We start from the raw sequence: 142,296 nt of genomic DNA on the forward strand, positions 1-142,296 counted from the left end.
CCGCCCCGCCTTATGCCCGCCAAAAAATGAGCGGGGCGGGCATGCCCGCCAAATAAAATGGACATAAAAGTCATGCCCGCCCCGCCAAGATGGCGGGTTGGCGGACGGCGGGCTTACCCGCCTATTTTTATTTATATTTTTTTAATAGATTAATAGGCTTTTTTTACCTTTTAATTAAACTTTTCACTTATTTTTTAAAGCAATCATTTATAAAAGCAACTTTTAAACAAATTTACTTAAAAAAATATTACATATATTTATAAATAAATGTATAAAATAAACCATCAATAATTGCAATTACTATAATTAATTAAAAAAAGAGTGAATTTTGGAGGAGGAGCGGGCTTTGGCGGGCGGCGGACTTTGGCGGGGCGGGTATGGCGGGCGGCGGGTTTTGGCGGGGCGGGCTTTAGCGAGCGGCGGGCCTAAAATCTCAACCCAACCCGCCATTTTCTGGCAGGTGCGCGGGCCAGCCCAACGGGCCACGGCCCGTTTTGCCACCCCTAGTCAAATGTCAATGTTTAAGGAAGAAAAAATCAAATCCAGACCAACAACAAGCAAACAGCAGCACTACAAAAGAAACAAGTCAAGTTGAATGTGTGACACGTGTTCAAATTGTTTGACATAAATAACGTGGCGATAAAATATTCAAAACATTGATCATTTCGGTAATATAATTGAAGAAACAAATTCACACAAGCTTCAACATAATAAGGATACCAAGATTGCCACACACGACACTTTAAAGAACATACATGTCTCTTTGAACTTGCTACAATGGTGGCACCAAAACAATTCATTATTGTAGCGGGTAAGGAATATGCTCGAATAAGTGAAAATAATAAGATGGATGAACAACACATATTGAAATTCAGAAGAATAATAGAAAAAAACAATGAGATAACCTATTTTTCTTTTTTAAATTTACAATTCTTAAATGACACGGGTTTTCATGTCCAATAAAAATCCAGAGAATTGGCTGAGACGAAAAGAAAAGTGACAGGGAGAGTGCTCGCAAACAAAAGGAAAATGAGACTATGGAAAACGATATGGATTTTATTAGTTCATCCAGAGAAGCGAAGTAGTGGGTTGTTTTGTTAAATACAAACACAAATTATTCTAGATGAATGGTTTTATCTAGAATTATAAAGGAGCAAGTGGTAATTTTCATTCTCTTATGTGATTTTATTACATATGTATCAATCTTTTTTTAGTGCTTTACTTGAACATATAGTTAGTTGTATTATTGTTAATAATTCTATTAACAAAACGTGTTTTGGATCGGTCATATCTTTCTCTTGGACCGACCACCTTGAGATAGGTCGTTTAGGCTAAAATTTATCAACCGAATACATTGTCATGTTTCTAGAATATTTTCCTTGTCATATGACTATCATGTACTTCGCTGTAGGAAATTTACGCCTCAGGCATATATAATGGTCCTCCGCATTCCATGCCAGAAAGTAAGGGTGGAAAAATGGGCTTCCCCCGCGGGGAAAGCCCGTTTTGCCCGCACTTTTTCGCGGGTCGGAGCAACGTTTTAGGCCCACTAACTTTAATGTGCCCGCCGCGCCCTGTTTTTTTTTTGCGGGCATGAGCTTTATCATACAATTTTAAGGTCTAAAAGGTCCGATGCCCATGGGCTTTACCCGCCCCGCCCTCACTTTTTGCGGGGCGGGGCAAGGTTTTAGACCCGCGCTCTCAAATATGCCCGCCCCGCTCTGTTTTTTCGCGGGCTTTTGCGGGACGGGCCTAAACGGGGCGGGCATGCACGTTTGCCACCCCTACCAAAAAGATAGCGACGTCGTTATTCCCCTCCCATATATATAAGGAATTGCATCATTTTAGGTGAAAATTTTCAAACACAATTTGAATACTCTCTACTGAATTGAGCATCAAAGTGTTAACGTTGCAAGTACCCCCTAACTTCGCCGCATCAGAAGCTCTACTTCACCGCGGCTTTTACAACTTTCTCTATTTTTGGTTCTAGAAAGGAATAATGGAGTCGTCTGCGGGAAATGAATTTTGATTCTTTTACAACTCTATACCTGTGCATTAAGTTTTCAAATGTGGAGTTTTCTTCAACAACTAAATGGAAATCCAAAAAATCAAGCAGAAACTCAATTATGTTCAATTAATTCGAACTATACTCCAATTGTAGTTTATCGATTCTCCAAATCTTCGGTTCTCCATATCTCTGACCTCTTCGATTTGTGGAAGTCTCTGGATCTAGAGCTACTCGTTCGACCATTTTGTACGATGTCGGTCTAGCTGTTGTCATCGTAGCACCAACAACTATCAATCAACTAAACATTGCTCATTCTCATCCTGGCGAAATGATTTTCAGCATTGACATCCCTCCACAACCAGATATAATCCTTCATCCTCCAAGAACAAGGGTTGTGCAAGCTACACCGCGTTGAGTTCGAACTCCTCTTCATGTTAAGCAACCTGAGATATCGCACGATTTTGGCATCCTCGCAGCAAACCTAGGAGCTCAAGGCGCAAAGAAGTTCCTCAAAACTATATACAACATCGTTTAACATCAGAACTACAAGGCGATTGAGGAAAAGTTTCTTCGCTTAGAAGAAATCCTCCACTACACTCAACCTCAGGCATACTAAGTTTAGGAGGTCGTGTCTAGGAAAGACCGTTCTATTTGGTCGAAGATGTCTGTAGTAACGGGAAGCAAAGTTCAAAATTCAAAAGACCATTCGAAAGGCAGAAAATGCAGTTCTCCTCCATGGAGCCAGGGTAGAGACAAGGGAGTCACACTTCGTCCCTGGATCGCGATGAATACTAATCGACCAGGGTGCACCCTAAGCATTGCTTATGTTCCTAGATCTTAGAAATCAAGATCCTCAAGTCAATGTAAAAACTTCTAGATTGGGAGAGTACAATGGAAAAGGGGACCCCCAATGAGCACATCCAACTCGTCAATGACTGGCTTGACTACTATAGTGTTGGAGATGCTTCCAAGTGTAAGCTATGAATGTTAGCCAATGATTTTCGACACTGCATTAAAACCCACTAGACCTAATTTCAAAGAATATTAGGAACAGATCCACAAGATTAAGATTGTTTTCTCTTCAAAACATGTCCAGAATCTCGAAAAGATTTGCAGTAGATTAGTATTTTGAAATGAAAGTATGGTACAAAAGTGGTGAGTTCGCATCGCCTATCAGGTTTTAGAACTTAGTATATTCTAGAGTCCAAAGATGAGGTGATATAAATACATTTCGACACTACACTGCAAGATTCGACATAAAAGCTCTTCGACAGAGGTAGTTAGAGGTTGTAAAGATGGTTTAAATTGTAAACAACTGCTTAAAGGCAGTTCCAAGACCAAAGACACGTGAAAATGCATCAGAAGACAGAAGCCCGCAAATAGGATACGTGTGAAGTTTTGGGGTGGTAATCGTTATCGACGGTTGTTAATGTATTTAGTATATAAGTTGATTTCATTTATGTAATAAAAGTTCCCAAATTTTATCATTATTCCATATATAACTTGAGTATCCAAGTTACAAAGAGAAAAAAGTTTGTGAGGAAACATGTATGAATCTGCGTCCCTTTTACAATTCTTTGATCAAAGCATTTTATTTTACTTTTATTGTGTTCTTTGTTTTTTTTAAACAATTCTAAATTGCTCTTGTTGGGATTTCTATCCAATTTCTCCACATTTAAATATCAAATACCCAAGCACAGACACATATTTTCTCAAACTTTCTGCACAAATTGTTCATAGGATTTTTTCAAGTTTAATCCCTTAAGTGAACTAAAACTTATGATTTGATTTACTAAAAACACCAGTAAAATTATCTATGAATACGGATTGGTCCAGATGGTCACAATGATGTTGAACTATATCATTCAAAAGAATATGGAGAATTAAAAATTTAGAAATATTTTTCAATTGGTTAATAGCGCCTTGCAAATCAAAGAATTGAATCTTGACGAAAAAGACTTAAAAAGAAAGAGCGAAACTCTTGAAATAAATTGGTCATTACATATCATTAGTTGATCAAGTAGAGATATAAGATAAAGATTTAAGTTGAATAAAATATGCGAGTATAAACATGATTGAATTAAAATCTGTTAGAAAACAAGTAATACATGTATGTAATAACTGATTAGCTAATGCCTAGAGTTTCAAGACTGACACATGGCAGCTTGAGTGTAACAAATGAGCCTGCTACAGTAGGTAGCAGGTCAAACTGGTTTGCAAGTATATAAGCAAAACAATTACATGTTTGTTACTAACTAACAAATCATAATTCAAAATTTAGTTAGCTATTCAATCATGAAAATATCATATCTACTTATTGATTATAACATTGTATTAGAGCCCATTGATTTAGGCCACCCACCATTTATATGCTCACCAAACCCATTAGTGTTGAGCGCAAGGGGTGTATTTGAAAAATCAAGTCCCACAAATCGATAATTCGAGCCAGCCACCGTTTATATTAACGCACCAAGCCCAATAACGTTGGGCGTTAAAAGGTGTATCCGAAAAAACCCAAGTCCACATTGATTAAAGATAGAGCCCACCAAAGTTTTATATATAGTGTCACACCCCCTTGAAGCTCGTTGGGTAGTTCTTAAGAGAATCTTGAGATATTAGCTCGGCTCGTTGAACATGTCTGTTTTGCCTGCACTTTGGTGTGAGGCAGGCCAAGGGTTTAGGTCTGCACCCTCTAATGTGACTGCCTTGTCCCGCCCCATTTTTTATGGGTTTTAACAGGCATAAGTATTTACATGAATTTTTGTATTTTTATACTAAAAAGTTACAGTGCTCGCGGGCCCGCTTCGCCTCGCCCTCACTTTTAGTATGGGACATACCAAGATTTTGACCCGCACCCTACAGTATTCCCACGCCGCCCACCCTGTTTTTTTATGGGACAGTCCTAAACAGAGCGAACATGCGCGTTTTCCACCTCTAAGCGTGCTTCTTTCTCCTTTACCTACTAGATCTTCTCTCTTTTTTCAAGTTTTTTTGTGATGCAGATTGAGCTTCTAATCCTAATGACCGAAGAAATACTTCTAGTGCAGCTATTTTCTTTGGCCCTAATCTCTTCTCTTGGTTGTTTAAAAAGCAATAAGTTATTGCTAGATTAAGTACTGAGGCTGAATATAGAAGTCTGGCTCAGTTCACTGCAGACCTCTTATGGCTTTAAACTCTCCTTAAAGAGTTAAACATCTTCACAAGAATTCCCACCATCTACTGTGATAATCAATATGCATTCTTTCCGGCTCATAATCCCATCATGCATTCAAGGATAAATCATATGAAAATAAATATTTTCTTTTTTAGGGAGAAGGTCATAGGCAACAGGTTCAGAATCTTCATATTCCAAGCACTGATCAATATGCATATTCCTTAATTAAGTCTTTATCCTCAAATAGATATCTTGCTCTCAAGAACAAACTCAGAGTTATTCCACCACATGAGTTGGAGGTATTAGAGAACAAGTAACACAATTATGTAACAATTGATTAACTAATGCTTAGAGTCTCAAGACTGACACATGTTAGCTTAAGTGTAACAAATGAACCTACTATAGAAGGTGAAGTCTGATTGGTTCACAAGTATGTAAGCAAAACAATTACGTATTTGTAACTTATGTTGTTAATCTTGAAAAGCAGCGCGGCGCGGTCAACCCCAAAATGGGAGTGACGCGGGCTCTATTTGACTATTATATATTTTTTATTTTTTAATTAATATATTTTTTATATATAATAAAAAATTAAAAAAAAAATAAAAGATTCAAATAATAGTGACGGGTGGTGTTTAGAAAATGAAACAACAACTTTTGAATTTATGGCCCAAAAACCATAACAAAAAGAGCAAAAAAAATATTGGGGCCCGTCATTATTAGCCAATTCATATGTTATAAGCATGAGAGAGAAGCGTGGAGTGGCAAAAGCGCCGCCTGTCCAACATTCATTGCAATTTTCAAATAAAGAAAAAACATGTTTTCTATCCCCTTGCTATAACTATTATACTCTCTATCTCACAGTTTGTCGGAAAGCTTTCTTAATCACAAGATTAAAATCACAAGATCTTTCTTCTATCTTATCTCTCGCGAACTGTTTCACTTGTGCGAAAATGGAAAAGCGATTGCTTCATCCGCACCCAACCCGCTCGACGACAACCGCTTCATCATATTGCGCCAAACCAATACAATCGGAAGTGGCCTGGCGATTTTTTCTGCATCGCGCCACTATATCAGTTGTTTCAGCCGCCATTCACAACATAGTTTGTAACTAACTAACAAGTCATAATTCAAAAATTCGTTAGAGATTCAATCATAAAAATCTCAAATCTCCTTACTAATTCTAACAAAATCATACCTACCTTGAAAATGGCCAAAAGATTTACTCTAAAAAGAAAATTTAAGAGAAGAAATATTATAAAATACGCAACACATTTCGCCAATGGTGATGACAATTTAACCCATCCCTAATAGGCATCCACAAAAATATCCACAACAGGTAAGGTAAAAACCCACAAAAATAGATGCGTACATAAATTCGAGTAATTACCGATTAAAATAAACAGGTATAAAATATGAGTACCATAGTATCCACCCACCTCATACCAGCGCAGTGTATATATTTATATATTTTAATTTATATTAGTATTATATAAAAATATATGTCAATCAATTTTAGAAAATAAATTAATGTTAAATCATTACGCATTTAATATATGCATTTGTTTATTTCATAATTAAAAAAAAAAACATTTTAAAAAACTTTTAATGATCTATTTATTTTTAATAGAAATACGAGTAACGGATACGGATATGGGTACTTACATATCTTCAGGACCATGATTATGAGTGCTAAAATTGATGCCCAAGTGGGTATGAACTTGTATACAGAATTTTTTTTCCATTTATCCTACCCATTGTCATCCCTATCACTAATACTCGTGTTCATTTCAAGGTTATCATTCAGAAAGCTATCAAAGAGTGTCATCTAGTTCTGGAAAAAAAACTTAAACCCTCTATTAAGGTGAACGAAGACCCATTCTAAGCAGTGTTTTAAAAACCGGACCGGTCATCGAACCGGTGAGGGTATTGGGTCACTGGTTTATCGGTCGAACCACTGGGTCACTGGTCGAACCGCACGACCAAACCGGATTAAACCGGATAACTCGGTTGAATAGACCTGTCATTATATAGGTATAAACCGGTCGAACCGGATGATTCAGTTTCTAAAACATTATAACTAGCTTTTAAATTTTTTAAAAATATCATATCATAAATTCACAATTTCATAACTTAAATTCAAATTTTAAACAAAGGTATCACACATAACAAAATAGTAAAAAATTACAAAGTCTAATTGCAAACAAAGTCTAATTACAACATAATCTAAACATAGTCTAATTACAACATAATCTAATTGAATAGTTTATAACAAAATAACTTCAATATGCACCAAATTTAATTCAAAATAGGATCCTCCTAAAAAGAAAATCAAATAAAATTCAATATGTTTATGCTATTTAAGAAAATTTATTAGCAAAGATATAAAATAGACAATAAAGTTTTTAATTTGTCACTAACGAAAAAAACTATGTGAGAATGCTATTTAAGTAATACACTACTAAATATATTAAAAAAAAAAGTTTAAAAAAAAATTAAAAAAAAAGTTTAAAAAAAAAGTTTAAAAAAAAAATAAAAAAAAAAGCAATTAAACCGCCGGTTTTCCCGTTTTCCCAGTTTTCACCGGTTCCCACCGGTTTGATGGCATACCCGATCTGACTATTGAACCAGACCGGTTGCCTGACCGGTTCCCGGTTCGACCGGTCCGACTCCGGTTTTTAAAACACTGCTTCTAAGTAATTAAAATCAAATGGAGTAGAGCTGAATGAAGTGGTCTTTATTTCATTTCACTCTACTTACCAGGCGGAATGAAAAATTTGTTTTGTTCCATGATAAAATATTCAAAAAGAAAGATGTCTCGAGTCATAAAGGAAATACTATTGGAGATGAAATGGGAATTAAATACCAAGCATATTTCCATCAAACATTTATACTCCAAAAAAATTTACGAAAGAAATTAATTCCATATAGCTATGCTAACATCAAAATGATTATACTTCTGCGATCAATGTGAATAAATGGCACCTATGCTTGCCAAAGGCCTATGATTGGAATAGTAGCAGAAATGACAACTCCCAAGATCAATTGATTTTCCACTAAGCATTAGCTAAACAAGTAGCAAAGTTAAAACTGTGAAAAACCTTTTCCCTTCCAAATTCTCCTTTGCCCTAAATGATTATCATGATAAAATGAATCATTTTCTACCATCAGAAGTTGATCTCGGTTCACATTGTTAGATCCCCATATGAGAGTATTTTCTTTACATTGGCTTACATATTTGCAATGGTTTCCTTGTAACACACTACACAGGCATTCGTTTACCTCTATTCCGGTCAAATAACTGCAAGTAGACAGAAAATTTGCTAGCTCAGTTTAAGAATTTCAGGTTATATGCAGATGAATGTGACAGGCTTCAACTCTTAGAAATTGTGGTACAACTTTCCTAAGAATTTCTTCATAACTTCCATGAGCATTGATTATTGATATGGTAGTTTCATAAAAGTAAATGTTTGAGATGCTTCTGTGAAGACTAAGATGGAAGGAAAAAACATTTTGATTTATCGGAAATACATACCGATCGGATGAATGGCAGTCGAACCAACCAACCAAGAACAGGAACCTTCTGTATAAAAACAGACAGCGTAGGCCAGAAACCACTGCACAATAATATCATTCAGCATTCCTTAAAGCATACTTACTTAAATAAGACATTAGAGTTTCTTTAAAATTCCACTATACCTGAATAGAACGATGAACCCATAAGCCTCAATAATCATGCCCAAAATAGGCCATCCAAACATGAGAATCAAGAACCCAATACCAAATGAGATTGTTCCCTTGAAAAAAAGTAAAACGTAAGTGGGACTATATACCAAGAAGAAAGCACGAGACAGGAAGAGAGAGAGTAAATTGATAACAAAATTACCTTAAAATTACTTCGTTTCATGAAGAATTGCATAGTGGACTTCAGCCCAATGGTTAAGGACACTCCAGAAACAAACAAGATCTAATTTGAGCAATGAGAAGATACCACGGCATTAAAATAGGTGTTAGTAAATATTAAGCAAAATAAAATTTGAAGCATCTACTTAAGGAAGAAACTTCTCATTGAAAGAAATTATGAAACTTACATTTCCCATGGCTAGCAGTCCCTTGTCGAAGAAGAAGATAACCCCAAGGAAAGAGAAAAATATACCAAAGCCGGTTAATCCTAATCCAATCTCTGTATTGCATGCCAATCACAGATATTAAAAATAAAAAGATTAAACAAATCTAAGTAAATGTTGATAAAATAGAGTGGTAGTAGATGCCAAATATATAATGTACAAAAATAACTTGATACACTATTCATTAAAAACAATGCTTCTGCCAAGAGACCATAACATAATGGAACTAAAATATGTTTTGAAAACGGTATCATGTTGTTTGTAATCAGGATAATATAATAAAGTATACTCCAAGAACCTAAACATAATCAACATGATGATGGGTTGTGTAAGATTGAGAACAATGCAATAAGCAATTAGATTATTGGTAGATTTCTATTAGTTTCATTAGGTAATGGCATTAATTTTAAATCAACAACAATAACTAAAAGCCTCAATAAGCGTGGTCGGTTACAAGAACCAGATGATGTTCTAATATGCCTTTAGTCTAGCTTCTTGTTATAAAACTTTGGCTAGAAATTATGCTCTTAACGCCTCTATTTCCTAATACTTCTATTTGAACTGAGACAGAAAATGCCCTTATGCCTTGGCACTATGAAGCACAGACACTACACGAGTATCGGATTCGAATACGTATCCAATACGGTGATACGTAATTCATTAAAAAATTTATGTTATGGTACGTTTAAGATACGTGTATATATTGTAATTTAAAAAAAAAAAACTAAAAAAAGAACACACCACTTAAACATTAGTAGTAAATATAAACAATAAAATGCAAATAAGTGTCAACCAATTTTGAAAAAGGAGTAGACAAAACAGGTAGGTGTAGTGGTTAAATATTAACAGATGGGCGCATAAGAGTCATGAAAATTGCAATTGGTTAACATAAAATTGTATGGGCAATTGGTAACGGAATCTGGGAAAAAAACAATCTTGAAAACTGACAATTGGTAACTGAAATTGAATGGATGAGAGAGGAGCAATTAAGGAGGGAGAAAGCTTGATTCATGTACTTGAAAACTGAATAGCCATGAAATGAACTGGCTGGCATGTGAGGTGTGTCGGTGGTATATGAGAATTTTAATTTTAAAAAAATGATGAATACTCCTTCGATACATATCGATGGTGTATCATAGCATATGGACGCATCATTTCATATAGGATACGATTTGGAAGCCATTTTGGCGATTCAGTGTTAGACCCCTGCAACAATGTTTGGAGTAGACACCATATGACCCTGAGGTAACAAGTTTATGCTGTGGAATCAGCCTTTGGCAAATACAAGCCAAGGCTGTGTCTATAATAGATTACGCAGTGAGTCCAATCTTTCCCGTCCTATCCTTTTTTTTTCACATGTCCCCTAAATTTTTTGCCAACACACTCAAGGCACACAAGGCTGCATAATGAAGGACCAATTTAAATAACTAAGGCTAATAGAAAATGGTGTCAAAAGTCACTACAAAATATAAACATTCTCCAAAATGAAGCACCAGTTTCTATGAATAATGAGAGCATTTATACAAAAAAGACCCTACATATGTCTTCCATAAACTTTATATTTTAAGCTCCTATTTGACCAGTAAGAAATCTCAAGTACCCAAGGTAGGGAGAAGGGAAAAGACAAACTTTTTCTATTTAAAGCATAGCCTAAATAAATCAAAACAGCGTTCCTCTTCCACCAAATAGCGCTGACAAATGAATAAGAGAACTAATTTATAGAACTACTATAGCTAACTCAGCAATAATTCATTTTTATACAGTTATTACACATAAGCAATAAAGAAAGTAGAAAATACATGCAATACCATTGTTTCAAATACAAGAACAAATATATCTTCCACTTACTTTTTCGATCATTCATCTCAAAGGAAAGCATTTTGCCAACAATTTAAATTCCAAGCACCTTGGCTTCGCTGTAATACACAACAACCAAACTCAGTTAATACATGAATGAGAATCATCATCTCTATGGAAAACTTAATTCAAATATCATACTGCAACATCACCACATAATGATAAAATCCATGAAACAAATATCCAAGGAGAACCAAATGTTAAGGGATTGGTACGAAAAAATATATTCACCTCCTACTGTGGTAAGAAAATGAAATCTAAACTCTAAGAATTTGGATTGGGCCTAACTCAACCTTACAAAACTGGCTTGTAAGGTGAAGGTTGTCCAAGCTTTATAAACACTATGGGCCATAAATCTAAGCAATGAGGGACAAAATCCACCCCTTTACATCCAACACAGTGAAGTTATTGGAGGCTGCAATGTAGGCAACCCAAATGCCGCAATTAGGCTGGGCAGTATGCAATAAGGAAGAATTTCCGGCATACAAACTTCAATTTATCAACCCATAAAATACCAGATAAAATGCTTGCTTGCATAGAAAGTGGAGGCAACAATACAAGTTACAAAAGTTACAAGAATAGCTAAGAAACCCAATAAAATAACGATCCAGGTGTACCTATAAAATAGAAGAACAATTACAATGATCCATGAAGTAGAAACCATACATACAAATTATAATCTCTTTCCTAAGACCTAACCAAAAACTTCAATGGGTGGAAACAATTAGCCCACATTAGTAAGCCAACCTGAATAAATCAACCATTATGTTCTTCTCTAGAAATTACAATCAACGAACTCTCTAAGAGTACTTCTAAACTTTTCCATATTTTGGAGACCCGTTTAGTATTAACTATTAAAAAAGTGATAAGTTACAACCAGTATTTTCTGTTGAAAAATTGCATCAGTAGGCACCAATTTAACCCTGAAGACCAAATACAAACATGAAGTAAAATTTCTGCATACATATTAAGTATAACAATCTCCAAAATCCAGAGGACCAGGCCAATGGCATATGTTGGTTGGAACATCGAAGGAGTATTGCACTTGCTAAAAAATACAAAGATAGACAACCCCTAGTCGCGCAGGGTTACGTAAGATTTAGGGTTTGTGATGCGTTGAGAGCTCGCCCGAGTAAGAGTTGTGAAGAGCTCCTATGTGTGTATTTTTTAGGGAAATTTCGTCATCTCTTCCCCCTTCAGTAAACGGGGTATATACAGAAAACCCCTTGGGCCTGGATCCGAGGCCAAGAGGGCCGGTCTCCCCTTATTTCGGGCAACGGTGCAGGAGTGGTTAGATTGGATTCTGAAGCAGTTATTCCTCATCCCTTAACTGATTCTGCGCGCGCCACATACCACACCAGTTGAATTTGTAGGAAACGTGGTTTGGTTAGGGCGGCTAAACCCAGGCCCAATAGGGTGACTTCTCATGTCTTCTAGGCGACCAATGGCCCAACAAAGGGCGCTCGCCCAATATTGGTGCAACTGCCTCAGCTTGTATACTTTTGAGTTATTTCTTCCAGGGCCCAGTTAAATTAGCCCGATACAAGTATTATTTAGAAAATCCATAGCTAACTATCTTAAGGATAGCATTCCTAAGATATAACAGCTAATTATCCACCAACAATGAACTAGTTCAAGTGGTGAAGAATTCGGGACCCCATAGGCAAGTGCTTTCGATCTCGATCTCTATCTCTCGCATTCGGAGAAAATTTAGTAGAAACGAAAGAGCACATCTTGTGTGTCCAGCAGTTTCTCTAACGGAGATCAGTAGTCATTAAAAGATGGTGGAAATTTCTATAACACCGTAACCTATGAAGCACATACACTGAAAACATGATACCGACACTCATAGGTCGATACCGGTAATAATTTGAAAAAATAAATAAATTAAACCTAATCACAAGTGTCAGTCTCAGCTTCGAACACATACTCCAATAAAAATCCAAACCCTAAAAACCAGAAATGATATTTCAACAATAAACCACAAAGCATAGATCTAATCTAACAAACTAATTCAATTAACAGTATCGCATAAGCAATATTCGCTTCAGAGAAAGAGGAAGTTCGGAATTGGTTATAATAATCAGTGAAGATGATTGAAGCAGTGAGATCTTACAACAATAAAAATCGATCCGAAAGCTGAAAGATAGAAAATAATATATAAGTTTAAGATTTAGAGTTACCGGTGTTAGGAGCGTGGTGTCGCCGGGATTCGGCGGAAACGGTGATCGGAAGTGGGAGTAGTGGTGGTAAACGACGAGATGGAGGCTAGTATTTTGATTTTTTTTTTTTAAATACAAAATTAAAATGTGGATTTAACTTTCACACTTCAGTTTCACTCAAGTTGTTCACTTTTAGACGTGTTGTGGTATAAAATGCTGAAATTACATAATAAATAATCTCGACATATTAATAAGTTTTTTTTTTTTTTTTAAATTGTTATATCTTTTATTATCACTAAAGATCAACATGTAAAAATGGTAAGAGTTTCTTCTAACTTATTTATAACTTATTCAATTGAGTCATAGATACACTAATTAAATCTTTTAAGGAAGAGTTTTGTTGTTTATTGTTATCATCTTTGATTCGATTTAATCTTAAGGAAGAGTTTTGTTGTTTATTGTTATCACGAAATGAACATAAAGGAATGAATGGGACACGATCGTTTTCATTTTTCTCTCTCCATTTTTTCCATTATTATAGGTTTTGTACATAAATAACACGTATTTTTATTACATGTGACATTTATTTCACATTTATTTAATTTTATATACTCAAAACTATAGTAATGGAGTCTTCCATTTCTTTTAAGAAATGGAGAGGATCTCTACCCGGATGAAGTGGGATTGAGCGGAATGTTAGAACAAGATTTGTTCTGATCAATATTCTTAGTTTTGATGATAACAAGGATATGAATTTTGTGTGAGATAATGTGGTACTCTAATACATTGCAATTTCCCTTTCAGGAAATATATAAAGAGTATGCACAAATCAGCGCTCAGAAGCTTTGTCTCAGAAGGTTCAGCATGCAACATCAGAACATGGTCTGGCAAGACATCAGAAGATGGTCAAGGCAGAATCAGAACATGGGTCTATGGAAGCATCAGAAGAACTTGAGATCAGAAGCAGAAGCACTGAAGTTCTCATGGTATCACGCTCAGAAGCACTTCAAGGTCAGAAGACAAGAAGATGCTATGCACCAAGATGTTTGACTCTGATGATATTCAAATGCTGTATACACAAACATCAGATCAGAAGAAAGTACAGGTGGTAGGCTACGCTGACTGACAAAAGGAACGTTGGAAGCTATTAAAGGCAACGTCAGTAGACACAGCGTGAACAAGGCTCGAGGTAGTTGACAAAAGCGTGAAACATTAAATGCAATGCTGTACGGAATACGCAAAGCATTAAATGCTCCCAACGGTCATCTTCTCAAGTGCCTATAAATATGAAGTTCTGATGAGAAGCAAGGTTGACGATTCGCTAACAATAAACTTGCTGAAACGCTGTTCAAACTCAAAGCTCAGAAACTTCATCTTCATCAAAGCTCACTACATTGCTGTTGTAATATATTAGTGAGATTAAGCTTAAACGTTAAGAGAAATATCACTGTTGTGATTATAGCTTTTCAGAAGCATTGTAAAACTCTTATTTGATTACATTAATTTGTAAGTAACTAGAGTGATCAAGTGTTGATCAGGATACTCTAGGAAGTCTTAGCTTGTGTCTAAGCAGTTGTAATTAGAGTGATCACGTGGTGGTCAGGATACTCTAAGAAAGTCTTAGCTTATGTCTAAGCATTTGTTCCTGGAGTGATCAGGTTGTGATCAGGATACTCTAGAAGACTTAGTCGCGGACTAAGTGGAAAACCATTGTAATCTGTTGCGATTAGTGGATTAAATCCTCAGGTGAGGTAAATCACTCCGTGGGGGTGGACTGGAGTAGTTTAGTTAACAACGAACCAGGATAAAAATAACTGTGCAAATTGTTTTTATCGTTCAAGTTTTTAGACTACACTTATTCAAACCCCCCCTTTCTAAGTGTTTTTCTATCCTTCACGGAATGGAACGGAGCGGAATAAAGATATCATTCTATTGTTTGGAAAACTTAGGACGGAATAAGACAAATTGTTCATTCCACCCAAATCGGATCGAAAGGAATATGGTGGTAACTTAAGTGATGGAATGGAATGAAATCCATATCACTCTTTTCCGTTCCGCTCCATCCGTTTTTAAATTATCCAAACAATGGAATATCATTTTATTCCACTCCATTCCGCTCTGCTCAATCTGATTCAATCAATCCAAACAAAGCTTAAGTATTGAAGACCAAATTTATAATAAATAAAAAATTAAGGATGTTTGTAGCACAGTTTGGATCAGTTTTGAGGTGAAAGTTCATCTGATTCAAAGATGATTTTACTCAAGGTTTGGATCGATTTTACATGATTGATTAAAAAAATTTATCCAATCCAATTTCACGCAATTTAATTTAAATCTATTTTTGAATATGTAAATTGCAAATTATATTTTATAGGGTTAATGAACTTTTTCGTCCCTTTAAATATTTCAAATTTTGTTTTTAGTCCCTCCAAAATTTTCTTTCAAGAAATTGTCCCTTCAAAATTTTTCTTTCGAACTATTGGTCCCTAACGTCAAATTTCGTAGCTAATTAGTGGCTAAAGTCGTAGCTAATCTCTAGCAAATTTGACGTTAGGGACCAATAGTTTAGACAAAAAATTTTGAAGGGACGATTTCTTAAAGGAAAATTTTGGAGGAACTAAAAACGAAATCTACAATATTTAGAGGGACCAAAAAGTTCATTAACCCTATTTTATATTAAGACTATAAAAATTATAATAAAAAATAGATTTGATAGAATATATTAAAAGTTAATATTACAAAATAAAAATGATCGATTATGATTGAAACAAATGAAATAATACAAATAAATAAATTAACCTAAACTAATAAATAGTATAAAAAATAAGTATCGTCGAATAATAAATTAATACATCATATATATATATATATATATATATATATATATATATATATATATATATATATATATATATATATATATGTGTGTGTGTGTGTGTGTGTGATTCGATTGGATTTGGATCGGTTTTGAAAAACCAATCCGAAATCCGATCTGCAGTTTTTGAAAAATAACATCCAACCACATCCATTAATATTTGATTTTTTGTAGTTTTAATTTTTTTAGATCGATTTGTGATTTTTATTTGGATTAATTTTGATTTGAACATAAAAAAAAATTATAAAATTATTAGAATAACTTTTACTCGAGTTTACTTGTACGGAGGTAATTTATTATAAACTTCAACCATACGATAATATATATATATATATATATATATATATATATATATATATATATATATATATATATATATATATATATATATATATATATATATATAGATTTTTTTTACTTTGAGAGAGGAGTATAAACTAATTTTAGTTACATATCACAATAGTATAATTAAGGGACGCAAAATGGGTCCGTCAAGTCGAAAATGTTTGTTTTGTCTGTATTTTTTTAAAGATAGATCAAGATTTTAGGTCTGCACTCTTTAATGTGGCTGCATTGTCCTGCTCTATTTTTTATGGGTTTTTGCAGACGCGGACTTTAATATACAATTTTGTAAACTTTAGGTTTAAAAGGTGCTATGTATGTGGGTCCGCTCCGTTCCACTCTAATTTTTTGCGGGACAGGCCAAGGTTTTAGGTCGACACCCTCAAATTACTTGTCTCGCCCATCTCATTTTTTAAGGACTTCTGCGGGTCGGGTCTAAACGAGACAAGCATGTCTGTTTGCCACCCCTAAATATAGATCTAGTTGGCAATATACAAACTAAGTAAGATGTCTTAAGTATGTGATTTATTTACATAATGGTCAACTTAACCATTTCGATATTTTGCTTGTATATTTGCAAAGGATGTGCGAGAGGTGGTGCAAGAATCACTAAAAGTGGGCGAATAATACTCGTCGCTCAAAGCGGAGTCATTATTCGCCCGCCTATTGTTGTAAACCTATTTATCATAATGTGTGCCCATTTCCTAGTTATATCACCCATTACCTATAATAGTCTCAATCTATGAGGACATGGGAATGACGTGCCTCTAAACAATAATGGCACCTGAGGAGGAAATAACGACTCAATATTATAAGGGAAATAACTACTCATTTCTCACGCTCCCGAAGGAGGAAAAAGGCAATTACTACTTTCTTGGATTCTAAGAATCAACCTCAAAAAGTTACTAGAAATACCTTAATCCAAAGGTGGAGAGGCACATTCAATTCTCTCTACAACAGCCATAAAAACCTTTGTCAAACTTTAACTAGAAGGGGTTGTCATATATTATACTTTTAGCAAGTACAATTGACGCCCACTATGGAGCACGTTAAAATTGATTTAGGCCACACTCATCATCATTCAACACTTGTTTTCTCCATTTTCTCCCAGAGGATGGCAAAACAGGGTTCTAAGATTATTTTCAACGCCATTGCCAGAGGTTTCTCTAGGGGGGTGGTCCATATCTTCACGCAAGAAATATGTCAAACAAGTTTTAACGACTAGTGTCATACATGCCTACTCTAAAACATGGAGAAATGAGACAAAATCCAAGATCACCTTGTTTAACAAAGACGCCATCTCGTAGTACACGTATTATCGCCATACAACACCATCCTTGAGCGGTTATGTCCACCCTCTATTTGAGCATAAAGTATTTGTTATATGGCGAAAGAATGGGAGTAGTTCAGGGGGATCATGAGGTCGCCCATGAATGTTTCCAAAATAACCTAGAAATGAGGAGGGAGCTGGTCGTCGGACGTCTCCCCTTATCTAGATAGTGCAAGATGGGATCCTTGATTGCGTTAGATAACAAAAGGCTCACTTCTGCATTGGACGTAAAAGAAGTCTGGATTGGGCCATTAGACCATCAAGTAATCAAACTAGGTATATCCCTATCTCATTTTGAGGATGAGGAGTTGGTTGCCCTATTGGGGAGGAACATAGACTTCTTCCCCTAGGCACCCTCTAATATGCCAATAATACACATAAGAGTGGTAAGTCATCGCCTCACCTTTGATTTTTCGATGAAACTCGTGTCGTAGAGGAATCACAAGGTAGGCGAGGATAAAAAGGTTGCCATTAATGGAGATGTTCAGAAGCTGAGAAGCTTCGAATTTATGACTGAGGTTAAGTACTTGTCTTGGCTATCTAACATCTTTTGGGTACATCAGTCCTCAAACAAATGGCACGAATGTGCTAACTTTGGTGACCTTAATGTTGCATGCTCTAAATGCCCATATCCTCCACCCAACATATATCGCATGATTGATGGGTCCTCTCGCTAAGAACGGTGATTTTTATAGATGTTGATTCTGGCTATAATATGGTCGAGATAGATCTTGTAGATGCGCCCATGACAATGTTCATGTTCAATCATGGTAACTAATATTACAATGGCGCCCTTGGGACTTAAAAACATAGGTGCCATATATAAAAAAGGCTCATGGATGCAGTAACCTCGAAACAAATAGGGCACAATCCGGAGGTCTACATTATTCATATGACCGTTAAGACACCATAAGGGAAAAATCATGTGGTGGATCTACAGGATATCATATAATCAACAAGAAGGTACAACGCACGCCTATATCCCGCCAAGTGCTCCGTTGCATACATGTTGATAATTTTTTGAGTTTTATACTAACCAAGAGAGTGATAGAGGTGAACTCATACAAGTGCCAAGTCATCAATAACATGAAGAAGTTCGTCTAATGTTAAAAAGGTTCAACAACCAACAAGGTGCCTAATCGCCATAACTCATTATCTTTCTTGTGCAGGTGACAAGGATTTCCATTTCATTACCAAAAAGGAGAAGTCCAAGTGGACAAGCGAGGGAGAGGAAATGTTATCCAACTTACAAGGTTTCCTGGCGTCGCTACCCATTTTAACATGCCCTATAGTTGGCTTACCCCTCTACTTGTATCTGTTTGTGACTAATCAAGCGATGATTTTAGTGCTCGTACAAGAGACATACAAAGTTGAGTGACCTTGTTTATTTCGTTAGTAAAGTGTTTAAAGGTGTTGTGGCTAAATAGAAGTTTATTGGATATAATTAGGAAGAGGCATTGAAAAATATGGGTTTGTTGTTCTTAAAAGACTAAGTGTCTAAGCTACTGATAATGAGTTTTATTTCTTGGGTAGAGTGTCCTCTAGATGTAGTTGTGGTTTCAGCAAACTAGATTATCCATTTGTGTGTTAAACTTGATTTAACTTGTTAGACCACTTGTTCCAACATCGTGTTCGACATTTGTCCCCTTAAAAATAAAATTTCATATACTTCCAGATTAATCCGAAAGTATATTTCCCTATTCCATCAATCCTTTCACATGTCCCTGTCAAAGAATATACTCCTTCACCAACACTAATCCATCTCTAATTGTCACATTCATGAGACTCCATGTTCATTCCCTATCTCGAGCATGAAAATATTAACTTATTTTCCAATGGAGAAGTTCCCTTTTTCAATTTCATTTTCATTTTTAATTCCAACTTTTCTCCACCCTATCTTCTCTTTCTCGTACACACCAATTGCTTTAATCTCTTTTTAGTAGGGGTGGCAAACGAACATGCCCGTCTCATTTAGGCCCGCCCCGCAAAACCCCGCAAAAAACATGACGGAGTGGGGCGGGCATATTTGCGAGTGCGAGTCTAAAACCTTGTCTCGCCCCGTAAAAAAGTGAAGGCAGGACGGAGAAAACCCGCGGACATTAAACCTTTAGGTCTAAAAATAGTAAAATTGTATAAAGTGCAGGCAAAATAGACTTTCCCCGCGGACCGGACCCGTTTTGTCATCCTTACTTTTTAGTACTACACACTTATCAACCAACATATCTCACTTTTCTTCATCCTACCCTCTCTACTTCCTCTTTTTAGTAGTACACACTTATCTACCAACATATCTCACAAAAACAATGTGCCGCACCGGGTGTGAATTGCTACAATTAGCCATTCAGTGAGGTTCATTCTATGTACTTCTAATAATTTTGTTAAAAGAAGTAATAATAGCATAAAGTAGAAACTGAAAAAATGGAAGAACTAGAGAAATACAAAAGTATACTTCCTAATTAATTCAAAAGAATATTTTCGATATTTTTTTTGACAAAAATGAAGATGTGGCTCAATTACGAATGAATGTGATGTATATGAGGTGCGTCCCGAAATACATTTCTAAATTTAAAGGGCATTTTTTAATTTCTAGAGGGGCTCTCCACCACTTAGAGTAGAAGGAGCAATTCCATAGATATTTTCTCAACACAATATTCACGGGCAAAAAAAACACTCAACATTAGATTCATTTCCATACAGATTGGCATCACTGGCAATAGCATACAAAGAATTTACCAAAACATTACTAACATTTCCTCATTGAAGTTGTTTTGTTCAACAACAAAATTATCCCATCTATTTATAAACATAACATCTAATTACACCACAAACTCCACCTCCTCCCCCTAAAAAAACCAACAAAAAAAACTTGTGACCAAAAGAAAATCTTCTCATTTCAATTCCAACAACCTTAAACTACCAAAAGAAAGGAAAATAAATTTAATAGGAACAAAGAGAATGAAGCAGTGTATTGAGACCACAAAAGGATAAGGATACTGATATATGCAATGAGTCAAAGGATATACAAAATTCTTCACCATGGATTATTATGAACTTGTTATTTGGCCAGTCAACTCCATGATGGTGATGTTGGTTTGTAGACCATGTCTTGGGAAGTTGTAGAACCATAGTTTAAGTCAAGGTTGTGAAGCTGTTCCATCAACTGTGATCGCCTTTCCTTGAAAAAATCGAGACGGGTTGTTAACTCTACTAATGTTGAAGATGCTACAGATGGATGTCTTCCGTATTCTGTAACCTGAAACCAATGATTGCCACTATGTTAGTTCATACTAGTTACCGATGATAACATATAAGAAACTCGGTTATGACAGTTCAACTTTTGTTGCGCATGATAATATTGAAGATACTCGGTTATGACCGTTCAACTTCTGTTGCTCATGATAACATAGAAGAAACTCGGTTATGACCGTTCAACTTCGGTTGCTCATGATAACATAGAAGAAACTCGGTTATGACCGTTCAACTTCGGTTGCTCATGATAACATAGAAGAAACTCGGTTATGACCGTTCAACTTCGGTTGCGCTATAGCCACTATTTGATAACACTGGTTACAACAAAAAGATGGTAATAGATTTTAAGGTGTAATGCTTGAACTTAATTCTTACCTCTGCTGCTCTTGAGGTGGAAGGCACTGAGCCGGAATCAACAACACCGAGTTCATCTACGGACATACTTGTTGATGCCTCGGTGCTTTTCGAATCACTAGGACTCGAATCTATAAACGGCTTCCGAGATGACTGCCTAGTACCATTACCAGAAGCCAATACTTGTCCTTTGATATTTCTCCAATCATTTCCCAATACACTCTCCTGTTGAAATATAAAGCCAAATTTTGCCTGTGTTAATGAACCAAGAATTCTCAAAACCGTAACGAATATATCATCCACGGAAAATCGACTAATTTCATCACATTCTGAAATACTTTAATTTTTGTTTTGAGAAACAAACTATAAGGCGTACCTCGGTTCTTTGTTTCCTTTCATGATTACAATAAGCAAGCGTTGAATCAAAATCTTGCTGAAGAAATCTCCTGCATAAGACATAACCTTACATTAGTTCATAAGGTTTTCAAATAAGCACTTTTTTCCAGTAAGTGCTTAAAGATCGCATATCTCTGCATACTCACGGTTGAGGAAGATTTTGGGCGTGCTGGTATCGGTCACCACCTACGTCAGTAAGTGAACCGTAGTGATGCTGTCTTTGCTGATTAAGTTGATGGTGAAGTTCCGCAACCTTTTGTTTCAACCTAGCCACATCAGCTTCAGCAAGTGCAATTTCCTCTAGCTCAGCCTTCGTCTATTACATAAGTAGATTTCGTAAGATTGTGCATATTAACAAAAGCAATCAAAAAAAGGGGAAAAAACACGAGAATAAGAAACCTTGGAATCCATTCCACGCGAATTGGAAATTTGTCCCGAAGACATGCTCAAACCAACTTCCAAAGCAGCTCTAAGATCCCTCTCGGCTTGCAACTGTTCTTGCAACCTTGAAACCTATAGTGAAGAAAAGAGTGTCAGATACAAATAAGAGTCGCAATAAATGTCGGGGAATAAGTAGAAAAAGTACATCTTGCTCAAGTGCCAAGCGCCGCTCGTGCAAAGCTTGTTTCCTTCTCTCTAAGCTTGCTTGTAAAATTGCATTGCCTCTAGCCTAAAACGAAAACAAAAACAACTTCATTAAAAGACGAAACATCAACATTATGTGATATACGGTGTAAAATGAGCTAGTAAATATAATTACCTCCTTTGCAATTCTATGTTGCAAATCATTTTTCGCAATCTCTAGTCTTTGAATAGCAAGCCTGTAAACAACAAAAGTGAAAAAAAGAAAGAAAAAAAAGAGAAAATTGAATAATGCAATGGCTATCCGAGAATATTTAGAAACTCTATCAAAAATCATAATTTACTAAGTAAAAGATGATATCAAAGCTAAGAATCTTACTCCTCTTCTCCAGAAGAGTCAACTGACTCCACTGACGGTGACTTCCTCGGCTGTTTTAATCAGAAAAAACAATAAGCTTGGATTCGGCGGTTAGAGAATGTATTGATGTGAGTAAATGATCGAAAAACAACACTCACATTGCTCCTTCCCCAGAAGGTTGACCGTTTAGAACTAAAGCTTGTGCCACTACTAGCTTTACCAGTTTGTTTTCCAGAGCCTGATTCTATCCCAGGCATAGGTAAATGGTTGCCGGGGTCCATCGACGATAAAATCTCACCCATGGAACGATATGATTCTGTCGAAGGCAACACAATTGGCACATCCTTCTCATCAACTGAATTTTCATTACCTTTTCTTTGCTTGCTTTTATCCTCAGACAGATGGATATCAGGAACAGCATTCCGATTTGAATTTCCAGCCTTAGCGTGATTACTAGTCGAGGATCCAACGTCAGAATCATCTCCTCCATATGCCTGCTGCAAGAGCAAAAAAATTAAGAAAAACAGTTTAACTTTATTTTATCTTTTATTAGGATAGAGCATTCGACAACCTTGTAATCGTAAAGATCACTGCCAGCATAACCGCTACTTTCGCTTAATTTTCCGCTGTGAACACGATCGGCATCATCATCTGTTTCTTGATCATTTTCATTCTCTGCGTCATGGTAACCGTTTTCTTTATTATCTATATTATCGTCATCAGTCGAGTCTTCAGTCCCGCTGTTTTCAACCCGAGAATCAGCTGAAATGGAACATCTTTGTATATTTTCTTCCTGAACCAGCAAATCGAAATTAAGTTCCAGAATTGAATATAAACATACACAAACCAGAAAGTAAAATTAATCAAAAGAAGGTTTCTTACGTCAAATACATTCTCGTACTCCTCCAACAAAGTGGTAATAATTGCTTGAGCGTTATTTGCAGCATTGGCGGCAGCAAGAAGCTGAGCCGAACTATCACCACTACCATCAAATTCATCCTCCAGCTCACATTCTCCGGCTAACAGAGGCCGTAAGAGCAAGGGTGCCATGCAAGCAGCAACAGCAGAAGCAGTCATCCTATTCTCGTTAGAATGAGAAGCAATTGTGTGCATCATCTTCAAAATTCTGTAAAGGTAGAGATGACAATAATTAGATTGCGGAGAAAACAACTTATAGATATTATCGTAACAGGCAAATACATAAAGTTTGCATGAAGATGAAAACTTGAGATGAATGATGTATCATTGGAGCTCTTGAGAGAGAGATGACCTTTGTAACAAACGTCGATTTGGCTCTGGAAAGGTCTCCAATATAGCACAGCGCATTGCGTTAATCCTAGCTTCCTTGCGATCAATTTCTTGCAAAAGAAAAAGAGTAACAGTGATAAGAACTCCCATCACCATAGATTCACATGCAAATAATAAAGGTATAGACTAATACAACAAAACTTGACAACTGAAAGAAATTGGAATTTGTGTGACCCGACGGATTTTGGATAGTCTCTGATACCATCTTAAATTTTGAATGAGACTAACTCATCCTTACAAGTTACAACTAGTTTGAGATGTGAGAGATGACACCGGCCTATGAATATTTTCAAACAAAATCACGTTGAATGTGTGACTTCTAAACCGTAACTTACAAATCCTAAGATCAATCAAAAACCAATACTAACATAGCAATCAGCAGAACTACGCAACACAAACATATACAATTTATTCTTAAAAGCATATATGGTTATAAAGAAAATAAACACGGCTACACTTACTATAAGCCTCCAACAAAGCAGTACAGCATGAAGCAGGAACTGGAGAGGAGGGAAGCTCTCTTAGAACATGCTGTAAATTGACCATACAAAAAGTCAGTAAATAAAGACGGTTTTTACTTTTGATAGGGAAAAAGTTGTAAAGAATAAGCTTTACTACTATCAAAACTAGCATGGATACCTTAACACAGTCACCAACAACATGAGAATCTTCCTCAGCATCAAACTCAACCTTGCCTGGTAATATCAGTAAAAGATAAGGCATTTGCATGTAAGTTTCATAATACTTATGGCATTTAACAAAACTGTTAGTACCTTGCTCATATTCTTGAACTCTTAGGTCTACTTCCTCAACGTCTGCAGCCTGCCGCAATATTCCTTCGACTTTAGTTCCTGCAAAAACGTGTTTCATTCAATTAACAGTTTTTGTACTTTACAATTTTGAGTAAGAACTTAATTAAATCTATAAGTCATTATTACTTTGTTTTATTAACTTTTAGTTGAGTTTATTGCTACAGTTTTTTTTAAATGCTTTTTGTATTTATTGTGAAGATCCCACTTGGATGAGAGATGGACGGAACAAATGTTTATAAGTGAGGGCAATCCTCACCTGACACACCAATTTGGTTGGATTGAGTTAGGCCAACCCAAATTCTAAGATGGTATCAGAGTCTATCCAAAATTTGTTGGGCCACATACTATCAGGCTCCACAATAGGACCACTCGGATCACATTCATGATGTCAAGTCCAGGGCATGAGGGGTGTGTTATGAGTCTCACATTGGGAGAGAGATGGTTTGTAGTTTGTACCTATGTTTATAAGAGGATGCAATCCACACCTGACAAGCGGTTTTGTAAGGTTGAGTTAGACCCTACCTAAATTCTAAGATTTATTCTTAAATATTTCTAACCCCACATTCTATTCATTTCTAGATCCATCCCGTCTAATAGCCAATAAGTTTTTTTGCTTACGGACGAAACAAAACTTTACCAGTAAGTACTAAAATTTGAATCATGAATGAAAGACAAAAAGTGAAAACAAATTCAAAAACACCACTTCATTCAAGATCATAACTTACCATACTTCTCTAGAAAACGAAGAGCTTTCTCAAGAAAAGACGGCCCTCCGTCAATATCTTCGAGTGCTAGCAGAATCGGTCTTCCAACAACCAAAGACTTAACGGGACGCTTGTCTCTCCCTGCAAGCACAATACATAGTTAACCGCAGAAACTCAAATCAATATAACAAAAACAACATTATTGACATGTGACATGTAGCAAAGATACAATTAAAAATAAGAACGAACATTGATTGAAAGACCCTTCGATAGAATCAGTTGTCTCATTCCTGAAAATCCCATTGTGTCCCATAACAAGGGCAGCACTAGGTGCTTGTGCAAGGGCTTGTTCAAGAGCTGTCTTCCATTCGAACAAGTCTTCTGACGTCTCCGCCTAATATTTAAAAAAAGTCGGAATTTAAACATCTCAACGATTAACATGCCATTTTCAAGTAGTGTAAATTGAATTATAATCTATCTACTTTAAATTGTAATAGTAAATGAATAACCTTAAGGGTGAATGCTCGACCATCACGCCCATCTGGAAATAATACTGTTAGCAGCTTTTTGTCTTCTCTAACAACAACACTGAAAAACAAAAATTCACAATTTTAAAACGGATAGTCAAATTTAAAATCACAGCGAAAAATACAATTCCCAAAACATACCTCCCTGAGTTGTTTAGGTCAATACCGCCCAAAGTCAGGTTTACTTCCCCGCCTCTCTGAGGAAGAGCACTCTGCATAATCAATCAGTGAAAATTCAGTAGTAGATAATCACATGTATTTGAGTATTAGTCTACACTCTATGCAGAGTTGTCTTAAGTTTTTGGAAGCCCTAGATTAACCATGGTTCAACCGTGACAAAACAAATAGGGCCCCTATTTTACCGCAGATTAACAGTGAATTTATTTTTTGAGGCCCTATTTTGCCACAATTAAACCAACAAAAATTTTGGGCACTGCGTGGTAGCCCATCTCGCAAGCCCTCAAAGATGGTCCTCACATGCTAGTTTTCAAAAATGTTCATATATGCTTAACCAATCACTTAACATTGTATGCTTTTCTCATTTAATTAGAGAGATGCAACATTCAGAACAACATAAGAAACAAAAAATACGGAAGAAAATATCTTAAGAATGGTGGGAAAGATCTGAGTGATACTAACAGGATCATTTTTGAAGAAAACCAATGATGTGCGCGTGAGTATAAACCACCTCTTCTTCCATGACTTCCAGCCTATTCCTACAAAATAGGAAAGAATTGATGAATTCCTATATTATAACATTGACAGAATCAGGTTCTAATAAATGGTTATTAGCCATAATTGTGGCCGTGACACAAAGCGCGGAACGCAACCACAACTAAGACCGTGATTAAAGCTTCATAAAAAAATAAAGGCCGGGGATGAGCTACGGATACCAACCTTTGGAAGATATGAAAAGTGGGCCACTTTTAAAAACCTGCAAAATAGTAATGTGTGTTAGAAATTAACAGAGTCAAACGATTCTGATTGCACCATGCGAGGAAAAGATAAAACAGAAAAAGACGATTTCTTCAGGGACGTTCGCCAAAATCACAGTGAAAAACCACATAGACACCAAAGCTTAGTTTTCAAGCTTCAATTAAATCTCGGTGAAAACAGCCCAAGAGTCTAAGACATGAGATTGAAGACTACTACGCGAAACGAAACATATCCTAAGCCAATTCATAGCTTCTTATGCAATTAAAATCCTAATCCTAATTCTAAACAAACTCAACACAGTTCCTCATCCAACCTCAACATTCAACAATGAAATCAAAACCTCAAACCCTACTAAACTTCCTTAACTAACCAATTCATGAATCAAATCAAACACTCCTAATTCAGTATAAAATAATCAACAAGCCCTTGAATAATCATAACTCCATTCTCAAACTTCATTCCAATTACCTCAAAATAGAATTCATTCATCATTAAAAAAAAGTTGAATCTGACAAATTCCCTCCAAAAGAAAACATACCGTATTAGAAGCCCCAGGTCTAGGTCTCTCAAAAGCTGCTAAAGAAGCAGACATTTCCAACTACACACAGACAAAATCACAGATAACCCAACATTGCCATTGCCAAAGCTTCCAAAAACCATCAACCCCAAAAACAACACATTCAACAAACCAATCTCAAGTTCCCTAATGAATCAACTCATCAGAAAGATCCAAAACCAAAATCACTGAGATCTAACCAAAAAACCAACACCTTTCACCACTCACTACTCGATGGTGACATCAGATTCAGCCGTCACTTCCAAAAAAATCCCAACTTTATAATACCCTTTAGAGCAAAACACATAAGGGTATAACCCTTCCCTTCTGGGGTAGAATTTTCTGTCACTTTCTATATGATTTTTTTTGTTCTCGATTGTTGGATTAGGTGAGATGAAGAAGGAACAGTGGTTGTGTTAATGTGAGAAAAAAAAAATGAAGATAAAAAAGAAACAAGGGTTCTTTGCTTTTCACCTACTTCTAGCAGAGAGAGAGAGAGTGGGGTAGAGAGAGAAAGAAAACAAGGGTAGAGAGAGAAACAACGTTGGGTGTGATATAGTCAAGTTGAAGTCTTGTGAAGTAAGTGACGAATGAGAGTGTGACACGTAAGCAATGTTACAGGGTTAGTGGATGTAAGTAAATTAAGGATGTTACCTAAACGAACATAAATTGTTGTTTCATATGGATGTGTGTGTCTGTTTTGTTTGTGTTAATTCAAAATTTTCATCTACCTCTTTTATTTTATTTTTAATTTTATTGTTTGAATGCATTAATTAAAGAATCAACCAAAATAAATATAACTTGTTTGTATTTGTAAAGAAATTTAAAGTTGGAATTTTTTATGAAAAAGGATAATTTGAGTTTGAAGAAATTTAATATTTGATGGTTTCGAGAAAGGTTTTAGATTTAGTTTCTTAAAATGTGGTTTAGATCAATATGTAAATAAAGTTTAAATTGGATTTCTTTTAATAATTGAAGTTTATTAATCATCTGAGTTTAACTATTTTTTTTTTTAAAAATAAATATTTATTGAAAATTATTATATTTAATATATTAAGAGTTAAATATTACATGTTTCAGAAAGATACATTAATATTAAACTTTTTAAAGGGTTTTTTTTTATGAAATATACATGTAATAATTGAATTGAGAATTAGATTAATATAAGTATGATATCTACTTTTTTTTTACTGAAAAAATAGAGTATGGTATTTACTCAATTTATGTGTAATATTTCGTCTTAAGCCTTTAGAATAGATTTTGAGTGTAAAAATTTAGTTTTAATATATTTAACTGTTATTTAAAAGAATTTATTGTTTTTATAATTTATTTTAATTTGAATTTAAATGAGATGTTTATATTTAAATTTATTTAATTCATTTTTAATTTATATAATAAATCACTTTATACTAACTTTCTTTTAATTAAAATCAATTTTTGTAACCAAACACATGCTTAATTTATGTTTGATTTCATATTTAACACACTTGAATAAAATATTGATTTTATCATCAAATTCATTTTAACTTAAAATTATGATCTTTAATTGTTATACTCTAATATATTGATCAATTTATTTTTATGTATATATTCAAACATAAATTATTTGATAGGATACCAGAGTGTTCATCAAATTTTAATTATAATCAATTTTAAAATTTATTAAAATAAATTTGGTTACTACGTAATTAAACGTGTTTTTACTTCATATAACTATTTTAGTAACCATACATACCATACAAGTATTTATATTTTATATACATTACAATAATTTTTTAATTAACTTGGCCTCCTTTTTTATTGAATATATTGACCGTTAATAAACACTCCCATGTTTTTTTAAACAAATGTCATTTTTATGACAAATTTTTTGTTGAAAAATAGTCCTTTTTATGATTATTTTTTGAACCATTGACCAGTGACTTGACCTACATTGAAAAATACTTCTACTTAATATAAATGTAAGGTTGTCATGATGACAACCCTAGACTAAAAACCCTAGCATTTGCCTATGTGTCATCTTTCTATAGCATTTGCTTATGTGTCATCTTCACATAACCTCATGCTTATGTGTCATCCTCACAAAATTCTACCACAAAAAATTCTACCAATTAAATATAATAATAAGACTCAAATATATTCTAATTATAATTCTCAAATATATTATTTAATATTTTATAACTCTCAAATATATTCTAATTATAAAGTATACAAATATTAGATAAAAAATTGTTATATGTATATATTTTTTAACTTTTATATGTATGTATTTTTATATTTATATTTTTATTATTATTTTATTTTTAAATTCTACAAATTAAATATAATAATAATAATAAGAAATAAAAATAATAATATTTAGCCACCAATATTAATAAAATAATAATATAATATTCATCTAATAATAATATTAATTAATAATAATTATATCATTAATAATAATAATAATAATAATATCATCTAACACTATTAAAAAAATTATTTAAAAATATTATATTTTTATCTATTATGAAATTCAATTAAATAATGAATTGAAGATATACAATCATCTATATATTTCATATACAATTAAAAAAACGAAAAAGAGGTGAATCAGCCCAACCTCCTAATTAATTTTAAAAATAATATAAATTATTTGAAATATATTTTAAATAAAACAGTAACTATGTATTAAAATATCTTCACAAAGAATGAATAAAAACTCACAAGAGAATAGTAAAAGAGTTGAATCAATAAATTAACAAAAGAACTAAAACAATGAATTAAATTTATAATTAACTAATGAATTAAAAATATACAATCAATATATAATTAATATGCAATCAAAGAAGAAAACGGAAAAGGTGGATCAGCTAATTAATAATAATTATATTAATAATAATAATAATATAATATCTATTTAACGCTATTAAAAAAATTATTTATAGAATGAATAAAAACTCACAAAAGAATAGTAAAAGAATTGAATCAATAAATTAACAAGAACTAAAACAATGAATTAAATTTATAATTAACTAATGAATTAAAAATATACAATCAATATATAATTAATATGCAATCAAAAGAAGAAGAAAATGGAAAAGGTGGATCAGCTAATTAATAATAATTATATTAATAATAATCATAATAATATAATATCCATCTAACACTATTAAAAAAATTATTTATAAATATTATATTTTTATCTATTATGAAATTCCATTAAATAATGAATTGAAAATATACAATCATCTATATATTTCATATACAATTAAAAAAACGAAAAAGAGGTGAATCAGCCCAACCTCCTAATTAATTTTAAAAATAATATAAATTATTTGAAATATTTTTTAAATAAAACAATAACTATGTATTAAAATATCTTCACAAAAAATGAAAAAAAACTCACAAAAGAATAGGAAAGAATTGAATCAATAAATTAACAAAAGAACTAAAACAATGAATTAAATTTATAATTAACTAATGAATTAAAAATATACAATCAATATATAATTAATATGCAATCAAAAGAAGAAAACGGAAAAGGTGGCCCTGTCTCTTAATTAAATAATGAGTTAAATTCTCAATTAAATGATTAATTAAAAATATACAATAAATTATACAATAAATTTTATATATATATATATATATATATATATATATATATATATATATATATATATATATATATATATATATATATATATATATATATATATATATATATATATTTAATATATTAGCATAAATCATCATCTTTGGTAAATTTAATTCTCAACCTTTCAATTTAATCATAAATAAAAATTAAAAACAGTTGTCTAAATTAGTTATATATATACACCCTATAAACAATCCATTCAGCAAGAATGAAATCTCAAACAAAAATTACTTCTCAAACTTTTGTGATTTTATTGTGGTATAGTGATTTACTGTTTTATGATATTTTTAGATATTTTATGTGCATTATATGTATTGGGAGTACAGATGGAATGGTGATTAGATTAAGAAGAACTTTTAAGTAAGAGATACCAACTACTATGAATTTGAAAATAGGATAAGAGTTTTACATATTGTAGAATAAGAAATATTTCTATTGTGATGTTGCTATTTGATTTCACTATGTAGGAAGAACTTAATCTCATTCGCCGTCATCACCTCTCAATGTGGTCGTTGTCATTTTCATGTGATGCTGCTCTTTGATTTCCTTATGTAAGAAGAATTTTGAAGAAAGTAGATTTGTTTTATTTCTAATGGATAAATTATATTCATTCATTACCATCCAAATTTCCTCAAACCTAAGATGATTACTTTTTGTCTTGCAAGCTTCACCATATTTGAATATTTTAGTTTTTGTTGTACAACATTTTATATTTTTTTTTACATTAGTAGGTATTGAATTTTATAACAATTTAAATATAAATTTAGTTCTATGACACAACAATAAAATATAATTACATTCATCTTTTTATTCTCTAAAATAATTGGTTTTTTTAGAGAGTGTAGGAAATTTGGTTCTAAATTTAAGTGTCACTTTAAATTATTAGTAATATTTCATTTGTTTTTCAATATTTCATAGGATGTCTAAAACTTTATAAGGGTAAAGATTCAATCTAATTTAAGTTTAGAGGTGCATGTTTTTCTTTGGTGTTACCGTTATTAATGTTTCGTAGATTTATTATTGATTATTTTATTGGTATTCTATTATATATAAAATTTATAAATTGGGAGGTGAATTTTTGGCACACTATATGATGAACCAGTACATAGCAAATTAAGAAATACCAAAAATATTTTTAAAAGAAGACAATTACAACTTTGTATTGTTGTTTTAAGAATAATAAATGATAAGATCTTATTGTTTTTTCTACTAAAATTTTATGACTTTATAAGAAAAGTAAAAGTCTTGGAAATAAGAATAATAATGTCTTTCTTTTCTTATATATTTTTTACTTTCACTCTAATTTTTTAAACTAAATTATTTTTTTCACCGACATTATTCAAATGCATTATTCTACCAATTACATAATACATTATTTTATACAAACATATTTTTATTTTATTCTTAAAAAAATATTTTAATCCCCGCGCGATGCGCGGGTCACATTCTAGTTACGTTAAGTTTTATGTTTAATGCCTTTTTTTTTTAGTGTTCAGTAAAAATTTCATTTTCTTATGATGTGTAGTTATGTTTTTGCTTAAGTCTGATAAATAATATATTTATATATTATAACCAAAATTAATATTTTGATTTAAAAAATATGTATAATTTATGGTGTCTATATTCTTTTATCAATATTAATATGTTTTATGTTAGAATTCAGTTAATTGCAAATTATTTTTATGTCGAGTGAATTCAAACAAAATACAATTCTGATTTCAATAAGATCTTTCACCATTAGAAAGTAGAATTAAATGTTGAGTTAAAAAAAATACATAATTTCTCAAATCAATAATTTTCAATTTAGTTAAACAAACATGATATAAATTTGACAAGAATAGTTAAGATTTAAATTTTGTAAATTTCATTATGGATATATAAAATAAGTTAGAGATAATGTTGTTGGGAACATCTCTCTGTTACTCCATGCATCCGTGATTGCCACTTCTGTTGTGCACATGAGCAACTAAGAACTCTATCATTTTTTTCTTATCTAGGCTCTATGATGAACTCCTAGTGTACTATATACTTTTTTGTTTTTGAGTATTCATTATCTTTTAGATTCAACCTAGCCGATAAATAATTTAGAGCTTTATTAGTTAACTTCACGACAATCTAAGGGAGAAAATTGCCATTGTTCATTATATATAATTATATATAATAAAAATATGAAAAAGATCATATAATTGAAGAATTTAATTTTGAGAATTAAATTATTTTTTGTTACCTATAAAGATCATATAATTGTAAGTTTGTGACTTTATATTAGAGGCTCCTACCGTTCTTTACTTTCATTTTTCATTATGAAAGGGGTCATCCAAGTCAACATCATTCAAAATCTTAACTTACACTACAACAAATCCATTTATATAAACATTAAGAATTGAAAATAAATTTGAAGAAAATAAGAAACATGGATATAGTAATGTTTATTAGTAACCGGGTGTATAGGTAACCGGTGACATGCTGGTCTGTACAATTTGTCATGTTCGGTTAGAACAAGGAAAGGATGAGAGAGTTGTTTACATTTGCCAGCGTTTGTCTTTTGGGTAGCTTGTTTGGAACACCACTCAATTAGCTACATTAGAAACCATCAAATCAATGGTGGTCCTAATTCATTTATTTTTAGGCTTTAGTTAATTAATAAAACAATGTGCATAGTTTTACTTTTGAAGAGAAAATGCTTTACAATTGGTTTTCCATAGGGGTGGCAAACGGGCATGCCCGTCCCGTTTAGACCCGTCCCGCAAAAGCCCGCGAAAAAATAGGGCGGGGCGGGCATATTGAAGAGTGCGGGCCTAAAACATTGTCCCGCCCCGCAAAAAAGTGAGGGCGGGGCGGGGAAAGCCCGCGGGCATTGAACCTTTTAGGCCTAAAAATAGTAAAATTGTATGAAAAAGTTTATGCCCGCAAAAGCCCGCAAAAAAACGGGGCGGGGCGGGGCGGGCACATACAAGAGTAGTTATCAATTTTTTTTATCATAAAATTTTAATAATTTGGATAGAACTTAGTGGGAGCTTACAAAACTTAATATATAAACTATTAAATGCTGAGACAGCTCATAACCTCATGTCTTGAAGTTGTCAAGTTACTAAAATTGGTTTAAAAACATGGATAGAACTTTGGGGGAGCTTACAAATCTTAACTTATGGACTGTTAAACTCAGGAGGAGCTTACAAACCTTAGATTGTGATGTTGTCAAGTTGTTTAAACCAATCAACCATTGTTCTTAAAATACTTATGTTTGTCATTATCAAAAAAAGGGAGATTATTGGGTCAAAGTCTATTCACACTCCTTGAATTTTGATAATAACAAAGTACTTAAACAAAAATAGGGTTTACTAACATTTGCTTAAGTGTGCAATATCATTAAGCTGGTATTTAACTAGGTTTTGACCCGGTTAAATGGATTGTAAAGAAGAAGCATATAATTCAGATTCTAATAGATCATAATCTGATTTTCGAATGGAAACTTAGTGTCACAATTGACTCAACCTCTGATAATCTGGAGATGCAGTACAACACCTTTTAGTCAGTACTCTATGCAAAAGCAGCTCCATCTTTCCAACTACCAGAATTATGGAGAAAGTCAAGTAGAGGTTTTAGCACAAAGCTCAAGACTATATGACACGATTTCTTCAGTATACTCCAGCATGCCTATGGATGCCTCACTTGAGAAAGAAAGAATGGATAAAGAGTTTATTCAGAAGATGAAAATCTTAATCGTACCACTCCAACGTCTATCTCTTGTAAACCGCTTCATCAACAAAGATATTTGTACAAGCAAGCTTCCAACATCTCTTTAGTTCCCTTTATATAAGGAGCTGAAGATTCAAAAGAAGAAACAACAAAAATACATACAACAAGTCAGAACAGGAACTGTTTCGCACTCTATACTTACATAGTTGTTGTATTGTACATAAACTTGAAAGTTTTTTGCACTTGTATATCCAAGAAATCTCAAGTAAAAAGTTCTTTGCTCGTGTTGCATTATTTTTACATCTGATTGTATATCAGATACATCTTGTTATAATGCTGAACATTTTGTTTAGAATTTGTAAAAGTCTCAAACTGAATTTTTGAGCAAATAAGTCTCTTTCAAGTGTGATTGAGAAAGGAAGTCCTGAACTGTGAGTTTAGGCATGAAAGTTTTTTTCAAGTGTGATTGAGCAAGAAAATCCTGAACTATGAGTTTAGGCAAGGAAGTCTCTTTCAAGTGTGATTGAGCAAGAAAGTCTCAAACTATGAGTTTAGGCAAGAAAATCTCTTTCAGGTGTGATTAAGCTAGGAAGTCCTGAACGAATGTGTTTAGACAAGGAAGTCTCTTTCAGAGTGATTGAGCAGGAAATGTTGGACTGATGTGTCTAAGCAAGTTGTAATCAGGTTCTGATTATAGTGAAAAGCTCTTGTGATACAAGGGGACTGAACTACTCTCGTTATAGAGGAACTATGATAATTGTTGTATGTGATTTACTTATTGCTTATGCACTTTAAATTATTTCGCTGCTGCTTACTCTAACTTAGAATATGAACTTGGTCAGATTCAGATATCAGATACACAATTCAATCTCCTTCTTGTGTATTTTTCTCACCTTCAAAAAATGCTTGCTATGAGGTAGAGTAGACATGTTTTTGCATAAGCTTTGATTTATATCAATTTCACTTTCATCCCTTGACAACTTAAAATGAGTAGTAGATGGAATTCTCTTATGGTTTTCATGATGACATCCATACTTCTTCTTTATGTGAAAAGGTTTAAGGGGGCTTTTAATAATAAAAGAGTGAGTAGATATTTTTTAAATTGTATTAACTTATTAAATTATATTTTTTAAATTGTATTATCTTATTAAATTATATTTTTTTAAATTGTATTAATTTGTAGTGACTCAAAGATAATAAAAATTTAATAAATTCTATTCTATCTTTTTATGGGATTTACATGAAATAGAAAAAATAAAATTATTGATCTAAAAATTGAGAAATGTAAATTTATCCACAATTTTTTTAAATTATGTGACCAAATGCGGGGGGTCATTTACTAGTTAGTTTAGATATTGATTGCAAATATTTTTAGTTTAAAAATATAATTTTTTAAAAATAGTTTAAGTATTGAACAAAATATATTGAGACGATGATTGTTGTGAATTACCTCCATAACAAAAATGGTTTGAGCAATAAGAATATCTAAGGGTAGAGAAATAAACATAGAAACACACGTGCCTCAAATGACAGATATTTTTAAGTGATGATATAGAACATCTTATGTGACATTTGACTTGATTAGGTACTATTTTTCAGAAGTGTTATGAACTTTATTCTAATATTTAGTTATGATAGATGAAAGTATGTTCCCAATAGATGAACAACATCTCAATAAAAGTGTACCTGATTCACTGAAAAGAATTAAGTATTCCTGCATTGAGAATGAACATATGTAAGAAGAGGCTAAAAGTTTATTCCACAGTTTTTGGCAAGTGATGATCATTTGCTTTTAAAGCAATCTTTTCCTAATATGATGAACATGATTATAATTGAACTTAGTTTGCAACCAGATGAGTCACATTCTTTTATCATATTCAAATGCTTTGGAGGAATGGATTCATTAGATAGGAAAATCTGTGTAAGACTATAAGAATGTTTTGATAGGTTGAAGATTGCAAGAGCTTTTGAGTAAGACAATAGAAAATGTGCGAGCCACGTGTGTGAACTGCCGATCCTAATAGATACATACAACTTGCAAACAGCATGCTGCAGCTGGAATAATCTCTAGACATGATTCTTGCGAATTTTGACATATATCTGGTATCTGAAAGGGGTGGGACAGGGAACATGATGTATCTTGAAATTGTTAAATGGAATTACAAAGGTGAAGAAATTGAGATTGATGGTGTAAAGTTGAAGAGGACTATACCATGAGTTTGTAGGAAGATGTTCACAACTAGAGGGCTATACCATGAGTTTGTAGGAAGCTATACAGAACTGGTAGAATGCATTCATTTGAGAAGGAAATCTGTGTAAGACAATAAGATTGCTTTGTTTGATTGAAGACTTTCAAGCTACTAGATATTTTTCAAGTCCCACATCGTTTATAATATAGTATATGTAATTGTTTATATACTTTGAATACACATGCATGCTCGCCGAGTTGAGTAACTTCAGCTTGTAACCCAAGTGGGGGCTATAAGGTGATGGAACATGGCTGTTGCTTGACAGGTTGGGCTGTATGTGCACCCTGCTGGCTTGCCCGCTCCAAGTTGAGAGTTGGGCCATGGGGTTTGGGCGAAGGCCCGGATCTCCTGGCCTCTAGAATGGAGGGAACCGCATGAGGCTGGCTTCACAGAGCAGTGAACACCTCCTGCTCTTGACAGTGGAGGGATAACAGGCTGCAGCACTCTCAGTCCATCTAGCCTGGTAAGCCTGGCCCATTGAACCATCATTTTTTTTGCCTAGCTTTAAAGTTTCAAGTTTAACTCTTACCAGTTACTTTTATTCCCTTATGCTCATTATTAGTTTATTGCTTCGGGACTCAAAATTTATGATGTATTGTAGTTTCATAAGATTGATTCTAAATTATTTTCTTCTCTTATGCTTATTCACTACAACCTAGTGTTAAAAGTTTCTAAATTCTATATACAATACTCATATTATTACTTATTTAATGCAATACACTCTCAGTTGCTTTTAATGCAATCTTTTCCTGATATACTGGACTAGGTTTTCTAAGTACATTACCTTAATTCCTTATAAAATTGGATGTTGCAAAACCTGATATACTGGACTAGGTTTTCTAAGTACATTACCTTAATTCCTTATAAAATTGGATGTTGCAAAACATGAGTATCTTATTGTTTTAGGATAGGAAACATGAAGTATCTATCCATTAGAGAGCTTGAAATTCTTGTGCACTTTAGTAGATTCAAACATGCAAAATGGAATTACAAAGCTGGAAAAATTGAGGTTACTTTGCTACTGATGCTCCATTTATCTCTTTCATTTATAGTCAATTTATAAGAGATAGACACGCAAGAATTAGTAAAGTCTATTGACATAATCCACTTAATAAATTAGTACAACTCATGTAAGACTTATGATGTCATGATAAAATTGTGTAGCAGAAAAACCAAAAAGAAAACGGAACCTTCGCACATTATAGTATTTATATGTAGATAACAAATGGGGCAAGAAAAATTATAAAAAATGCCCTTCAATGAGTAATAGGGATACACCAATTCAAAAGTTTACCCTTGATCCTTTTGAACAAAAAGAGAAGGAAACACCACTATATAACAACAACCCAATCATATTCCAGTTCACTCCAATTTTTTTGGGGTGATATGAAAATACACAAGACATAATGCACAATATTTTCCCTCAAACCTCACTGAAAAATACAACCCAAAACACCAGGGAATATGGAGCAAGGCTTTTGCTAGCACACATGTTGACAGCCCAGTAACTGAAAATTAACAGAAGTGACATCTGCAACCCAAAGACCATATTGAAGAACGCATAGCACTCGCATTCCAACCCTTCACTTGAAGCAAGACGGTAGTGCAGGCCCGTGGCAAACATAAGCCAACACACCATATGCTATCAAAAGTAGGACGACAATAAGAGCAATCCTGCAACATAAAAAGCATTTAGTCAGTGATTTAAGAAATTAAAAAAAACTGTAATTGCTTAATTGTAATCTGAGGTTCTAAAAAGGAAAAGTTTTGTTGATTACAACTCTAAATGATTCTAACACTAGTTAAGACTATTACATCAAATGAAGATTTGAAATTACTCAATTGAAATCTTACCGGACAAGCACACAATTTATACTTATTATATTACAAATAAGAAGGATATACATTCTCAATGATAAAGATGGCAGTCCAATATACATGAATTTATTTCATGTGATTATAATTTCACTTGAAATGATCATTTAAAACCTTGACTCTACTATTGTTTTTTTCACACAAACCTTGCTTTCAGTATCCTATGAATTCCTTTACAAAGGAGAGAAGAGAATTTACTTAGATATGCCAATTCAAAATTCTAAGTTCAAAACTTTTGTTTGGACAGATTTACTCAACAGGATTCATACTGAATTACTAATTACTTGTTGCAAGTTACGTGCCATAGTTTCATACTTTTTGTTGGGCCCTTGGCAGCTGATGTTGTGCCCAAAGAACAACCCCAGACCTGGAGGGTGTATATCCAAAAGGAAAAGAAGGGAATTAAGAAATAGCAGGATCTTTTGCTGCGCTGGCAGCTTCCACAGAGAGAGAATTAGCTAATCGTTCTGTTACAGTTGTGTTGCTTGATTAGAGAGAGGGTTAGTTTGGAGGTATTGGAGAAAATATCAAAGTTGGTTAGAAAGGAGAGCAATGGAGAGCTGCTTCTCTGATAGGGGATAGGCCCTGTGCAGTTAGAGAACTTCTTTTCTGTAAATCCCTCGAGTTCACTGAATAATACATCAATTTCTCTCTTTTACTCATCATAGTGTGCTGATTTCTGGTTCCTTAACACTTTGCTTCAATTATTTCTCTATTGCATAGACTAAACACTTTGGTTGTTTTGGTAGCATTTGTGTCCTAGCTCAATGTGTCAATTTCTATACGTTTTTGAAAAAAGAAATGTAATACATTGTGGCAATGGGTGGTTTATGGTATTTTGTTTTCAGAAATGAGCATCTACAAGGGAAATCACCCCATAATTTGTTATAGTATCACACAGTTTTAAATTGCAGTCTACATCAAGGTTTTTGTGGTTTCGCATCTTGGCCACAATTGTCAATCGTAACGGCATCATCCGCATTTTCTCACAATATTAAGAATCGTGAAATAACTGTGATCAGGACCACAACTTGAAACCTTGGATGTGGAATATAATCATTCTATAGTTTCTCTTCTGCTCATGAAAATTGGAAACTCGAGGGTTCAAAGGAAACTGGTACACCCTCCTCCATACATGAAAATTGGAAAAGTCTATTGATCATGTCAAGAATGATGATTAAAACAGATAGAGAAAAAGTTTCGGAAACAGACAAAAGAGCAATCAACATTAACATAATAAGCAAAAATGTTATCTTAGAACATACGTGAGTTTGACATTCCTCCACCACACATTGCTTCTAAAACGACGAGCCTGCTTCCTGAAGCGAAATGTGTTTCCTTGCATATTAGCTGCTTTATCCACCAGCAACTCCAATCTATCACCTCTATCCAAAACCTTGTCTATATTTTCTATCATGACATTTCGTACCTATCAAGAAAAAAAAAACACCTGAGCAAACCCAATCACTAGCATATTCCTGAGTTTGACAAACATGATTTGATTGAACTTAGTATTCGTTTAGTTCTACATTGACGACGATAGACTTTGATTAAATTGAATTTAGTTAAAAGTAAATTTAAAGTAAAACAATCTGTTTGGATTCATTCCCATGAAAGTCCGTTTCAACTATATAAATTTGAGTGTAAAATTCAAGTTTGGAGATAAAAGCTACAAATATTATACGCTAAATCAATTCTTTTCGATATTCTTCAAACATACAAAAACAATTTTAAATCTTCCGAATCACTTTTTTTATCTTTAAACTAATTGATAATAACCACTAGAAACTCAATTTCACAACAGGGAGAGCCAGGCTTGAAACTAACGTCCAACCTAGCAATAACGGCTTTTGCCAGCTGAGCTAGTATTTGCTGACATTAACTTTTCCAAAAGTGAATCCAAACATGCACATATCGTGCCACCGCAATTTTGAGTTTCAACAAAATCACGGTGCATCGTGATTTCGCCAAAATTCGCGAGTCAATCAAGTTATGCACTTAATATTGAAACTAGATCTGATTAAAATCAAATTTCAAGTCAAATAGACCTGTGTCTAAATTCAATTAATCAATTTTCAACTAATCACTTATAATTGAATCTACAAGATGCAAAATCAACATCAACAAACACCGAATTCAAATCCACAAAAACAGGAACACAATTACCTGAGACATTTCACCTTTAAGCCGATTAATCCTATCAGCATTCGGATCACTCGAAAAATACTCCATCTGCTGACTCAAAACCCTAGAAAACTCATCATTCATTCCATAAGCTTGCGCACTAAGCACCGCGCGTCCATAAGTCCTAACAAACTTCTGATGAATCTCCTCAAGAAACGCGAACGGAATCCTCCTCCCAGCGTTCTCATCCGCCATACAAAGAACGGTGAGTCCGTCGGTCCGTTTCACGTGGAAGATGTAACGATCTTGAGAATACGATACATGAGTATCATTATCGCCGGGGATTTTCTCGAGAATCTGTCTCGCGATTGCGCTGGCGTTTGTGGTGGTTCCGGTGAACTCCGCCAGAACCACCGTGCCACGCGCCACCAGTGCGTAGAGGATTCCCATTTGAATTTTGAACCGTTGATTTTTGATTCTGTTACGGGAGAGAGGTGGATTAACGGTGGATTTGATTCAAATTCAATTCAATTCATTTCATGTCAATTCAATTCAATTCAAATTAAGTACTCTATTGTTTTCTCTCTTTCGTTTATTTATGAATTTATGAATTGTTATGATTCAACGCATGTCGTTTTCTTTTCGCCTTTTTCTTTTTGAGATTTTTTATTCATTATTGTGTTATCTCTATCTTGTGCTGTGCTGTCTAAATTTTTTTATATTTAATTTCTTAATTGATTTTATATTGATTATTTTAAATTTTAATTAAAATACATGGACGGTCGATTAAAATGGTTGACACTTATTTCAATTTCGTTTAAAATAATACAATTAAATAATTATGATGAATTGGTACTGTAATTCTTTTTACACTAATTAAACTCTTATTTTATTTCTAGTTTCTAGTATTTTAAAAGTCAAATTTTTATCCTTATGACTTAGGATGTCAGAAATGAAAACTATCTTTTTCTATGATTATTTTTCTAGTTCAAAAATTAGAGAAAGAGTATGACCTCTTTATACTTTTTTTTAATATATGGTTTTATATTCATAAAATGTAATTTGAATTCTGAGTTATACCAGAAATATACTTGTTTTATTTTTTTTTCTAGTTAAAAATTTAGTTTTCTTTTTATTTTTTCAAAATATATGATTTTTGATTTTTAGAAAAGTTCTTTGAATTCTAACTATATAAAAATATACTCTATCTATTTTTTATAGGGTTAAATATATTAAGCTCCCTGAAATTTTTTTTTAATTAAATATTCCTTATAAAACTCAAAACTTGAATTTACCAAATTCTTTTACCACATTTGCTGACTGGACTTTGACTTGCTAGATGATGTGACAAGCTGAAATTGCAGGTAAATATCTTTCATTTCAATTTCATCCTCATTTCTTACATTAATCTTGTTTTTTAGCTGAAAAATGAACGCTGTGTCCAAATATGCATCTCTCGACGAAGTTTGGTGATGTTCGGATGTGCATTTCAGGAGTGTCCTGTTAGTTTAAATTTTAAAATTGTTTTTCTATTGTTGGTTGTAATAGATATGGTGCACCAGCATATATTTCTGAAAGTATTGTGAGTGTGAATATTAAACCGGTCGAAATGAAGGACGATGTTAAATCGGATGAAGTGAATGATATGATGTTAAACCGAATGAAGCGAACAATGATTTGAGGGTTATATGGAGTACATTTTACCATTACAGTGTACAGAATTTGATTGAAGTGGATGTGACGATTCAAAGATCAACTAAGATATTATAAGGATGTTGCAACGTCATGAACCACTTATTTGTATTGACATGTAGTGTTAAATTTATGTAATGTTTATATACGTAATATTTATTTTAATTTTAATTTATGTTGGTTTTCCATTTTGCCATTATTTTCTCCTCTTGTTGTTTTGAACTAATAGAGCATATTCCAAAAATGCCTCTTCCGTAAAGCTCACAAACTAATGAACTAAGGGAGGATACGAAAATTCATATCCGAAGTAACCTTTTGTGCATACGCAGATGCAGTCTTAGTTGGATGTAAAAAAAGTGCGTCCAAATAGACATCTCGCGGAGACATTTAAATCTTTTTACTGTAGTGAAAAAGCATAAATAAGGATGGAAAAACAACCTCCAAATTTCCTTACAACGAAACCGGAGCCCAATTCAAAGCCCATCTAATAGACCAAACCTAAGCCCAACTCATAGCCAAATATCTAACATACTTATATATACCAAAAAAAACTCAGAAGAAAAGGTTTTCCTTCACTTTCTCTTTCTCATCCTCCAACCCCCCACCGTCGCCAACCATGACAACAATCAGTCTCCGGAAGGGAAACACCCGTCTCCCACCGGAAGTAAACCGCGTCCTCTACGTCCGCAACCTCCCCTTCAACATAACAAGTGAAGAAATGTACGACATCTTCGGCAAATACGGCGCAATTCGCCAGATCCGAATCGGAACCAACAAAGACACTCGCGGCACCGCTTTCGTCGTATACGAAGACATCTACGACGCCAAAACCGCCGTCGATCATCTCTCCGGTTTCAACGTTGCCAATCGGTATCTGATTGTTCTTTATTATCAGCAAGCGAAGATGAGTAAGAAATTTGATCAGAAGAAGAAGGAGGATGAGATTGCTCGTATGCAGGAGAAGTATGGTGTATCGACTAAAGAGAAGTAGTTGATTATATTATATGTAAGAACCCTTATCCAATTTGTTTTGCTTAATTGTTAGGGTTTCTTTGATTGTGTTAGGGTTTTCAGAAATTTCACTATGTATAATTAACAATTAGTGTTTGATTTGATGTTGAATAGTGTTATTTATAAATGAAGTTGAATTATGATGTATGATTTATTTTTTTTCTGATGTATTGTTGAAGTGGTCACTAAAAGATTATTGCGTTGAAGATTAAGGGCTGTTTGGAGTGAGTTATTTGAGTTATCTATTAACATATAGAGCAAATAAAAGCAACTTATTTCTATAAACCTTGGATTAAGTGTATGATTGGTCTCATGTTAGAAACACTCATAATTGATTCTGATTCTGGATGAGTAGAATTGATTCTGATGTGTTTGATTGCTCTCAAGTATAATTGAGTATGGTTTCCAGAATTGATTCTACTTGAAGCTGAGATTTATAGCTTTTGAGTTTAAACGTGATTTTTACACTGAGGTTTACTATTCAATACACTTTTGCAAAACTTTATCCAAATATAAATCACATTACCTTGAATTTACTATTAGCCAGAATCAATTTAAAATAACCAATTCACTCAAAATCAATTTTATTCACCGAAGAACCGCCAAGTTGTTTATTCAAATAGGACCTAAGTGAGTATTCCATTTTTAGAAGAAATGTGATGTTTACTGCTTGAGATGTTCATTAAGTGTACTTGATGTTTATATCTTCTAGGATAATCAGGTAGTTTTATAGATTTGTGTTTCGTAGGAAGATGCTTGTGTCTTATTCAGTTCCTTTCCCCGTGTTTGGTTTCATGTTTGGAGCACTCAAAATTGATTCTGAATATGTATAATTGATTCTGACATGTTTGGTTGCACTTGAGTAGAATTGATTTTACTTGAAATTGAAATATGTGGCTTTTGAGTCTAAATGTTTGGTTGCACTTGAGTAAAAATTCTGAAATTTGTGATTTTACTTGATTCACTTTTAGTCAGAACTTGAAGAACCAAACACACTGAGGAGATTGACAAGGAACTGGGAATGGGAATTGAAGCTTTTGAAAATTTAGGGCTTAGTTATCCTTTAGTTTTGAATGCTGATTGGAATATTGTATTGATCTTTTAATTTGCAACCGAAAGCTTTAAAGTGTTGTCGTCAGTAGCTTGCTATAGAGGTGTAGCAGAGCGGCCTCTGGCCACTATAAGGCACGCATAGAGGAATATTTTAGTGTAGTAGAAGTAGAAGTTATTGCGCAGCACCTCAGTTTAGTACAGTGGTGGAATCATTTAGTGCAATCCCTTAAATTTAAACACTGTGGTTTCTTGATTGGGATCAGATATTTTAAGAATTTTGTAATTTAAAGCACTAGATCAGTGTTCTGGTTTCTTTCTCAATTTGTCTCACTTCTCCTGCCATTTTACAGTCACAGCTGAAAATCCACTGCCGAATGCTGATACGTTGCAGAGTAGAGAATTAATTCAAGATTAGAGGAAAGTTTACATGATGTTTTAGTAATGAATTGTATCAATTCATTTCAATTTGGCAAGTCAAGCTATTTGTATCAAGTATGAAAATGCACATGGATTTGGCAAAGTGAGCTATTGATATCATGTAATGAATTGTAAATGTTTTAGTAATGATTTTGTTCAAACTGTGCATATTGCTTTTGATTTTGTTTTGTGTCCGGTGATCAGAATATATTCAGATCTTAGATATGTTCATGTAAATTTTGTTTTTGTGTTTTTTAAGTTTTACAATTTGATGTAACTATATATATGATGAAGCACTACTATATCTATGTGCTTCATAGGCACCGGACACTAATGACACTAACATTAACATGTAATAATTTAAAAAATGAGTAGAGTACATGTGTCGATGAATAGAGTACACGAGTCGGTGTCATTAGGGTGGCAAAACAGGTTTGATCTGAAGGGTATGTCCGTTTTGCTTGCATTTTTTTGAGTCAGACTAAGGTTTTAGACACGCATTCCTTAATATATCAGTATGCTCCACGTGTATTAACATAAATTTTTACAATTGTTAGTCTTTAAAGATACAATGTCCGCGGGTTCTTTCGAGTCAGACTATGGTTTTAGACACATTCCTTAATATGTCCGTATGCTCTGCGGGTATTAACATAAATGTTTACAATTTTTAGTCTTTAAATACAATGTCTGCGGGTTCGTTCCATCGCTCCACTCTTTTTTTTTTTTTTAATGACGTTGGTCTACAATATAGGCTTGCATCTTCAACAATTTCTGCTTATTATTATGTTACTTTTCATATTTTAGACCTGTGATTCACTACTTTCCTATCTATTGATTTTAACTAACCTCAAAATATACATGCCTATTTTATTGTTGGCCTGATCAAAAGTGCATTACGTGCATCCAATTAAAATACATACATGATTAGTAAGAGACGATAAATAAATAAACACCCTTTGCTTTGATTCCTAAGTGAACATCAATTACATTATAAGACATGTTACAAGGAAATAAAAAAATGAAGTAAAACCAACCAATCAAATAATACCTAGCGTGTTTATACATTTTTCATAGGTTAGTTGAAGCTCTTTTTGCCCTTCCAATTCTGTTTGTTTTCACCACCCATTCCAAACCCATAACCCTATCCAACCAAACAACTACCAAGCTTAACATTCTGTTATTTTTCTCTCACCAGCATCTGATATTCTCAAGAACACAACACCGAAAGAGATTATCTTCTCATAGCCCCTTACTAAAACAAGGTTGAATCACGCCGTTTCTTGGTATGTGCTTCCGGGTTTCCTTTGCTCATCATAGCAGCAAACTCATCGTAGTTAATCCGACCATCCTGCAAAGTCATGCAAGTTTTGTCGTAACAGGATGAAGGATGCGCAAGAAAGTTGTTTCTATTGACAAAATAGATTATTTTTAACTCAGTTAGTATATAAGACTTACATTATCTGCATCAACTTCTGAAATGATTTCCTTTATGTCCCTGCCATCATGCATGTTATACTCATGTAAAGCTTGCTCTAGTTCTTCAATTGTAATGTAGCCGCTGTTATCTTTATCGAAGTATTGGAATGCAGTATAAACATGTTCTTCTCTGTTCAATCGGTTCATGTGCATCGTTGCTGTGATGAACTCGTCATAATCTATAATTCCATTGCCATCAGCATCTGCCTGTAATTCGCAAAAGAAAAAAAATACCGTCGTAAGCAACCATGATAATAAGTAAGAAGCTGATTTTTGGTAGAAGTCATTTTTCCTATGAAGGAGAGATAACTTACAGCTTCCATTAATTGCTTAACTTCTTGTTCTGTCAACCTAGTTCCTTGTTTTGCAAGTCCTTGTTTTAGCTCTTCAATCGTTATCGTTCCACTGTTGTCGGTGTCCATACCCTTAAACATCTGCTTCAATCCCATGATTTCTTCTTCTGATAAGCAGCTAGCAATAACCTTTAGCGCAACTTTCTTGAACTGGTTCATCGCTCTGAACTGTTTGAGTCTATTGAGCACAGCATTGTCGAGAGGTGTATCCGGTGCTTCTCCGTCTTCCTTGATCCATGGATGATCTGTTTTTTCGCATAACAAGCATACCTCGTTAGATTTTTGTTAGAATTTCAATTGCACCGATTTGATCGCGGTGAAGTAAAGTATACTTACTCAAAACTTCATATGCAGTTAGCCTCTGCTTAGGATCCGAGTTCAGCATTTTCCTTACAAGATCTTTTGCTGCAGGCGAAATGGAGGGCCATGGATCGCTCGAGAAGTCGACGTGGCCTTTTAGGATGGCATTGAATATGCCATTTTCAGATTCTGTCAAATTATGCAGACGTAAAATCAGTTTAAGCTATTTTGTTCTATCAAGAAGTAGATTAAAATTAACTTAAGTGATTATAAACCTGCCCAAAATGGTGGAACACCACATAGAAGAATGTATAACATGACGCCAACGCTCCAAATGTCTACTTCTGGTCCGTATTTTCTCTTCAAAACCTCCGGTGCAATGTAATACGCGCTACCGACAATATCTTTAAACACTTCTCCTGTCAAAAAAAAGATAATTTTTCGTGTTTTAATATTATAATTTGCTTGTAATTCATGATCATGACCATGTTTATGTTTATGAAGTTTTAATACAAAACCTTGCTTGTAAAAGACGGATAAACCGAAATCGGTAGCTTGGAGAGGCGAAGTCTCGTCCTTGTTCAACAAAAGGAAATTCTCTGGCTTAAGATCTCTATGTATAACACCCATGGAATGACAGGTATGAACAATCTGAACAATGGTTCGCAACAAGGAAGCCGCAGCGCGTTCGGTGTAATGACCTTTCGCGATGATTCGGTCGAAAAGTTCACCGCCCGCGCACAACTCCATAACCAAATGAACAGATTGTTTATCTTCAAAAGCGCCGATAAGCTCGACAATATTAGGCTGCCCTGTGAGATGATGCATGATTTGAACCTCCCTCTTAACATCTTCAATGTCTTCTTTGTTAACAAGCTTTCTCTTGGCTATTGTTTTGCAAGCATATTGTTTTCCAGTGGTTTTATGTGTGCACAAATATGTTACACCAAATTGTCCTCTCCCTAGTTCCTTCCCAATGCTATAAGTACTTTTGACATCTTCCATTGGCCTTCCGAGGACCGGTCCCATCGCGGCCGGTTTGGACGGTTTAGAAGGTTTTGAAGACGGCGGCGGCGTTGTAGCAGAAGAAGAGTCACCATTTGCATTGGCATTGTTGTTTTGTTGATCTGTTTCTCCCTTGTCTTCAGGATCATCAGTGCCACCTGAGCAACAGTTGCCCATGGTGGAAGGGAGAAAAACTCAGAAGAAAAGGGATGGAAGGAATTTGGGAGGAAGGAAAATAGGTAATGGAAGGGAAAAAAGGGAGGTGAAAGGTTACAAGATAATCATTGGAGAGGGTTGAAGAGAAAAAGTGAGAAAAGAGTGTTACATAAGAAAAAAAACTAAAAAAAACTAAGGAGAAAAATGAAAGGGTGATGGATAATAAGATAAGGATAGTTTGTTTGTTGATTATGGACAGATTGGAATGATGATGGAAAGAAAAATTAGAGGAAGGTGATAGATTGTAGGAAGTGTGTCTTACGTTGGAACATGTTTATGGTTTTTGTTTAGACAAAGGTTAGGAGGAAATTTCGGAGGTGAAAAAATTAAAATGGATTTTGTTTGGTATGTTAACAAAAATCAATGGATTTTGTTGTTGTAACATTGTACAAATGACTTAAGGTTTTGTCTCTATGTTTTAAAAGTTCAAAGTAATATTTTTCTTAATTATGCTTTTTAATTTATACCATTAATATTCCTTTCACTATTATATATTTATCATAAAGATAAATACATTAATATATATATATATATATATATATATATATATATATCCAAAAATATTTATGAATAATATTACTTAATTTTTTTAAAAATATATAATTAATTAAAATATCTCTATCTCTTTTTAAAAACATAAAAATATAATTTTATATTTAACACAAAATAATAATAATAACAATAACAACAATAATAATAATAATAATAATAATAATAATAATAATAATAAAAAAACAAATCATATTTATTTTATTTCTTCTCTTATCACATAATTCTACTAGATTTAATAATAATAATAATAATAATAATAATAATAATAATAACTTTATATTGAACAAAATAATATTTAATATGAATACCCACGTATACGAATATCATAAAATCAGTACCCCTAAAAAATTATAGGATAATTACCAGCTAATTTTATAAGTGAATATTCAATAAACCATTACACGTATTTGTGATGAATTTTATTTCTAGATTATCACGGACATGGATTTTTCCTAATCCCTAAATTGGGAGAATTTATCTTGCCACCTCCATTTTATACATGTCATTCTAAAGTAGGGCGTTTTTACTAAATTATTTCTGTAAAATATTAAAAAGTTTGTTGGATTTACCAATTTATCGTGTCTGATGCTACATATCAAAAATTTAAAATTTTCAGTATCGAATATTTCAAATTTCCGGTATGTAGTAGTAGTTAAAATTAATATAGAAATTTTGAAATATCTGGTACATGAAAAAATACCGGATATTTAAAATTTTCATAGTGACTTTAGTTCATAAAATATTGGAAATTTTAAAAATTACAATAAATGGATACCGAAATTTTTTTTAAAAATAAAGAATTTCCAATATCGGCAAAAAAAGAGATATTGAAAATTTATTCTCAATACGAGAAATTTGCTTTTTGATGATTTTGACAACAATGATTTTTTTTTACTTTAGAAAAAATAAAAATTTGGAGTAGATAGTGTCAAGAAGGAAATAATGCAAAATGGTGGAGGGGAGTAACATGTATAATATGGAAGGTGGTAAGATAAATTCTCCTAAATCAGTCATAATTATTTTAAATTTTAGCTTTGTTAATATATGGCCCATTTACTTATATTATAAGAAATAATTTTGGTAATTCATAATTTAGAGAATTTTTTAGAGAATCTTAAGTAGAAACTATTTTATATTTGTATATTATAATAAAATTTATTTAAGAAAATTAATATATGAGTTAAAAGGTAGTGCACTGACAGTGTAAAATAATTTTACACTGTCATCCAATAGAAAATCATAAATGTGCCATGTCATTAAGTTTTTTTAAAATAAAAAGATGGTTTAATTGGATACATGGGTGGTGATTGGTTGACAGTGTAAAAATATTTTACACTGTCAGTGCATCACCCCTTTTCTCTTAATATATAATAAATAAAGATATTTATAAAAGTAATACTTAATCTTTGATGACTATTCTAAATTGATAATAATATGAAACAGTCAAATATTCAAAATGTGACAGCTAAGAAAATATTAACAAAGCCACCTATAAAAAATAATGAATCAAATCTAGTTATTTAGTGAATTGAAGCTTTTCTAAGATGTAGAACCCTTCATGTTTGCACGTCGTTGTTTGGTAGTTCTACGAAGTTTCTGATGATAATAATACTAATAAATAGTACAAAAGTTGAATACACGTTGGTTGAATGAAAACTGATTAACGAATAAGCAATAGCAGGCTGTGAAATTAAGAAGTGGTCTATATACATAGCAATGTTTTAAAAACTGGATCGAACCAGTCTATTGAATCGGTTCAACCTTGAACTTTTGTCTAATTCGGTTTCGTTTATATCGATAAACAGTTAGGTCTATAAAATTAGAATAAAATTGCTTCAAGCGTAAAAAATCAAAATAATTGAGACCGGTTTTGGTGAACCCAGACGGTTCAAAAAATCAAAGATAATTTTTTTATGTTTTACTTCATTTTATTTATTTTTGTTTAAATCTAAAAAATTAATTATAGCAGACATTTAAAATTGGATAGATAGAAAATAAAGAATAAATTCTTGAAAGACGTGAGACAATGTAAATGTAAATAGAAAGAGAAGAAATAATGTAATGTTTGTAGCTACAGGATAACTGATGTTGATCTTGGAAGAGATGTGAAAAATTATACTGATGAAAAACTTTTGGCTTTGAGTTAAGCGATTAGGACAAATATATAAATATTGGTTCTTAACTAATTTTATAATTTGTTATAGGGTCTTACATTGCATTCTTCTTATTTTGTAAGCTTGTTTATTAGTATCGTATTTATTTGAGAATTTTATTTTACAACTATGATATAAATTAATTTTATTACGACATTTAATAATATATTTATTTATTCTCTTAGTTTAAATTTAATATACAGTTCAACCACGGTTGAACCGGTTGAACCATGACCCGCATGTTTTAATAATTTTTTCTCTGGTTCGGTTTTTAAAACATTGTTATATAAACCGATTCAGATTGGGGGCTTTCTAAGGAAAAAATTCACACTTTTTTTTAGATTGGTCCTTAAACACGTATTCAAGAAACAAAAATTTGTAGTGCGTTGAAGTGTGCTTCCAGTACTCAGAAGCGTGATAAATATGTATGGTTATAACTCAAACGCACAAGTCTGAATAAGAAGTAGTATGAGTGAGAGAATGTGTAGAAGAATACATGGGTCTTGACACGTGAAAAGCTTTATATAGAGAGGGTGGTTAGAAACTCCGTTGCTTGATCAGTCGTCTTATGCGGAACACCTCTGATTATGCTTGACGGTGGAAAATTTGCCGGAGATCGGAAATGTGTGCTCCGAGCTTGAGTGAGGTCGTACCTATTTCTTCGTGCTTTCCTTTTGTGCTTTCCTTCATAACTAGAGATGGAAATTTGGCTAATTTCTAATGGACACCCACAAAAATATCTACAAAGAGTAGGGTAAAAACCTGTAAAAATGGGTACGAGCACGGGCTCGGGTAATTACCCACTAAAATAAGCAGGTACGGATGCAGGTATAGACCCCTTAAGTATGCCTATCAATTTTAAAAAAAATACTTCAATGTTAAACCATTATGTATTTAATATACGTGTTTGTTTATTTCATAATTCAAAAAAATATTTTTTGAAAATTTTTTAGTGTTCTTAAAAATTTAAAATGATGTGATATTTTATAATTGATCTATTAATTTTTTATTAGAAATGCGGGTAACAGGTACGGGTACTTACATACCCACATGGCACGGGTATGGATGCTAAAGTTGGTGCCCAAGCGGATATGAGCCCGGGTACGGGCATTTTTTTATTTGCGGGTACGAGGATGAATACTATAGTACCCTGCCTAAATTCTGTCCATTGCCATCCCTATTCATAACACTTGATTTTGAACCTTGACATGTTGACCTTGTGAGCGTTCCAAAACAGCTGCCCTAAGCTTTTGTCCTGCTTGTTGGGATGAGGTTTTTGTCGCGTGGACTTCCGATCTGGCCCCTGGTCGAAGGGAGTGACATAGATGTAAGGCTGGTAGCATTAAACATGTGCATTAAATGCCATCCTTGTTACTTGTATGAGTTGTAACGCCTTACTGGAGGGTTCTGACCCATGGCTCTTAGACTATCATTAATTATGTCTTTTTATTTTATGGTACTCAGACGTTCTGAAGAGTTTGATGTGAGATCCGACTGTTGTTAGTATGTCGTCATTTTCCCACGCATGTTGTCAAGGATTGAATCGCTTGAAAAGTATATAAGAGTTTTTAGGTAACTATCCATCTTTTCTCCATTTACAAAATTCCAAGCGTTCTTTCTTTGTTTGATGTAGTTGCTTTCTATTTTCGTCAACAGGCTCCCATCGTTCGTTACTCTAACGTATTCATATCATCTTCTCAAGCGAACCTTGCCCAACGCGAATCATCAAATTCATACCTTTCAAGTTAACAATTCGAAGTTCTTTTCTCTTATGTTTATATCTCGCCTTTGATAGGGTTTTTTGAGAGAAGGTGATGATAGAGGATTTGAAGGAAGTAGTTGCCACCAATGGTAGAATGGTAGCCTCGCTCCTAGGAAGATTGCCGGAAGTTTTTCCTTTCTTGTCTTGCCCTTTATAAACCTCATTGCTATCGATGATTTTATGCAAAAGGGCAAAGCTCAGACCCATATCAAAGCGCATTGCTGCGATTAATTTTTTCAAATATAAGCATAATTCAAAACGGTAATTAATTTTCCAAATATAAGCATAATTCAAAACGGTTACACGAAACCAATAATTTGGTTCAGTTGTTCAAACGTAATTGAAATGATTCAGTTCAATTATGTACTTTTTTTTCTATGGTTTCGTTTGATTTTTGTCTGAATGGTACCCTGAAAAATCCTAATCACACATAAGAAGAAAACATGAGCAGGAGATTAAATAAATGAGTCTTATTTACTACTCCCTCCAGTCCAATCCTATTTATAAGAGACATTTGACTTCTTAGATACATTCAATAATTAATGTATTTGGTCTATATGTAGTTCAAATACATTAATTACTGAATATATCTAAAAAGTGAATTGTCCCTTATAAATAGGACTAGAGAGAGTATTTATTAATGATTTGGTGGTTGTTCTTGCATAAATATAACACGACTTGTATTTGTTCACAATCAACGTTGTAGGCGAAAGGCTCTCCCTTTCTAGATTATGGTCGTGAAAGTTGAGTAAGGACAATGTGGTTCGGGCGACACTCACAATCAATATACTTTTGACTTAAATGTTTTATGATACTACAGATAATCAATCAAATCCTGACTCATGGTCGTTTCTAAGAATCATTCGCAAGGAAAAATTTGTACTTTTATTCTCTTCCGTAAGATCGAAGAACAATAAGTTAATCTATAAATTCACTATTTCCTTCCGTATTATTGGGAACATTGCATGCCTTGTCTCTCAAGTAAAAGGTGAACGTTCCTAAGAGTGACTTGTAACAATATTGAATGCATTCCTCTCACAAAATCTTGCTTCTCATGTACTAGTATATGGAAAATTGTTCACATGCAAAACGAGGAAATTGGCAAAATCATGTGAATCAGTATGTAGGAACTGATGGATCGACCTGCACTGCATAGGCATGGATTCCTCCAGAAATATTGTATACTTTTCTGAAACCCTGAAACAAGAAACATTCATGATTGTATCAAACATTAAATATGTCAGTTCCAAATAACCGGACGAAACATGCATTAAACTTTCAAGGCCAGATGATCGGACAAAAATTATTTACCTGTGACTGCAGCCACCTGGCAACCTGCAATGATCGTGCACCATGATGACACTGCATTCAAAAGTCAAGTTATTGAACATGCATACAACAAAAAAAAACTAGGCAGCTTATTCAGCTTTATTTGAACATCACAAATTATCAAGATGAACAAATTCAAACATCAGAAAACAAAGGTTTCTAAATTCTTATTGTTCAAACTTGCACTGCTAAAGCTGAACACTGTTCTAATATGTATTTTCTAAAAACATACAAAAAGAATAGCCCTGTATTTGGAGGACTGTGCGTAGTGTTTTAGGGTAGTTGATGGTGTTAGAGCAAGCTCATGCATAGTGGTGAAAAGTCCTATATCTCTGAATCTTAGGTGAATTGATTGTCCGCTCTCAACCCCGTGGTTGAGGTATTCATAGAGGTCTATTGGGCCTAGATTCTTGGACCCATGGAATGGTTATTCTATCCCTCTCATGAGCATGGACGCGTATTGCGATCAATGGGATCTAGACATCCCACTTTGGGTGGCGTGTGGTATTCGCCTACCCCCAGTGAGCTTTGTATTGACTTCTCTGGGCCCTTATCTTCCAGGCTTGGTAAGCTTATCTTCGTATAGGACCCAATACAATTATACCGGTACAAAATAGTTCCACTTTCAAGTTTTGCAAGAACCTGCTAACGAAAATGAACTGTTTTACAAGAAAAAGGGTACTTACCAGAACATATGTATCCTTTTGAGGATCAAATTTGGTGTTTATTTCAGGCCCCCATGTTCCAAATTGTCGGAGGGGAAGAACTGTAAATCCCGGCAAAGATGCGGTGGCCCTGTGTACGATGAGAGTATCATTAAAAGATAGGAAAATCAAAATCAACCACTAACAGTTAGGTTCTTTCAGGGTATTTTGGTTTGGCAGTTTTTTTTCTTTTTCATAACAATCCTAAATTAGTCAATGTGCAAGATGTGTTAAAGTCGAAGATTAAATTAAATGCAAATCATACAATACAAGAATGCATATCAGTAATTTCAAAAACTAGTTAAAGTCGAAGAAAATAGCGCATACACTTCTTCAGGCTCTCGAACATCAATTAACTGCGCCTCCTCTAAAAAGGTGGGATCTTGAAATTTTACATGCAGCTCATTAGGTGGAATGTCTTTAAGTACTGATTCTTCCCTGACAGTTAAAAGAGCAAATTTGCGAGGCATAAAAATTAAGAACTCTCTATGAAACAAATAACTACTGCTATTATCAAGCCTTAACCAAATATAGAATAAATTCCAAATTGGAGCGAAACACATTTACCATCCAACTTAGAAAACATATGCTTGGAATGGAAATTACCTTTCAGATAAAACTTGTAGTAGGTGCCATCCAAACTTTGTCTTGCACCTTACAACTTTGTTTAAAGGTGCACTAAACGCAGCCTCCTCAAATTCAGGAACCTGTTGAACTTTCATCATCAGAGATAAGCTCAATCATATAATTGTAGTATTGGTACTATTGTAGTTATTAGAATTTGGGTGAGGTCTAACTCAACAAAGCTTCAAATTCGGATTCTAAGATGATGACTATTCAAACTTTATAAGCACTACTTAGGCCATATCTCTGGGTTATGTGGTCTAACTGAGCCCCGCCTCTCACATCCAGCACAATGAAGGTGTTGAAGAATGCAAAAAAAGTAACAGAAACACTGCAATTGAGATGGGTGCGGAAGAGAATTTAAACAGGAATTTCCAATACACATGCCCATGCCCATTTAGAGTTTAGATTTGGGATAAGTTCTGATACCAATTTAGAGTTTAGGTTGGATGTAACTCAACCTTACAAAACCGGTTTGTAAGATAAGAATTTTCCAAGCTTTATAAGCATTTCTTATGTCTCTACGCAATGTGAGACTAAACCCAACCTCACGTCCAACACAATTAAGATACTTTATACACAACTATATACCCTTCTCTAACAGACAAATATGCAATGCAAGACAAAACGTATTGTACTTATTGCACTAACCTGCACAAAGATACTTCATACACAACTACATAGCCTTCTCTAACAGATAAAATACAGCTTCATTTACATAAGGCAGTGACGTATACCAACTAGAACCAACTAGAACGACCTATGCAAGTAGCACAAAAAGTAACAAATAGCAAATTATGGCAAACTAATAAACCCTATAACAAGGTTTAATTAAACCTAAACATCATACCATTTGTCCCTTTCTAACCCACCCGAGCATTCCTCCTTCATCTTTAGAAGGGCAAATTGAATGGTCCACAGCAAGATCACTCAAATCTTCACCTGGACGCACAACAAACAACAAGAAAGCCTTAGGAAAGTTATCCGGTAAACGGTCACTTTAGACTTTGAAATTATAAAGATTGGTCAATTCAGTCCCTAAAATTAACAAAATAGCAATTAAATCCCTGACATTGAACAACATCAGTCAATATAGTCCTTCACTCTAAATTAAGAACCACAACTTTAAAGGTTTTATGCTATGAAACACAGGCACAAACACATACACAGACACGGCGACACCGATGACAATTTGAAACAAAATGAATAAATGAACGTAATCACAAGTGTTCTGTGCTACAGAGGTTTTATGTTAGCCTTTCACATTGATAGTATTCAAACAATGATACAAACAATTTACCACACCAAATCAATTTTGAATTTACACAATCCAAGAATTTTTGTAACCTCTAGCAACTCTCTGTTGAAGATCCAACAATAATTTCTGATCATCTTCTTTCACCAACAAATGCTGAACCAATATTTCCCTTTCCCCACCACCTTCAACAGCACTACTCCCAGCACTATAAGAAGCTGAAAAACAAAACAACCCAAAAATAAAAATCAAATTTTTATCATTTTCTTAAACTCTTGATTACATCACAAAAATAATACATTAAAAATTAAGAAAAGGGTTTGCAATGATTTTGAGTACCTGTTGATTTGGGAGGCATGATGGAAGTAAAGGGTGAAAGGGGAAGAGAAGAAGGTGAGTGAAAATGGAAGGGTTTTGGGGATGAAAAAGTGTGGATTTTGGAGTGAGAGGAGAAAGAGAAGAGTGAGGGAATTGTGGAGAGTGAAGAGAGTTTTGGGATGGGTAACCCAGCTCGTAACTGACAAGCTCTCAACATTGCTTCTTCTTCTTCTTTGGATGAATCTAACAAAGACAACACAACAAAAAGAAAGAAAAAAAACTCACTACAATATTAAATACTCATTTTATGTAAAAAAATATATTTTTTTTATGTTAAAATTTGAATTTTTCTAAAGATATATGGAACAAATCCACATTGAATAAAAAAAATACTTTCAAAAATAAAAAATATTTTTAATTACACACATAGTGTTTAAGAACCCCATGAAGTGAATTAAGAGTTTATGGACTTCTATTTTTAAAAATATTTTATTTTAGTAATATTATTATTTTAATAGAGATTCTTTCATTTAAAAAAATGGGGAAGTAAATTATTACATTTATATGTGTTTAAAATCAAATAGAAATATGTGTAATCAATTATATAACTAAAATCTAGGGTAGGTAATGTTCTGAACTAACTCGAAAATAGTTTGAAATTCAATTCGACAATTAAATTGTTGAATTAGGTTTATGATTCAAATTTAGGGATGGCAATGAGCAGGGTATGGGTAGGGTACTATAGTATCCATCCACATACCCGCGGTTATAAAAAATCCACGTACCCGAGCCCATACCCGTTTGAGTAACAACTTTAGCACCCGTACCCGTGCCCTCTGGGTATGTATGTACCCATACCCGTACCCGTTACCCGCATTTCTAAAAAAAAATAAGTATATCAACTATAAAATATCATATCATTTTAAGTTTTTAGTATCATTTAAATATTTTCAAAAAACTTACTGTTAAATTATGAAATAAACAAACATTTATGTTACACATGTAATGGTTTAACATTCGATGTATTTTTGAAAATTGATAGACATTTATCTTAATATAATAATATAAATCAAAATATATAAATATATATGTTGTGCGGGTATGGGGCGGACTAGGTACTAAGTTGCTCATACCCGCACCCATACCCGCTTATTTAAGTGGGTAATTACCCGAGCCCGTACCCATTTATGGGGGTTTTTATCCTACCTATTATGGATATTTTTATGGGTACCCACTGGGGATGAGCCAAATTGCCACCCCTATTCAAATCAGTTGAATATGAGTGAAAAAATAAGTTCGTTAGCTAAATGAAGTGAATTTAAATTATACATAGTTTGACTCGTTAGATTTATGAGTCAACTCGATTATATATGAGATGGATTATATTGTCTTTAAGAATAGGTTTAAAGATTTCCTCTAAATATTAAACATATATTTTTTATGTAACAGTTTTAATTGATAATTTATATTCTCAAACGAATAAAATATTTTAAAAAATAATTATAAAAATAAAATCGATATCATATAAATTATGTTTTTTTAAAATAACCTAAAAATTATAACTTATATTTTATTTTTTTATTAAAAATAGACTTTAAAAAAATGACTCATAAGTTCATAAAACAAGTGAGATTAACCTAACGAGTTGAACTGAATTATTCGTGAAATTATAATGAATCGAGTTTGAACTTAAAAAAAAGGTTTGTGTCGAACTCGAACGTTGAACCAATTCTTAATGAGTCGAGTTGAACTAAACCGAGTTCGACTCGACTCGACTCATTTTCAATCCTACTAAAATCATAAGATGATTGCACATTATTAATTTGCTCTTCTCAGCTCTATTTATTTACGCTACAAAAAGGACACATTAGTATTTGTAAAAAATAAATTACACTAAAAATTGATCCCACAACAACACATGGCATTGAAAATTCTACTACTCCCTTCAACTTAACATTTTCCTACTTTTAGAAAAACATTCACTTCACCACTCTCTCTTCATTACTCTTTCCCTTACGCTTCTTCTACTTTGACTTTCTCATCTTCTTCTTCGCATTTACTCTTTTGTTTCATTATCAAAGTACGAGGAAACAACTGTGTTAGAAGTTAATGATATAACATTAATCATGAATTATAAGCACCAACCTTGTTGGGCTATGAGTTTATATTTCAAGAGTTGAACTCCTTTATAAATCAAAGATATTGTAATTGAACTTTGATTTTTAACCATCACAGAGCACGTCGCCCGATAAAATCCGCTCTCCAAAGCCTGCCGCCTACCAAAATCCGCCTCGCCTATTCGTTCATCCTGGCCTCGCCTTAAGTCCGCCCTTTTTTAGTTAATTCTAATAATTCCAATTTTTGATCCAAAAAGATTTGGGTACTCAACATCTTAAAACTAATAACACACAAGGATCCAAGAAAATTTGGATACCAAAGGTAAAAATTTAATCTATTTTGCAAAGATGTTATGCAGCTTTATGGAGAAAAATGCAAATTAAATAAAAATATGCGCAAAGCACGAGTTTGAAGATTCTATCAAAGAAAGATGGTCTTGATAGTCTTGATGGTCCTTAAGATATGTCTGCATCAAGAAGAAATGATGATCTTGATCAACTCTTATGTCAAGTGATTCAGAAAGATGCAATATCTTCAAGACCTAAAGTCTCTCAAGCTCCAAGCGGACCAAAAGAGGATGAGAACCACCCCTTGATCGATTAATTCATTAGAGCTAATCGATTAAGACTATATCTTTTCAAAATATGGCGCTTTAAACACAAGATCAATCGATTAAGAAACTATATCCTTATTGCATCCTCAACATATCTTCATCAAATTGATTGGCAATCCGAATCATTGAGGAAATCAAGTCTCCATGAAGATTTGATCGATTAACTAGGATTTTTAATCGATTAAAGGGCTTAGTTTGGAAAGTTTTTAAAATCAAATATTTTAGACTGGTCAACAATGATTTTTCTCATCTAAATCATATTTAAAACCTTTTTAGTAAAGGCTAAATAAGGTATGTTCACTTATCTCTTTCACTCATCTTATAATTTAAGAGTGATTCTCAATATACTAAGGCAGTTCACACACATATTCAAAGATTTTTTAAAGTCTCTCTTATTTTACAAAAACACCTGAAAACCTTTTTATACATGTACTTAATTGATTAAGGACTTGATTAATCAATTAAGAGTATTTTTTATATTGGTTAATCAATTTCCAAATTATAGTTAATTGATTAACACAGATGTAACGTCTCCAATCGATTTGAGAAGTTTTTAATCGATTAATAACATTGTAATTAAAAAAACTTATTATATTTGACTTGTTTATTCAATTACTAACTATCGTTAAAATGCCCGTGAATCATTTCTTTTTTGAGTCAAATCTTTTCCTATATAAATAGAGTTTCTCTTCATTTCTTTTTACACCAGAATTTCAATTTGAAATGTCTCTTTCTCACTTTCTACTATCTTCTTCTATTTTTTCTATTCTTTCACCAAAGTTGCCTTTGTGGCAAGAGAGTGAAAAATATATGTGAAAATTTTTGTTGTACTGATGTTGTTCTAATATTATATTTTACTCGAACGGGTATTTTCTCTCGTGTATTATTTTTTGTAAGATTTGTTGTTTTGTTCTTTAGCTTAACCAATTAAAAACTCGGTTTGGTTCTTGAGATATCAAGTAAATTCTCTTTTTGGTTCTTGAGATTAACTTGCTAAAAAATATTTGTCTGGTTATTGAGTTTATTCTATAATAAATTCTATTTGGATTATGACTAAACCTAGTAAAAGTTATGTTTTGTTTGTGAGATTAACTCTCTAAAATCTCTGTTTGATTTGGAGATTAACCTGTATAAAATCTCTTGTTTGGATGTAAGAAGGTTTGTGGATTTATCATGTGAAAAGTCAAAATCATTTTAGTGGAAACTCATAAGAATAAACTCTTGAGGATATGAATATGTCAAGTGGTTAGACCGAACTTCTTTAAATCTCTGATGCATTTCTCTCTTCTCTTATCTCTTTAATTTTCCATTTTTTGTTTCTTTCCGTTATATTTCGTTCTCTTCATCTCTCTGATATTTTTCTATTTAATTATTTTGTTGTTTAATCTTTGTTTGTTTTATAAAATTAACTTAAATATTTTTAAAAATCAAAACTTTTGTAATTGGATTTGGATTTTTTAACTATCACAATCCAACACCCTTTTGAGAATCACTTCATCAATATCTTCCACAAGAGGTAATTTATTTTATTTTATTTTATTGGAATTTCTACTTGATCTGAATAATCTTTGGGTAAGCTTGTTGAATGAATATGATTCATTGCTGGTTGACTAAGAAATTTGACTTTAAGATTGGCAGCCTTATTGATTTGAGCCAATGAATTCTGTTTAATAAATATCCAACTTCAGTCTACAAATTCTTGCTCAACCGACAAAATGCCAATATTGAAAGATTAGACGCCATCACCAGAATTCAAACTCTAGATCTCATAATTGTGTGTGTGAATTTTTAGTGGTTATTACCACTTCGTCTACATACCAACAAAAAAATTATTCACCTTTTGTCATGACTGTTATTCTTATATTTTTTACATTATTGGTATCGAGGGTTTGTGTTGTGTCCTGGTGTCCGTGTTGGAGTCATTGATCGTATATCTTTACTTGGTCAGCAAGATTGACTTTTATTTTCCATTTATTTATTTCCTCACCTTATACCAAAATTGGACTGAGAACTTTCCTATCCCTACTATTCCTTTATCACCTGAGCTTAAGCTCATCAAGAACACCTACTAGCAATTTATTGAACTAACATTTTTTATACAACAACATTTTCCTCTCTCCTTTGTATAGCCATCATTGAAAAATAGGCTTGGATTGCTACTTGTAGTGTTGAACATTCTGCAATGGAATTTCAACTCAGCCTAGCCTCTTTAGTTGGAAGCATCTGAGAAGGAAGCACCTGAGGAACAACCATTTGAAGGGGTCCATGAATAAATGAGTAAGCCAAAAATGAGAACTATGGCCCCTGCCACAAAGCCTGTTGGAAGAGAGGAGGCAACACCAAGGTATGGCAATGGCAGTGTGAATACATAGATCGATATTGGGACTGTCACAAGGCAAAACTATATCAGTTGAGTATAACCTCATAATTTCATATCACTCTGCATTTGTAATTTAGTGAATGTTTAATTCTACAAGCATACCTGAAAATGTGGAAGCAAGACAAGATACAACAGCTGAAGAGATTTTGAGGAGATGAAGCAATGCAATATTGAAACCAATGTTTACCATAATAAACAGAATCGGTAGCAGAGGTGCACCATCACATCCTGAAACTAAGAAAAACTTTAGTTTTTTTGAATCTTAATAATCACAAGTGAGAACACAAAAGATTAGGATTCTTAAGCCAGTTCCATCAAAGATATAATCCCAATTCTTTAAATTTTAGAAGCAACTCATCATGGATTGTAACTTGAGGCCATATACGAGAAGAGACGCGTCAAAGTAAAACACGGAGAGTTGGTAGCTCAACTGGTTTGAGCTATAGAATTGAAGGAAATGAAGTATTAAAGGATTGGAATTCAAACTTTGATGAAGGAGAAAATACTAACATAACAAATATATTAACACTTTTAAGGGTAAGCCGTACACCAAACCAGAGGCGTCATATGTTTTTGGAGGTCCTTTGTAGGTTAGTCACAGTCATGACAAAATAATTAGAGGCCTCATTTAACTATGTTTTACCACTGACAAGTAATGTAAGATACCCTATTTAGCTACGTTTTAACCGTGATAAATAAAAGACGGCCCTGCACCAAACTGATCCATAAAAGAAATGACAATGTGAAAAACGGAAATACAACTTACCACTTGACAGTTTACCGACATTTAGGAAGCAAACTGCACCATCTTTGAGGTAGTTTGGTAATTGACTGAACGGGACACCCCATAATTTTGACAAGAATGGGAGAAGAAGGCATATGAATAGTGCCTACACTGAGCATATATATGTACATTTAGACATCCATAAGTATAGATATTTGTTAACATTTCTATGTACTGCAAAAAAGTTGAATATTTTGTGACAGGTTGAAGGATACCTACTTGGAATGCAGATCCATATGAGTTGACAACAAACAGGTCCACAGAGCCTCCCTATTTCAGATATTATTGGTTAGTATTTTCCCGTCATGAGAAAAATGAAAAAAAAAAGGTTTAAATAGATGAGTTTAAGTATGATTTGAGAGCTTTAGAGTCTTGAACAGAGATTTTAACACAGACACTGAACACGACACGGACACCGCTAACGTTTTTCAGAAATTTGTGAACGAAAACAACTCAGACAATCAAAACTTTACATACCTTTAGTTTTCTGTTTGCATCCAAAAAGATTAGCTCCTGCAAAGTAAGGAAATGTAAGTGTAAACCATACAGCAAAAATTGCATGGAAGTTGCGGAAGATGCGATGAACTTGAGAAGACAATAATAACCTTGACCACGGTATCAGCTGCTTGGAGTAAAAACGAAACTATCATCAAAAGACTCCAAAATAAACCTCCATCCTTTAATGAATTTCCAGCATCAGCTCCACTGCATTTATAAACAATGGTATAAATCAAAGGGCATTAAACAATAAAGTATAAACAGCAAAAAAAAATAGTTTCTAAAACGTATAATTTTAGGTTTTATATACATATCTAAAACGTATAGTATCCTATATTTTTCAATGACTGACGTATCGCCGTATTGGATACTTATCGTGTTCGATACACATATCGTGTCAGTGCTTCATTGATCAGAACTAGTCTGTTAACTCAGTCATGGGCCATATGACGCTCACAAACCGAGCCGACACCGTGAGATGACATCCTTAAAAAGAAACATTACCACTGACCTTGCTACGGTAACAACTACACCCATAGTGACAAGAAAACATCCAAGTAGATGGTTGACTTTATATCTTCTCCCGAGAAAAATAATCGACAGAAGAATTTGCCACACTAGAAAGGTCTGCAACAGAATAAGTTGTTTAAATACAATAGTTTTAGTTAAAGATTGTCAAATGCTATTGAGTTCTGATTAGTTTACTTGAGACAAAATTGGAATTGAAGCTCCTGAGAGAATAGCTGAAACAAGAAAGAGCAGTAAAAATGATCAAATTGGATTCGAATTAAGATCGAACTCGTAAAGCGATAACTTATGCAACTTAAACATAATATATTGGTAGTATCTAATGACAGTTGACAACAGAAATAATGGACAATTACCTCCTGCGGCCATTCCAGTAGCAGCAGCAAGAGCCTGTAATAGACCAATAACAACAAATGGAGTCTTTGGCAAACTTAACATCTCATCGGTAACAATGCCGGCACGTTGTCGAATATACATAATGCCAAAGTACACAATCACATATCTGAAATAAAATCATAAACAAACACATCACTCACTGCAGCTTATTTCAATTGGTTTATTTCAATTGCATGTCAGTGTCGATATCCGACGCTGACACATCAGCATCAGTTTCGGACATCGACACTGACACGCAAACATATCTTTCCGCATTATTAAGAATCATGATGCAAGCTTTACTCTAACAGCTACTAAAACTCTGATCAAATCCATAAAATCACATTTACTATATTGATATAAAGTATAGACAAATGAGGTGAAAAAAATGTGAATGAAGTACCCGAAAGTTGAAAGCTGAGCAAGGAAGAAAGGATACTGTTTCAAAGGAACCAAAGCCAATTTATAAAGAACTCTATTCCCAACGCCCATCACCACCGTAGCAGCAGCGGCAACCGCCACCTCCGCCGCTCTATTCCCACTACTCTCCGCCACATCATCATTTCCCACACTTCCATCCTCCACCGCAAAATAACATAGTCCAACCTTCTCCTTCCTCCGCCGTACGCCGCCGTAACCGCCGCCACCCGCCACCGTCAACTTCACTCTCAGCATCCTCATCTCCCGATGAGAATAACCATATCTCATCCCTCTAGCTCCAGCGATCACCTCCGTCCGCCGGAGCCGAACACCGCCGGACACTGCAACGGTGCCGGCGTCGGGTAACCGCCGGCAGAATAATGCCATAATTCAAAAATTTAATTATACAGAGAATTTTTGCGAAAATGTTTGTGATGTGATTGATTGATGTGAATTGATGAATGATTATGATCAAAAGAAGAAAAAAAAATGAGAATCAAGAAATTGAAATGATTATTTGATGCATCACATCAAAAAAATACTATAGTCTCTACTTTTGAATATGAACCACAGATTAAATTATATTTTAGGGAATTAAATTTATTTATATAGAAAAACCATATGAAAACGTTTGTTACTGAATTTATCATTAGCATGCAGTGTGTATATATATAAAAGAATCTGCTAAGCTTTCGTGTATTTTTCTTTACATGGGTAAGTATATGAGGTGAATGGTCCCAATTAAGATAATATTTTGTTGTTTTTCTTTGAATATTTGATGATTTGCTTTTTAAAAGTTTATTTTCCCGATAAAAGATTCATTTTTTAAGTAAAAAAATTATTTATTGACATATGCATGCGTGTGTGATCTAGCGGTGCTCTTCTCAAGATTTCAAGTTTGAAACCCGCCAGGTACAAATTGCTTATTAAAAAATTTTTTTTTATTGACATGCATGCATTTTACAGCTAAAAGGTTATAAAAATTATTTGGTAAAAATGAAATATTTTAAAAATTTAATATTCCCTTTTATTTATATTATAATTAAATTTCACTTTTTAAAATATTAAATAATTAATGTATCTAGTCTATATATAAATCAGATATATTAATTATTCAATAAACTTAAAAATTAAAATTGACTTGTAATATATTTCTTCTAGTCTTATTTATAAAAGAAATTTGATTTTTGGATACATTGAGTAACTAATGCATCTAAACAAAACAAATCTTAGTTCTCTAGCTATTTGAGAATTTTAAAATTGTCGTGGTTTTAACAAACTCACGCGGTAATGATGAAAAGTTCTGTCAATATGTGATTGTTGAGTAAATTAAATGTCTCTTCTCAACTCAAGACTTGAAGTATTTGTAAGAATCTTTTGAGTTTAAATTGAATTATTCGTCTTTCTCAAAAGAGTGGGAAATGGAGATGTTATTTCCCTTAAGATTATAGAGAACATGACTTCCTTCTTTTACTACCTTTCATAGCGTTAGAGATAAATACATGTCATTCTCCACATTCGCATAAGTGGATGAACATACAAAACAATGAACACACGAATCAAAAAATAGAGACTAGTAGCCTTGCTCAAGAGCGATAGATAGTATCTATCTGGGAGATGATTGTAACACCCTGTTAATGCTTGTTATTAATTTAATTATTTTTTCTTTAATTAAATTATAAGAATTAATAATTTTTGGGAATTATGTGGAAAATGATGAAATATGGTGTTGGGCTGAGTGTGATAGTTAGTAGAAGGGGGGGTGTTAACTAAGCAAGCCCATTAAAAATATTTTATTTTATTTTTCATAAAATAAAGAAATTGGAAAGAAGAAGCAGTAGAAGCAGATTTTGGAACTGAAGAACACGTGAAAGTGAGAAGAGTCTGAAGGGAAGGAGAACTTCGAAGATTCGACTCTGAGGTAAGGGGGGATTCTTCGGGTTAGTGATCCTTATGCGATTGTAGGTAGTATGATTGATTAGGATTGTTGTCTAGTTCAATCGTACGTGTCGGGTTTGGGATTTTATTAGGTTTTGATGATTTGGTGTGAATTACATGATTCTGTTAATGCTCATGTTATGTGTTGTTAATACTTGTATAAAATTTGTCTGAATTATGTGTTTATGAGAAAATTGATGATATTTGTGTCGTATGTTCTATGTACCTGAAATTGGGAAAATGGGATTGAGTAAAATGCTGTCAAAAGGTGAAATTTTGCTGTGCAGGTACGTAGGAACCGGTTCCCGTGTGGGACGAACCGGTTCCTACTCATAAAAACAGAGGAATGGGGGTTCTGGGTTGCTGGGAACCGGTTCCCACATAGGGACAACCCGGTTCCTCATAGTAAAAATCAGAGGTGTGTTTTGGGAAGCTGCCAGGAACCGGTTCCCATGTAGGGACAACCCGGGTTCTGCAACATTTTTCTAAAAATGTTTTATTTTCAAAAACCCATAACTTTTGATCCGAGTATCCGATTTATGTGCCGTTTTGGGCGTTGCGAAGCTAATGAGATGCTTTATCTGATGAAGTAATAATATGGGCAGTGGCCGACTTATTTATTTATTCGATTAAATTATTGTTGAATTGGATTAAGGTGGCAATTAACATAATTGTGATGTGTATGTTATTGTGATGATGTGTTGTATGGTGTGAATGATTGAATGATGCTTATACATGTACATACTTGTTATGATGTTATTGGTAAGAGGTGATAAGCGATGTTAAGCATCGGAATGATGATGATGTATGATGATGTAAGTATGTGTCATGTGTGCATTATTCATAAATCATTTGCATTGGAAGGCTAATTCCCATTGTGCGGAGATTAGCGGGAAGTCATCGTGTGCCCATGTGGGGTGTGAGCGATGAGGCAGTAGTCGTGTGCCCATGTGGGGTGTGAGCGACTAGAGGGCAGTATCAAAGAGAGAAGTCCTGTGATATGATTCACGAATTTTGGTACCACATGCATGAGTGTCAGTCCATTCATTGCATTATAACATGATATAATTGGATGATTGTGTGGTGTGATAGATGATGTTTATACACTGATGCTTGCTTGTTATAATAATTCCGATTATATGTATGTTGAATGGATGATAGTTGCTATGAGATTTTATTGCTTATGATTGTATTATGGTTATTAATTCGAATGAAACTCACCCTTACTTTGATGATTTCAGATTAAGGATGTAGCGGCGTCTTGATTGGGTGAAGATAGCTGTAGGCTAGCCCGTAGTACGTGTCGAGTCATGCTCTGATTGTAACACTGAGATCGATTAGCCTTAGCGTTACTTGAGATTGTTGCTATTTTGATTATGGATTATGTATTGTTGAACTGTTTGGATATGTTCCTTGCATTGTTAAAAATAAGTTTCCGCTGTGATGAACACATGTTTGGAGTTTGGTTTAATCTTAATAAAGCATGACAAACGACATTGGTATTTTGATTCATTTTAATAATTGTAGCATCCTTGATGTGTTATTACTCTGACTATATTATAATTTTTCTTGGGGGTTTAGAAGGGTGTTACCATAGTGGTATCAGAGCATAGTCGGTCGTTAGAGTCAGAGTCTTAGTGTCAGTGTTCCCTTGTATGCGACTAGTGTAAGGTAAACACTGTCGATACTTTTATTCTGATGAGATTGTTTTGTGATTTAGCAGAACAATGGCTGGAAGAGGTGGAAGGAACGATGGTGCTATCGCAGAGGCTCTAGGCATGATTGCTGGTGTATTGGGAGGGAATGCTAATGGAGCTGCGATTGGTGCTGACAGGCAGTTGAACAGCTTTCAGAGGAACAATCCTCCACTGTTCAAAGGCACTCATGACCCTGATGGTGCTCAGAAATGGTTGAAAGAGATCGAGAGGATCTTCCGAGTAATTGATTGTGCAGAAAATCTGAAGGTGAGGTACGGTACTCACATGCTATCAGAAGAAGCTGATGACTGGTGGGTTACTACTAAGACCGAATTGGATTCAGATGGGATTGCGATTACTTGGGCCATATTCAAGAGAGAATTTCTGAGGAAGTATTTTCCTGAGGATGTTCGGGGAAGGAAAGAAATTGAGTTCTTGGAGCTGACACAGGGTAGTATGACAGTGCCTGAATATGCTTCCAAGTTTGTGGAATTAGCTAAGTACTACACGCCCTACACCAATGATGCAGCTGGGGAATTCTCTAAGTGTATCAAGTTTGAGAATGGTCTTCGCGATGAGATCAAGCAGGGTATCAGGTATCAAAGGATTCGCCGATTTGCTGATTTAGTGGACTGTAGCAGAATCTTTGAGGAAGACAGTCTTAAGCTGAAATCATCTCACTCTCGCGAGTTAGTTGATAAGAAGGGTAAGAAGCCTATGGACAGAGGTACACCATATGGTAGGAGAAACCCAAGAGCTGGTAATTGGAAAAGGCCTAGTGGGGGAGATTCTGGTGCTCCCGTTAGGTGCTTCAACTGTGGTGAAACAGGACATAAGAGGAATGAGTGCAAGAAAGAAGAGAAGAAGTGCTTCAAGTGTAACAGAATGGGTCATATTGCTGCTGACTGCAAAATGAGAATAGTAACTTGTTATAACTGTGGCGAAGAGGGTCATATCAGTCCGCAGTGCACCAAGCCAAAGAAGGACCAAGCTGGAGGGAAAGTCTTTGCCTTGTCTGGATCAGAAACTACTCCGGAGGATAGACTGATTAAAGGTACGTGTTTCATACATAACACACCTTTAATTGCGATTATTGATACTGGTGCGACTCACTCGTTTATTTCATTGGATTGTGCTAAGAGGCTAAATTTAGAGATATCACAGATTGGTGGAAGTATGGTTATTGATACTCCTGCGTCGGGTTCAGTGACCACTTCATCTGCATGTTTGAACTGTCCTGTTGATATATTTGGTAGGAAGTTCGGAATGGACTTAGTGTGCCTTCCACTCAAACAACTTGACGTTATTTTGGGGATGAACTGGTTGCAATTTAACCGAGTTCATATCAACTGTTTCACGAAGACGGTCATCTTTCCTGAAGAAGTTAATGTCGATGAGTTGGCAATGACTGCAAGACAAGTGGGTGAAGCAATTCAAGACGGGGCAGCCGTGTTTATGCTTTTTGCATCGATGGAAGTGAAAGGAAGAGTAGTGAGTAATGAACTACCAGTGGTACGAGAATTTCCAGAAGTTTTCCCGGAAGATGTTAGAGAGCTACCACCTGAAAGGGAAGTAGAGTTTGCTATTGAGTTAGTTCCTGGAACCAGTCCTATATCGATGGCACCTTATAGAATGTCAGCATCTGAATTGACCGAATTGAAGAGTCAAATAGAAGAATTGTTGGAGAAGGAGTTCATTCGTCCGAGTGTGTCACCGTGGGGTGCACCGGTGCTATTGGTAAAGAAGAAAGAAGGATCTATGAGGTTGTGTGTAGACTACAGACAACTGAATAAAGTTACTATCAAGAATCGGTATCCATTGCCGAGGATTGATGATTTGATGGATCAGTTGGTCGGAGCTAGTATATTCAGTAAAATTGATTTGAGGTCGGGGTATCATCAGATTCGCGTGAAGGCAGATGATATTCAGAAGACTGCGTTCAGAACGAGGTATGGTCATTATGAGTACACCGTGATTCCGTTTGGAGTTACTAACGCACCTGGTGTTTTCATGGAATACATGAATAGGATTTTTCATCCTTATCTTGATAAGTTTGTTGTGGTGTTCATTGATGACATTCTGATATATTCCAAGAGTGAGGAAGAACACGCAGAGCATCTCAGGATTGTGCTGGGAGTGTTGAAAGAGAAGAAGCTTTATGCCAAACTGTCGAAATGTGATTTCTGGTTAAGTGAAGTGAGTTTCCTGGGTCATGTAATTTCCAAGAACGGTATTGCCGTAGATCTAGCAAAGATAGAGGCCGTGTCTCAGTGGGAAGCTCTGAAGTCTGTGACTGAAATTCGTAGCTTTCTGGGTCTTGCAGGTTATTATCGGAAGTTCTTAGAAGGATTTTCAAAGTTAGCTCTACCATTGACGAAGTTGACTAGGAAGGGTCAGGCATTCGTTTGGGACTCGGAATGCGAAGAAGGATTCCAAGAATTAAAGAAGAGGCTGACTAGTGCTCCTATTTTAATTTTGCCGAATCCGACAGAATCTTTTGTTGTGTATTGTGATGCTTCACTGATGGGGCTTGGAGGTGTACTAATGCAGAATCAGCAGGTAGTTGCTTATGCGTCGAGACAACTTAAAGTACATGAGAAGAATTACCCGACTCATGACTTGGAGTTGGCAACAGTGGTGTTTGTGTTGAAATTATGGAGACATTATCTTTATGGTTCACGATTCGAGGTGTTTAGTGATCATAAGAGTTTGAAGTACTTATTCGATCAGAAGGAACTTAATATGAGACAGAGGAGGTGGTTAGAGTTCCTTAAAGATTATGATTTTGAGCTGAATTACCATCCGGGTAAGGCGAATGTTGTTGCTGACGCTTTGAGTAGGAAGTCCTTGCATATGTCTATGTTGATGATCCGAGAACTAGATTTGATTGAGCAATTTCGGGATTTAAGTTTGGTATGTGAAGGCACTTCGAATAGCATCAAGTTGGGTATGCTAAAGCTGACTAGTGGAATTCTTGATGAGATCAGAGAAAAGCAGAAAGATGATGTGGGACTAGTTGACAAATTGACTTTGATTAACCAAGGAAAATGAGGTGAGTTCAGAATTGACGAAAATGGCATAATGAGATTTGGCGACCGTGTTTGTGTTCCTGACGTTACTGAACTAAAGAAGAGTATCTTGGAAGAAGGACATCGTAGTGAATTGAGTATTCACCCTGGTGTTACTAAGATGTACCATGATTTGAAGAAGTTATTCTGGTGGCCGGGAATGAAAAAGGAAATAGCTGAATTTGTTTATTCTTGTTTGACTTGTCAGAAGTCAAAGATCGAACATCAGAAGCCGTATGGAACTATGCAGCCTTTATTTATTCCTGAATGGAAGTGGGATAGCATATCCATGGACTTTGTATCTGGATTGCCAAGAACAACTAAGAATTATGAAGCCATTTGGGTTATTGTGGATCGACTGACGAAGTCTGCTCATTTCATACCGATGAGGATGGATTATTCGATGGAAAGGTTGGCACAGTTGTACATTGAGAAAATAGTAAGTTTGCATGGTATTCCTTCGAGTATCGTGTCAGATAGAGATCCGAGATTTACATCCAGATTTTGGGAAGGGTTACAGAAGGCCTTGGGTACTAAATTAAGGTTGAGTTCTGCTTATCATCCGCAAACTGCTGGTCAGACTGAAAGGACGATTCAATCATTGGAAGATCTATTGCGTGCTTGTGTATTGGAAAAGGGTGGAGCATGGGATAGTTACTTGCCGTTGATTGAATTTACTTACAACAACAGCTACCATTCGAGTATTGGTATGGCTCCATTTGAAGCTCTGTATGGTAGGAGGTGTAGGACACCATTATGTTGGTATGAATCTGGTGAAAGTGTAGTGATTGGACCAGAAATTGTTCAAGAGACGACGGAAAAGATTAAGATGATTCAAGAGAAGATGAAGGCTTCTCAAAGTCGTCAAAAGAGCTATCATGACAAGAGGAGAAGAACACTTGAATTTCAAGAAGGAGATCATGTGTTTCTGAGAGTAACTCCTACGACGGGTGTTGGTCGAGCATTAAAGTCAAAGAAGTTAACGCCGCGTTTTATTGGTCCGTTTCAGATTACGGAGAGAGTAGGAGAGGTGGCTTATCGTATTGCTTTACCAACAACACTTGCAAACCTACATGACGTATTCCATATATCTCAATTGAGGAAATATATTGCGGATCCGTCTCATGTAATCCAAGTGGATGATGTGCAAGTGAGAGATAATATGACGGTTGAGGCGTTGCCTATGAGGATTGAAGATCGGAAGATAAAGCAACTACGTGGTAAAGAGATAGCTTTAGTCCGAGTAGCTTGGGGAGGAGCTGCAGGTGGAAATGTTACGTGGGAACTGGAGAGTCAGATGAAGGACTCCTATCCCGAACTCTTCGTTTGAGGTATGTTTTCGAGGACGAAAACTCTTTTAGTGGGGGAGAGTTGTAACACCCTGTTAATGCTTGTTATTAATTTAATTATTTTTTCTTTAATTAAATTATAAGAATTAATAATTTTTGGGAATTATGTGGAAAATGATGAAATATGGTGTTGGGCTGAGTGTGATAGTTAGTAGAAGGGGGGCGGGTGTTAACTAAGCAAGCCCATTAAGAATATTTTATTTTATTTTTCATAAAATAAAGAAATTGGAAAGAAGAAGCAGTAGAAGCAGATTTTGGAACTGAAGAACACGTGAAAGTGAGAAGAGTCTGAAGGGAAGGAGAACTTCGAAGATTCGACTCTGAGGTAAGGGGGGATTCTTCGGGTTAGTGATCCTTATGCGATTGTAGGTAGTATGATTGATTAGGATTGTTGTCTAGTTCAATCGTACGTGTCGGGTTTGAGATTTTATTAGGTTTTGATGAATTGGTGTGAATTACATGATTCTGTTAATGCTCATGTTATGTGTTGTTAATACTTGTATAAAATTTGTCTGAATTATGTGTTTATGAGAAAATTGATGATATTTGTGTCGTATGTTCTATGTACCTGAAATTGGGAAAATGGGATTGAGTAAAATGCTGTCAAAAGGTGAAATTTTGCTGTGCAGGTACGTAGGAACCGGTTCCCGTGTGGGACGAACCGGTTCCTACTCATAAAAACAGAGGAATGGGGGTTCTGGGTTGCTGGGAACCGGTTCCCACATAGGGACAACTCGGTTCCCCATAGTAAAAATCAGAGGCGTGTTTTGGGAAGCTGCCAGGAACCGGTTCCCATGTAGGGACAACCCGGGTTCTGCAGCATTTTTCTAAAAATGTTTTATTTTCAAAAACCCATAACTTTTGATCCGAGTATCCGATTTATGTGCCGTTTTGGGCGTTGCGAAGCTAATGAGATGCTTTATCTGATGAAGTAATAATATGGGCAGTGGCCGACTTATTTATTTATTCGATTAAATTATTGTTGAATTGGATTAAGGTGGCAATTAACATAATTGTGATGTGTATGTTATTGTGATGATGTGTTGTATGGTGTGAATGATTGAATGATGCTTATACATGTACATACTTGTTATGATGTTATTGGTAAGAGGTGATAAGCGATGTTAAGCATCGGAATGATGATGATGTATGATGATGTAAGTATGTGTCATGTGTGCATTATTCATAAATCATTTGCATTGGAAGGCTAATTCCCATTGTGCGGAGATTAGCGGGAAGTCATCGTGTGCCCATGTGGGGTGTGAGCGATGAGGCAGTAGTCGTGTGCCCATGTGGGGTGTGAGCGACTAGAGGGCATTATCAAAGAGAGAAGTCCTGTGATATGATTCACGAATTTTGGTACCACATGCATGAGTGTCAGTCCATTCATTGCATTATAACATGATATAATTGGATGATTGTGTGGTGTGATAGATGATGTTTATACACTGATGCTTGCTTGTTATAATAATTCCGATTATATGTATGTTGAATGGATGATAGTTGCTATGAGATTTTATTGCTTATGATTGTATAATGGTTATTAATTCGAATGAAACTCACCCTTACTTTGATGATTTCAGATTAAGGATGTAGCGGCGTCTTGATTGGGTGAAGATAGCTGTAGGCTAGCCCGTAGTACGTGTCGAGTCATGCTCTGATTGTAACACTGGGATCGATTAGCCTTAGCGTTACTTGAGATTGTTGCTATTTTGATTATGGATTATGTATTGTTGAACTGTTTGGATATGTTCCTTGCATTGTTAAAAATAAGTTTCCGCTGTGATGAACACATGTTTGGAGTTTGGTTTAATCTTAATAAAGCATGACGAACGACATTGGTATTTTGATTTATTTTAATAATTGTAGCATCCTTGATGTGTTATTACTCTGATTATATTATAATTTTTCTCGGGGGTTTAGAAGGGTGTTACAATAGTGTAGCTCAAGTGGTAGTGGGAATGGATTGAACATGTACTTGAACCCCAGGGTACATGGTTCGATTCCCACGGAAGGCAAAAACTTTACTAGAGAGGGGAGTAAAGAAGATCGTGAGGTAATAGTGCCGGGAACGCCGAAGGCTCGGGCTGTTACATAAAAAGGCGCCTTTTTAATGTAACACCCTGGATTTCCGCTTACCCCGCAGGGCTCCCGGCCTACCAAGCATGTCACCAGCTTAATCAATAATCCCCCTAGGTCTGCTTACCGGCTGCCCAGGAAATATTGTTTTTGCCTCCCGCAGGAATCGAACCATGTACCTAGGGGTTAAGTACATATTCATAGCAATTCCTGCTACCAATTGACCATATGGTCAAGTGGTAGCAGGAATTGCTATGAATATGTACTTAACCCCTAGGTACATGGTTCGATTCCTGCGGGAGGCAAAAATAATATTTCCTGGGCAGCCGGTAAGCGGACCTAGGGGGGATTATTGATTAAGCTGGTGACATGCTTGGTAGGCCGGAAGCCCTGCGGGGTAAGCGGAAATCCAGGGTGTTACAATGATCCTCTTCATTTTTTAAAAAAATGGCAAACACCATTGAAAAGTGTGACATATATTTTGTATATTTAGATCTTTATACGATGAAATCATTAGTAATGACACTTAAAATCTACTTGCCTTTGGTGCATTTTACATTGTCTCTATGAATCTTGTACAAACACGTCATTTTAAAGTATTCTATAAATTAATTATTATTTAGTTTTGTCAAAATATAGATCATATTTTATTACGGTTTAGTTGTAATAAATATTTTATGAGATTTTATTTACTCAAAATTTAGCATTAAATTTTAAACACATCATATTTAGTTTTCAAATAAAAATTATCAAAATATATATTGAAAAATTACAAATTAATTAAATGATAGGTATAAAATAATATAGAAATATTGTTAAATTTAAAATTATCACTTAAATTTAGACAATTTCTCATCCTGTTTCTTCCGGGATTCTCATCACACCATACGCGTTTCCAAAAATATTCTCTATTTTTAGAGTATATTTTAGAAACATTTATTTATTTATTTAATGTTGATTTATTTCGTAGATACATCTACAAAAATTTTATTTAATGTTGTTTAAACGATTCTATAGATGCATAGGGATGTCAACGAGGCAGATATTGTCCGGAGGATGCTTCTCCACTCCCCACCCCGCCCCCAAATTTAGTCCTCATCCCCATCCCCAATCCCCGCCACGGGGGAATATTTCCCTCCATCCCCATCCCCACAGATCCCCACGGATATCCACGGAGATCGAATCTTAAGAAAATTTCTACATTTTTTTATCAAAACTATGACACTAGTATTTTGTTTTTTTTTTCCGTATTTTTTAAAACGCATATATTTGCATCTTTATTTTATAAAAAAAAATCAAAATACATCTTGCATCAATAATAAATAAAAAAAGCAAAAGAACTTGATGTTGCTAATATTTTTTATGTAAAAATAAATAAATAGTAACATAACTTCTTGCTACCGTGCTTCCACTAATTTACTACCACAATACCGATGTCGTCCAGCGCTAGTGGTTGATTATGTGTGACAAATATATAACTTCTAATGACTCTTCATTTTCTAATACATTGTAAAATTATATAATTATATAATATATAAAATATATAAATTAACATATATCTTCGGAGTCGGGGAATCCACGGGGACGGAGGATACTTTCCCAATCCCCGCCCCAAAGTGTTATCGGGGGAACTTTTCCCTCCATCCCCATCCCCACGGGGAAAAAAATCCCCAACTTCAAATCTCCGCACAGATATTCCCCACAGGGATCCCCATTAACAGATGCAATTGACATCCCTATAGATGCACCTGCTGAATAATCCAACGTTAAATAAAAAAAATCTAAAAATACACCTCTAAAAACAAAGAGCAAAAATTAAAGAGAATTTCTTCACCCACCTCCTAACCTTCTTGCCCACCCCTGGTGAATTTACCACACTACCCCTTGTTTCGGAAGTTCATTTCCGAAAAGGTACTTTTTTTTGGAAAAAAGGTGTTTTCGGAAATGAACTTCTGAAAACGTGTTTTTTTTAATATAAAATATTGATTTCGGAGATGCATCTCCGAAATAAAGTTACATTTTCAGAAAATGTGGTGTTTCGGAAGTTCATCTCTGAACTCACCCCCCATGATGGAATTCGGAAATGAACCTCCGAATTTATGTCTGGACAAAGAAAAATGAAAAACAACAACGATTCGCTTTATTTAATCGGGTGAAGATTACAACGATAATATTACTGAAAATTAAAGTTACATATTGTTGAACACGGGTAGGTGGGGATGAGTCAACATTTTGATAACGTCGTCCGCCGATCTTTGAAGTTTGGCGTCCAACTCGATCGGGCCTTTCGAAGAAAATCGGTCGAACGTTGTCCACATAACCGCTAAATCTTCGTCGTTCTTGATCTCAAAATGTGTGTACTTAATGCCTCCCTCGTCGTTAAGTGATGGCGAGCAGTACTCGAGCTTGACAACCTTTGGATTCTCGGGATAGCGCAAAAGCGTGTTGAGCGACGGTATCAATTCCGCAAACGGCGTGTCGCGCGAGAAGCGAAATTGGAACGACATCGGGTAGCCGGTTTCAAAGTAGATGAATGCTAGGTGGGGGCAGGTTTGTGTCATTTGTGTTTTGTGGTGTGAAGAGGATGAAGAAGAGTGTGTAGTATTTATAGACTTATTGGAGCATTGATGGCCCAACAAACCTTATCCTGCCTCAGGGGACATTTCGGAAATGAACTTCCGAAAATAGGCTCCAGACATGTATATTTCGGAAGTTCATTTCCGAATTATGCAGAAACAGAGGTGAATTTTGCATTTTGTACATTGCATTCTGTTTTGTGTAAACAATACCAAAAGCATACAAAATAGGCATAAAATAGGCAATGACAACATAAAACATACTTATATTATATATGTATTGAATCGGTCCGATTTTACATGATAAACAACAATACATACAAAAAATGATCGCTACAAACAAAAAACAATCCGGAACGAACTAAAATTCTCCGAACCAATCGGTGGATCCTAAGTCCAAAATAGGCACGTTCTTCGACCGCTCTCTATTTTGCTCGCGCTCTTTGCTCATCATTTCTTCAAACTCCGCCATTCTCGAAACGAACGGATCCGGCCAAGTCTCCGCCTCATTTGAACGATGTGTCGTCCATTGACAAGAAGTAGCCGGTATAGGACAACCCGGTTTCAAAAACACTTGAACGAAGTGCCGCGATCGTAGATACCCGATGCATATGATGCGGCCCGACGCGTCCAACTACGGCCGACAATGAAGTGGAAAGAAAGTCTCACTTAGTCCAAACCTCGTCAAATCGACGCACACCATATCATACGCACTTGCTATTAGATGACCCATCTCGGGGAATGACATCCACTTCGAAACCGGAGCGATACCGGTAAGTGATGGAATAAATGCATCATGAATTTTTGCAAACTTTTCTTGATTTTCATATAGTCGGCCGTAGATGTCCCGATACGAAGTCAACTCCGCAATGAGCTCCCGTCGGACTAAAGTGTGATTATTTTCCCCTTTACCGAGCAAACCCGCAACGGCCCGATATCCACAATTGCCGTCGCCTCCAACATCAACGATGTTATCGATATATTTGTGCATAAAAAGTGGCATCTCATCAATGTAGACAATCGGTGATTTTTTGATCGGCGGTGTGCGAGGTGGCTTCGAAATACGGGCTCCTTTGTTACCACTACACGTGGACTTCGGTGTCTCATGAATTTCCGAAAACGATGCATCAACATGTTCAAAGTAGGAAGGAGATCGTTCATTGTAAACTTGCTTGATATTTGAAACGCTATCTGGTTTCTTACGCTTCAAATCGGCAAGTATGTTGCGAGGCGCCACTTTGACTATCGTTAGGTCCGATATCACTTTCCTCTCTTCGCGGGACAAACGACACGCCATTGGATGCCCGTGTAACTTGACATCCAAGGCATGATTATGAATTCCACAAATTACGGTTAACCGCCACATATCATCAACCCTCCGAGTGGCACGCAACTTAAACGGACAACCGCACTTTCTCGATCCCGTGTCCTCGTGTTTTAGCACACGGTTTGATTGTACATAACTACCACCCCGTTCGCAATTCAAAACAACAAAAGCTTTCCGCCTACTATTTCCGTTGTCCGACCTTAAAATAAAAATTCCAAATCCAAGTTTGTTAGCTTCCTTCCGAACCCAATCAATCAATTGTTCGCGACTACCGAAGCTCCGATCATTTGTAAATTCTTGCCGAACATCAACCGCATTGATCATAGGATTAACGTCGATAACCGGATCGTTATTAACGCTAACAATTACGGGAACTACTGCGTCATCGGCTTGCACAATGTTGTCCGGATGCACCATACCTAACAAATGAATAAATTAGCAAAATTGGCCAAAACTGTTTTTTTTAACTGCCAGGGCATATTTCGGAAGTTCATTTCCGAAATTTATTAGGTGATATATTTCGGAAATGAACTTCCGAACCATATCAGTTTTCAGCATAAATTTGTTGAATCAATGTAGTGAAATAGGGGATGAAATGAGAGATGTTTACCTGAAATTGTAGCTTTCTATGCTCCCTTTAACGTGATCAACGGTTTGAAACTTGATTTTATGGCGAAAAATTGATGGAGATTGATTGGGTTTTAGAGAGGGTTTTGAGAAGTTTTGGAGAAAAATGATGAAATAGTGAAGGAGGAAAATTTGTATATGCAGCAACAGTTTCGGAAATGAACTTTCGAAAATATTCACGGATTTTGAATTTTTTTGACTTCGGAAATTCATCTCCGAAAACATCAAAAATTTGGTGTTTTCGGAGATGCATTTCCGAAGTAAAAAAAAAATCAAAAAAAAAAAAAACTTCGGAGATTCATCTCCGAAGCAGGGGCAGTTTTGGGTTTTCGCTGGGGGTGACCCCCATAGGGAAGTGGGTAAAGAAATTTTCAAATTAAAATATCGCTAAATGCTTGTATTATAGAGAAAATTGAGATATTGTATAAATTTAATACTTTAAAATTTATAATATTGATATATTATAAATGGTTAAAATATTAAAGTGAAACACCTTAAATATTAAATTGAGAAGAAACTAGGAGTCGTATTCAATTATTGTTTTGCCAATGCGTCGTTTATTCGCACATGGCAATATTCAAATTTGATGGTTCTTAAATAAAGAAATGGATTCAAACTTCAAATTGACTTCTTAACTTGTTTTATGCAATTATTTATTTTTGAAGAATAATATCATTTTAAAATACAACAATATTAAAAAAGTATATATTCTAAAATATATTTATACTTTTATTTATTCATTGTAACAAAACAAAAATCTCACTTTTGCGTCGGCTTCTTTTCTTTCTTTTTCGAAACTCGATCTTGTCGTTTTGTAGTTGACACTAACTTTTTTCTCTCAATTTATAATTTAAAACTTTGACAATAATTGAAAGGAAAATTGAATTCCTACTTTTCTAAAACGCACGCTTGGTTCTCAGTCTCGAGGAAACCAAATTGATTACACAAGAATAGTTTCTCCCATCACAATTATAAAAAAAAAAAAACTACTTTCACATTAATTAATTAATTAATTAAAGAAATCAGTCAAATATAATTATTTTTTTTAATTTTATGTACAATAAAAAAAAATTATATATATTTTTAATTATATTGATGAATCAACTATCAACATTAAATATTTTAAAATTAAATTAAGGTATAATAATATAAGCATTAATTAATTTAAAAATTAATACTTTTGTTTATAATAGTGATAAAGATTTAAGATCACTTTTTTACTCATAATAGTGACAGGAGGGAGTATGTTTTTTATACCATTATTAAAGTTATGCAACTATGCATATTTTTCCTTTTCCGTTATGTTTGTGCAAGAGTTCTAAACGTTAGATTTAAAAAGAGTTTAATTAAGAGAAGTATTGGTGTACTTCTATTTGTAAAAGGCCTATAAAGGGTGGCATGAAATACAATTGACATAACATCTCACCTATATAAACATATCGTCCATAATACCTTCTGATTGCTTGTTTCCTAGATCAACCGTCCATTTATTAGATGAGGCACCTCTTTGTCAGTAAAATTGACAAGGGTCACTCCATAATTGCTCATCATTTTCTTTCACCATCTTTTCTCGAGGATGTCTAAGCAAAGCTTTGAGAACACTCTGTCAACACCATCGTTGGGGATTTCGCAGATGGGGGATCGAGTTCCTCCCAGAAAAAGTACGCCTAACGTGTTTTAATAACAAAAGTTGTGTATGCTAACATTACCAAAATCTCGGGAGAATAACGAGAATCCGGAATTACCTTCTCGAATGAAGATGTCGTTGGGGTTCTCCCTCATAACGATGATCCCATGGTCATCACGGTGCAATATGATAATTTAGACATGAAGCGAGTGTTAATCGACCATGGTAGCTCAACAAATGTCTTATTCTTAAGCATTTTCCAAAAAAATTGGCTTGATCCAGACAATATAAGAACATCATAAGGTTTGTGGCTGGTATGTCTAGCAAACAGGTACAAGTAAAGAGCCCACGTAACGCTCTAAACGACGTTCGACTCAGAGGCAAATACCAAAATGATTAAAGTAAAGTATCTAGTGGTGGACACCTTGTCTCGTTACAACACCGTCTTGGGGAGGCCCGCCCTTAACTTACTAGGGGCGGTCTTGTCGACTCTTCATTTGAGCCTAAAATACCTATTACTTGATGGGTGAGTTGGTTCAATTCAACGAGACCTGGAGGCTGCCCAAAAATACTACTAGGACAACTTGGATATGAGAATGGAGTGTGTCGCCTAGTGCGCCACCCCTATCTAGGCGCACGTGATACAAAAGTAGCCATTCAAAACCCTATCTAGGCACACGTGACACTTAAAGGCCTTTCTAGCTCCGTCGTCCATCTTTACACGCTTGATAACAAGTTCGCCTTTATACATTTAATTGTCCATCAGTGACCAGGCGATAAGTTTAGTACTCGTCTAGAAAACATAAAATAGAGTGACTTGTCTATTTTGTGAGAAATGTGCTTAAGGGCATTGATACCCGGTATTAGAAGATTGAGAGGCTTGCCCTGGAAACCATGGTAACCGTGAGGAAGCTTAGGCCCTATTTTCAAGGGCATCGAATGATGGTAAAGACAAATTACCCCATTAGGCAGGTCCTAAATAAGCCAGACTTAGCAATAAGATTTTTTTCATGTGTGGTTGAATTATCTGAATACGACATCCAAAACATCCAAAATATCTCAATTATATATCATAAAATCACAAGAAGTGGATGATTTTCTAGCGGAATTTAGTTTACCATTAGGCGAGGAGGCTCCTCCTATTTGAAAGCTATCAATAGATGAAGTCTTTAACTTAAAAGGAAGTGGTGTCGGGATTGTGTTAGAAGGACTGGACAATCTGTAGATTTAGCAATCGTTGAAGTTTAAGGCTTGCAATAACCAAACCGAGTATGAAGCTCTCATTGCTGGCATGGCCCTCACCCTCGAGGTAGGCGCATAGAATTTGAAATCCTAGAACGACTCCCAATTTGTGGGAAATCAAGTTGCCGGGGAATATTAGAAAAAGGAGCCCTAGCATGTCAAGTATCTAAAATATGTATGTGATTTTTCATAATGTTTCAAAGTTTTCGATATAATGTATATGCCCAAACAACAGAATTTTAGGGCGCATATTTTGTTCGCCATCTTGAAAAAATAAGGTACAATTTCATTATACTTCAAGAGACGCTCGTCGCCCCTAGTATCGAGGTGAGCGAGACTAACACTGTCGAATTCGCCCAAACAAATGTTTAGATAATGCCTATAATACTTTATTCGCAAATACATGAGCTGTAACACCCTATTTTTATTAGATTTAATTAATTAGGATTATTTGATATTTGATAATTGTTTGTGTGTTTTATTTAATTATTGTTTGAGTGATAATTATTTAATTGGGTGGTAATATGTTATTTAGCTAATTAATAAATGGTAGAATTTTATTTGAAATTAGTTAAATGGGCTTAGTTGAGTGAGAAAGAGTATTAGGTGGGTTAAGCCCAATAAAATAATGAGAGGTAGGAGAGAATGTTATGTCATAACCTAATTAGAAAGAAAAAGGAAAACAAAAGATAGAAAGAAGAGTAGAGAAGAGGAGAAGAACATAGAAGAGAAGGAGAAGGAATTTGTAGATTCTTGAAGAGGGTGGATTGAGAGTTAGAGGTAAGGGTTTGAATACAAGTTCTTGTAGAATCTATGATTGGGTAATGTTTGTGTTGTGTGAATCTCTTCATTCTTTGCTATTTCATGAGAAATGTATGAACCCTAATTTCTATGCTATTTCTATGGATTTACATGATTAAACATGATTTTGATGATATATGTTATTCAATAATGATGAATACTGGTTGTATTTGATGTTTATTGATGTTTGGATGTGATTTAGAGTGGTGGGTGTGTGATTTCACAGTTCTGTATGTTGCTGAGTTTTTCTGCATAATCGCACGGCCGCTAAGCGGGGACTCTGGCCGCTAAGCGGAGCTGCGAAGACTGAAAGTTACTGTAAAGCCCGCTAGATGGCCGCTGAGCGGACCCTGCTGTAGGCAGAACTTTCCAAACTTTAAAATGTCATAACTTTTGATCCGTAACTCCTTTTTAGGTGTCGTTTGAAGCATATTGAAGCTTAAATAATTGTCTATATGATAGAATAGGATGGATTGGAACTTGTTTGATTAATTATGATGATAATTGGGGATAACATTTACTTATATGTGTATGTTATGGATGAATTGTGCATGATCAATGTTCATGGATGCATTATGTAATATGATAACCGTGTATTATGTGATTGATTTCTAAATGCTAATTGATGTTTGATATTGGTGGAATGTCATGTTGTGTAATAATGTGCAAAGTTGGAAAGATGTGATTGTGTAGTTTAAGAGATAGAGAGATCGTCTTAAATGCATGAGTCTTGTTTTGTTGCACACGTACACAAGCATGAGTCTTTGAAAGTGGCAATGTTGGGTAATCTCGCGAAGGTTATTTACTTATCCCAAACCTAACGAGTATGGGGTTTGAAAGCTTAACGAGTATGGGGCTTTGAGGTGGTTATCTAGTCTAGAGAGAATGACAATCGGCATGATCGGAAATGATAACGAAGGGATCCACATGCATATCGCATAGAGTCACACTTGAGTCGCACGTGTCGGTGTGAAATGTTGTTATGTGTGATTATGTGGTATGAATGTGTGGATGTGAATTTGATTGATATGCATGTATGTGGAATGATGAATTATTTTATATGAATTAGAGAATGTGATGAGAATGAGATATATGTGATTAATACATATTTGATGTGAAATGTGGAATATATATACATGTATGAGGGATATATGTGTATATATGTAAATTGTCGATATATGAAGTTGTGAATTATTGTGATGCTTGATTGTATCAAACATGTTAACCTTATATTAGAGATGAATGCATGTTTTGAGAGGAGTGAAGAATTGTGAAATGTATGCTTATTTATGTTGCATTTCCCATTATTATATTTTCTATTTAGAATTTGAATTCTCACCCTTCTGTTTGAATGTTACCCTTGGTTGTCAACGTGCAGGTTCAGAAGAGTAGTTGCTTGATTCGTGGCTTAGCCGAAGAGCTCCGAGGTTTCGTTTTGATTAGGTAGAGAGTCATACACTCTTATCATGTAACACTTAGGGGTTTTCTTAGACTTATGTTCATGTTTGAATATTGCTATTTCTTATGTTTTGTTGAATGTTGAATGTACGTGATGACATTTGGATATGTTGATTTAAAGGCCGTTGTAGCCTAGAATTGTAATGTTCAAGTAACAAAGATATTGATGTTATTTGAATTTGGTAGATGAATATAGTATGGGATATATTCATTGAAATCTTTAATAGCAATTAAAATTGTTTTCCGCAAGCGTTTATGCATAATGTATGAGAACATGAGGTTACAATTGTGTTACAATATGATCTTTGCGTATTATGGATGTTGTATGTATGTTGTTTTAGGATTTTCGTTTTGGTGAAAATCAACATGTGGCGCCCTTTTTCCTTTATGCATGCTTACTCTGTTTGATTGTATGATATATTTGGGGTTAGAAAAGGGGTGTTACATGAGCTACCACAAGACGAGCTGGAAGCTAGAAAGATCCGCAAGCATGCATTGAGAAGCACTCAAGTGTTAGGGAGACTGTATAAAATAGGAAGGGCTTTTCTTATGTTAAGGTGTCTAGGGTCATAAATTAAAATAAACTATTGATTACTATAGGTTCACAAATTTTTAAAAGATAATTTTAAATAATTTTTAAAACCTTAAATTGTTATGTAGGTTAATTTTTTATTTTAAAATAAAATCAAGCCTCGAAACCTTTATAGGGCCACCTTTGTTGTAGAGTAAAACTAATTAAATTGTCAAGATACCATATACAAGAATCAAACCAAGGACAAGGTTATTGTTTTCTCTCCGAAATCCTTGGGTACAACCACTGGGCCACTTGTCATTTTGGATATTATTGCGAAATATAATATATTTAGTGAATTTTTTCCTACCCTTATTGTGTGGGATGCACATCTGAAAACCCCAAAATATCCTTTAGTTTTCCGGAGATACATCTCCGAACACACAAAATTCCATTTTTTTTGCCAAAATTTAGTTCGAAGATACATTTCCAATTATTTCTGAGGTTAATTTGAAATACATCTCCGAAGTCACATTTCTTTATCCTAAATCAAACAGCTACCCCATTTTTATCAAAAAAGAGTTCGGAGATGCATCTGCGAATATTTTTTGAGTAAATTTGTAGATACTTCTCTGAAATCTTGCCTGCGTGTTTCTTATGTAGAAACATTGTCCTAAATTTGTAGTGTTTTTAATCCAAAGTCATCTTAATTCGATTTACATTTCTATTATTTGATTCAAAGATCAATAAACACGAATATCATAGATTAGAGTAATTAAAAAAGACGAATATCACTGCGTTAATTTAAAAGAGACAATCATACCAAAACATCTCAAAATACAATCAAATGCATAATCTACTGATTATGCATAATCCTAACACCATGGCTCCTCCTCTGTCGACAATAACCTAAGATATTTTGTGCCTCGGTAAGAATGAAACATGTTAGAGAAACCACATCATCGTCATCTCTCTCGAATAGCCCATACTCTATACCTTCCACATAATATTCTAACAGATGGACACATCAACGACATGGTTATTCCTGACTTGCTCATTCTTTAGGATATTCTCATGAGCAGGCCTAGGTGGACGTCCAAAAGGGACTGGTGTCATGACAATGTGTGACACAGAATAGAACCAAGTCATGTAACCCTCAACAAAATGCCACTGAGATGTGGTTTTCACCCTCTAATACTCCTCCGGTACCAGATGACCCTCAAAATCCGCCAAAATGCCATCTAGATGTCTGCGGACAATGCTCTTAGGAGCAACCTCGAAGGGGGGCCAGTGAATGATTTGCACGTACCCAAACTTCCACATGCACCAGTCTAACATATACTAAACATGATACTGTTCCCACATGAAACATCAAAAAGAGACATCATTGCATCGGGAAGGAAAGAACTCGGAGATGTATTTCCAAGCACCAGAAATGACCCATTTCAGAGCAAAAAAGCTTCATTTTTTTTAATTTCAATGGCAGAAACATCATCTTCACTTGCCCTAACCATCCAAATAATCTGAATGCTACTACATATTACCTATTTCGAATGCTAATACTACCTAATGCATTAAAAATTAACTATTTTACATTATACATAAATCAAAGCTCAAAATAAGCTAAAAGAGAATCTTACTAAAAAAGTGTTGAAGATGATGCAAAATGTTGAATGTAGTAGGTAGAGTGAGAAGAGATTGATAGGATAGAAGTAGAGATTCTTATGTTGATACTAGAACAATGTTGCTCACGAGCTCCAATGGGGAAGGAAAACTTTTTACAAATTAAGAATGAGAAGAGCGTGAAAATGAAGAAGGGAAGTCGGATGTGAGGTTTAAATATGTTTACCTAGTTCGAAGATGCACCTCCGAATGAATTTTTTGAATTTATTTGAAAAAATAATAATTTGAAGATGTATCTGCGAACATACTCTAAAGCACCTTTACATATACGTCTCCGAATTTAATTTAGGTAAACTGAATAAATAGTGCATTCGGAGATGTATCTCCGAAAATGTGGGGCATTTTTGAAATTTCGCCAAAGACATGGAAGAATGTAACATGGTGCAAAAAAATCTTTTTTTTTTTTTTTTGATTTTTCACCACAGGTTTAGTCCGGTTCGAGGGTCAGTTCTGGCATCAAGTGGTTCCAGCCCCCTCCCGATTGCAGTTGCGGGGGATCAATTGTGGTTCTCCCCTCCCACATATAATTTTGAGGCCTCAATATTTGAGGCTTTATGCTGACCCTTGTTGCATACCCACAAAATCGACCCTGAAACAAAATATATATACTTTAACGTGGACAAACATACTAGATATCTGATTTACACTAAAAACATATTAGAGGTTATGGGTTCGAATTCAATTCTAAGCACGCAACAGTGTTAAATCTTTTGAGGGAGTATTTTGCCGCCTATAATAGCTCTTTTCAGCTCGAGTATTAATCTCTACAGTTGTGTGTAGAGGATATCCGATTTATGCCAAAATCATACTAGATATTCCGTTAGTTTGACATAAAAAAAAAAGAAATTAAAATAATTTTAAAAAATGATATATATTTTTTTATAATATTGACGTGCGTTTTGTACAAAGCAATTCAAAATAAGAATAGTGAGATACATCTAAAAGTAGCATAAACCAAAATTTTGTTTGGCATTTTAGTTATACCTTTAGTTATTGCTTTTGTTATTGAGAAGTTAGATTTCCATGGCACAAAATCGTGTGTAAATATCTTCTTCAATAGTAACATATACTAAACATGGACAAGCAACCTATTTTTGTACCACTTTTACTATAAAATTCCCTTAATTTCGTTTATCCGTTCCTTAAAGATTGGGATATTTTAAATGCTAAGCATAACAAAATGTCAAGTTTTATCGTAGTTTCCCTAGTTAAAACCCCCCATGACTCTAACATCAAAACACCATTCATTTGGACGTATTTCTTGAAAACATAACATTAATAAACACCTTGATTTGTACAGCTTCATGATCTTAGGTCCCTCACCTCTTCATCCAGCCATGGAACAAAACAGAGTAATGGTAAGCCTAAATCTATATAATAAAATCAAACATATACAACGAAAATGAAACAACTTTAACTATCCTACATTTCTAAAAAATCACATGATTTCATTCATTTATCGGAAAGAAATGTATATCCTAAGTGATTCAGGGTTACGAAAACTTCTTCCCGAAGAAAGTTTTCAAAACAACATCATGATCTTCAAGAATATCATGATTATTGTGTGTATTGCATTCTAGATAATCGTTTCCTTCTTTTAGTCAAATTCTAACCATAATTTTTCTTGATGCAGCAATGCTTATGTGTCCAAGCTCATTTAATCGCTAATTAAAAATTGATTATGATTTTATGATATATTTTTAGATTATTATAGATATGAACATGATATCGGATATGAGAACGCAATCTCTTGGAGTCTTGAGCTTGTATTGGTTAATGTGCATTAGGCAGGGGTATTAACCAATACAAGGTCAAGAAACTCAAGATTTTCGTCTTAATATTTAAATTGGAAGTTTGAGTTTTGAACCTTGAACTTGAAATGGCTAATGTGCTTTGATCGAGAGAGTATTAACCATTATAAGTTGGTGGAGAAGCTTCCAAATCGAGATAAACTTTGATGTTTTTTATTGCATGCAAAAGAATGAGCAACAACAAAAGTACTGATTACTATCTATGATTCTATGTTTGCAGAAAAACTCTGCTAAAACATCCGTGCCTCAGTTTGGAGGGTGGGACCAAAAGGCTATCGGAGCTACCGACTATTCAATGGTGTTTACTCAAGCTCGTGCGAACAAAAAGCATCAGAAAACTGACTTGACTGAAGTCAAGCGTGGCAGCATCGGGAATGAACGGGACTTCGCTAAAACTAATCATGGACATGCTCATCCTGCTCATGGTCATCATGTTCATCATGCTCGGGACCTTGCCAAAGCTAAACATGGACACACTCATCCTCCTCAAGGTAGTCGTGCTCATCGGGTTCCTGCTCATCCAGTTCATGCTCGACCTGCTCATGCTCAACCGCATGCCAAAGTTCGCACTCCTTCTCAAGAAGATTCTGTAGTCATGGTGAGGCCATTTTCTTTACATGCTATTTAAGTTTCATGCATATTTTTTCCTATTGCTTGAGATTTTATATTGTGAGCTTCAACTTCCAAAATTGAACACTTTTTTTAGCAAAGTACTCCCCTTAGATTTGGTTCATACCCCCTTGATCAATCAATGCACATGGATCATTTACTAGGAGGAGTACTATTGTCAAAAACTATGAAGCAATGACACCAGAAACACGACACCGATACTAACACGTCAACACCGGTAATAATTTGAAAAAAAGGAATAAATTAAACGTAATCACAAGTGTCGGTGTCGGTTTCGGACACAAACACGGACACACCTTTTTTTAGGGGTGTCGTGTTACAGAGGTCAAAAAGCAACATAGGTTATAGATTAGAGAGAGCTCATAGAAGTCTATTCCGGCTTCGCAGCTCGGACATAGAGAAGAACATGCAGAGAAATGACAATACTGAGGTATTGACAAATCCAATTTCTAATACATTCATTGAATATTATCATGCAGGGGAAAAGAAGGATTCTGACCTACTTAAATTGCTGTATTAGGCCTTGATCTGATAAAGAACCAAACAAACATATCCACACCTTCATACTCAAATCAAAGGCATGCATGCTATAGTGCTACTAAAAGTACTACTAGGAGGATCTATGACTTGTAAAATATTTGTATAGATGAGACAAGTTTCAATAGAAACCTGACCGTTACACATTGTACAGTATCTTATAATAGCTATGGCTCCTGTTTCCTCAACTGATTTTGATACAGTCTAAGCAATGTACATTATATCTTTGGAAAATGTTGCACAAAATATATATACATACGATGCTTACCAGTATACATTATTCTTATTTATTTGGTCGAACAACTGGAGTTACATACCTTACTCCCCTCCCTAACCAACGATGACAGAAATTAAGCGGCAGACTGTGCTCGCTTAACGGGGGCTTTAAGGGAATTTAGATAACTGGCATCCTTCTTGTCCAATCCATCGAACAGATAACTAAAAGGTGACATTTGTATGTATCTCCCGGTACCAGGAGCAACCTTCAATTCATTATTTTCCCAAACAACTCTTCCTCCTGCTATAGTCACTTCAATTTTCCCCTGAAATAACAATTTAAAAAAAAAAAAACACTTTTAATCTTGGTAGCACATGATAAAACTTCAATTATTGAATAATATATACAAACAAACACATGTCGAATGGAGCTACGCTATAGGTAACAGAGAAGGTATACTTAAACCAGTACCTTTCCTCTCCTTCCCTCGTAGACATTTGTGTCCACTCTGGAGTGGTGTGACTTTGATGATACCTCAAAGCTTGAATTTGGATTGAGAATTATAATATCTGCATCAGAGCCAGGAAGAATCGCTCCTTTCCTTGGATATATATTGAAGATTCGGGCACTGAAGTAATAGTAGAAATATATTTTAAAAAAACATAGTTTTCTGATTTTCATCAAACACTTTTTTCAAATCAAAATAATGAATTTCCTTATTTCCATAATAGGATGCTAATTTTTACTTTGATTCACTAAAAATTTACCATTCGGTGCTTGTCAACCGGACATAGTCAGTGACAGATATTTGGCCAGATTCCTGTAAGACATATGCCGACAAACACAAGTTAGAAGGTTATCATCTCTTCCATTTTACTCGAACAAGACAAGAAACAGAAGGCTATGCTGGAAATTCAATATCTTACCACCATGATATCCCATACCACGTGCATCCTTTCTTCAATACCTGCAGTTTTCAGATTGCATTGCGTAAGTAAGAAAGCATTTCAAAATCATCCAGCATGTATTTAGGTTGCAGATGTCTAAGTTTGCAGTTGATTACCATTGACACCATTAGGAATTTTCCGGAAGTCATCAATTCCAAAAGATTTCTGGGTGGAATTGAAGACACAGTGATCAGTTCCTACAAGCTGCAAATTTGTAAAATGCATCCTTTAGACAAATGAACGATCTTAAAAAGAGAATAAATTTGAGCTCAGGGTATAGATAACATACAGAGATCACAAATAATCATAACTCATAAGTATTACTCCATCCGACTCATAATTAGTGTCACAAAAGTATAACCTTAAACAGCAATTAATACAAGATGGAGGAGGGAGTATGAAGCATGTTATTGCTGAGACCATCATAAATAATTTTTCAGGTTTAAACCAATTATCTTTAAATGATTACTAAAGCTAACTCTAATTCAACGGGAAACCTGCAAAACTCCTGTTGAGAGAGCAGCTTGTAGGGCCTTATCATGTCCTTTTTTCCTAATAGGGGGACTCATCACATACCTGAAACATGAGAATGAAATATGGCTTATAAATTCTTAAACTGAAGACAGCAAAAGAATATAACTATCGAAAAAACAATGTAACGAGTGAAGGAACTTGCTTTGCTGCAGTCACAAAGTCAGGATGCCAAAGCCAAGAATCATCAAGGGCTAACCCAGATAGAACAGGCTCTCCAATTACTCTTTGTCCTAAAGTAAGAAAACAAATGTCACCTACTAAAACTTTGGGAACAAAAGCACTTAAGATCAAGATGGAAACACTAAACAAGTAGGGAAGCTCGCTAAAATTAAGTTATCAGTAAAACTTAAAACGTCACACTTCAACGCGTGATTTCTCCATACACTATTAATAATACAAAAGTAAAAAAATGTTCAAAACATCTCATAATATGTAAACACAATTTAACAACTCAATAGCATGTGCACAGTAAATGTTCAACATCTATCTTAGATTCTTATATAAAGCAGACAAAAAATTACAATCTCGGCATTATAGAATCACTTTTTTTTTTTTACAAGTTTAAGCAAATGAGCTCTAAGTCTCAGACTCTTGTGTAAGTGCAAGTGATTTGATTATATGAGTGGCCCCAATTTTTCAATATGATTAGCAAAAGAGTGGAATTGTAAACTGTTGTCAAGTTAACCTATTTATGGCTGCTGTAATTCAAGTACAACAAGTCTTCTTTTTACATTTTTCTCTATAAAAACAAAAACAAGAATAGTGTTGTGCAATCGAATGAATTTTTCTACAAATGGACTCTTAACTTTATCTCTAAATGTTATAATTGTATGATTTATCTAAATAATCTGGAAGAACATTACAAGGATTGAAGTTAAGAACCTGATTTCCTGGCTTTTGCAACTTCTTCCATTGCATCAATGCTCATGACATGGACCACATACAAAGGAGTGTTTACAAAATCTGCTAAGCGAATAGCACGAGCAGTTGCCTCTCCTTCCAACTACACATGGAAGTATCCATGTCAAATAAAGAAATGTAATATAAACCATACTAATCGATATTTAGATTTTAGACTTCACAGTAACCACAGAATACAATAAAAACAAGTAATCAATCTAATGATTCTAATCACATACAGACTAAATTTGATTCATCAACAGAGATAATTAATTGATCGGAATGAATGTAGAACTAGAGTGATTACAACTTAGCAGCATGCAAATTTTGACAAGGGTAGCTAAAAGCAGTTAATTTGGCTAAGTATAAGCACCTAAATCCAATGCAATGTGAAGTAAGTCGACTAAGAGTGTGATTGTCAGAGATGTGAAGGGATGGTTGAAAAATGAGGAGCGAATATCATGTATTCTATGGCATAGTAAAACAGTCTAGACGATGAAACGAAACCAAACATGGTCAGTATCTGCGTTCCATTATTCTCTTGAATTCTTTTGTTCCGTGATTTATTTATAGAAAGAACAAAAATGAGACTAACCACTGGAGGCCTTGAAAGAGCATGCCCCTCAGGTCCAGTTATTCCAAGCTCTATCATATTCTTTTGCCCTTCATACACGGCATCTCCATTTTCTGCATGGACCATGGCTAAGGCACCGAGAGACTTGCACTTTTTAAATCCTTCTAGAAGAAGCTCGTCACTGATCATAAGAGCTCCTTTGTAAGCCATGAAAAACTTAAAAGAATTGATACCTGCAATTTGAAAACAAAGATGTACATACTACCTGAAATAAATTCCTCAGAACCCTTCCACGGCCTCGTAATAAATCAAATTATCAAAAATGCAAAAAGGAAGTAAATTATAACCTTTCTCCTTGACCATGATTTCCATTTCTTTTGCAACTGTTTCGTCCCATTTGGTAATAGCCATATGGAAACCATAATCCATGCAAGATTTCTTTGCCTTCTTTTCATAAGCTTCGAAACCGGCCGTTAAACTCCCGTCAATTGGTATGACAAAGTCAATGTGCATTGTCGTCCCACCAGCCAATGCTGCGGCCTGGCCACTGAAGAAGTCATCCTTCGTTACAGTGTTCATAAACTCAAACTCTAGATGAGTATGAGGATCAATGCCTCCTGTTAGTAAACAAAAAGATGCAATCATATAGTGTGTCAAAATCAGATGATGATGAAGATGATGCCAAATTGACATCATGATTGAATGTTAGAAATAAACTTCATGCATACAAGTGACATCGCTACGGTGATTCATTTTAAAAGTATTTACATGTAGACACCAAGCATTTAACTACTGTAGACTCCACTGTGCCACATCACTTTTAATTATCAAATCACTCACTTTTCACAGCAATGATGTATTTCTTAAAAGGACTTCAATTAGTCCCACACTGGTCTGCATAAGTGGGCCATAGTGTTCCTTTGAATTTCACACAAACATTTACTATTCTTAATTATTGCTAAGAATGGATTGCTTTTATAAGAAACTTTTTCACCCTATGTGGAGCACTCCAACAGTAAAACCTCCAAGAACTAATAAGAACCTACGAAATACCAATTCAAACGCAAACACCAAACATGATATCAATCCTAACACGTAGCATCAACAATAATCTGTTGAAATGGAAGTGATCGTATGTATCCACATGTGTTAGTGCCATATAAATGTTAGACACCGTCATGTAAGATACCCGGACACACCTTCAACCGTAAGTGCCAAATGTAAGTAAGGTTTCAAAAAACTGTCGTGGTCGCGTAGGTGTAAGTACTACATAGTTAGAAACCCACAACGAATCATCATTGGAGATGTTGTAAGATTAAAAATCAAAGGTCTAACCTGGCATAACAAACTTGCCAGTAGCATCTATGACACGCACCTCATCTCCAACCTGACAATGGAAATTACAAAAGTAAAAAATCCTAGTACAGAAAGCATAAAGTTCATACACAAAATTTGTGAAAACATTTTCTATTTTCATTTCTTAACAATTGTGTAAATTTTAACCTGATAAGAGACTCTTGGAGTAAATCATTGCTAGTTAAGAATAATTCATTTTGAGAAATAATGAAAATAATTTATTTATTTTGGATATTTTCATTAGTTTGGTTCTGCGGTGAAAAAAAAATGGATTCTAAGTGAATTGATTTTGTAAAATTTAATTGAAGGTAAAGTGATTTATGTTTAGAAAAATTCTTGCAAAATTGAGTTGAACAATAAATTTCAAATTTCAGTGTAGAACATTCTGGCTCAAAAGCTACAACTCCTAACTTCCAAGTATAATGAATCAATTCTACTCTGTAGAAATATATCAAAATCAATTATACACACCAGAATCAATTCTAAGTGCGCCAATAATAAAAATAGAAAATTGAACTAATAAAATTGAAATAAAAGGAGTGTGAGAAAGTAAAATGGAAAGAATAATACAGTGATAGTTGGATTCACTGCAACAATTACACCGTCTTCAACATAAACATCCGCGATTTGTTGATGATGAGCATTAACAACAGTACCGCCTTTGATCAACAACAACTTCGACGACGACGATGACGATGGAATTGAACCTCCACATGAAGATTCTCCGTATCCGATTCCAGCTTCACAAAACTGAATTCCAGAATCCAAATTCAAAAAATGGATACACATGATAAGAAGAAGAATAAGAAGAAAAATCAACTAAAGAAGAAGAGTTAGTTACCTGGTTAGGTTGTGATTGTGAATGTGCAAGGAAAGATGGAGCGATGGTGATGATAAGGGAGAAGAGGAAAATGAAAGCCATGATTGCTGAAACTAAACGATTCACTGGATGGAAGGTTCTTATATCTGTTGTGTCTTAGTTTCCATTTTCAAACCAATCACTGTAATGTGGTCCTTGATTCAAGAATCGTCTGAGTAATTTTACTGTATATTATATTAACAGATCCAAATCTGTTAAATTAATTCGGTTTATTTTTGTCTTACTGGTACAAATCAATCATTCAAAACATAAATCTAATTTATTAATTTTTTAATAATATATAAATAAATTTAAATATATTTTAGCCTTCTATTTTTATAAAATAAAAATTATTCTCATATTAAAATTATACTTAATTATAGTATAACTACATTTTACTCCTATAACTTACCACAATCATAAAATTAGTTTTTTTTTTTTTTTTTTTTTTTAAATTTCTTCTTCCATATTTAGTATGTTGATGATGGGACCTTCATAGAAAATTTATTGGAGATGACCAAAGCCCTTGACATTATTCGGGAGACTGTTCAGAGATTAGCTCTCGAATTGAATATTCATAAAATTGAGATCTTTTGGCTTTCGTGTGATGATAGTAAACTTTGTGGGGAGTTGTTTCTTTTAAACATTGGGATGTCAGTGTTAGGGATGAAGTTGCTTGGAAAGACGGTTAGTCAAGGCTTTATCGAGGAGTTGTCCATGAAGAAAGCGGCCAAGGCTTTTGATTTCATGCATCTTCTGCCATAACTAAGGAATCCTCAGATTAAGCTACTTTTACTTCGTTCTTGCATGGGTATCACAAGCTCTTTTTTGACCTTAGAACGTGTCAACCTAAGCATATGGAGAAAGCAACTATTTGGTTTGATAAAGTTCCGAAGGACGGTTGAAGACCTTGTTGTTGGCAAGGGTCCTTTCTCCGAGGATCTATAATGGAGTGTGGTTTCTTTACCTACTAGAGTTATTGGATTGAGTTTTTACTCGGCACTAGAGGTTGTCTCATACGCGTTTGAGGCATCTAGGACCCAATCTTGGGTGTTACAGAATCATATATTGAGAGATATACAGTGGGATATGTGGTATGGACCTTGATTTCGACAGAACTTTGAATGGTCTTAGTGTTTTGATTCTAGATTTTGATCTTAACGGTTTTACTAGAAAATATATTGTCCCTCCTAAAGCACAACATATTTTGGCGAGTACCCATTTTAGTAAAAGTGTTCAGAACATGGATGTAAAGTTTGACATGACCGCAAGATAAACAGCGGTTTTTGCTTGTTTGCAAGAACCAATTTCTCAAGATTTTCTCCTTCTTATCCCTATTGACGGTCTAGGCCAACATATTGACATATGATTCCTATTTTTTTGTTGATGAAGTTTGCCCTGTTTGCTGCAAGGCGTGATTGGATACATTTGGGGAGCACGCTATTCATTTCTAGGAGCTTCCAAGATTCAAATAATGACAAAACTTTGTTAGAGATGTCCTATTTGATATATTTAGGCATTCATGGGGTATCACTGAAGAAAGTGACACCTGTGAATTTTTTACTGACCCACAAGAGGGAAGATCGACTATTAGGCCAACATATTATTTGGTGAATGAGTGGGTAGGAGGGAAACATGCATGTGTAGACTTAAATGGGGTTTCCTCATTGGTGGGACTAAGGACTAGAGGTTTTATTTTGGGACAGACAACTCTCAAATCCGCCTCAAGTAAAATGGCCAAGCATGAGAAAACGTGTTTCGACAATCAACATGCTTTCATACTATTTTCCTTTGACACTTTTGCTTTTCTAGCACCAGAAGCGTTTGATCTTTTATAGAGAGTGCAAAGGTCCATGAATAGAAATGTTGTGTCCCTTAGGATAATAAATGTAGTTTTTAAGAGGATTTATGTATAATCTTGCTTATAATAACATAAAATTTAAAGTTTGTGAATAGTAGATGAATAAATGAAACTCAAATATTATGATATAAAAATGATATATCATTTGTGAAGTGACAATTATTGTATAAGAATCTTTTGTGAAATTGAATAAATAAAAAATACTTAAATGTGTTTTTCGTCCCTATAAATAACTTATAATTCAATTTTAATCTCTATAAAAATTTTTTGAATAAGGGTCATCCTAAACTTTTTCGTCCACAATTTTAGTCTATCATTTATTTGCTTTAACAGAAATTGTTGTGGAGGTACATCTGACATATTTTTTATAAAAATGGCTGAATAATCAGTGGCCACGTTGGATTTCTTTGATAAGATTATTTTATTTATCATTTTTTATAAATTTAGAAATGGAAAATTGTTTAATTCTGTTTTGACATATAATCCGAATGTATTCACTCTATATTCATTTTAAAGCTTCTCTCTCTCATAATGCCATTGTCAATGAACTCCATCTGCAGTTTCACTATTTCGCCTACATCGCATTAAGCTTCTTTGTAGTCGTTTGTGTAGGTTTGGTCCTTTTTTGAGGCGTGTGATTTAATCAAGGGGATAGAATAAGAGTTTGAACATGAGGCTGTGAAAATGTGGTGGAAACATGATGGTGATAGTTTAGAAGAAGATCTAAAATTCTTTAGGGATGATGGAGATGCAACTGAGTTTGTTGCGTTTGTTGAGAACTATAATTGTGAGGTTGAAATATTCTGAGACCATGCCAAATGGAGAGGAGGAAACATTTATAAATAGTGTAAGAGAGAGGAATAAAGGGAAAAAAGTGAAGATAATGTTGAAAGATCTAGTGTTGAATATGTCAAGGGTATATATTTTGAAGATAGTCAAGTTGATGAAGGGTTTGATAAAGGTTTAAATGATGGTCAACCAAGAAATACAAGTGCTTCAGATGGTGTTGCCACAAGTGAGCCAGTGAGCCATAGTTTTATCACACCACAAAGGGGTAGGAAACATGAAAAAAATGAAGAGTGTGTGACTGATGAACTTAACTGTGAGGAAGTAGATGACAGTCGTGATGATAGGGAAAATGTGATTATGTTCAATGAAGACGGTGAAATTACAAAGGATTTCATTTTCAAGGTTGGAACAGAATTTTCCTCATTGAGGAAGTTCTACAATGCTATGCTAGAGCATAATGTCTTGAATGATAGAGATGTGAGATTTGAAAAAAATTGATGCAAAGAGGTGTATGGTTGTTTGTAGTAAAGTTTTAACATCACAACATTTAAAGTTAAGACATTGTTTTAGAAGCACAAACATGGAAGACAATTTTTAATAAAAGTGTCAGGGCAGATTTAGTTCCAAAAGTTATTTTTGATATGATAAAAACAATAACAAGATGAAGTTAAATAATATAGTGATAGATGTTAGACTGAGGTATGGAACTGAAATCTCTGGATGTATGGATTTTAAAGCTAGCTAGCTTGCTATACAAATAGTTAAGGAGACTCTAGCAAGCAATACAAATTACTATGGTAATATGATGCTGAATTAAGGAGGGTTTCACTAGGAAACACTTTCAAGCTAAACACTTAATCTCTGGGTCCAGGATTGCAACCAAAGGTTGAAAGGTGTTACATGTGTTTTGATGGGACAGAGGAATCTTTGAGATTGGCATGTACATCATTTATTGGATTAGATGGATGTCATTTAAAGCACAAGTATGGTGGGATGCTATTGATTGTTGTTGGGAGAGATACTAATGATCAATATTTTTCCATTTTCATACTTACCGTCTTTCTTCGTGAATTTCGCCTTAACGGAAAAACCTTCACCAAGAGACGATGATTTATGCTTATTTCGTTCGCTCAAATTCTTAAAGTACAAGGCATATTGAACTTCTTCAAAGATCAGAGAATCTCTTTCATACAAAAGAGTTTCTTTGAAGTGAGTAAGAAAACGTTGTAAAGCACACAACAACAATGCTTAATCTTCATCATTGATCTTTGACTTCGATATTTTCAAGATAAAAAATCAGCTTGTTGAACATATCCAACTCCTCAGCCAAGACTTTGTCATCACTCATCTTGAATGAATACATAGTTTGCTTCACGTAGAGGCGATTGACCAACGATTTGGTCATGTACAAACTTTCGAGTGTCGACTATACACCCGCCGTTGTCTTCTCCTTCGACACCTACCGGAGAACCTTATCACCAAGGCTCAATACGATGGTGTTGTGGACTTTCTTTACCATAGTCATTTTCTTCATCTCCGTTAGCACAACATCCATAGTTACGCCCTCATATTATACACCTTTGAATACTACAAGATTCACATGGAATTGGTTGAACGTTGTATTTGAGTTTGTCATCAATCTTGATCAAAGAATAATATTTGTATCAAACTAATTCTATTATACTAATTTGTTGGAGCAATTTGATATGCAAGGTTTAAGAAAGAAGAAGAAAAAGCTGTGTTGCTTGTGACTCAAGTTACTATAGTGATATGTTTTCATTGAAAAAAGAAGATGATTATATAATTTTTAATAACATTGATACACATAACTCCCTTTTCCTTTTATTGCTTTCAACACAAATCTAAGCAATGTGCATTTTCACTACATCAATAAAGAAAAATCACAAAACACATTTATTCATTCATTCTAATATACCATTAAAGCTTTCTCCTACACAAATGCACATTTTTTTTTAAGTGGTAGATTTGGATCTCTTCACTGGAGCTTGAATAGAATTTAGATAAATTTCATCTTTTTTGTCCAATCCATCAAACAAATAACTAAAAGGAGCCATTTTTATATATCTTCCAGTCCCAGGAAGAATCTTCAATTCATCATTTTCCCAAACAACTCTTCCTCCTGCTATAGTCACTTCAATTTTCCCCTGAAAATATTTATATAATCAATTGACCAATGTATGAAGAATCGCACGTTGAATGTCGTATAGGATACAAATTTGGTATTCAATTATTATCATTTTCTCAAACTATTACTACTAGTGTCTTACATGTCAGTGTAGTGTCTGTGTCATTAAGAATAATGAATTTCAATCCAAACATAAAGTTAAAATCATCACCTTTCCTTTTCTTCCCTCATACACATTTGTATCAGTTCTGGAGTGGTGAGATTTTGCAGTTATCTCGAAACTTGAGTTTGGATTTAAGATGATAATATCTGCATCGGAACCGGGAAGAATAGCTCCCTTCCTTGGATATATATTGAAGATTCTAGCACTAAAATGATTGTACAAGTAAAAAGATACCATTAATATTTTTGACAACTTTACCATATAGAATCATTAAATCAAATTAATAAGAGTGACATACCATTCAGTGCTCGTCAATCGGACATAGTCGGTGACTGATATTTGGCCAGATTCCTGAGATACATAACAATACAAGCTAGTTAGATGGCTATCCTCTCCCTTTTCAACCAACCTAACAAGAAAGCAAGCTAGAAATTTCTTATCATACCACCATGGTGTCCCATACCAAGTGCATTCTTTCTTCAATACCTATAGAGATTTGCAAATTTTCAATGCATAAAATGAAACATTTCAAAATCAACCATGATGTAGTTAGGCCACATATATCCAAAACTATGGAGTGATTTACCGTTGACACCATTCGGAATTTGGCGGAAGTCGTCGACTCCGAGAGCTTTCTGGGTGGAATTCCAGGCACAATGATCAGTTCCTACCAGCTGCAATATCCCTGTTGCAAGGGCAGCTTGAAGGGCCTTATCATGTCCCTTACTCCTAATAGGAGGACTCATGACATACCTGAAACATGAGATTTGACGTGGCTTATATCGTAGCATTCTTAAAAACTTAAAGACAAATAATAACAACTACAATACGAAAACAAAAAGAAATGGAGAACTTGCTTTGCCGCAGTCGTAAAGTCAGGATGCCATAGCCAAGAATCGTCGAGGGCTAACCCAGAGACAATAGGCTCTCCAATCACCCTTTGTCCTGCGATTCGAAATTAACAGGGGAAATCGTATACTTTCTTCTAATGAATGTATTATTATTGTGGAGCACGTAGTTAAATAAAACCGAGAACAGTACTAAAAAGATTAAAATTAAGAGTCTGATGTGCGGGACATTCAATTGCAGGGGTTTGAAACCGCGACATTCCATTTATTCACCTTTAAAAGGTGAAATTTCAACCACTATGCTACTAGACCAAAAAAAATAAAAACCTGATTTCCGAGCCTTTGCAATTTCTTCCATTGCGTCTATACTCATGACATGAACCACATATAAAGGAGTGTTCACAAAATCTGCTAAGCGAATAGCACGAGAAGTTGCTTCTCCTTCCAACTGCATAGGTATCCAAGTCAAGTAGGGAAGCACTCTATAACTCCTGCATAGACAGATATTGTTCATCAAAATCGAAAGAAAAAAAGAGAGTTTACCAATGCAGGCCTTGAAAGAGGATGGCCTTCAGGACCGGTTATTCCAAGTTCTATCATTCTCTGTTGCCCTGCATACACTGCATCTCCATTTTCTGCATGAACCATAGCTAAGGCACCAAGGGACTTGCACTTCTTAAATCCTTGAAGAAGAAGCTCATCATTGACCATCTGAATTCCTTTGTATGCCATGAAAAACTTGAAAGAGTTGATGCCTGATATTGAAAACCATAGACGAACTATCCGAAATCAATCCTTTGATTGAAACTTGTCTAAAGGGTTATCATCTATTGTTAGCACTACAATCCTGGTGTGTGTATATGAGATTTTCCGCTCTATGAAACAAAAAGAAAAGAACAGTATTCCTGGTTCAAAAGTAAGCAAATACGAAGAATACAAAGAAAAAACCCGAAATTCGGTCATTTAGTTCGGTCAATTGTGTTTACGTCTCCGGCTACATAATGGTTACATCACCTTTGTGTTATTCAAGCTTAATGTATACATAGCATAATGTGTTTAATTTAAATACTATGATTTAGTTTACAAGATTACCACCTGCCCACTTAGGTAAACGATGAGTCACATTCAACACTTATCACCCCGAAATCTTAAAGCACAAAGAAATAAACCAGAGTGTCTTAAATTTGAGGTCCTATGTAGATTAGTCGCATCTTAACTGAGAAAACATTTTATAAGATCATTTTTAGACATGGTTTAGATGTCACAAATTTTGGACCCTGTATGATAGTCTGCCCTGCACGCTCTCAAAGAGGGCCCTGAAATAAACACTGACCTTTCTCTTTGACCATGATCTCCATATCCCTTGAAACGTCTTCGTCCCATTTGGTGATTACCGCATGAAAACCATAATCCATGCAAGACTTCTTTGCTTTATTTTCATAGACTTCAAAACCAGCTGTTAAATTTCCATTAACCGGTTTAACAAAGTCAATATGCATTGTTGTCCCACCAGCTAATGCTGCAGCCTGACCACTGAAGAAGTCATCTACTGATTCAATGCCCCTAGAGACCAACTCTAGGTGAGTGTGAGGATCAATACCTCCTATGATCCGTTCAAAAACAAGAAGCATTCACAAAGTTTGTCACATAAAAGAAGATAGTGAATTATTGTATAGAGGTGTTAGATTGAAGCTTTTGAAGGCCTAACCTGGCATCACAAACTTGCCCGTGGCATCTATCACATACACATCATCTTCAACCTGATAATACAAATTACATGATAAACAAAGAAAAAGGATAGAAAATCCAAGAGACCCTGACACCACATATTTTACTCAAAACCTTAAGACATCAGGTATACAAACATCAGGTATATGGATCGCGTCTCTTATATATCCAAACTAGCCGATGTGAGACTTAATTACTCAGACATGAATTTCAAAACTTATAGTGTTTTAGTAGAAAATAAGATTAAATGAAATTATGGAAGTACCACAATATTTGGATGTACAGCAACAATGATTCCATTTTCGACATAAACATCAGCAACTTGTTGGTGATGAGCATTGACAACAGTGCCACCTTTGATTAACAACTTGTTGGATGATGATGAGATTGAAGTTCCCCAAGAAGATTCTCCATATCCAATTCCAACTTGATTAAAGAAGGAAAGAGAGAACAAGATATGAAGAAGTTGAAAACTGAAGATCATCATCATATTCATCACTATACAACTATAACCATAAACCGCAGACACAGCAACCTCAGCAGTTGTTTCTATATTTCGAGAATTTAGATAGTTTATTTTTATTGAATTTCATTGTCATGTTACTTTTCAGAATTTATATCGACCAAAAAAGTTAGATAAACTAAATTATCCAAAAGCTGTTAGCTATATGATGGATAGGTAGGCCCATACAAGTATGGGATATGGCGTTTTTATATAGATTTTGATACATTTTATCATCAAAGTAGACATTTCAACATCTTTATAATATCTTCGGTTAATCTCGTAATCTTCGTATTCAGCTCGATCGGACCTTTTGTTTCGTAACGGTGAAATGTACTCCACATAACAGTTAAATCTTCACCCGTCTTTAGCTCAAACTTGTTGAACTATATATTTCCTTCATTATCAATCGACGATGAATGATAACAGAGCTTTACAATTCTTCGATTGTCTGCGCACAAATTCTCTATTATTAATTTTAGAACGACAATACAGATGATCTCTCTGGGTATAAATTGAAGAGGGGGCTTCTCGCCATTGAAATGGACAAAAACGAGATATGCATATTGAGATATTTTGTGTGGGTTTTGTGTGTATTTTTACTAACAAGTATGGTGGCACGGCCACCCATATTTATAAAAATTTAGATCAATATGAACCTTAGAAACTCAATCATGTCTCAGAGAATGTTATGGAGATGTACTTCTGGATACAATTTGTTTCGTTTAATAAAATTAGGGTGGATCCGAAAATACATTTTTGAATAAACTCATTTTATCATTTTTTTAATAATATGGGGTGAGTTTGGAAATGTATTTTCGAATAAACCCATGTTAGTATTTATTTTTAAAAATTGGGGTGCGTCTGAAAATGTATTTTCGGATGCACCCGTAATTGTTCACACAGAACCTATTACATAAACAAAACTTGTTATGAAACACAAAAATGATGAAATTTTTAGAAAACTGAAATATACATTAAAATGCATGAAAATGTATATTGTTTACATCGTTAACATCTATCCAACATTACATACAAAAAAATGTGTAACCACCTAAATACATTTTTAGAGAAAAACTAAAATGAATCAAAACATGTTACACCACCTAAATGTATATTTATGGGTGGTCTGCCTTCGACTTTTGTTTATTTGATTCTCTTTCAATTTCCCTCAACTTGGTGAATTCTTGCATTCTTTCTAAACAATGATTCGGCCAAGTTTCAACTTTCTTTCTTGAATGAGTTGTCCACTCCGGTGAAGTTAGTGGTAAAGGACATCATATTTTCAAATAAATTTGAATAAAATGCAGTGATTTAGAAAGACACCCAAAACACATAATTCGATCGTTGGATTTAGAGGTGGGGCACTCCAAAGTGGAAAAAAATGTTCGAGAACCTGTATCTTTTTAGATCAATACACACCTTAATATATCCACTTGCTATAAGAAGACACATTTCAAAGACTCTCATCCATTATTTCTCTGGTACTGGGCCGCCAACACAAGGAATAAGAGATTCGTAAATTGCATAAAAATGTTCTTTTTTCCCATATGGCGTTGTGTATGATTCTTTATGTGCCTCAACTATTTGATAAGTTGTTGGCCGACAAGTGTATGATTCTCCTCTCCTTTACCGAACAAATTTGAAACAAATCGATAACCGTAGTCACCGCCACCTTTAACATTTACAATCTGTTCAATGTATTTGTGAATAAAAGTCGACATCTCTTCAATGTGATTGATTGTTTGTAAAGGCGATGTAGGAGATGGTTTTCTAATGTGAACACCTTTAAAACATTTATTTGAGATTTAGAAGTTGGAGAATCTGGAAAAGTGTGTCAACATGTTCAAAATAGGAAGGAGACCGCATCATTGAATTGTCACTCGGTGGAGGTTCGATCTTCTTAGGAGCACCCTTTGTTTTGAATGGTATCGATTGTGGTTTCAAATCCATAGTTTCTAGATTGACAATCTTCCTTATTTGCTCTTTTATGTAGAGTTTCATGTTGTCATCGGCTTTCAAAAATCTCTCTTGAATCACTTCCCATTTGGTCAAGTAGATATATTTGATTTATCGTTCTTCATCACACCATCATCATCATCATCAAACTGAAGCCTTTTTCAATGTTTGCAAACATCATCCATTCCTTATGGACTATCAAGTTTCACCTTCTTTGAAATTAAGCAAGCACATAGAAGACAATATGTCTTCCTAAGTGTACTGCCGCACACATTGAGCTATCAAAACTCATTTTCTCATCTCGTTTTGCTTCCTGAAAAATAAAATTCAATCTCGCTCGAGATATATTTCCTGCCAACTGTGAATAGATATTATTGTCTCTGAATATATGTTTTAACACTGTAATGTTACCACCAAATAATGTCTATGTCTCATTATACTGATTCTGAATCTTTTGGTACACGGAGTCTTAGTCTCTACATAAATTACTTTTACTATTTTCCAACCAAATTCTTCAATGTATCATGAACAATCAACTCAGTAAGTTATTGTGTTTCCAAAGTGTCTATCATGATCAGTTCAAGTACAACCAATCTTTTCTTCACTTGGTCTAGAATTGTACATTCAACATATTTTAAAAAATATAAACTATAAGACTTAGGGTGGGAGAAGCAATCCCCTTATATTTTTTATGTTTCAATAATTTAAAAAATTCATCTATACTTTTTAAATATTCATTAACTAATTCAATACTATAAGACTTTGCTCGAGAATTTAGATAAATCTTTAACATTTTTTAAAATTGTGTTCTTTCTCTTCTTCAACAAAGGTTTTAAGACATACTTCAATACTCATAACTCGGTCTTTCTTGAACGCACAAAACACATTGAGATTGATTGTCACCTCATCTATCATCCTCTTCAGTAAGGAATTATTACTTTATTGTTCGTTTCTTCATTCTTGCAGATTGCTGACTTGTTCACTGAAACACATTTTATTAAATGTTTTCGTTTTTTAATTGACAATCTCTCGATGTACCCTATCGATGCACCCTATTAATGTATAACGAGTTTGAAGGGAAATGTTAGAAAATATATTATATTAAGTGTAGTTTAGTCTTTTGTTACTTTAGTATATATACTTTTCTATTGCTGTATAATGACAACATTCTTAATAAATGATATTGAAAAAGTGTATTGCTTGTGACTCAAACTACTACAGTTTACAAGTTATAAATACCAGTATTTAGAGAACTTTTTATATTGGCTTCTTAATGTATGAAGTTTTACTTTTTTTTGAGCTTATCATTATCATCATAAGTCTTTTTGAGTCTGCCTTAGACACCCTGACAGTTTCTTTTTTTTTTTCCGCTCACAGTGTGGTGCCTTTTGTGCCTCTCTTACATTCTCCTCCAATGCTACAAATCTTCCAGTCACAATTTCAAAAATATCTTAAATTTGAAGATCATCTTCATTTGTACATACCATCAGTCATATTATACACCTTTGAATACCAGAAGATTAGCAGGAAATTTGTTTAAAGTTGTATTTGAGTTTGTCATCGCTCTTGATCAAGGAATAATATTTGTATTGAACTACACTATCTTATTCATGTTATCTTCCCTTTTCCTTTTATTGCTTTCAATACAAATCTAAGCAATGTGTGCATTTTCATTACATGAGTAGAAAAAGTATCACAAAACACATTTATTCATTCATTCTAATACACCAATAAAGCTTTCTGTTATATATTAAATTTCCAGAATATTTCAAGTGGTAGATTTGGCTCTCTTTACTGGAGCTTGAAGGGAATTTAGATAAATTTCATCTTTTTTGTCCAATCCATCAAACAGATAACTAAAAGGAGCCATTGGTATGTATTTTCCAGCACCAGGGACAACCTTCAGTTCATCATTTTCCCAAACTACTCTTCCTCCTGCTATAGTCACTTCAATTTTCCCCTGAAAATAGAATTGAATCATTGACCAATGTATATAGAAGCATGCGTTGAACGTCAGCATATGACACAAATTTGTATATCCAACGGCAACACGTGTCTGACATGTTAGTGTTGTGTTTGGTGTCTGTGTCCATGTCTGAAATGTCAGTGTTCTATTTGGTGTATGTGTCAGTAAGAGTAATGAACTTCAATCCAAACTTATGTTAAAACCAGCACCTTTCCTTTTCTTCCCTCATACACATTTGTATCAGTTCTGGAGTGGTGAGATTTTGCAGTTATCTCAAAACTTGAGTTTGGATTCAGGATGATAATATCTGCATCGGAACCGGGAAGAATAGCTCCTTTCCTTGGATATATATTGAAGATTCTAGCACTAAAATGATTGTCATTAATATTTTTGGCAACTTTCCCATACATAATCATCAAATTAATGATAAGAGTAACTTACCATTCAGTGCTCGTTATTCGGACGTAGTCGGTGACCGATATTTGGCCTGATACCTGAAAGAGATATATAACAATACAATCTAGTTAGATAGATATCCTCTCCCATTTCAACCAACCTAACAAGAAAGGAAATGCAAGCTAGAAATTCTTATCATACCACCATGGTGTCCCATACCAAGTGCATTCTTTCTTCAATACCTATATATATATGCGAATTTTCGATGCATATTAATAATAGAACGTTTCAAAATCAACCATAATGTAGTTAGGTTAGGCACATGTATCCAAAACTGTCGAGTGGTTACCATTGACACCGTTCGGAATTTGGCGGAAGTCATCGACTCCAAGAGCTTTCTGGGTGGAATTCCAGGCACAATGATCAGTTCCTACCAGCTGCAAAATCCCTGTTGCAAGGGCAGCTTGAAGGGCCTTATCGTGTCCCTTACTCCTAATAGGAGGACTCATGACATACCTGAAACATGAGATTCGACGCGGCTTACATCGTAACATTCTTAAAACTTAAGACAAAGAATAAAAACTACAATAGATTAGGAAAAAAAAAAGAAAGAAAGAAGCGGAGAACTTGCTTTGCCGCAGTCTTAAAGTCGGGATGCCAAAGCCAAGAATCGTCGAGGGCTAACCCAGAGACAATTGGCTCTCCAATTACCCTTTGTCCTGAAATTCACAATCAATAGGCGAAATTGTATACTTTCTTTTGATGAATGCATTATTATTGTGGAGCACGTTCGTAAAAAAATGAGACCAAAACTAAAAGGATTAAGATTAAGAATCTGATGTCTCGTTAAGCCAACTCAGTTGATAGCTGTGCAAGGACATTCGACTGCAGTGATGTAAGTTGGAATCCGCGACATCTCAATTATTCACCTAAAAAAGTTGAAATTCCAGCCACTAAGCTACTAGACCAAAATAAAATTAAGAACCTGATTTCCGAGCCTTTGCAATTTCTTCCATTGCATCAATACTCATGACATGAACCACATATAAAGGAGTGTTCACAAAATCTGCTAAGCGAATAGCACGAGAAGTTGCCTCTCCTTCCAACTACATAGGTATGCGAAACATTCTATAACTCCAACTACATAGATATTGTTCATCAAAATCGAAAGAAAAAAGAGAATTTACCAATGGGGGCCTTGAAAGAGGATGACCTTCAGGGCCGGTTATTCCAAGTTCAATCATTTTCTGTTGCCCTGCTTCCACTGCATCTCCATTTTCTGCATGAACCATAGCTAAGGCACCAAGGGACTTGCATTTCTTAAATCCTTGAAGAAGAAGTTCATCATTGACCATAATAATTCCTTTGTATGCCATGAAAAACTTGAAAGAGTTGATGCCTGAGATTCAAAATACACGAACTATCTGAAATCAATCCCTCTATTGAAACTTGTCTAAAGGGTTATTACTTATTGTTAGAACAACAACACCGACCTTTCTCCTTGACCAAGATCTCCATATCCGTTGAAACGTCTTCGTTCCATTTTGTAATAATGACATGGAAACCATAATCCATGCAAGACTTCTTAGCTTTATTTTCATAGGCTTCAAAACCAGCTGTTAAACTGCCATCAACTGGCATAATGAAGTCAATATTCATTGTTGTTCCACCAGCTAATGCTGCAGCCTGACCACTGAAGAAGTCATCTACTGATTCAAAGCCCATAGCTCCCGTCTCTAGGTGAGTGTGAGGATCAATGCCTCCTATGATCCGTTCAAAAACAAGAAACATTCACAAAGTTTGTAACAGTAAGAGAGAATTAGCGTATAGAGGTTTTACATTAAAACTTTTGAAGGCCTAACCTGGCATCACAAACTTGCCAGTAGCATCTATCACATGCACATCATCTTCAACCTGATAATAGAAATTACATGAGAAACAAAGAAAAAGGACAGAAAATCCAAGAGACCCTGACACCGCATATTTACTCAGAACCTTAAGACATCACTAGATCCCGTCTCTTATATATCCAAACTAGCTGATGTGAGGCTTAATTACTCATACTTGAATCTAATTAGCAGAAAATAAGATTAAAGTAAGTTATGGAAGTATTACCACAATATTTGGATGTACAGTAACAATGATTCCATTTTCGACATAAACATCAGCAACTTGTTGGTGATGAGCATTGACAACAGTGCCACCTTTGATTAACAACTTGTTGGATGATGATGAGATTGAAGTTCCACAGGAAGATTCTCCATATCCAATTCCAACTTGATTAAAGAAAGAAAGAGAGAACAATAAATGAAGAAGTTGAAAACTGAAGCTCATCATCATATTCATCACTATACAACTATAACCATAAACCGCAGACACAGCAACCTCAACCTCAGCAGTTGTTTCTATATTTCAAGAATATAGATAGTTTATCTCTTATTATTTATTGAATTTCATTTTGACATGTTACTTTTCAGAATTTATAAATATATCGACCAAAAAAGTTAGATAAGTTGTTAAAGTAAATTATCCAATAGTTGTTAGCTATATGATGGATAGGTAGGCCTATACCAGTATGGGATATGACATTTTTATAAAAATTATGATACAGATATGTTAATAAAAAATAAGTTTGTTTTTTTATTTATTTTATAAAATGAGAGTGTTTTTATAAATTAACATTGATAATTGTTATGACATATATTAAAATCATAACATTACGTATATCTTCGGTTGTTCTCGTAATTTTCGTATCCACCTCGATCAGACCTTTTATTTCATAACGGTGAAATGTAACATAACAGTTAAATCTTCATCCGTCTTTAGCTCTAACTTGTTGAACTATATTCCCTTCATTATCAATTGAGAGTGAATGATAATAGAGCTTCACAACTCTTCGATTGTTTGCGTACATATTCTCCATTATTAATTTTAGAACGACAAGACAGATGATCTCTGTGAACCTAATTTTTTTTTTTAAATAAGCAATTTGAACCTAGCGGGTTTCGAACGTGAGACCTTGAGAGGAGCACACTCTCAGGACCCAAGCGTTTCACCGCTAGATCACACACACGCACACTCTGTGAACCTAAATTGAAGAGGGGGCTTCTCGCCATTGAAGTGGACAAAAGCGATATATGCATATTGAGACATTTTGTGTGGGTTAATTGTGTGTTTTTGCTAAGAAATATAGTGGCACTCGTATTTACAAAACATTTAGATCAATATGGACCTTAAAAACCTAATCATGTCTCAGAGGATGTTCTGAAGATATACTTCTGGTACAATCTATTTTGTTTAATAAAATTCAGGGGAGTCCGAAAATACATTTCCGAATAAACTCATATTATCATTTTTTTTAATAATATGGAATGAGTTCGGAAATGTATTTCCGAATAAACTCATGTTAACAATTTTTTTTTTTTTAAATTGAGGTGCATTTGAATTTGAAGTAGTTTCGGATGTATTCGTAACTATTCACACAAAACCTATTACAGAAATAAAACCTGTTGTGAAACACAAAAATGATGAAAATTAAAAGCATGAAATATACATTAAAATGTATATTGTCTACATCGTCAATATCAATCCAACATTACATATAAAACGTATGTAACCACCTAAATACATTGTTAGAGAAAAACTAAAATGAATCAAAACACGTGTCACCACCTAAATCTATATTTATGTGATTCTTTTTCACTCTTGCCCAACTTGGTGAATTTTGGCATTCTATCCAAAAAATGATTCGGCCTAGTTTTAACTTTCTTTGTTCAATGAGTTGTCCACTCTGGTAATGTTAGTGATAGAAGACATCCTAGTTTCAAGTAAATTTGAATAAAATGCAGTGAATTAGAAAGCCACCTAATACACATAATTCGATCGTTGGATTTAGAGGTGAGACACTCTGAAGTGGAAAAAATGTTTTCGAGAACCGGTATCTTGTCAGATCAATACACACCTTATAATATGCACTTGTTATAAGATGACACATTTAAGGGAAACTCGTCCATTATTTCTCTGGTGTCGGGCCATCATAATTAAATTGGAGTCTTTCCCAATGTTTGCAAACATCATCCATTCCTTATGGGCTATCAAATTTCACCTTCTTTGAAATTAAACAAGCACATGGAAAATTGTACGTCTTCCTAAATGTACAACTGCACATTGAGCTATCAGAACCCAGTTTCTCATCTCGTTTTGCTTCATGGAACATTAAATTCAATCTCGCTCGAGATTTATTTCGCGCCAACTTTGAATAGACATTGTTGTCTCTAAATATATGTTCTAACACCGTAATGTTACGACCAAATAATATTTATATCTCATCTGTTGATTCCGAATCATTTGGTTCACAGAGTCTTAATCTCTACATAAATTACTTTTACTATTTTCAACCAATTCTTCAATTGGTTTTTTAATTGACAAACTCTCGATGCGCCCTTTTAATGCATCGTGAGTTTGAGAGGGAATGTTAGACAATATACTATATTAAGGGTAGTCTAATCTTTTATTACTTTAGTATGTATACTTTTCTACTGTTTTGTATTGTGACACTTTTTGCCATTCCTAATAAAACCCTAACCACTTTGTCTTCTCTTTTTATATGTGAATCCCTAATATTAATAAACCTCTAATGTTAATAAGAGCTACAAATTAAAGGGACCAACGACCATAAGAGACTTTTACACCTCATATACAGTCACATTTGTGGAGTAAATGATATTGAAAAAGTGTATTGCTTGTGACTCAAACTACTACAGTTTACAAGTTTTAAAGACCTATTTAGAGAACTTTTTATATTGGCTTTTACTTTTTTGAGTTTATCATTATCATCATAAGATTTTTTGAGTGTGTCTTAGACACCCTGACCGTTTCTTTTTCATTCTTTTTCTTGCTCAAAGTGTGGTGCCTTTTGTGCCTCTGTTACATTCTCCTTCAATGCTACAAATCCTCCATTCACAATTTCAAAAATATCTTGAAATTTGAATATCATCTTTATTTGTACATATATCATTTCTTTTCTGATACAAAAATAGAAACCTCATTTTCAGCTTCTATAATATGAGTATGCTATATATACTATCCTATACAGCATCTTATTCATGTTATTTTCCCTTTTCCTTTTATTGCTTTCATCACAAATCTAAGCAATGTGCACTTTCATTACTTCAATAGAAAAAGTATCACAAAACACATTTATTCATTCATTCTAATTGAAGCTTTCTTCTACATATTAAATTTTCAGAATATTTCAAGTGGTAGATTTGGCTCTCTTCACTGGAGCTTGAAGGGAATTTAGATAAATTGCATCTTTTTTGTCCAATCCATCAAACAGATAACTAAAAGTAGCCATTGGTATGTATTTTCCAGCACCAGGGACAACCTTCAGTTCATCATTTTCCCAAACTACTCTTCCTCCTGCTATAGTCACTTCAATTTTCCCCTGGAAATAACATTCAATCATTGACCAATGTACAAAGAATCACGCCGTTGAACGTCAGTATAGGACACAAATTTGGTACTCGACAGCAACATGTGCAATTATATTCCGTTACTATCATTTTCTCAAACTATTACTAGTGTCTACATGTCAGTGTTGTGTCGGTGTCTACGTCAATAAGAATAATGAATTTCAATCCACACATAGAATTAAAATCAGCACCTTTCCTTTTCTTCCCTCATACACATTTGTATCACTTCTGGAGTGGTGAGATTTTGCAGTTATCTCAAAACTTGAGTTTGGATTCAGGATGATAATATCTGCATCGGAACCGGGAAGAATAGCTCCCTTTCTTGGATATAGATTAAAGATTCTAGCACTAAAATGATTGTCATTAATATTTTTGGCAACTTTACCATACATAATCATCAAATTAATGATAAGAGTAACTTACCATTCAGTGCTCGTTATTCGGACGTAGTCGGTGACCGATATTTGGCCTGATACCTGAAAGAGATATATAACAATACAATCTAGTTAGATAGATATCCTCTCCCATTTCAACCAACCTAACAAGAAAGGAAATGCAAGCTAGAAATTCTTATCATACCACCATGGTGTCCCATACCAAGTGCATTCTTTCTTCAATACCTATATATATATGCGAATTTTCGATGCATATTAATAATAGAACGTTTCAAAATCAACCATAATGTAGTTAGGTTAGGCACATGTATCCAAAACTGTCGAGTGGTTACCATTGACACCGTTCGGAATTTGGCGGAAGTCATCGACTCCAAGAGCTTTCTGGGTGGAATTCCAGGCACAATGATCAGTTCCTACCAGCTGCAAAATCCCTGTTGCAAGGGCAGCTTGAAGGGCCTTATCGTGTCCCTTACTCCTAATAGGAGGACTCATGACATACCTGAAACATGAGATTCGACGCGGCTTACATCGTAACATTCTTAAAATTTAAGACAGAGAATAAAAACTACAATAGAAAAGAACAAAAAAAAGAAGTGGAGAACTTGCTTTGCCGCAGTCTTAAAGTCGGGATGCCAAAGCCAAGAATCGTCGAGGGCTAACCCAGAGACAATTGGCTCTCCAATTACCCTTTGTCCTGAAATTCACAATCAATAGGCGAAATTGTATACTTTCTTTTGATGAAACATTATTATTGTGGAGCACGTTCATAAAAAAATGAGACCAAGACTAAAAGGATTAAGATTAAGAATTTGATGTCTCGTTAAGCCGGCTCAGTTGATAGCTGTGCAGGGACATTCGATTGCAGTGATGCAAGTTGGACCCGCGACATCTCAATTATTCACCTTAAAAAGGTGAAATTCCAGCCACTAAGCTACTAGACCAAAATAAAATTCAGTACCTGATTTCCGAGCCTTTGCAATTTCTTCCATTGCATCAATACTCATGACATGAACCACATATAACGGAGTGTTCACAAAATCTGCTAAGCGAATAGCACGAGAAGTTGCCTCTCCTTCCAACTACATAGGTATACGAAACATTCTATAACTCCAACTACATAGATATTGTTCATCAAAATCGAAAGGAAAAAGAGAATTTACCAATGGAGGCCTTGAAAGAGGATGACCTTCAGGACCGGTTATTCCAAGTTCAATCATTTTCTGTTGCCCTGCTTCCACTGCATCTCCATTTTCTGCATGAACCATAGCTAAGGCACCAAGGGACTTGCATTTCTTAAATCCTTGAAGAAGAAGTTCATCATTGACCATAATAATTCCTTTGTATGCCATGAAAAACTTGAAAGAGTTGATGCCTGAGATTCAAAATACACGAACTATCTCAAATCAATCCCTCTATTGAAACTTGTCTAAAGGGTTATTACTTATTGTTTGAACAACAGCACCGACCTTTCTCCTTGACCAACATCTCCATATCCGTTGAAACGTCTTCGTTCCATTTTGTAATAATGACATGGAAACCATAATCCATGCAAGACTTCTTTGCTTTATTTTCATAGGCTTCAAAACCAGCTGTTAAATTGCCATCAAATGGCACAATGAAGTCAATATTCATTGTTGTTCCACCAGCTAATGCTGCAGCCTGACCACTGAAGAAGTCATCTACTGATTCAAAGCCCATAGCTCCCGTCTCTAGGTGAGTGTGAGGATCAATGCCTCCTATGATCCGTTCAAAAACAAGAAACATTCACAAAGTTTGTAACAGTAAGAGAGAATTAGCGTATAGAGGTTTTACATTAAAACTTTTGAAGGCCTAACCTGGCATCACAAACTTGCCAGTAGCATCTATCACATGCACATCATCTTCAATCTGATAATAGAAAATTACATGAGAAACAAAGAAAAAGGACAGAAAATCCAAGAGACCCTGACACCACATATTTACTCAGAACCTTAAGACATCATGTCTGTGGATCCTGTCTCTTATAATCCAAACCAGCGGATGTGAGACTTAATTAGTCAGACTTGAATTTCAATACTTATACTATTTCAGGTTTTTCTTTCTTTATATATTTTTCTCAGTGCTAGAATCTAACTAGCAAAAAATAAGATTAAAGTAAGTTATGGAAGTATTACCACAATATTTGGATGTACAGTAAGAATGATTCCATTTTGGACATAAACATCAGCAACTTGTTGGTGATGAGCATTGACAACAGTGCCACCTTTGATTAACAACTTGTTGGATGATGAGATTGAAGTTCCACATGAAGATTCTCCATATCCAATTCCAACTTGATTAAAGAAGGAAAGAGAGAACAAGATATGAAGAAGTTGAAAACTGAAGTTCATCTTCATATTCATCGCTACACAACTATAACCATAAACCGCAGACACAGCAACCTCAGTTGTTTCTATATTTCGAGAATTTAGATAGTTTATCTCTTATTATTTATTGAATTTCATTTTGTCATGTTACTTTTCAGAATTTATAAATATATCGACCAAAAAAGTTAGATAAATTGTTAAAGTAAATTATCCAAAAGTTGTTAGCTATATGATGGATAGGTAGGCCTATACCAGTATGGGATATGGCATTTTTATAAAAATTATGATACAAATATGTTAATAAAAAATAAGTTTTTGTTTTTTGGAAAAATAAGAGTTTTTTATAAATTAAAATTGATAATTGTTATGAGATACATTAAAACCATAACATTAAGTATATAATCGTTAATGTAAATCTAATAATACAATTCATCATTAAGTAAGACGTTTCAACATTTTTAGAATATCTTCGGTTGATTTCGCAATCTTCGTATCCACCTTGATCTGACCTTTTGTTTGTGAAATGTATTTCACATAACAGATAAATCTCCATCCGTCTTTAGCTCAAACTTGTTGAACTATATATTCCCTTCATTATCAATCGAGAGTGAATGATAATAGAGCTTCACAATTCTTTGATTGCCTTGCGTACAAATTCTCTATTATTAATTTTAGAACGACAATACAGATGATCTCTCTGAGTAAAGATTGAAGAGGGGGCTTCTCGCCGTTGAAGTGGACAAAAGCGAGAAATGCATATTGAGACATTTTGTGTGGGTTTTGTGTGTATTTTTGCTAACAAGTATAGTGGCACCCATATTTATTAAAATTTAGATCAATATGGACCTTAGAAACTCAATCATGTCTCAGAGGATGTTATGGAGATATACTTTCAGATACAATTTGTTTCGTTTAATAAAATCAGGGTGGATCCGAAAATACATTTTTGAATAAACCCATTTTATCATATTTTTTTAATAATATGGGGTGAGCTCGGAAATGTATTTTCGAATAAACCCATGTTAGCATTTATTTTAAAAAATTGGGGTGCGTCTGAAAATGTATTTTCAGATGCACCCGTAATTGTTCACACAAAACCTATTACATAAAGAGAACTTGTTATGAAACACAAAAATGATGAAAATTTTAGAAAACTGAAATATACATTTTAAAATGCATGAAAATGTATATTGTATACATCGTTAACATCAATCCAACATTACATACAAAAAATGTGTAACCACCTAAATACATTGTTAGAGAAAAACTAAAATGAATCAAAACATGTTACACCACCTAAATGTATATTTATAGGTGGTCTGCCTTCTACTTTTGTTTATTTGATTCTCTTTCAATCTCCCTCAACTTGGTGAATTCTTGCATTCTTTCCAAACAATGATTCGGCCAAGTTCCAACTTTCTTTCTTGAATGAGTTGTCCACTGCGATGAAGTTTGTGGTAAAGGACATCCTATTTTCAAGTAAATTTGAATAAAATGTTCGAGAACCTGTATCTTGTTAGATCAATACACACTTTAATATATCCACTTGCTATAAGATGACACAATTCAAAGACTCTCATCCATTATTTCTGTGGTACCGGGCCGCCAACACAAGGAATAAGAGATTCGTAAATTGCATGAAAATGTTATTTTTTCCCATATGGCGTTGTGTATGATTCTTTATGTGCCTCAACTATTTGATAAGTTGTTGGCAGACAAGTGTATGATTCTCCTCTCGTTTACCGAACAAATTTAAAACAAATCGATAACCGTAGTTACCGCCACCTTTAACATTTACAATCTGTTCAATGTATTTGTGCATAAAAGTCGAGATCTCTTCAATGTGATTGATTATTTGTAAAGGTGATGTAGGAGATGGTTTTCTAATGTGAGCACCTTTAAAAACATTTATTTGAGATTTAGAAGTTGGAGAAAATTGGAAAAGTGTGTCAACATGTTCAAAATAGGAAGGAGACCGCATCGTTGAATTGTCACTCGGTGGAGGTTCGACCTTCTTAAGAGCACCCTTTGTTTTGAATGGTATTGATTGTGGTTTCAAATCCATAGTTTATAGATTGACAATCTTCCTTACTTGCTCTTTTATGTGGAGTTTCATGTTGTCATCGGCTTTCAAAAATCTCTCTTGAATCACTTCCCATTTGGTCAAGTAGATATATTTGATTTACCGTCGTTCATCACACCATCATCATCAAACTAAAGTCTTTTTCAATGTTTGCTAACATCATCCATTACTTACTGCCGCACATTGAGCTATCAAAACTCACTTTCTCATCTCGTTTTGCTTCTTGAAAAATAAAATTCAATCTCGCTCGAGATATATTTCCTGCCAACTGTGAATAGATATTATTGTCTATGAATATATGTTCTAACACTGTAATGTTACGACCAAATAATGTCTGTCTCATTATACTGATTTTGAATCATTTGGTACAGAGAGTCTTAGTCTCTACATAAATTACTTTTACTATTTTCCAACCAATTCTTCAATGTATCATGAACAGTCAACTGAGTAAGTTATTGTGTTTCCAAAGTGTCTATCATGATCAGTTCAAGTACAACCAATCTTTCTTCATTTGGTCTAGAATTGTACATTCAACATATTTTAAAAAATATAAACTATAAGACTTAGACTTAGGGTGGGAGAAATAATCCCCTTGTTTTTTATGTTTCAATAATTTACAAATTTCATCTATACTTTTTAAATATTCATTAAATAATTCAATACTATAAGACTTTGCTCGAGAATTTAGATAAGTCTTTAACATTTTTTAAAATTGTGTTCTTTCTCTTTATCAACAAAGGTTTTAAGACATATTTCAATACTCATAACTCGGTCTTTCTTGAACGCACAAAACACATTGAGATTGATTGTCACCTCATCTGTCATCCTCTTCAGTATGAAATTATTACTTTATTGTTCGTTTCTTCAGTATGAAATTATTATTCGTTTCCACATTCCATTAAAAGTTTTCGTTTTTTAATTGACAATCTCTCGATGCGCCCTATTAATGTATAATGAGTTTGAAGGGAAATGTTAGAAAATATATTATATCAAGTGTAGTTTAGTCTTTTGTTACTTTAGTATATATACTTTTCTATTGCTGTATAATGACAACATTCTTAATAAATGATATTGAAAAAGTGTATTGCTTGTGACTCAAACTACTACAGTTTACAAGTTTTAAAGACCTATTTAGAGAAATTTTTATATTGGCTTTTTAGTGTATGAAGTTTGACTTTTTTGAGCTTATCATTATCATTATAAGAGTTTTTTTAGTGTGTCTTAGACACCCTGACAGTTTTTTTTTTCTTTTTTTTTTTTCCTCAAAGTGTGGTGCCTTTTGTGCCTCTGTTACATTCTCCTTCAATGCTACAAATCCTCCATTCACAATTTCAAAAATATCTTGAAATTTGAATATCATCTTCATTTGTACATACCATTTCTTTTCTGATACAATAGAAACCTCATTTTCAGCTTCTATAATATGAGTATGCTATATATACTATACTATACAGCATCTTATTCATGTTATTTTCCCTTTTCCTTTTATTGCTTTCAACACAAATCTAAGCAAATAGAAAAAGTATCACAAAACACATTTATTCATTCTTTCTAATATACCATTGAAGCTTTCTACTACATATTAAATTTCCAGAATTTTTCAAGTGGTAGATTTGGCTCTTTTTACTGGAGCTTGAAGGGAATTTAGATAAATTTCATCTTTTTTGTCCAATCCATCAAACAGATAACTAAAAGGAGCCATTGGTATGTATTTTCCAGTACCAGGAACAACCTTCAGTTCATCATTTTCCCAAACAACTCTTCCTCCTGCTATAGTCACTTCAATTTTCCCCTGAAAAATATGTATATAATCATTGACCAATGTACAAAGAAGCATGCGTTAAATATCGCATAGGACACAAATTTCGTATCCGACAGCAACACATGCGATCATATTCAATTACTATCATTTTCTCAAACTATTAGTAGTGTCTGACTTTTCAGTGTTGTGTTTGGTGTCTGTGTTAGTGTTTGGCAGGTCAGTGTTGTGTTTGGTGTATGTGTCAGTAAGAATAATAAATTTCGATCCAAACATAAAGTTAAAACCGGCACCTTTCCTTTTCTTCCTTCATACACATTTGTATCACTTCTGGAGTGGTGAGAATTTGCAGTTATCTCAAAACTTGAGTTTGGGTTCAGGATGATAATATCTGCATCGGAACCGGGAAGAATAGCTCCCTTTCTTGGATATATATTAAAGATTCTAGCACTAAAATGATTGTCATTAATATTTTTGGCAACTTGACCATGCATAATCATCAAATTAATGATAACAGTAACATACCATTCAGTACTCGTTATTTGGACGTAGTCGGTGGTCGATATTTGGCCAGATTCCTGAGAGAGATACATAACAATTCAATCTAGTTAGAACTTAGATGGATATCCTCTCCCCTTTCAACCAACCTAACAAGAAAGAAAAAGAAAGCAAGAAAATTCTTATCATACCACCATGGTGTCCCATACCAAGTGCATTCTTTCTTCAATACCTATAAATTTGAGGATTTTCAATGCATGTTAATAATAGAATATTTCAAAATCAACCATGATGTTGTTAGCTAGGCAACATATATCCAAAACCGTCGAGTGATTACCATTGACGCCGTTTATAATTCGGCGGAAGTCGTCGACTCCAAGAGCTTTCTGGGTGGAATTCCAGGCACAATGATCAGTTCCTACCAGCTGCAAAACCCCTGTTGCAAGGGCAGCTTGAAGGGCCTTATCGTGTCCCTTACTCCTAATAGGAGGACTCATGACATACCTGAAACATGACATTTGACATGGCTTATATCGTAACATTCTTATAACTACAAAGAATAACAACTACAATACGAAAACAAAAAGAAATGGAAAACTTGCTTTGCCGCAGTCGTAAAGTCAGGATGCCAAAGCCAAGAATCGTCGAGGGCTAACCCAGAGACAATAGGCTCTCCAATTACCCTTTGTCCTGCAATTCAAAATCAACAGGCGAAATCGTATATTTTCTTTTGGTGAATGCATTATTATTGTGGAGCACGTTCGTAAAAAAATGAGACCAAGACTAAAAGGATTAAGATTAAGAATCTGATGTCTCATTAAGCCAGCTCAGTTGATAGCTGTGCAGGGACATTCGACTGCAGTGATGCAAGTTGGAACCCGCGACATCTCAATTATTCACCTTAAAAAGGTGAAATTCCAGCCACTAAGCTACTAGACCAAAATAAAATTAAGAACCTGATTTCCGAGCCTTTGCAATTTCTTCCATTGCATCAATACTCATGACATGAACCACATATAACGGAGTGTTCACAAAATCTGCTAAGCGAATAGCACGAGAAGTTGCCTCTCCTTCCAACTACATAGGTATACGAAACATTCTATAACTCCAACTACATAGATATTGTTTATCAAAATCGAAAGAAAAAAGAGAATTTACCAATGGAGGCCTTGAAAGAGGATGGCCTTCAGGGCCGGTAATTCCAAGTTCTATCATTTTCTGTTGCCCTGCTTCCACTGCATCTCCATTTTCTGCATGAACCATAGCTAAGGCACCAAGGGACTTGCATTTCTTAAATCCTTGAAGAAGAAGTTCATCATTGACCATAATAATTCCTTTGTATGCCATGAAAAACTTGAAAGAGTTTATGCCTGATATTGAAAAACATAGACGAACTATCAGTAAATTGTGTGCTTAAATACTACGATTCGGTTTACAAGATTACCATCTGTCCACTTATCGGTAAACTACGAGTCATATTCAACACTTATTACGACGTAATCATAAAGCACCGACCTTTCTCCTTGACCAAGATCTCCATATCCGTTGAAACATCTTCGTTCCATTTTGTAATTGCGACATGGAAACCATAATCCATGCAAGACTTCTTAGCTTTATTTTCATAGGCTTCAAAACCAGCGGTTAAATTGCCATCAACTGGCATAATGAAGTCAATGTGCATTGTTGTTCCACCAGCTAATGCTGCAGCCTGACCACTGAAAAAGTCATCTACTGATTCAAAGTCCATAGCGCCCATCTCTAGGTGTGTGTGAGGATCAATGCCTCCTACCATCCGTTCAAAAACAAGAAACATTCACATAGTTTGTAACAGTAAAAGCAAATTATTGTTTAGAGGTTTTAGATTAAAACTTTTGAAGGCCTAACCTGGCATCACAAACTTGCCAGTAGCATCTATCACATGCACATCATCTTCAACCTGAATGGATAAACTTTTGCGATAAGTCTATTTTCCACTATATTTTCTACTGTAGATGATATCCGAACACTTTGAGATACTCTCACACCACATATCTACCTAAAACCTAAAAACATCGGTATACGAATCGCGTCTCTTATATATCCAAACTAGCCGATGTGACACTTAATTACTCATACTAGCAGAAAATAAGATTAAAGTAAGTTATGGAAGTATTACCACAATATTTGGATGTACAGTAACAATGATTCCATTTTCAACATAAACATCAGCAACATGTTGGTGATGAGCATTCACAACAGTACCACCCTTGATTAACAACTTGTTGGATGATGTTGGGATTGAAGATTCTCCATATTCAATTCCAGCTTCACAAAACTGAATTCAATAATCAGAATAAAAACATGAGTTAGAGTTATGCAATGAAAGTCAATAGAAGGAAAGAGAGAGATGTGAGTGACCTGGTTGTTAGAATGTTGTGAAAGTGAAATAGTAAGAAAGAAGGAAAGATAGAACAAGATATGAAGAAGTTGAAAATTGAAATTCATCATCATCAATACACAGCAACCACAGCAGCTGTTTCTATATTTAGAAATTTTAAAAGCAATCGGTCAAAGTTTATCTCTATGTTAGAATCATTCAAAATCAATTTTAAAATCATTCAAAATCAATTTTACATCTCTAGAAGTGCTTTTGATCCTTCCAAAAGTTAAACCAAACATGCACATAAAGTTATTAAACTAAAATATCCTAAAGTTGTTGGATAAAGTTATTTAACTAAAATATCAAAAAGTATAATGATCTAAGTGCATCACGCTTACTACACTTACTCTCTATTCTATTCTCATTAAAATTTTAAGGTTTAATTAGAGATTTATTCATCTTTCATTCTTAAATCACTAAGGTAATTATAATAAAATGAATTAAATGAGAAGAAAATCAGTAGAGTAAGAAAGTATGTCAAAGTCACATTTTTTATTGTAGTTTGAAAGTGAGGATAGTCTTATTATTTCTTTTTTACGATTTTTTAACAAAATAACATACTATATTTAAAATATATTATATTTTTCAATACATATTAAACCTCTATTTTTTATTAAATAATATATATTAAACTTTAAAAAAATTGTATAATATAAATGTTGTCTATATAATTTACATATATAAATTATGTTTAATTAGATATCATAACTTACATATATAAATCATGTTTAATAATATATAAAAATTACATATATAAATTATGTTTAATAATATTATATCTATTTACAAAAAAATATAACATATCTAAATATTATAAATTTCAAAATATATTTCGATTTACTAAATTATATTCTTTTTTACTAAATTATATTTCGATTAAAAATATATATATATATTACCACAAACTAAACAAATTATCTCTATTAAACAAAAACTATTTTAATAAAAAACATAATATGTTTTATTAAAAAAACATAAATATTTCTATTTACCATAAATTACTACATAACCTATAACTTATATCACAAAAATTCTATAAAAACATACAATTTATCTATTATCACAAATATTACATACTACATTAATATATCACAAAAATTCCAGAAAAAACATACAATTATCACAAATATTACATACTATATTAACCTAATAATATTCAATAATCTAATTAATATATCCAAATATTACAGAAAAAATACAATATTTATCTATTAACACAAATATAACACAAAAATATACTTCAAAATATCAGATTTAAAATTATAAAAATACCTCAATCTTCTAATCTCCTCCAATCTTCAAGTTCAATTCTTATAATATATATCTCCTCCAATCTTCAAAATCTTGAATAAAAAAATTAAAATAAGTTAGAATTATAAATCAATACAAATTATAAATAAACTAAATATAAAATATAAAATATAAATAAACTAAATAAATCAATACCTTCAAAAATGGTGTGAGAATGGAATGAGAAGAGGAAGAGAATGAGAAGAGGAAGAGAGAAATATACAGTGTGAGAGAAGAGAGGAAGAATGAGAAACGAGGAAGAGAGGAAGAGAAAATGAAGAAGGGGAAGCGTATGCGTGCAGAATATATTAAAACTTTAGCGACGTGAAACAATTGACGGTACATACTGACGTGGTGGACACGTCGCAAGCTGCCAACGGTCCAATTGGCAGCGTCATTATACTCACGTCGCTAATTACTAACAAGGAAGCCAAGTCGCAAGCTGCCAACTGTCCAATTGGCAGCGTCATTATACTCACGTCGCTAATTACTGACAAGGAAGTCACGTCGCAAGCTGCCAACGGTAATAAATTTTGAATTGCCAATCTGTCTTCACCTGCCAAAGCCTGCGCATGTCAATTCAAAGTCAGCATTAAAGGCTTCCGACGTGAATACCACGTCACAATTAAAAATTTGAAATTTTTTATTTTCCCACCATAAGACTTTACAGATTTCAGAGTTTAAAAATTTTGTTTTATCTTTTGCGACGTGGAAATCATTTCACAAGTTTTTTTTAAAATCATTTTTTTCTGACCCCATGTGAATACGTAATTGTTAATATTAATGATTAAAATAACATACCGACGTGTTATTCACGTCAGAACAGTCCTTTTCTTCCCACGTGAATAACACGTCACAAATATATGACGCTAGGGACCCCTTTTCTTGTAGTACTGCTGAGTTTGGAAAATTAACTGATCCATAGGAAAAGATTTGTGAGATGATGAAAAAGAGAAGTTTGAATAGTAATTTGTGAGAGGATGAAAAAGAGAAATTTGAATATTGAAGTAATTTGTGAGATGATGAAAAAGAGAAGTTTGATCAATATTGAAGTAATTTGTGAGATGATGGAAGAAAGAAGTCGAGAATATCTGATTGTTGCAAAAGTTATATTTGAATCTTTTATCTTGAATTGTAACTAATTTCGATCTATGTATTACTTATGAAAATTATAAAAACTCAAATCTACATTGTGTTTGTCAATTAAATTGATTTAAAGAAAATTTTAGTACATTTTCTTTGATTTTGGACTTCAAGAATAAAATAAGAAATATTGTCAATATTCTTATATACAGAAGTTTATCAATTTTTTATTGCATTTTTAAATTAATAATGAAATAAAAATACTGTAGTTTTTTAAAATATTATAATTTTTTGTTATTATATCAAGTTTTTTCATATTTAAATGTATTTTAATTTCATTTATTATTTATAGTTTTTAATTTTATCTAGAAAAAATTACCGCTTTTTTGTATTTTTCAAATTAATAATGAAATAAAAAATAATACATTTTTTTAGAAAAATTGAATTTTAATCTATTATTATTTTATCAAGTTTTTTTAATTACTTGCAGTTTAATTTTAAATTTTTTATTAGATATAGTTTTTAATCTTATCTAAAAAAATTTATCACTTTTTGAATTTTTTAAATTAATAAAATAAATAATAATATAATTTAAAAAACTAATTTATTATCATTTTATAAAAAAGTTTCGCATTTATATTTATTTTAATTTTAAATATTTTTATTGAATGAGAACTATAAAGTATTAAGTACAAATTAATAATTTTTTAAAAAATGGATAAAAAGGTAATAATACAACAAAAAGCCTTTCATTGCATTTTGATTCTATTTTTTAAACTCTCATAACAAGAGAAGGAATTTCCCTTGTTTCTCCTCTCCTCCTTTTCATTTCCCTTCCCTCCAAAGCTTTCTCTCCCCTTGCTTTAAAACTCCCAAACACTCTCTTTCATTTTCCTTCCCTCCAAAGCTTTCCCCTCCCCTTGCTTTAAAACTCCCAAGATAGTCTTAGACTTTTCTTAATCTTTCTTTTTTTCACTCTCTGTTCACTTTTCTTGATCTTTCTTTTTCCAGTTCATCAACCCCTCTTGATTTTGTTAGCAACTTCTTACATGGCAGCGCCGATCGCAATGCTACCTCCATTTATGACGATTAGCCGTGAGTATTGGTGTCATGTAGCTGGTGACCTTCCATTTACTCCTTCAATAGGAATGGTTGTTAAGTACTTGCCTTTTGGGCATCTCGAGCATTCTGATCTTGAACCAGATGATGACTTCTCCATAGAACAAACAATGCAAAATCATTACCAGGTATCGTTTACGTGTACTATATCAGACATTGACTTTCTTATTGATACCACCAGTGAAGAAATATTCTGCCATATTACCCTGCACCATAATCTTTTTCCCATGCTTAACCCTCCCATGCCTGTTCTTGAATCCACCATCACTAGTTATTGTTGGAAAACAATGACACCCGCTGATGAAAATAATAAGTTGTATCTTACTGCCGAGTGTAGAAATGTTTTTACACCTCACGTGGGAACAGAGCAAATTACGATTGAAGACATGATAGGAGCTTCATGGCGTTTTAGCCATTCCGCTGGAAAAAATAACACCTACCACTTCAGTGCGGGATGGAATGTTTTTCGACTCGCAAAAAGACTTGTCAGAGGTGATAAATTGTTTTTTGCAAAGACAACCGCTGGAACTTACAAGGTTTGTATTAAAAGAGTCTCAAGGGAAGGAGCAACTTTTGGACCCAACCGATCTTTGGTGAGGGGAGTGAATAGCGTTGAAGATTCTTTGCTGGCCCTAATGGAAGGGGAAGATATTGAGTTTAAAGTGGTATTTCATCCTTCATTGCCGAGTTTTATTGTAAATCCAACTTATTTGGATTTTGCTCAAACATTTAACTACGTCATTGGTACGCGTGTGAAATTTTGCGGAGTTCCAGCTTCGATCATTAACATCAATAGACGTGAAATAGATATAACAGTCGCGGGACCTAACGCCTTCTCATGGAGAATGGTACAGGTATCACACTAACATATGTTTTTAATTTTTTCTTTCTTTTTCAATACATAAATAATAACTGAATGAATATTGTTACTTTAAATGTAGGTATTGGCTGATGGACAAGTGGAAAGTGAATCGGCAAACATCTGGGAGCTTGCTCTTAATTAGATGTACTGAGTTGATGGAAGTCCTTTTTTTTGAAAAAGCTGCTTTGGTAGATTAAGCTTCAGTAGAGATGTACATGAGTTGATGGAAGTGCCTTTTTTTGAAAAAGGTGTTTAGGTAGATTAAGCTTCCTTCCTTGTATGACTTGTATCGGTTTTGCTTTATCGTATAAGTGCCTTCAAATAGTGGATTCATATAGAGTATGATTTACCATCTAGATGTATTGTACGTACATGAGGTGATGGAAGTGCCTTTTTTTGCTAATTTGTAATATTTTCACTAATTTTCTGATACATACTTTTTCACTAATTTTTGTCAATAAATGAACTACAAAAAATTTTAGAATTGCGCTAAATTTCAAAAACAAAATGACACATTTTAAAATCTCTGAAAATATTTTGGCACTTTTTGAAAATTTCAATTTAACTAATGGAAAATTTGTTGTCTATCAAAATTGTGACATACCGAAAATTGTATTCGGACAATTTATTTTATTTTGATCAGGGACATTTGTGATTATCATATTTGTTGGACATTTGTGATTATCGGTGTGAGATATATAGTAATGAATGGAGATTTTTCAGGCGCATAACACCTACTGTTTATCTTATTTAAGAATCAAAACTAACTGAGTAGCAATTAAAGAAACTGTTCACCGTGTCAAACTACAAATACAAACAAACAACACTTTTTATTATCTTTGTTAAGAGATCAGTAGATCACTTTGTAAGATCATCAATACCAATCATACAAATGGTTGCCTATTTCGGGCAATCTGAATCTAGACAACACAGTCCAGAGAGTTACTTTGCAAGGGTGACAATGGTTGTCTAGAAAAAACAGCATCCAAATCATCGAAATCAATATTCTTCCTCATTGGGCTACTTGTTTCGGGACCTGACTTTCTCTTGCTTGACTGCAAAACTCAAATCAATTACTTCGTAAATGCCGACGAGTGTCCTAAACTAAAGGAGCTTTAGAGAATTAAAATGAAAGGAAACTGAATATTCAATGGTAATTCAACATGCCCCAATGATTCTCACCTTGGCAGATGCACTATGGGAAAGTTTCATCAATAACCTTTTGTTCTCCTTTTCCAACATGCTATTTTCAACAAATAGTAGTTTTCCCTATGATTTTTTAACCAAGACAAGTCAGTCATTGCATTATAATCTAAAAACTGGAAAAAAGTATACAATACAAGGGTCAGCAATCCTCACCTCCTCTTCAGCTCTGTCAAGGTTAATCCTTAGATGCTCTGTATCCTTTTCTAGAGACATCAGTTCAGCGACAAGAGAGAAAACTCTCCAACTTGATTGTTTTAATCTATAAAATTGAAATGATAAGTCAGGCTTTTAACATGAAAATGGCACAAGAGTTAATGTAACAACAAGAAAACTTTTTGTGTGGTCTGGCTCGTATGTAGAAGAGTCAATTTAATAGTAACTGTTGCCAGAAGGGAGTCAAGCAAACTCTCCTCCTCCGGCATGCTTGTGGAAGAAGAAACAACCTTAGTAACTTCAATCAATTACAGTGAATGGATAAAAATATAGACTTCAATCAACTACAACTCAAATCAATTACAACCAAAGAATATAGATATAAAAATATAAACAAGAATATTCATATTCGAGTTGTAGTAGTCCAAGTTGGCGGTTTCCTTCCTTAGCTTAGCAGTATGACAATTTGACAGTTATATGCAAAATGTATAAAAAATAACTTCAATGTTACGTGAATGGAACTTAAAATTAGATTATGAAGCATGTAAGATGAAATGCATTGCATATCAAATTAACAAGTACAGAGATTTAAGTACTTTCAAATCCAAATTCAAATGAGGATAAGCATGTTTACTCAAGAATGGCGGGAAATAACTTTCCTATTGCATAACAAGCTGAGTACATTACTGCAAAATCTAACACTTGCTTATTTTGCATATTAGAGTTTAATCAACTAAGCTCTCAAAAGGTTCACATAGAGCAAAATGGTGGTCAAAGATGGGTGACTTTGCAAGGTTTAGGAGAGAAACTAACACTTGCTTATTTTGCATATTAGAGTTTAATCAACTAAGCTCTCAAAAGGTTCACATAGAGCAAAATGGTGGTCAAAGATGGGTGACTTTGCAAGGTTTAGGAGAGAAACTGGAACAAATGGTGGGATTGCAATGTATCTTGAGCATGCAACATCATGACCTAGAGCAAATGTTATGGTCCATGGGTGTGTCCGGTACTTACGCTGCCAAATCCCGACAGAAATCCTAATTGAATGTGATTTTCAGGAGGAGGGATATGAGCTACTCTCATACAAGATAGGAAGCCTAAGCATGCTTTAGCAAGGTGTTGGAGATAAGGAACTTAGTCTGTTGGTGGTATTCTAAAGGTGGTATGTGATAAATTATAGTGTTGCAGAATACTGCAGAGGAAAATTAATTTTAGTCACTTTTTGCACTATACTTCTACTGGTGGATGAATGTTGAAAAACTGCTGATTTTATTGAATTCACCATCCACTGCTATATCTTTTTTAGCATTACAAAGCCTTTATATAGGCCTGAACCAAAACAGACATAAAAGACAATAAGACGATAATTAAGATGAGGACTCTTTGGTTCTCTCAATCTTAATGATACAACTCTAACATAACTCTAAATAAAGACAATCATTGTAATGTGATGGTTACACTTCTTTCATAATGCTTACTAATAGTGGTGGTTACAACACATTAATTTTAACACTCCCCCTTAATGTGTTGCTCTATAACTCCAACTGCTTCTCTAAGTTGTTGAAATCTTCCTCTTGGTAGTGTTTTTCTAAAAATGTCTGCAAGCTGCTCTTGTGAACTGCAGAACACTAACTGCACATCGCCATCTTCGACCACACTTCGAATGAAGTGGTGCTTTATATTAATATGTCTTGTTCGACTGTGGTAAACAGGATTCTTCGCCATGGCTATTGCTGATTTATTGTCACAGTGAAGCAGCAGACTCTCTTCTTGCTTTTCTCCGATATCTTCAAGTATTCTTCTCAACCACAATGATTGTTGTGTAGTCAAACCAACTGCCAAATATTCTACTTCAGCTGAAGATTGCGCTACAGTGTCTTGTTTCTTTGAACACCAAGAAATTACTCCTGATCCCAGGCTGAACACATAACCAGAAGTGTTTTTCATGTCATCAACACTTCCGGCCTAATCACTGTCACAGTAGCCTTTAGCTTCAAGTTTAGAATTCTTTTCAAACTTGATTCCATGTTCCATGGCTCCCATGACATACCTTAGAACTCTTTTTGCTACTCCAAGGTGTAAGTGGCTCGATTTACTCATGAACCTTGAGAGTAAACTAGCAGCAAACATTAAATTGGGTCGTATAGCTGTTAGATAAAACAAACTTCCAACCAAACTTCTATACATGCTTGCATCTACTAATATTCCACCATCTTCCTTCTTTAATTTTTCATTCACCACTAAAGGAATATCAACAGGTTAGTAGCCATTCATGCCAAACTTTTTCAAAATATTTTCAGCGTATCTCCTTTGACAAATAAAAACTCCATATTTATCTTGGTAAACTTCAAAACCAAGAAAATGATGCAGCAAGCCAAGATCACTCATCTCATATTTTTTCATCATTTTATTTTAAAATTTTCAACTATTTTCTTGTTGTTACCCGTATACACCAAATCATCAACATAAAGGGCAACAAGAAGGATATCATCTTTACCTTGATGCTTCACATACAAGGTATGCTCACTCTGACTTCTTTGAAATCCTTGTTGAATGAAGTAGCTGTCAATTTCACTATACCACGCTCTGGGGGCTTGTTTCAACCCATAGATAGCTTTCTTCAACTTGTAAACTTTTTCTTCTTGGCCTTTTGTCACAAAGCCTTGAGGTTGCTGCACATACACCTCTTCTTTTAATTCTCCATTCAGGAAAGCTGACTTCACATCAAGTTGGTACAGGTTCCACCCTTTCTGAGCTGCTAATGCAATAACTGTTCGTACAGTATCCAATCTTGCAACTGGGGCAAAAGTTTCACTATAGTCAATTCCAGGTTGTTGTGCATAGCCTTTTACTACCAATCTAGCATTGACTCTATGGAATGGACCCATCTAAATTATGCTTCAATTTGTACACCCACTTTACTCCAATAGCTTCTTTGTCATTTGGTTTTTTAACTAGCTGCCATGTTTTGTTTTTCTCAATGACATTTATTTCTTCTTGCATTGCATTCCTCCAAACATCTTCTTTGATTGCTTCATCAAAATTTTCTGGTTCCACAACACAATAGTTGCATCTTGCATAAATATCACTCAAATCCTTCAATTTTATTGGAGTTGAGCCGGGAGATGATGAACTTGAACTTGGTGAACTTGGAGAGGACGAGGAACTTGGTGTACATGGGGCTGGTTGCTCATTTTCAGCTGCTGAATTTTGTTGTAATATGATTGCAGGGACTGTCTTCTCCTTCATTTTGAGGTGTACTCCTTCCCTCAATTACTTCTCAGCATCTTTATAAATCTGCCACTTTGTTTTTCAACTAATGCTTTAAACTTCTTAAAGATTACAAATGCTTCAGATTTTTGTCTCATGAAATATACCCAAGTCATGCGGGTAAAGTCGTCAATAAACAAGATAAAATACCTGTTTTTGCCATGAGACAAAGTATTCATAGGACCACACACATCTGTGTGTACAAGTTCCAACACTTGTTTAACTCTCCATGCACCTTCCTTTGGAAATGGTTTCCGGTGATGTTTGCCAAGGACACATCCTTCACACACACCAGATTTTTCTTCGAATCTTGGCAGCCCATACACCATCTTCTTTTGATAGAGTAACTTGAGACTTTCGTAATTCAAATGCCCAAGTCTCCTGTGCCATAAACACGAGTCATTCTCTTCTCTGGCCATCATGCTTACATTTTTCTCATAGTTGAAAGATAGTGGAAAGCTCCTGTTGCTAGAGATCTTCACAACGGCAACACTTCTTCTTTCTGATTCAAAAATTATGCACTCTCTATTCTCAAAGTTTAGAAAATAGCCGTGCTCCAGAAGTTGTCCAATGCTAAGCAAATTTTCGTCTAATTCTGGCACATAAAGCGTGTCATGTATGACTTTGCTTCCTTGCTTCGTGGTGACTCCAATGCTTCATTTCCCTTTCACTTCGACATGTTCTCCATTGCCCAATTTAACTTTTGAGCCGAATGAAGAATCCAATGTTTATAAATGCTTCCTTCTGTCTGGTCATATGGTTGCTATAGCCGCTGTCCAAATACCAAACATTTTTACCTTCGTCATGCAATGTTTTTTGACAAGCAAAAAACAAATTTCCTTCATTAGATTCTCCTTCTGCGTACGAAGCATGTTGCTGATTTGTAAGACGACAATCCTTTTGAAGGTGCCCAAATCTCTTGCAATTGTGACATTGCGGTTTGCCTTTGTTCCAACAGTCCTTCTCGTCATGTGTGTCGCTGTTACAAATTTTTTGCACCATTTGTTTGAGGCTTCATTCCATCTTTCGCCATTTGCGCCTCTTCCAGATTTGCCACGTGAGTTTTGACCTCTGCCTCTGCCTCTTCCAAATTTGCCACCTCTAGAAGACTCACCTCTAGTTTGTATTTGGGGCTTATTTTCACCATTGTTGGGCTGAATGTTGAGTTTAAATTGAAAGGCACTCTCAATTGATTTTTCAGAATGTCGTAACATCCTTTGCTCGTAGGATCTCAAAGACCGCATCAACCCTTGAACAGTCAAGGTCAATAGATCTTTGGTTTCTTCTATCACACCCACCATTGGGTCAAATCTTGCTGTCAAACTAATTAGAATTTTGTCAACAATTTCGCGATCTTCTATCGTATCACCATGCGACTTCATCTGATTCACCAACTCGGAGAGTCTGTTGAAGTATTCGTTGAGGCTCTTGTTCTCCTTCATCCTTTCATTTTCATAATCTCTCTTAAGAGATTGAAGCTTCACAATTCGTACCTTTGAGTCTCCTTCGAACTCTTGTTGTAGGATACTTCAGGCTTCTTTCGATGATTTAACTCTCATAATCCTTGGGAAGATGGATAGAGAGACTCCTCTTTGAATCATCCCAAGAACTCTAGCATCTGTGATCTTCTTCTTCTTCTTTAACTCATCAAGCCGTTGGCTTGATTCTTCAGCCTTTTTTTTTATTTTTCAGCCTCTGTTGGTGCCGGTGCTTCATACCTGTTTTTGACATACTCTAGAACATCCAAAGATGTGAATAGAGTCTCCATTTTAACAGCCCAAAAAACATAGTTCTCTCCTTCAAATAGAGGAACTTTGACATTGCTGTAAGTTGCGGAAGGGTTGTTTGTAGAAGCCATAACTTTTGTTGTTTTTGCTGCAGCTGCAAGGATCTGCAGCTCTGATACCACTCTGTTGGTGGTATTCTAGAGGTGGTATGTGATAAATTATAGTGTTGCAGAATTCTGCAGAGGAAAACTAATTTTAGTCACTTTTTGCACTATACTTCTACTGGTGGATGAATGTTAAAAAACTGCTGATTTTATTGAATTCACCATCCACTGCTATATCTTTCTTAGCATTACAAAGCCTTTATATAGGCCTGAATCAAAATTGACATCGAAGACAATAAGATGATAATTAAGATGAGGACTCTTTGGTTCTTTCAATCTTAATGATACAACTCTAACATAACTCTAAATAAAGACAATCATTATAATGTGATGGTTATAGTTCTTTCATAATGCTTACTAATAGTGATGGTTACAACACATTAATTTTAACATAGCCAAATCGACTTACGAAAACGAGCTGATGGCAGTGGTATTTTTCATCCAACATTGGAGGCTCTATCTATTAGGAAGACGCTTTCTGGTGTCCACATACTACAAAAGCCTTAAACAGAGGATTGTAACAATGGAGCAACAAAATAAGTTGCCAAACTACTTGGCTATAATTTTGAGATTCACTACAAACCAAGGAAAGAGAACAAAGAGGCTGATGTGCTGTCTGGTGTGGGAGACGGTGGAGAATTTTTAGAGTTTTGTCTCTTACTTGGTATGAGAAGACCAAAAACAATAGAGTGAGGAAGTTCACAGTTATGAAAAATTAGGAGCAATCATTGCAATCTTGCAGAAAGATGCGGCATCAAAGTCCGGTTTCACCTAAAAACAGGGGGTTTTATACTGTGAGGGGCGGATGGTGGTGTCTAGTAAGTTCACATTCATACCGAACCACTTAAGGGAATTTCACACCACACCTCTCAAAGTGGACATTCGAGGTTCTAGCAGACCCAGGGGAGGTTGGCAGCAAACATTTAGATTGTCCAAGTACCATTTTATCCTTCTTAAGCAATCATACTCAACTAAAACAATAGCAAAGGTTTTAATAAAAGAAGTGATTAGCCTACATGGAGATAGATCATCCATTGTAAGTGATAGAGATCTGCTTATCATCCCAAGTCGGATGGACAAGCGAAAGTGGTGAACTCATGCTTTGAGACATATCCGAGGTGCTTTGTTGCAGATAAGCCCAAGACTTGAGTCTCATGTGTTCATTGGGTTGACTAAATGCATGAATTCTCAGGATGACATGAAAAGTAGTGAAAGGAGTTTTAAAGTGGGTGAGTGGGATTTTGTCAAGTTATGGACACATCATCAATAATCTATAGTAGCCTAATCATTGCCAAACAATGGCATATAGGCTAAAGTTACATATGGAATCTAAGGTCCAACAGGTGTTCCATGTTTCGTTATCGAAGAAGGCTGTTGAGGAGTATATGATGAAGAGGAGTGCCTAGGATACAATGAGTTGTATGCTGACGTGGCAGCAAAGGAGTGAGAGGCTGTAACCATTTCCTGGATACGTAGAGTGGAGGTTAGGTTGAGGAATCATTCCTATTTATAGCAAAATTGTTATGAGCACGCAGCTGTAGCTTCCTGTAGGAGCCTGGCTCTGTGGCAAATTTAAATGTTTCCCTCATTGCAACTTCTTCACAAATCAATCAATAATACATAGCCTCATTTTTATTCATCTTTTATTATGTTGTTAGCTTGTAATATTTTGGGTACTTAAAGAACTCCCAACAATGGAAAAACTAATATAAAAGTAAATGAGGCTTAAAATTTCTCATTCCTTTCCCGTCATATCCCAAATAAGGTAAGATATTGTCATAACCTATTCCCTTAAAACCTTTCCCAAACAGCATTTTTATCCTAAAATACTAACAAAAATGAATTAAAAAGTTCTAAAATCAGTAACTGTAACTGCATCTCACACAAAAGAGAAGGTTCTCATGTCTCAACATTTAATCTATGAAACACGGACTCGGACACAGGACTACCAAAGGAAACCATTAAAACTTTCTTCAAAACCCAATTCCAAACCATGAACACTACTATTAAAGAGGATTGTTGTAGAAACTACCAAACCAAATTGACAAAAGACATAAAAAAGGACCTCATCAGACCGTATTCGCAGGAGGAGGTCCTCTTTGCCATCAAAAATCTGAAAGGAAATGCTTCCCCCGGACCGGATGGTATACCTGCTACCTTCTATCACAACTATTGGCATATTGTTGGTAAAGATACGATAACAGCAGCCCTGGATATTCTAAATAATCAAAAAGACCCTACTAGTCTGAACCACACCTACATCAGCCTGATACCCAAGAAGAACACCCCTTCTACCCCTAAAGACTTCAGACCCATCGCCCTCTGCAACGTTACCATGAAGATCATCACAAAAACTATTGCTAATAGATTGAAAACTATCCTCCCCAGTATCATAAGTGCTAACCAAAGCGCGTCCGTGCACAAAAGACTCATTACAAATACAGACAACACGATGATAGCATACAAAATCTTTAACCACATAAAACGGGCTGCAAAGAGAAAGAAAGGTTATATTGGCATAAAACTCGACATGGAAAAGGCCTACAACCAACTGGAATGGAATTTCATAGAGCAGACCCTGACTACCATAGGCTTCCCAAACACAACAACCAATATCATCATGAATAGCATCAAAACTTTCACTTTTTCAAATATTTTAATTCTATGTGCTGACATGCTATATAATCTAACTATAAATGCTCATAATAAACACAGCTTTGCCGGAATAAAAACTGCTAAGCAAGCGCCACCAATAATGCATTTCTTTTTTGCAGATTACAGTCTCATTCTGTAAAGCCAAAGAAAAGGAGGCCACGACGCTGCTCAACATAGTAAATACATATAAGGAAAGCTCAGGACAGAAAATCAACACCAAATCTGAAATGATGTTCGGTAAAGGTATAAGCAATTAAGCATAACTGCGAGAAACAGAATTATATCCATACTGGGATTCACCACTATGGATCAAATAAATACGGACTTGGGCCTTGCTACTCATATGGGAACGTCAAAGACAAATAGCTTAAGCTATATGCTGGACAGAATGAGAGAAAAGATTAACAACTGGAAAAACAAGAAAATATCTTATGCGGGGAGGGCCACTCTATTCAAGGCTCTATTACAATCTATGCCGACATATATCATGAGCTCTTTTCTTATGCCGAAAGGCCTAAGCGAGAAAATGAAAAGTATGATCGCTAACAACTGGTGGGGTCAAAACAAAATTCATTGAAGTAAATGGAGAAATCTGTGAAATCCAAAACAATAAGGCAGGCTGGGTTTTAGAACCTTACAAGAGTTCAACATAGCTCTCCTAGCTAAACAGGTTTGGAGACTCCACAACGAGCCAAACTCTCTAGTTGCTCGTGCTCTAAAGGCCAAATGTTACGCGGGGGAGGATGTGTTCCAAGCAAAAATAGGCAGAAGGCCAAGCTACTTATGGAGAAGTGTTAACGCCAGTATTGACATCATAAACAAAGGAAGCTGCTGGCACGTAGGGAATTGCAGCAAGACTAGGATATGGGAAGACAACTGGTTTCCGAGATATCACGAATATCGACTCTTCACCAAGCAGCCTACGGAACAAAGGGTCAGATATGTGGAAGAACTGATAAACAAGGAAAATGGACAGTGGAATCAAGACATTCTTAAAAATATGTTCATACAACAAGACATCAAAGCTATAAATCAAATACCCCTCCACAACCTCGAAGAACAAGAACTGGCTGGACTGGAAGGCAAACAAAGATTGGAACTACAATGTGAAATCTGGTTAGCACAACATTATGGAGCGGAACAAGCAAGATCAGAGCCAAATATCTGATGATAGCCAAGAGAAAGTATGAAAGAAAATATGGAAAGCTAAAGTTACCCTGCGACAGAAATTTCTGGTCTGGCGAATCCTAAAAGAAAATATTCCTGTGAAAGCTCACCTAAATCACAAGGGTATAACTAGAGATATCCTATGCCCCAGATACAATGAAAAAATAGAAACAATGGACCACTGCTTTATTGGTTGTAGACAGGCACAACAGGTCTGGTTTGGATCCAACCTCACACTCAAATTTCCGATCAACAAAAACAACTATTTCAACAACTGGATCAAGGAAATTGTCAACATAGCTCAAGGAGATACAATGAACATGATAATAAACATCACTGACATCATTTGGAAAACCAGGAACAACATAATACACAACGACAAAGATACAGCTATCCAAGCAAACAACAATAGCAACACGTACCTGGATCTTCAGAAAAGCTCAGAGTCCTGAGAAAAACAAAACAACCACAATATACAGATCAGCAATGACAAGAGAGACAGAGAGAACACTCATAGAGAAACTGACAAGAACCCTGCGATGAAGAACAGACAGAATCAGGAGCGCCTCACCAACCTTAAAAAAAAATCAGGAAAATAAATATGCAGCAGAATGATACAAACAAAAGAACTCACAACCTAAACGAGGAGCAGATACCAGTCAGCGGAAACATCATCAGAAAAAATTGCAACCAGAATTTGAAGGACATTCGCCAAGGATCGGGATCAAAGTCCCGCCACAACACAATTCAGATAGAAATGGAGCAAGTGACAAACAAAACGGAAGCGGCATCAAACGGAAAACACAACAAGGATAAGATCAGACAAACAAAAGAGGAAAAAAGCGACGAACACAATAAGAGAAACCAAAAGGAGCAAACAAACCTGACCGAAATTGAAACTGAAAAGAACAACCATAATCACCATTCTTCATGGACCAGGTGCAAGATGGACGCAAGTCTTGCCATAGAAGGCATACGGGGTCTGAGTGCGAGGTAGGAATAGTCATACAACGACTAAGAGATGAAGGAAACTAATCAACCAATGGAAGCAGAAGCAATGGCGTTACGTGTGGCCATGGAAACCGCGCAGGAAAAAGGGTACGAAAATTTGAAGCTTGAAACTGATTACAAAACGATTGTGACTGAGATGAACAACAACGACGGAATCACACACAGATTGGCAGCTGCCAGAACGATATGGAAGATGAAGAGATACAAAAAGAATTTCAAAAAGATAAGGTTTACACACGGTTTAGGAAAATACCCAGTAATTGCCTATAATTGGGCTGGATGTCAAAAAGAAAAACATACATCTGTGTCTATGTTAAGTTTAAATTACTTTTACGTTAAAATACTATTAGGTTTATGTTAAAAGAGCAATTCTTGCAGCGACACGGTCATAAATCTATATTCTTAGACACAACCAATAAGAAGCTAATAATTTTTAATTTATTTTAATTTTAATTTTGTTTTTAATTGGATTCATGAGGTGGTTGAGATTATGAAGGAGAGAGAAAATTCTTAATTTATTTTTTATTTAATTAAAATTATGTGATTGGTTGTGTGTAAAATAAATTCTTAGGTCCGTGTCCACCTAAGAATTTTCCATGTTAAAAATATGCTATGTTAAGTTTAAATTATTTTTATGTTTAAGTGTGTATGTTAAGTTTAAATTATTTTTAGTTATTAAAATATTATTAGGTTTATGTTAACTAATGCTATGTTAAGTTTTGGTGGCAATCAAAATACTATATCTAATACTATTTGATAAATTAATAGTTCATTATTTTAATTCTTTTATAATTTTATTAATTAAATTTTTTAAAAGGTTATGCATATGTAAACATTAGGCTATGCATTGTTGTCTCTTATAAAGAGTAAAATTGTTTTAATTATTTTATAGTTTAATTAATTAAATTTTTTAAAAGGTTATGCACTTGTAAATAGGGATGGCAACGGGTGCCCGCGGGTGCGGGTTTTATACTACCCAAACCCGCACCCGAAATTACCACCCGAACCCGAACCCAAACCCAAAAGTTATTCGGGTGACAAAATAACACTCACGCCCAAACCCGTTGGGTTCGGGTTTTTTCACCCAAACCCAAACCCGCAACAAAATACATAAAATATATTTTTCCTACAATTTTCTTAGAACTTTCCATAAAATATATATATATATATATATATATATATATATTATTATATATATATATATATATATATATTATATATATATTATATATATATATATAATAATATATATATAATAATATATATATATATATATATATTCGGGTGTGATTTCGGATTTCGGGCGCGGGTTTCACACTACCCAAACCCGCACCCGAAATATCGGGTGACGCCCGAACCCGAACCCAAACCCAAAACCCAGTCAACTCGGGTTTTCACCCGTTGACTCGGGTTCGGGTGCGGATGGGCCCCGCGGGTTTGGGTCTGTTTGCCATCCCTACTTGTAAACGTTAAACTATGCACTTGTCTTTTATAAACAGTAAAATTGTTTATGAAATAAAAGATGTGGGATTCAATTACAAGCTTGTGCCATTTAATTGACAGATGCATCTTTCAACTTGTGCCATTTTACTCTCTTCCTTAACATCATAACCAAGTAAACAAGATGAACATAAACTATCCCAATCCAACACCACTTGCTCCTTTAACTCCACTAATCTAGTGCTCATTCTTACTGGTGAAACTTAACTCCAAACAACATGTTTATGATGAAATGAACAATATTTCTGTTTGACAGCAGCCCAAACAGATTGCTATCATCCTTCACCTCTTAATCCTAGGAATCGAAGCAGGCATATATACCAAGCATATGGTATCTATCCTCATATGGTAACTAACTACCTATAAGATATGGCTGTGCACACAGGGACAGAAAAAGAACAGAGGATAGAAGGGGAAAATTTGGAAGTAATTTCTACTTATCAAACTACATGTATGAAGCATAGAGACATCGCCAAGGTTACTTTGTACTATTATTGGGTCAAAATCATCAGATGAGTTGGAGACTCTATTTGAACTTTACAAAAATAGACTTCAGAACTCAGATGTACCTTGAGTAGAAACTACACTATTTATGCACAATGAATACATAGTAGCACCAAAATATACTAATATTTTATTCTGGCATATGATGTATGTTTTATGATAGTGAACAACTTTATTAAGTTTTGTTTGACAAAATACCTTACAGAAGTTGTTGATACAAACATAATATATGAAGGTTTAAGAAAATATTGGCAACTACGACCTGTAAACTTTATACACTAATTGGAGCTTGATTGAAGACATGATTGAAATATTAATTGTGCAATGAATATGTTAGAAATATCGGAGAGATCAAATGGATCCAGGCTGAATCGTGAACGGAATCACTTTCCTTAAAAGTATTTCAAGCACACTCTCGATTGTCTTAGAGTTGGAACGGCCTGAATACCCAGTATAATTCAGCCTTACTCGAGTCTGCACAAGACCGGTGAAGAAACTCGAATGCAAGGAAGCTGTCTGGAAAATATATCAGAGGATAATGATTTTTTGTGTATTGATTCCGAAATAACATACATGTATTTATAGCCCATGCAAATGTCTGTTTCATAAGTTGCAACTCTTCATGAAACAATATTATTTAAAATATATATTTGCAATGGTTCATAAAAATACAATGCACCACTTCATGAAATGTTATGTATTTTGAATTCAAATTCAAAAATCAAACTTTAGGCAATAATTAAAACATATTCGCAGTATGTCGGCCGAAGCGCCACCTCATTAACGCCGCGAATAGCCCGATCGCTCCGATGCGACGTGCCTAAGTGCTCAAGTGCCGTCTACAAGCCGCCACTAGCGCCTCTACGCCCACGCCCTCGGGACCACCACATATGACTATGTGGCACTTTATCCTCTTTGGCTCTTTTTGGAATGTACATTGTTCCAAGTGCTTTATAAATGCTTTTAAAGTTTGCTCCACTTTCTATGTGGGACTATTTATGAAGCATTTATTGCCATTCTCACATTTGTCATTTTGGAACATAACTTGATGAAATTAATGCTCATAATTTCCAACAATCCCCCACTTGTTCTAATAATGACAAATCTAATAATTCCAGAAATTTAATATAAAGAGTGTTAATACAGTTAGGTATCTTTCGATTTAAAACTTAACCTTACTGAGGACAACACAAAGTTTAATCGGAATATTAGGTAGCAAAGCTTTTAAACCATGAATCCATATGATTAGACCGGTGTCGCCTCACACACACTCTTTAAAGGTTCTTCCTCTGCATAACTTGCTTAGCACTTATTTATGGCCATGTGCTATCCTGTTTCATGAATTTTTCATGAGAGAAACTCCAACTCTCACTTTGAGACGGCACCATCTCGAAATTCACATAGGTGAAGTTCATATTGTGTCCTTTTCCACAAGACACGTACCCTTGGTATTGAACTTCATTAAGAGTTTTTATAGTAAAACTCAACCCTCGTTTTAAAGTCAACATTATCACGAAATGTTCGACAATTATCCAAATCAACGACTTGTTGTTACCCATTGAAAATCTTGAAGTTAATGTTCTGTTAACATAAGATTGGGTTGCCGCCGTTGTCGGAACTCTTACTCAAGGAGTTTCAACCCCATGCCTCTCGAGGTTGTTTTTACTAAATCTCTGGCCAGTGGCTTAGTAAACGGATCAGCCAAATTATAGCTTGTTCGTATATACGTGAGTGAAATGATTCCATCCTTAA

General features: G+C 34.5%; 13 protein-coding genes across 25 annotated transcripts; 3 read left to right on the plus strand and 10 right to left on the minus strand.

Annotated features, from left to right (window-relative positions):
• Nucleotides 1–8,063: 8,063 nt before the first annotated feature.
• LOC131615910 (vesicle transport protein GOT1-like) lies at nucleotides 8,064–13,512 on the minus strand. Its single transcript, XM_058887095.1, has 7 exons — nucleotides 13,327–13,512; nucleotides 11,135–11,202; nucleotides 9,251–9,342; nucleotides 9,046–9,126; nucleotides 8,859–8,956; nucleotides 8,695–8,776; nucleotides 8,064–8,460 (listed from the first exon to the last, which is right to left on the minus strand). Exons 2-7 carry the CDS (start codon nucleotides 11,163–11,165, stop codon nucleotides 8,422–8,424), a joined length of 423 nt encoding a protein of 140 aa, XP_058743078.1. The 5' UTR covers nucleotides 11,166–11,202; nucleotides 13,327–13,512; the 3' UTR covers nucleotides 8,064–8,421.
• A 7,001-nt stretch (nucleotides 13,513–20,513) lies between these two features.
• LOC131615911 (rho GTPase-activating protein 7) lies at nucleotides 20,514–28,171 on the minus strand. Of its 4 annotated transcripts, none has more exons than XM_058887097.1 (22): nucleotides 27,617–28,171; nucleotides 27,040–27,076; nucleotides 26,782–26,858; nucleotides 26,284–26,354; nucleotides 26,125–26,203; nucleotides 25,865–26,009; nucleotides 25,637–25,756; nucleotides 24,873–24,950; nucleotides 24,739–24,794; nucleotides 24,561–24,630; nucleotides 24,062–24,149; nucleotides 23,674–23,917; nucleotides 23,363–23,584; nucleotides 22,950–23,285; nucleotides 22,813–22,862; nucleotides 22,612–22,672; nucleotides 22,438–22,521; nucleotides 22,251–22,364; nucleotides 21,998–22,167; nucleotides 21,832–21,901; nucleotides 21,477–21,707; nucleotides 20,514–21,105 (listed from the first exon to the last, which is right to left on the minus strand). In XM_058887097.1, the coding sequence occupies exons 1-22, from the start codon at nucleotides 27,668–27,670 to the stop codon at nucleotides 20,920–20,922; spliced, it is 2,643 nt and encodes an 880-aa protein (XP_058743080.1). In that variant the 5' UTR covers nucleotides 27,671–28,171; the 3' UTR covers nucleotides 20,514–20,919. The 4 variants fall into 4 exon arrangements, with proteins under 4 accessions (XP_058743080.1, XP_058743079.1, XP_058743082.1 ...); XM_058887096.1 differs by having other exon boundaries at nucleotides 22,950–23,288; XM_058887099.1 differs by having other exon boundaries at nucleotides 21,477–21,680; nucleotides 27,617–28,170.
• A 10,228-nt stretch (nucleotides 28,172–38,399) lies between these two features.
• Nucleotides 38,400–41,823, minus strand: LOC131615914 (vesicle-associated membrane protein 711-like). Its single transcript, XM_058887101.1, has 3 exons — nucleotides 41,261–41,823; nucleotides 40,360–40,523; nucleotides 38,400–38,893 (listed from the first exon to the last, which is right to left on the minus strand). Exons 1-3 carry the CDS (start codon nucleotides 41,666–41,668, stop codon nucleotides 38,803–38,805), a joined length of 663 nt encoding a protein of 220 aa, XP_058743084.1. The 5' UTR covers nucleotides 41,669–41,823; the 3' UTR covers nucleotides 38,400–38,802.
• Nucleotides 41,824–43,456: 1,633 nt separating this feature from the next.
• On the plus strand, nucleotides 43,457–45,552 carry LOC131615915 (splicing factor 3B subunit 6-like protein). 3 transcript variants are annotated; one of them, XM_058887104.1, is made up of 2 exons: nucleotides 43,457–43,916; nucleotides 44,893–45,309. In XM_058887104.1, exon 1 carries the CDS (start codon nucleotides 43,527–43,529, stop codon nucleotides 43,899–43,901), a length of 375 nt encoding a protein of 124 aa, XP_058743087.1. In that variant the 5' UTR covers nucleotides 43,457–43,526; the 3' UTR covers nucleotides 43,902–43,916; nucleotides 44,893–45,309. The 3 variants fall into 3 exon arrangements, with proteins under 3 accessions (XP_058743087.1, XP_058743088.1, XP_058743086.1); XM_058887105.1 differs by having other exon boundaries at nucleotides 44,906–45,309; XM_058887103.1 differs by lacking the exon at nucleotides 44,893–45,309 and adding an exon at nucleotides 45,325–45,552 and having other exon boundaries at nucleotides 43,458–43,916.
• A 781-nt stretch (nucleotides 45,553–46,333) lies between these two features.
• LOC131615913 (calcium-dependent protein kinase 17) lies at nucleotides 46,334–48,930 on the minus strand. Its single transcript, XM_058887100.1, has 6 exons — nucleotides 48,039–48,930; nucleotides 47,796–47,939; nucleotides 47,557–47,709; nucleotides 47,182–47,465; nucleotides 46,847–47,074; nucleotides 46,334–46,739 (listed from the first exon to the last, which is right to left on the minus strand). The coding sequence occupies exons 1-6, from the start codon at nucleotides 48,700–48,702 to the stop codon at nucleotides 46,644–46,646; spliced, it is 1,569 nt and encodes a 522-aa protein (XP_058743083.1). The 5' UTR covers nucleotides 48,703–48,930; the 3' UTR covers nucleotides 46,334–46,643.
• A 4,919-nt stretch (nucleotides 48,931–53,849) lies between these two features.
• Nucleotides 53,850–57,712, minus strand: LOC131615916 (rhodanese-like/PpiC domain-containing protein 12, chloroplastic). Its single transcript, XM_058887106.1, has 8 exons — nucleotides 57,460–57,712; nucleotides 57,213–57,338; nucleotides 56,716–56,807; nucleotides 55,848–55,948; nucleotides 55,569–55,679; nucleotides 55,224–55,332; nucleotides 54,520–54,570; nucleotides 53,850–54,405 (listed from the first exon to the last, which is right to left on the minus strand). The coding sequence occupies exons 1-8, from the start codon at nucleotides 57,653–57,655 to the stop codon at nucleotides 54,325–54,327; spliced, it is 867 nt and encodes a 288-aa protein (XP_058743089.1). The 5' UTR covers nucleotides 57,656–57,712; the 3' UTR covers nucleotides 53,850–54,324.
• A 4,456-nt stretch (nucleotides 57,713–62,168) lies between these two features.
• LOC131617853 (protein CLT1, chloroplastic-like) lies at nucleotides 62,169–65,770 on the minus strand. Of its 7 annotated transcripts, none has more exons than XM_058889109.1 (10): nucleotides 65,138–65,770; nucleotides 64,716–64,861; nucleotides 64,537–64,574; nucleotides 64,343–64,458; nucleotides 63,939–64,038; nucleotides 63,811–63,846; nucleotides 63,553–63,603; nucleotides 63,316–63,439; nucleotides 62,652–62,777; nucleotides 62,169–62,554 (listed from the first exon to the last, which is right to left on the minus strand). In XM_058889109.1, the coding sequence occupies exons 1-10, from the start codon at nucleotides 65,539–65,541 to the stop codon at nucleotides 62,379–62,381; spliced, it is 1,317 nt and encodes a 438-aa protein (XP_058745092.1). In that variant the 5' UTR covers nucleotides 65,542–65,770; the 3' UTR covers nucleotides 62,169–62,378. The 7 variants fall into 7 exon arrangements, with proteins under 7 accessions (XP_058745092.1, XP_058745091.1, XP_058745097.1 ...); XM_058889108.1 differs by having other exon boundaries at nucleotides 62,652–62,783; XM_058889114.1 differs by lacking the exon at nucleotides 62,169–62,554 and having other exon boundaries at nucleotides 63,316–63,444.
• Nucleotides 65,771–88,321: 22,551 nt separating this feature from the next.
• On the plus strand, nucleotides 88,322–90,303 carry LOC131615918 (uncharacterized). The gene is made up of 3 exons (XM_058887108.1): nucleotides 88,322–88,495; nucleotides 89,169–89,546; nucleotides 90,058–90,303. The coding sequence occupies exons 1-3, from the start codon at nucleotides 88,442–88,444 to the stop codon at nucleotides 90,103–90,105; spliced, it is 480 nt and encodes a 159-aa protein (XP_058743091.1). The 5' UTR covers nucleotides 88,322–88,441; the 3' UTR covers nucleotides 90,106–90,303.
• Nucleotides 90,200–95,676, minus strand: LOC131615917 (dihydropyrimidinase-like). The gene is made up of 13 exons (XM_058887107.1): nucleotides 95,485–95,676; nucleotides 95,214–95,393; nucleotides 94,623–94,674; nucleotides 93,635–93,904; nucleotides 93,309–93,520; nucleotides 92,696–92,816; nucleotides 91,956–92,043; nucleotides 91,777–91,855; nucleotides 91,396–91,483; nucleotides 91,259–91,299; nucleotides 91,100–91,152; nucleotides 90,804–90,960; nucleotides 90,200–90,657 (listed from the first exon to the last, which is right to left on the minus strand). Exons 1-13 carry the CDS (start codon nucleotides 95,563–95,565, stop codon nucleotides 90,466–90,468), a joined length of 1,614 nt encoding a protein of 537 aa, XP_058743090.1. The 5' UTR covers nucleotides 95,566–95,676; the 3' UTR covers nucleotides 90,200–90,465.
• Nucleotides 95,677–99,972: 4,296 nt separating this feature from the next.
• LOC131615920 (dihydropyrimidinase-like) lies at nucleotides 99,973–103,667 on the minus strand. Its single transcript, XM_058887111.1, has 11 exons — nucleotides 103,303–103,667; nucleotides 103,018–103,069; nucleotides 102,643–102,912; nucleotides 101,853–102,064; nucleotides 101,637–101,757; nucleotides 101,319–101,406; nucleotides 101,048–101,214; nucleotides 100,907–100,947; nucleotides 100,760–100,812; nucleotides 100,510–100,666; nucleotides 99,973–100,317 (listed from the first exon to the last, which is right to left on the minus strand). Exons 1-11 carry the CDS (start codon nucleotides 103,531–103,533, stop codon nucleotides 100,126–100,128), a joined length of 1,584 nt encoding a protein of 527 aa, XP_058743094.1. The 5' UTR covers nucleotides 103,534–103,667; the 3' UTR covers nucleotides 99,973–100,125.
• A 3,483-nt stretch (nucleotides 103,668–107,150) lies between these two features.
• On the minus strand, nucleotides 107,151–110,315 carry LOC131615919 (dihydropyrimidinase-like). Its single transcript, XM_058887109.1, has 11 exons — nucleotides 109,976–110,315; nucleotides 109,723–109,774; nucleotides 109,354–109,623; nucleotides 109,048–109,259; nucleotides 108,846–108,966; nucleotides 108,492–108,579; nucleotides 108,210–108,376; nucleotides 108,062–108,102; nucleotides 107,906–107,958; nucleotides 107,674–107,830; nucleotides 107,151–107,458 (listed from the first exon to the last, which is right to left on the minus strand). Exons 1-11 carry the CDS (start codon nucleotides 110,204–110,206, stop codon nucleotides 107,267–107,269), a joined length of 1,584 nt encoding a protein of 527 aa, XP_058743092.1. The 5' UTR covers nucleotides 110,207–110,315; the 3' UTR covers nucleotides 107,151–107,266.
• Nucleotides 110,316–113,007: 2,692 nt separating this feature from the next.
• Nucleotides 113,008–123,031, minus strand: LOC131615922 (dihydropyrimidinase-like). Of its 2 annotated transcripts, XM_058887112.1 has the most exons (13): nucleotides 122,812–123,031; nucleotides 122,693–122,728; nucleotides 115,883–116,014; nucleotides 115,565–115,616; nucleotides 115,196–115,465; nucleotides 114,890–115,101; nucleotides 114,688–114,808; nucleotides 114,336–114,423; nucleotides 114,062–114,228; nucleotides 113,914–113,954; nucleotides 113,758–113,810; nucleotides 113,526–113,682; nucleotides 113,008–113,306 (listed from the first exon to the last, which is right to left on the minus strand). In XM_058887112.1, the coding sequence occupies exons 1-13, from the start codon at nucleotides 122,902–122,904 to the stop codon at nucleotides 113,115–113,117; spliced, it is 1,614 nt and encodes a 537-aa protein (XP_058743095.1). In that variant the 5' UTR covers nucleotides 122,905–123,031; the 3' UTR covers nucleotides 113,008–113,114. The 2 variants fall into 2 exon arrangements, with proteins under 2 accessions (XP_058743095.1, XP_058743096.1); XM_058887113.1 differs by lacking the exons at nucleotides 113,008–113,306; nucleotides 113,526–113,682; nucleotides 113,758–113,810; ... (6 more) ...; nucleotides 115,565–115,616; nucleotides 115,883–116,014 and adding exons at nucleotides 119,500–119,949; nucleotides 120,210–120,366; nucleotides 120,442–120,494; ... (5 more) ...; nucleotides 121,930–122,199; nucleotides 122,299–122,350 and having other exon boundaries at nucleotides 122,570–122,728; nucleotides 122,812–123,027.
• Nucleotides 123,032–126,255: 3,224 nt separating this feature from the next.
• LOC131619729 (auxin response factor 1-like) lies at nucleotides 126,256–127,329 on the plus strand. The gene is made up of 2 exons (XM_058890795.1): nucleotides 126,256–127,179; nucleotides 127,267–127,329. The coding sequence occupies exons 1-2, from the start codon at nucleotides 126,256–126,258 to the stop codon at nucleotides 127,327–127,329; spliced, it is 987 nt and encodes a 328-aa protein (XP_058746778.1).
• Nucleotides 127,330–142,296: the final 14,967 nt, after the last annotated feature.

Source organism: Vicia villosa, linkage group LG7, assembly GCF_029867415.1.
Source record: "Vicia villosa cultivar HV-30 ecotype Madison, WI linkage group LG7, Vvil1.0, whole genome shotgun sequence".
In the NCBI taxonomy this organism is placed as follows: Eukaryota; Viridiplantae; Streptophyta; class Magnoliopsida; order Fabales; family Fabaceae; genus Vicia; species Vicia villosa.

What these genes read in the sequence shown, in the direction of transcription:
- LOC131615919 (XM_058887109.1), bottom strand. Translation starts at nt 110,206, where the DNA reads ATGAATATGATGATGAGCTTCAGTTTTCAACTTCTTCATTTATTGTTC. An exon ending in GATCTTGGTCAAGGAGAAAG is followed by an intron (nt 109,260 to 109,353) that starts GTCGGTGTTGTT and finishes TTTGAATCTCAG; the next exon opens with GCATCAACTCTTTCAAGTTT. An exon ending in TGGTATGGGACACCATGGTG is followed by an intron (nt 107,959 to 108,061) that starts GTATGATAAGAA and finishes TATCTCTTTCAG; the next exon opens with GTATCAGGCCAAATATCGGT.
- LOC131615913 (XM_058887100.1), bottom strand. Translation starts at nt 48,702, where the DNA reads ATGGGCAACTGTTGCTCAGGTGGCACTGATGATCCTGAAGACAAGGGA. An exon ending in ATCCGTCTTTTACAAGCAAG is followed by an intron (nt 47,940 to 48,038) that starts GTTTTGTATTAA and finishes TTTTTTTGACAG; the next exon opens with GAGAAGTGTTTAAAGATATT. An exon ending in TGTTCCACCATTTTGGGCAG is followed by an intron (nt 47,710 to 47,795) that starts GTTTATAATCAC and finishes ATAATTTGACAG; the next exon opens with AATCTGAAAATGGCATATTC.
- LOC131615911 (XM_058887096.1), bottom strand. Translation starts at nt 27,670, where the DNA reads ATGTCTGCTTCTTTAGCAGCTTTTGAGAGACCTAGACCTGGGGCTTCT. An exon ending in CCTTCTGGGGAAGGAGCAAT is followed by an intron (nt 22,863 to 22,949) that starts GTGAGTGTTGTT and finishes TGATTAAAACAG; the next exon opens with CCGAGGAAGTCACCGTCAGT. An exon ending in GCTTGGCACTTGAGCAAGAT is followed by an intron (nt 22,365 to 22,437) that starts GTACTTTTTCTA and finishes TCTTCACTATAG; the next exon opens with GTTTCAAGGTTGCAAGAACA.
- LOC131615910 (XM_058887095.1), bottom strand. Translation starts at nt 11,165, where the DNA reads ATGCTTTCCTTTGAGATGAATGATCGAAAAA. An exon ending in TGAAACGAAGTAATTTTAAG is followed by an intron (nt 8,957 to 9,045) that starts GTAATTTTGTTA and finishes CTTTTTTTCAAG; the next exon opens with GGAACAATCTCATTTGGTAT. An exon ending in GACTGCCATTCATCCGATCG is followed by an intron (nt 8,461 to 8,694) that starts GTATGTATTTCC and finishes GTCTACTTGCAG; the next exon opens with TTATTTGACCGGAATAGAGG.
- LOC131617853 (XM_058889108.1), bottom strand. Translation starts at nt 65,541, where the DNA reads ATGGCATTATTCTGCCGGCGGTTACCCGACGCCGGCACCGTTGCAGTG. An exon ending in GCTCAGCTTTCAACTTTCGG is followed by an intron (nt 64,862 to 65,137) that starts GTACTTCATTCA and finishes ATTTTATTTCAG; the next exon opens with ATATGTGATTGTGTACTTTG. An exon ending in GTAGTTGTTACCGTAGCAAG is followed by an intron (nt 64,039 to 64,342) that starts GTCAGTGGTAAT and finishes TTATAAATGCAG; the next exon opens with TGGAGCTGATGCTGGAAATT.
- LOC131615914 (XM_058887101.1), bottom strand. Translation starts at nt 41,668, where the DNA reads ATGGGAATCCTCTACGCACTGGTGGCGCGTGGCACGGTGGTTCTGGCG. An exon ending in TTAAAGGTGAAATGTCTCAG is followed by an intron (nt 40,524 to 41,260) that starts GTAATTGTGTTC and finishes TTTTCTTGATAG; the next exon opens with GTACGAAATGTCATGATAGA. An exon ending in TGGAGGAATGTCAAACTCAC is followed by an intron (nt 38,894 to 40,359) that starts GTATGTTCTAAG and finishes TTTATGTTGCAG; the next exon opens with GATTGCTCTTATTGTCGTCC.
- LOC131615922 (XM_058887112.1), bottom strand. Translation starts at nt 122,904, where the DNA reads ATGATGATGAATTTCAATTTTCAACTTCTTCATATCTTGTTCTATCTT. An exon ending in CACAACATTCTAACAACCAG is followed by an intron (nt 122,729 to 122,811) that starts GTCACTCACATC and finishes TATTGAATTCAG; the next exon opens with TTTTGTGAAGCTGGAATTGA. An exon ending in TGGTATGGGACACCATGGTG is followed by an intron (nt 113,811 to 113,913) that starts GTATGATAAGAA and finishes TATCTCTTTCAG; the next exon opens with GTATCAGGCCAAATATCGGT.
- LOC131619729 (XM_058890795.1), top strand. Translation starts at nt 126,256, where the DNA reads ATGGCAGCGCCGATCGCAATGCTACCTCCATTTATGACGATTAGCCGT. An exon ending in TCTCATGGAGAATGGTACAG is followed by an intron (nt 127,180 to 127,266) that starts GTATCACACTAA and finishes CTTTAAATGTAG; the next exon opens with GTATTGGCTGATGGACAAGT.
- LOC131615916 (XM_058887106.1), bottom strand. Translation starts at nt 57,655, where the DNA reads ATGTTGAGAGCTTGTCAGTTACGAGCTGGGTTACCCATCCCAAAACTC. An exon ending in TCAACAGAGAGTTGCTAGAG is followed by an intron (nt 56,808 to 57,212) that starts GTTACAAAAATT and finishes TTGTGCGTCCAG; the next exon opens with GTGAAGATTTGAGTGATCTT. An exon ending in CTACAAGTTTTATCTGAAAG is followed by an intron (nt 55,680 to 55,847) that starts GTAATTTCCATT and finishes TTTAACTGTCAG; the next exon opens with GGAAGAATCAGTACTTAAAG.
- LOC131615918 (XM_058887108.1), top strand. Translation starts at nt 88,442, where the DNA reads ATGATCTTAGGTCCCTCACCTCTTCATCCAGCCATGGAACAAAACAGA. An exon ending in TGGAACAAAACAGAGTAATG is followed by an intron (nt 88,496 to 89,168) that starts GTAAGCCTAAAT and finishes CTATGTTTGCAG; the next exon opens with AAAAACTCTGCTAAAACATC. An exon ending in AAGAAGATTCTGTAGTCATG is followed by an intron (nt 89,547 to 90,057) that starts GTGAGGCCATTT and finishes ATTATCATGCAG; the next exon opens with GGGAAAAGAAGGATTCTGAC.
- LOC131615917 (XM_058887107.1), bottom strand. Translation starts at nt 95,565, where the DNA reads ATGGCTTTCATTTTCCTCTTCTCCCTTATCATCACCATCGCTCCATCT. An exon ending in CAGTGAATCCAACTATCACT is followed by an intron (nt 94,675 to 95,213) that starts GTATTATTCTTT and finishes TTCCATTGTCAG; the next exon opens with GTTGGAGATGAGGTGCGTGT. An exon ending in TGGTATGGGATATCATGGTG is followed by an intron (nt 91,153 to 91,258) that starts GTAAGATATTGA and finishes TATGTCTTACAG; the next exon opens with GAATCTGGCCAAATATCTGT.
- LOC131615920 (XM_058887111.1), bottom strand. Translation starts at nt 103,533, where the DNA reads ATGAATATGATGATGATCTTCAGTTTTCAACTTCTTCATATCTTGTTC. An exon ending in TGCAAAGGCTCGGAAATCAG is followed by an intron (nt 101,407 to 101,636) that starts GTTTTTATTTTT and finishes TTCGAATCGCAG; the next exon opens with GACAAAGGGTGATTGGAGAG. An exon ending in TGGTATGGGACACCATGGTG is followed by an intron (nt 100,813 to 100,906) that starts GTATGATAAGAA and finishes TATGTATCTCAG; the next exon opens with GAATCTGGCCAAATATCAGT.
- LOC131615915 (XM_058887104.1), top strand. Translation starts at nt 43,527, where the DNA reads ATGACAACAATCAGTCTCCGGAAGGGAAACACCCGTCTCCCACCGGAA.